Here is a 144179-nt window from a genome sequence, read left to right on the forward strand (position 1 = left end):
AGACCCAGCATTACAAGAAACCTGCAAGATCCGCCGGTATTGGTTAAAAACAAGTCACTTAAAAAATCCTCTTGCTCTCCTGAGGAGTCTCCTGCACGCACAGCTCATCCCTCAGATTATTGTTACATGTCACAATCATTCTCCAGGTCTAAACTGTGTCTTCAGCTGGCGGGAGGGCTGTCACAGCACGTTACAGTGATGGCAATTAGCTAACTCAATCAAAGAGATTTCCACGTTTGGCTTTGCCTCCCCTGCCGTGGTTACAAGGACTGGGCTGGTGTGCAGTGTTCATGGCTGTTCACTGGCCAATTTGCATCCATCCCCAATTTCAAAATTATGCTCTTTGGTAGGATTCAAGGTATCCAGGCAACTGCTGTCTCCAAGGATAGCTGAATTCAGCTATATTCCCATATACTTGATATCAAGCTCTTAATTTTACTGTTTTGTACACCAGCAGAATTGGACACTTCACAGGACAGGCCTAATTTTCCTCACTAAATACAACTTCTCACACTCCATCTAAGCTTTACTCTGATTTTCAGGAAAGTCAGCAAGAAACAATTCAGACCCTTTTCTGAAAGGGAAGGGAAAGTCACCAAGAAACAATTCAGACCCTTTTCTATAAAAACACATTCATAAACTGTGGACATCCATGATGAGGAATGGCTTTTTGAAGTCTTAATTTCTCTGTGGTGTGTGCAGTCATACCAGTCATAATAAATACAGAAGCTTACTTTAATAGCTCCAATCTCAGCAGGAGATGAGAAAACAAGATCAGGTCTCAAACCTTTGTCCTTCACAACAGCAGTTTGCCGCCACTGTGAGTTTTATCAGCAAGTATTTTGCTTCCCCAAACTCCCTCGGCTGCCAAAAGCCTGCAGTAGGTAGAGTAAGCTTTCTTGGGAAAAAACAACTGTCTGGGATAGTGGTACAAACCGTGATTTAACCATTGCAGCCCCTTCTGCTAGTACAGCTACTGCAGGAAGAGCTACACCTGTCCACAGCTCCCCAAAGGGGATCACAGCCTGGAGCAGGGAAATCACGGAAATCTTACAGGCGTGGAGATGCTCCTCTGTAAAGCTGCTGCCCCGACACTGCACCTTCCCCAGGTGTCCGTGGCTGCTCAGCAGGCGATTTTGCCTCTTCTGCGAATCCATCCTGGAAAGCACGGGGGATTTTCCCATCGCGTTCAGGCCCCCGGGAAGGGCGGCCACACGACCCTGGCGCTCACAGCGGATACTCGCAAAGTGTTTGACCTTTTGGTTTTGACGAAATAGGAACACACAGGGAGTTCTCCCGACAGAACAGCGGGTCCCGGGGAGAGGAGCCGCTGGGAGCCCGCATCCCCGCCTGCCCCACCGCATCCCCTCCGAGCCCCAAGCCCACCCCATGGCAGCCTCCAGGAGGCTGGGAGCTTTTCCCCTCCCTTCCTTCCCTTCCCCTCCCTGCTCGGGCCGAGGTCCCCCCGGTGCTTGCCGCGACCTGAGCGCCGAGCGAGGGCTGCCCGCCGTTCGCAGCCGCCGCTCCCGGGGAACGCGGCCGGGGCCGCCCCCTGCGAGGGCTCCCGGCTCCCCGCACTGCGCATGAGCGGGGGAAGGCGGCGGAAGGGCCCGTGAGGAGCCGGGAGCCGCCGCCGCCGGAGGAAGCACCGCCGCCGCCGCCCTCAGTGTCCGCCCGAGCCGGGAGGGGAGAGGCCCGCACAGCCCCCACCATGGTGAGCGGCCGCCCGGGGCCCCTCCGGGCCCAGCGCGGCGCCTCGGGGCCGGGCAGGGGCAGCGCGGCCTGGTCGTGGCGCGCTGGGTGTCCGGGAGCGGCCGAATGGCCGGTGTCGGGGGCTCCGCAGCCGGGCACGATGTGCTGGCCCGGGGGCCGCTCGTCCTCCTGCCGGGCACGGCAGGGCCGGCGTGCGGGGCCCGGGCCGGGGCCGCGGGGCGGGCGGCGGGGGCTGCTCCGGGCAGGGGCCTAAGCGAGGGGCGCCGGGATCCCGCCCAGGCTCCGACCCGCGGGGCCCGGCAGGCCCCGCACGGCGGGAGGGGCTCGCTGGCACCTGGTGTGAGGGTTCAGGAGCCTCTGCGAGACAGCGGCCGTGCTGCGGGCGGCTCTGTGCGGGCTGTGCCTGCAGCGGCACCGAGGGAGTGCAAAGGGCTGCCCGCATCCAGGGGCTGCTCGGAGGTTTTCCGCAGGATTTCAGGCGTCTCAGGGCCCGCTAAGTGCTGTCAGCTCACAGGGAAACTTGGGAGTGTTGATGCTTCTTGAGCTGGGATTCTGTCGGAGAATTTCTGGATAATTGTTCTAGGGTCTTGGTTGTTTTCAGAGAAGTGTTGTAAAGGAGGACCTTGCAGAGGTCATCCTAGTAAAGGTCTTGTAAAGGTTTATCTTGGGTTTTCTCTTTAATACTCTTCATATAGCTGAGGATTTGCTGTGGACTCCCAAATCGACTGACTTTCTCCCTTGCTTCTTGTAGGGGGAAACTGCAGTGTTTAGAACAGCATTTGCTGGTTTTGTTTGCCTAAACAAAAGAAAAATGTATTCCTTTAATTTAATTAAGGAGGCCCTCGTTGGTTTCTTGCAGTGCCTTATGCACCAGAGGGAACAGTTTATAGTAGTACTTCCAGGCTTTCTCCATATTCAAATGTTGTAACAGCTTTAGCTACTACACCTGTACAATTTAAAGCAGTACTTTTCTGTGGCAGTGTTACAGTCTTAGGAAGGGTGTAGGAGGGAATTGTAAGATCTACTGTGTATGCTTATTGGTATAAAAATATTATACTTGCTGTTAATACTATTCTGACAAGCAGAGTTAAAAACATATTAAAAAAATTACAACGTCACCTTTAATTGATGGAGTTACGTTGGCATAAAAATTTGGTTAGCCAGCATTTAAATTAGTGGCGTGCAGACCTCTAATAAACTTGTCACTGTGTAACTAGGATAATTTTTAATTGAATAGTTTGATGTAGATCTTCATTTGTGTTTTTTTATGAGAGCTTAGGACTGAAGTCTGAATATAGTTCAGACTGTAAGCTTGTCTTGCTGTAATTCTGCAGGTCTGGGACTGTCTGAAATTCTGCAAACCCAGTAATGTTACACAACTTTTTATGAAGATTTTTTTCCATAAAAATCACCTAGACCTGTCTCACAGTATATCCAGTGTAGGTAGGAAAAACAGATACCCAGTTGAGGAAATAGACAGTAATGTCTTGAATGTACGTATATTATTGGCTGGCTATGAGATTAGAAATTTAAATTGAACCATACTGTAGAAAGTGGCATTATAACAGAAATAGTGAGGCCCATAATATCTTTTTGTGAGGAACAGCAGAGTTCTGTCTGCTTGGTCTTCTTAGAAACACTTAACTGAAGAACCAGCAGACATATTCTGTGTAGCAATTCTGTGCTGGGAGATTGGTATTTATCAGTATGTGAATACTCCACTCATGGCCCCAAGCAGAGCTGGTAGCCCTGTGCAAACAGCTGTGTTCCAGGCTGTGCTTGTTGGCTCCAGCACCCAGGTGAAAGGATGACACTGAAGTGGGACTTAGTGACAGGCTGCAGCTTTTAGAAGTAGTAAATGCAGGTATGGGTGGTTTCCAGTGCCTGGGCGTAGGATTCTGTCCCTTACTTGTGGTATGGCAAAATCCTCTGTTTGGGTAGGGAAAGGTAGGGAGATTTCACAGAGATCTGAGGATGCCCATCCAGAAACATGAGATTCCATGTCCCATTTTTGTGCCCATGTACACAACTGCTCTGGCTCGTGCTCCCAGAGGCTGTGGCTTGTCCAGCACAGCGAGTGCCATGGCACAGGCTCCTGCTGCTGGGGCATGGCTCCCACCTGTCCATGCAGCACTGCCAGATCGAGCACTGCTGGCTCTGCCTTAGTCTCACCAGTGTCCATATGGCCAGAGCTTTGTGCCTTCAGGACAGAGCTTTCCTGCCCTTGAACCATCTTTGTCCTGGATCTGGGAGGGACACCACCCTGGCAGTGTTCCCTGGGCTGCTGGGAGCACTCAGCCTTGCTTACCCTCTCTTCATCTGAGCTGAGCAGCACCTGCAGAAGTGCTGTCCTTCACCTTCCCTGGTAGTGTTAGTGCTTCACCCCATCCCAAGGACAGTGGTGTGCCCATGAATCAAGGCAGAGCAGTGAGCTGGTCCATTGTACTCTGAGCCATCTTCGCTGCCTGTACAATTCTGAATGATTTAATGAATTTAGAGCTGTGTGTGGTAATCGAGGCAAGTGTGTGATTATCTACATCTTTATCCAGAGCCAAGTGCTAGCCTTGTCTCTATTTATATTATCTGTTATATTGTCCAGTTTGTGTTCTCCGAAAAATATTTCTGTGCTGATAAATACATAATTCCTTACTGCAAACCTCAGCTGACAGGAAGTTGTAAAATTTCATATTACAAGAATTTCATGTCTGACGCTGTCTCCTGTAATGTTAGTGTACTTCATGACATTGTTATGTGGTGTTTAACTCCACGAGCTATTTTGCAAGGCCAGCTGTTTATACGTGTAAGCAGTGGTGCATGTGCATGTCTGAAGCAGTTTGTTGATATTAAATAGTTGAGGTTTGGTTGTCCCATGGTAAAACTTCAGATTCTTGGCATTGCGCTTCGGACGGAGCAGTCAGAGTGCTCGACAAGATGGTGCATGATTCTGTTTCCTCTCCTAGCTCACCAGAGATCCCTTTGAACTGATACTTTAAATCACTTTTAACTAGAGCCATGAAAAAGCTATTCAAGAATATGAACTGCTCTGAGAACAAGGTGTGAAATTTATTATGTAGCTCTTGATATTTTACTCATGTTTTATGGTGCCAATGCAAATATGCAGTATGAATAGAGCTTATGCCCCAGACCAGAGTTAAGAATGCTAAACAACTGGCTGCTTTATGTTGTCCATTTTTGTTTGGAAAAGTCCTGATTTTTGTGTTTCCTTCACCTCTCAGATTGGCATGAATTACCATTATAGCTACAGCAATATTCTGGGTAGCTGTAAATTGACCTTCTGCCTGCATGTGAATACTGAAATTATTTTACCCATTAAAAGAACATTATAGAGGGTGGAAAGCAACTTTAATTTTATGTTGTGATTTTTTTCCTTGGATTTTATGTCTCAACGCACTTTTTAAGTCTTTTTGTTCTGTTCCACTGCAGCCAAGTAGATTTCACATCAGTTTGAAACAGAAGCTTACAGATGTCCTGACTGTCTTACTTTGTGTGCCCTCTCTTAGGGAAACTGCTGTGGAAAATAAAATGTAGTTGAAGGACAAGTTTGTTTACAATATTCAGAAACTGTGGCTATTTGCTTTTGTTGTTTTTGTCTTTACCTCAGATTTTTTTGGTAGTATACCTATGTGCCATCACTGTTGGTGGGTTAAGATGCAGTTCTGTCTGTCTGTAGATTTTTGTTGTAATTAACGTTTTTCTTACAAAACAAAGAAAAATACTCACGATTCTGCCTTTTGAGCTTTAGCCATGTGTTTGTTGACTACAAGCAGTAAGGCAGACGTTTTTAGGTGCCTGTGGTTCCTGTCATGGATGCAGTCCAAGGTGGGGTGGTTGAGGAGCAGCACTCCCTGGCCATTGGTGTCACATCGAGGGACAGGAGTGGCAGTCGGGTGAGGGGCTGCATCCCGAGCTGTGGCACTGAGCTGGGTCCTTGGGAAGAGCAGGGACCTTCCCACAGCTCCTGCTGGAGTCTGAGTGCCTCCGTGTAAAGGCCCAGACTTCGTGCAGGTTGATACTATTTTAGAAAAGGCTTTTACCTGTCACATGCATGAGAACTTAACAGGCTTTTCTTTGAGTCCTGCCTGAAACAAAAGCGCGGATGTCACATCGTTCAGATTCCTTTGCTTGGCAGTGAAACTCCCAGGGTTTGGAAGGTCTGTATCTGGCTGGGAAAGGTGCAAAGCAGCCGCTCACTGAGGAGTGACTGTGACTGCCTTCCCTGGGGGCCACAAGGGAGTTTGGGCAGCAGAACCCATCGAGCCCTGCTTGTCTCACTGGGGCCCCATGGGACCTTGGAGCCAAGGCCAAGAACAGGCTCCAGTCCGGGCAGTGTGGGACAAAGGTTGGTGCTGTTTCCCATGAACCTTATCCAGGAGAGTGGAGCCCTCATTCAGCTGTTAACTGTCTGCAAAATATTGATGACCAGTGTGCAGAACTTATCTTTGAATCTGGGGTGACTAAAAACAATGCAGAAGATAAGGAAAAATAATGCTGTAGTCAGAGTTGGTAGAGAAGTTCTAGTATTTTTTGTACCTGAGACTAGGAGAAAAAAATACGTGGGGAAATAAAAGTCCAAGTATTTTATTTTTTATTTGTAATTTTTTCACTGAATTATCTGATCAAGGAAAGGGTATTGGATTAGACTATTCAAATTTGGTAGTTCATTGTAAGAGGCAAATGTTCATTTTAAAATCAAAATTATAGGACCAGATGTTAATTAGAATAAGTGTAGTTTTATGAATCTACACAATTTAGCTTTTCATTTGGAGAAGTTATTCTGTGTTTTAAGAGTAAGGTTATCTGTCTTGTGACATCCTTATTATGAGAGGTAGCTTGGATACCACACAAACCTGATCAAAGGCTTGCAGAACAGAATTTTTCCATTGCCTTTTGATCCAAGAAATAAGAGTACAAATTTGTTTCATTTGCTTTCCATTGGTGTTCATTTGTATATATAGGCAAGACACATATATGTTAAATAAAATTCTATCTTCCTTTTTCATCTGTGTTAAAGTTGAGATGTTTTACATGGATTGTGTTGCATTACAGTGAGCACAATTTCAGTGTCAGGTATTTGTTGCCTGATGACTGTAGGATTAAAGGTTATGTGCTGCTCTGTATTGCACTTGAAACAATAACAGAGTATTAGTGCTCAGTGTCTAGAAATAGCCCTCAAAAGTGCAGAAGGTTTGGAACCTGTTCCTGCTTGAAGTGTGGGTTTTTAATGTGCTGGAAGAAGAGCTATAAAAGGATAATAAAAACTCAGCAGTAATTCCATCTCTTGCTGTCCTGTAGTGGGCCTGCAGAGAGTGCCCAGTCACTTAGCATGTGGAGTGTCCTGTCTATATTGTCTGCAGAAGCATTCATCAAATATAGAGAAAGGGTTTTGGCACTTCTTCGCTAAAAATAAACTCATATTTGACCAGAAAAATAGGAAAATTAAAGAAAAAGATTATGGCTGAACAGTGTGATTTATTGCATCTTATACCTTACTGAATGTTGTAATTAGCTGCTTGATTCTCTGCAATTTCAATCTTCTTTTAAAAAGGTTTTATGTTGTTGCTATCACTTAGGGAGCCCCAAGCATGGGAAAATCTCTTACATATGTAGAATTTAAATTTTATCATAAAAGGCATTAAAGCTGCAAGCTTTTGTTCTAACAAATTGCACTCTTCTTTTATGTGACAAGATGCAGAACATGCCACCTTCTGTGGTCCTGGGCATCCATGGTAAAGCCTACTTAAACCTGTTCCTTGACTTTTTGTGGGATGTCACTGCTTTTAGAGCTCACCCTTGCAGGCACAGGGAAGAACAAAGCCTCCTGGGGTTTTGGAGAGTACTCACTATTAAATGGGCTCTGCATATTTATGTGTACACGTTTTGAAAAAAAAAACAAAATACTAAGGATTAAAGGCACCAGCTTTGTAAAGAAAAAAAGGAAAGCTAAGGTAATTAACTATGGCTGCCCTATAGTGCAGCTGAGTCTGTGGTGATGCAGCAGTCTGGCTGTGTGGAACTGATTAGAGGAAGCTGGAAATTGATAGAGAAATTTAAATTTGGGATTGTTTCGTCTTCATTTGGGATTTCTTTCAGTGGTTTGTTTTCAATAATCTGAGTTTACAATATATTTTAAAAAGCTGCAACTAAAAATCTATTTAGTCATTTCTGGAAGTTGTTCCACATGGCCTTGTCAGTGTAAGAGATTTTTGTGGAAGTGTGAGCTCAGTAGTGCAAGGTGCTGAATGTCTGCTCTGGAGCCAGGCATTGACACATGGGGTGCACAGGAGCTGAGCTCAGGGTATTGTTCTATTCAGTGTATTATATGGGTATCAGTTTATTCCAAATGCGATGTTCCTGTATTTTTTTTCAGTGCTGTAACTCTGAAACTGATGACTTAACTATTCTTACAAATAAGTGTTCACACTCATCATCAAGCCACAGAAAACTAATCCTGACTTTTAGGACAGATGAATTTGTGCTCTGAAGTATTAGTTATTTTTTCTTATGATGATGTGATTGAACACTAATTAACACTTTGGAATTAAGAGCTTGAGCACACACTGCTCCAAATCATTCTCTGGCTGAATTTTATCATGTCATGGGATTTTTTTTGCCTTTTTTCTCCTTATTTGCTGAGAAGGAGCTGTTGAAATTACAGATACAATAATGAACAGAATATACAAGTTTTGGTTAGAATACAAAGTAAACTAAAAATGAAATACTTGTGCCATGTAAGGAATCCAATCCTGATTTAAAATTTTGTCAGAACTTTTCTGTACCAAGTTGTAACCTTGGGAGCGTTTGCTTTGACTTAATTGAGTGAGCTGTGGAACTGAGTTTGGGGGTGTAGTGCAGGAGCTGTGATTGCTTTCTCCTGATGAGCAGTTCGTTTTGTGTAACTCATACCCTTGAAATCCTGAGTGTGCTTCTCCTCATCAGAAATATCCTTGGGAATCCCTCTGTGCTGATAAGCAGCAAATCTGTGTTTAGTTCTGGGCTGGAGCAGGGCGGGATGGCTGGCTCTGGGCAGGAGGCCTGGAATTCCCGAGCTCTCACCTTGGCTACTCACTCCCCCGCCTGCCTCAGGCACCGCTGCCTCTTTTTTCCCGAGCTTCGGTTCTGCACCTGTGAAATGGAGACAATGCCTCCTCGCTGGAATGCTTTGCAAGTTATGTAGGTGGAGCTGAGAACCTTCAAAGTGAAAAATCTCTTTAAAGGAAAAGAAGTCTTTAAGGTGTTTCAGTGTGTAGCTCCCTGAACTGGATGTCCCGGTCTGGTCCCTTGCTGCCATCAAGAGGCCCCTCAGGAGATCCCGTTCCAGGTGTGGCCCTGGTCCTGCAGTAGCTGGGACCAAAGGGACCCCAGCCTGCTGCTCCGAGGGGCTAAACTGCTCAGTGGCCTGCTCTGCCCCACCTCTGGAGGAACTTGATCAGATATTTTGATATCCTGATTGCTTGGGATAAAGATACCGATTTAAAAAGCATTGAGAGACTGGTTTTTATTTACTGGTGGGGTTTTTTTGTCCAGTAGACATTTCTAGTTACAGTATTGTCTGTTTTCACTAGAACAAGTTGAAATCATCGCAGAAGGATAAAGTGCGTCAGTTTATGGTCTTCACACAATCTAGTGAAAAGACAGCAGTGAGTTGTCTGTCTCAAAATGACTGGAAGTTAGATGTTGCAACAGACAACTTTTTCCAAAACCCTGAACTTTATATACGAGAGAGTGTTAAAGGATCACTGGACAGAAAGAAGTTAGAACAACTATATAACAGATACAAAGGTGAGTACCCTGAATTTTAAGGCTTATTTCATACTTGTATTATTCTTATTTACAATGTGTTCGTGATGTTGTGCTCTTGTGCTGGGAAATCTTAACTGACTCTTTCAGCTTTTTTTTCTGTGCTAATAATACAAATTAGAAGGTAAATATAGGTAGATTTCTGCTTCACAAGGATTACATGCAGTTACTTTATGTGCTCTGAACGTATCTACATTTGCAGGATATTAGGGTCTGAGCTAGAACTGTGTGTGCAGTGAGTAATTGTGATGGTTAATGAGGATTTTAGGTAAGTCTCCTGGGGAAGGCACATCACACAGGACTTGATCCTGACAAAGGACAAGGTGGTTGCATACTAGGGATGGGTTCTACCTTAGTTTTTATTGAGCTTGTTATTATCAGGTAGTTACAAAGACAGTGTAAAAGAAAACAGAGTCTCTGTATCTGTTATATAGCCAGTGTTCAACTGATATCCTATCACATGAAGTGGATTCAGTAGAGCAGAACAAATCTTGTGTTTTAGCACTTAATCTAAAAATGAGTGCTCTGTTTTCTGTCAGTTTTCCTATGTTTTATATGTATAATCCAAATACCATTTTTGTTAAGTCTGTCTTGGCTTGTGTTAGTAGATCTTTGTTAGCACAGTTGAAATGTGAGCATCTCACTTCCAGACCAGATGTTGATTCCTTTGTGGAAAGAGGAGTGGACCTGGCTGACTTGGAATCGCTAATGGAGCAGCATAACTTCCTCCTGGAGGTTTCTGTGTCCAACCTCTGCATGCTGGAAACCTCCTGTGGGCCAGGAAATGCCTAAATCTGCTCCTGGGGGAGCTGTGGATGGGCAGATTTGGGTGTTGGTGCAGCTTGGAAATGATCACTGCAAATGGCTTCTGTGGGAATACAGCTCATGAGTCTGACCAAAGAGGCCAAAAATGGAGTGTGCTGGGGGACAGAATGAATGAATGAGTCAGAAGATCCTGCACATTATTAGGCAGAAAATAAATGTTTGTGGTGCTTTTGTCTTTCAATTAAAGTAACATGATCTTCATTGTATGGGAGGCTTTATTGCAGTAACTGCCTCAATTGTTAAAGCTTAACCATTGGGAGCACTCATTTAATTTTGTTTTTAAAATATTCTCTTATAAGGGCAGATCCCAAAAATGGCTTCTTGAAAACGTTTCCTTGTCTTTAATATAGTTGTTCAACAAATTAGCTTTTTCAAATATCTGTTTTTCTTGATCCTTATTTTTCTGTGTCCAAGATCCTCAAGATGAAAACAAGATTGGCATAGATGGAATTCAGCAGTTCTGTGATGACCTAGCCCTCGACCCAGCCAGCATCACCGTGCTCATCATCGCGTGGAAATTCCGGGCTGCCACACAGTGTGAATTCTCAAAGCTGGAGTTCATGGATGGAATGACTGAGCTGGGGTAAGTGCTCACTGAGTGTTAGATGGTCCCAGTGTGATCCAGTGTCCTGCTTTGGGGAATTCTCAGTCTTGGTGTCCTTTCTGAGATGTTTCAGAGCCCAGCATGGCTTGTCTGCCTCTGGAAAACGCAGCCCGGCCTTGGTTGTGTGAGGGTTGTGTGTGGATGGCACAGAGCTGCTCTGGCAGGTGGAGCAGGGATGTTGGGCACACCTGGGGTTTCTCTGCCTTGTGACACTGCAGGAGTCTTCATCACATCTTCCTAAAAATTTTGTGGATTCTAGAACCTGGTGTGTCAGTTGTATGTGCAAATGCAACATGAAGAAATAACAAATGAAATTCTTGTAGAGGTGCAGACTCATCAAAGGCTTCATGGCAAAATGAATAATAAATAAATATACAAACAAATGTGCTTTTTAAAATGCAGATGTGACAGCATAGAAAAACTGAAGGCCCAGATTCCTAAAATGGAACAAGAATTAAAAGAACCAGGAAGATTTAAGGATTTTTATCAATTTACTTTCAACTTTGCAAAGAACCCAGGACAGAAAGGTTTAGGTATGTATTCTAATTCATAAGCATTTGTTCATAAATATTGGAAATGGCTAATTAAAGCTGTAAATGAATGTGTTATTGTGATCCAATGAATCTGAAAGATAATCACCCTTGGGTTAAAATACATCTCTGTGTTTTGAAGGATGGATGTCAATTTAAGGTATTCAAATTGATTATTAATAAAGGCTGCAGAATTTTATGGGAGAAGGTTTATTCGTTCACTCAGAGTGAGTGCAGTTCTCAGTGAGCACAATGGATTATGTTCTTATATTAAAGACATAATTGCACCACTTAGAATTTGCAGCACTGAACAGATTAATTGAATTTTTACTTTTAGGATAAATTGAAGCTGTAAAACCATTTTCTGTGTAAGTACATTTGTACGGTCCCTTGTAGCACCAGAAATTCTTGCAAATGTCTTAGCAGGATAGAATTGGAATGGTACAAATGGATTCCTGTGTTCTGGGCCTGATGCCTGCTGGTGTCTACCTACAGAGTTTTTTTTTCCCTTACCTCACTAAAGGCTTTTTTTGTCATTATTTCAGAGTTCACACATGGAGTATGGCTTTAGTGGATGTAACAGGTGGAGTGGAAAAATAACTTATTAAAAATAATTTCAGAACATCACAGTTTGGATGGAATTAAAGCAACAAACTGTAGCTCTGTCTATTCGAAACAACAAAAATGAGGGAATAAAAATTTCTTTCAAGCAGTGATGTTCAGCAGCCAGGATGTACATTCATTTCTCTACAGTGAGATTTGGCTATTAGCCATAACTAGCTTTTCATGATCCTGTAACTTCTTAAGTTAATTTTTCTGGTTTTGAGAAACAATAAAATATGAAAAGGCTGGTAGATTCTTCCTTGGCAACTTGTGAATTTGTTCTTCTCAGTAATGAAAATGCTCTAAACTGGCTGCCACTGGACAGCTTTGCATTCCCAGGCTGTGTAAAGATGAGTTTTCTGCTTTAGTTTTACTGGCTTTTATGTACTGACCAACTGTACTGACTTAAAATGAGTATTGAAAAATAAGTAAATAAGCAAAAGTTCTATGTCCTTCCTCGACATCTGGCTGTTATCTTGTTCATTGTTTTCAGTGGATTGTGAATTTCATTGTATCCAAAGGAGCTAAAAGTGCTGCTAAACCATCTGAAAATACTTGTGCATGCTTGTAGTCATTTCTGAATCATGCAAATAAATGAATAGGCTGATTTGTATTTCTTGTAAAAAATCATCATCATTTTTTTAGGCTGCTGCAACAAGGAAAATGTGGACAGCAACTGAATTGTGGGATTAATTTCCCAGGAAAACTCATTCACTTGCTTTATTTCTCATTGATCATAAAGCTTTTCCTGCATGTTAAGCTCTAGCAGTGGCAGACAGGTATAGTTTTCTGAGATCCATATGGCATATACATAGTGTAAGTGTTAAATTGTTTTTGTTTTAAAATCTGGGTCTGGAAGTCTGAGCCTAAAGTCTGGATGCTTACCAGCCATTTTGGTGCTCATAAATACACAGTTCTAGGCATGAATTTACAACAGGGCAGAATAATTCTGGAAACCCTGGAGCAAAACAATACTGGGAGAAGTACAGAGCTGCAAAGTAAGTGCTGCTAGTTAGGCAATTAATTTTGGTGTGTCTAAATAACTGCTTGTAGGAACTTGCCAAATTGATTTTAATGTATATTGGCCTCTAATCTTGCAAACACTGTGCAGTAGTTCAGGCACAGATCTGGAAATATATTTCCTCTGCATAATTCCTACTACTGTGTAAGTAGGAGGGTGTCTGAAAAGCTCTTGTGCTGTTTGCATCTCATTGGAGAATACCCTGTAGCTGCTGTTCATCTCAAACTTTGTTTGCTTCTCCTGCCTCTCTCTGGATAAAATTCAAAATGGAGGAATTTTGAGACTCTGCTATTTGATCCAGGAGGATTTCACTGAGCATTTTCACACTTCCAGAAATCTAAAATTATACCTTTACCTTCCAGTTTTGCTATTTAATATAATTTATTTTTAAAAATGTAGTTTGTCCCAAGGTATTATGTCATCATGCTTTACATGTTTGGACTCATGCAGCGAGTTTGAGGTTGCAGCACCCTGAGATTTAGCTTTTAACAGCCTTTGCTTACCCACAAGAATTACCTCAAAATTGTATAAAAATTTCAGAATGCACAGTTTGTTTATAGTGATTGTTTACAAACCAGTGCAAAATGCAGTGATTTGATGACCTTGCCTTTTTGTTTGCACACCATTAATGCAGCACAAGTAAATAAAACTTAGTTTTTAATCTTTTTCCTTGAGGAACTGATCAGCTTCCTCTGAAGTTTGTATCTATTAATTTTTAGAAAGACAGTAGTTTTAGTTGAAAGCTAAAATGCATGGTTTTGTACCTGTTAAAGAGAGACTTTGAGCCTCTACAGTCTTGAATGAGTTGCCATTTTCAGACACAGCTTTATTTACTGAGGAGTAGTGACTTCTGTGTAATTTGTCTCTGCTTCTTGCACTTTTGTCTGAAATCAAACCTCTTTGCAGCCTTACAGCAGAAAATCCTTCACAAATGTTATTCTCTACTTTGGTCAGGAGATATTATAATGGGACTCTTCTGTTTGAGAACTTTTAACATCAGATGCTAAACAATTCTGCAACTCCTCATCAGCTCCTCTTTTCCCTCCAGCAATGCAGATTTCATACTTTGTTTTGTTTGTGTTGGTTTCACCTCCAAGATCCACCTCCCTGGGTTCTTTTAAATATTTGGGCATCCTGGGGGAAGGAAGGGAGTGGAGCTTTTGGGTTATTGGTGTAGATTTTTTCTTCTTTTCCTAGGTGTGCAGTTGATCCTGTGCCTTCTCCCCCTGCTTCCACGGGGGATTGTTTATAGAAGAAATTTGCTAGTCTGCCATAAGAGCTTTTTTAAAAAGAGCCTGGGCAGCCTTTTGGGGTCACTGTGTGACATCCCGTGGCTGAGGATGCTGAATTTGGTAATTCACAGTGAGTGGGGTTTGGTGCTGCAGCAATCCCCTGGTAATTCCTGGAAGTGCAGCTGACCCTGGGCAGAGCTGTGGGTTCCAAATCTCTTGATGTGCTCCCAGGCTGCTGCCTGCCCCTCCTGGCCCCCAGGGAGGGGGGACCTGGCTCTGTCCCAGCCACACCAGCCGGGGTTTTTGGGAGCTGCTGCCCCCCAGCAGCTCTGACAGGCAGGGGGGCTGCTCTCAAATCTGCCAGGCCAGGCTTCTCTCATTCCTAGCAAGCAGGAATTTAACAGGAGGCTTGGAAAGAAGAACAAAAAAAGCCGACCCACCACCCAACAAACAAACAAACAAACAAACACCCAACAAACAAAAGGAAAAAAAAATCCCAAACCAAAACAGCCAAAAACTACCCCACACTACCAACAAAAAAACCCACAAAAGCAAAAACTCAACCAAAGCACCACCACCACCAAATAAATAAACTGTCTTCTGTCTGCTCAAGGACACTACCCAAAGAGTCTCTTTCAAAAGGAAATCTTGACTACAGAAATGAGCATTTGACAAAAGTCTCGTTACAAAGGCAGCAGTTGTAATAAGGTTGCCTTATGAATGAAATAATTTAAAAAAATGAAAATGAAATCATTAAAAGTTGGTTTTATCTAAATTGTATTTTGTACATTAAAAAAAAGAAAGTCTCAGTACAAAATACTACAAATTTTCTTTTCAAGCCAATAGCATCTTTAACTGAAAATATTTTGCTGACTTTTAACTAAAGTATTGTTAGATAGCAAAAGGCATATGCAATGTTCTGGGGGGTTTTGGATATGTTAGATATTAATATGGGCAATTTTCAGTTCTGTAAAATATAAAATATGTGTGTAACACTTTATTTATGGTTACCTTTTTGTAAAGGATCCATGAGTATATTTGCATGAGTTTAATCTTTTCACATTTATGGATACATGATTCATCCTGGTGTTAGATACTTGTGGAGATTATATTTGATATGTACATCTCTAAAAGTAATTATTTTAATATTACAGATTTAGAAATGGCCATTGCCTACTGGAATTTAGTACTTAATGGAAGATTTAAATTTCTAGACTTGTGGAACAAATTTTTGTTGGTAAGTTTAAACCTTTACCTAATGTGGACTGCAGTATTTTCAGAACTTGGAAGATAAGCATGTTTAAGTTATTGAGTAGATGAAATAGACTGTCTTGACCTAAATCCCAGATATTCACAGTGTGTACAACAGAAATATGTTTTGGGGATATGGATGTGTTTGAGACAGTAAAAATGAATGTCTAATAGGGTTTTAATTTATTTTTTTAAATATAAATTTTCCACCTCTCCAAACAGGAGCATCATAAAAGATCAATTCCTAAGGATACCTGGAACCTTCTTCTAGACTTTAGTACAATGATAGCAGATGACATGTCTAACTATGATGAGGAAGGTAAACATTGCCATTTTCTCTCATTAACTTCTAACTGTGTTTTATGTTACATTTATTACTGTGCATCTGCTTTGGCACAATCTCAAAAGCAGCTCCATTAAAGTATTTCTGGTGATCTGAAGTCCAGTTAGGGCTGCTTTAATGCATCTTGTAATCATATCTGTTATTAGTGTTTTAAAAAGAAATGCTGGAGCTTTCATGGAATCCATTTTCTTTCTTTGTTCGGAGCTCAGCCACAAATTCTTTCTTACTGAGACAACCTCAAATTCTTTCTTATTGAGACAAACCCTGCTATATGTCCATTTCAAACCCACAGATCCTGTGTTGGTGCAGTTCTTGGCATCTTCATCCAAGTAACTGATCCGTGGTTTGTGCAGCTCTGTGTAGGGTCCTCTGGTTACTGCATTTTGTAGCTGAGGATGTTTTTAACTCTGGTTGCTTCAGTTTATGTGAGCCTTGGACATGTTTTGACATAGAAGTGAAGCTGGCAGCTCACAGGGGCTGCTGAACACAACTCACTTCCTACCAAATGTGTTTCTTGTAAACTTCTGTATCGATCTTTCCTCTTCAGCCCGTGTGCAGCCAAGAACAGCTGATTGCCCTCAGCCCTTGGCAGCACATCAGTGAGGGGGCAAACTCAACTTGGGATGCCTCCAGAGCAGAGGGCAGCAAACTGCTCCAACTTTATTTAGTAATTATGGACCGTCCTCATTCCCTTGTCAGTTTTGAGTTAGGATTTTGGTCAGTTTTTTGTTTTTGTCTGGAAGATAACCCTTGAAAGTGATGTGTATTAACTGGCTTTAAAGGAAGCAGAAATATTTAATTAGCTCTTAAATTTCAAGCAGGAAAATAAAATTATATTTTTTTGCTTCAAACTCTGCCTAGTTTAATACTGGAAAGCAAATATCTTGTCTGGATATGAAGCTTGTGAAAGAATGCCTTGTTGAACCAAGTTCTTACATTCTGATGTTTTCCTCTTTTAGGGGCATGGCCAGTTCTTATTGATGACTTTGTGGAATTTGCACGCCCTCAAATTGCTGGGACAAAAAGTACGACAGTGTAGCACTAAAGGACCCTTCTAGAGTGTACATAGTCTGTACAATACCTGAAATGGAAAATTGCACAGTCAATTTCTGCTGGCTGGACTGAACTGAAGATCAATCCTCACAATATGGCTGAGGGTTGAGACAAACCTTTAAGGATACATCTTGGACCATATCATATTTCATTCTTCTACTGGTGGTTTGGGCTTTTCTTCTAGTCTGGACCACTCTTGCCCGTTAAAATTCCAACACTGTGGATTTCATCATGGATTTATTTTTTGTTGGTGGATCACCCTAGTTTCATCTCCCATAAGTCCTAGAAGCTTTATTATTATTTTGAGGTTTCTGATTTCACATAAAGCACAACGCTGGTCCATCATCAGACAACTGTTGTATGGCATCTGAATTATACAGATCAACATCAAAACAATTTTTAAAAGAACCCTTAAATACACACTTGGGGCTAGTTGCAAAGACTGTACTGATAGCACTTCCTGCAAGAGTGATATATTTAAGTGTACTGGGTCCGAGTTCTTTCTTTTTTCTGGAAAAGTGCAGGTGTCGTCTGAGTTTGAGTCTCCGGTCACAGCAGTGGCAGGAATGACCCAGGAGCCCCAGGGCTGTTGATTGGAGGTCTCTGGTGCCTGGCTGAGGCTGGCTGGTGGCTCAGCTGCTCTGGGGACAGCTTGGGGACGACACAACTCGAGCACTTCCCCCGTGGGCCACGGCAGAGCCCGCAGTGGGCCGAGCTGTGTCCCCACAGAAGGCAGCGTTCTCTAGGTTACTCTCTAAGAAATCAGATTTCATTACAGTTTTGAAATACTTATCTGTCTGTCAAAGAAAGGTTTTTCATTTCTGTGGAAATCAAACACTTGAATATACTGAATTTGTGTCTTAACTGTTTGCTACACAATACAGTATTTTAAATTGAGACATGTGACTTTTATGGCTGAGGTGTGACAAAGCAAATGGCCCTGTTGTACAAGAAGCTGGTGAGGTTGATGTGAATCTGGATTTTGAAACCATTATCCTGGTAAGTTAAATCTTCATAACATAGAGGTACTGCCATTATGGATGACACCCTTTTTTAAATTATTTTGCAGAGTTTTCCTTAAATTGACGTATCACTGTGGTTGCCAAATACAGAAATTCAGTGTAAAGCTTTCCCAAACAAGCACAGATCAGATACAAACTACTACACTGGCTTTGTTTAAATTATTTTGTTGATCATCACTACTTCTGTCTTGCTGCGTTTGACTAAATGGCTTCATTTGGATCAAAGCAGGTTTTATCAGATGCAATTCTTTAATAATACAAGAGCTCTTGAGCTGCTTTTATGGTCTTTTACTCCTCACTGAGTTACTTGGGAAGAGATGTGATAAATCCTGCTCTGGAAAACAAGCTGGAAAGAATGAGCTCCAGGAGAGGAGACAGACCATACTTACAAGTGAGAAGAGAGGGTTGAAGTCCATGCTCTAAATAGTGCCCTGATAAGGCAAGAATTATTCTTGAGATGAGTCACTGGTACTTGCACTAGACTGCAGCACGATTTTATGCAGATGCTAAAAGTATTTTAAAGAAAAATTGACTATTAAACAGCTAAAATTTTTATTTGTACTCTGTGCAGTTGACCTTAAGGCTGGCTCCCCTTACAGCAGTGCCCTTTTGGCAAATCCAGTTGTGCATTTATTCAAAAAATACAGTTCCTCAAAAACATTGCAGACTTTATCCAGCTACTGGAATTGGCTATGCCAAAAACTGTGTGTTTTGCTGCTTTCAGTATTTCCTTTCTCAGTTTTGTGTAAATAAAAATGGGGGACTTGAAATTATGGGGTGGGTGGGGTGGAAAAAAAAAAAGCTCGACAAGGTTATCTCTGCGTGCTGTTTTCTGTCTTGAGGGTTTTGGTACTGTTTCAGATTGATTAGTTCAGGTATGCTGTGCTTGGAGAGGAGAACTGACTTGCTTTTCTTCCCAATGCAGACTTGCTCCTCAAAAAAGTCTGGGGTTGGGCAATGGCAAAATGCCGTGGTGTTTTAGAGACTCTTCCTTTTGAATGCAAGATCTTTCCAACAAAATAGTGTTGTCATCAGTTTGGTACTACATGCTTATAATTACTGTGTAATTATAAAGAAATACATAAAAACTTTGACTAATTATGTTGCAGAAAAGGGTTATTTGTGCTATCATGGCATCTTAAAAGTTTCTCAAAATGACTGAAGTTGAAAGAAACATTGATTTAACAGGGTGTTGTTCTAAGGACAAAATGCCTGGTTACAGGGAATATTTTGTACTGAAACGTGCTCGGATGTGGCCATGTGGTTTTTTTCCTTTATATATGTGTGGGGTTGTTTTTTGGTTTTTTTTTTGGTTTTTCTGTTTTTTTTTTAAGAATGCAGCCAGTTGCTTACTTGGATTGCTTTAATTCGTAAGTGCTTATGTCTTCAATTTGATGATCTCCCCGCAAATGGATTGATTTAATTTTGCCAAATGTCAAAAAAAAAAAAAAAAAGGCAAACATCAAGTTTGTAAACTTGTTTTTATACATTAAAATATGTACAAAATTAGAAGTGCCCTGATATAAAATACTTAATCTTGAGATTATATTTAGTAAAAACCCATCATTTACATATCTCTGTAAGTTCAAAATGTAACTTCTTACAATCCCTCTCATTACCAACAGAGGCAATAAAGCTCCAGTGAAATTGCCATGACTGAGGTTTGTACTGCATTGTTTCAGTGTATTATTTGTAAAATTTACTTCTGGAATGTGCTTTTAGGGAGTGGGGGGGAAAAAAAGCATGGAATACATGTGTTCTGCATAAAGCACAGTTCAGGGCAAGTCTTTCTTTTGGGTGGGGAAAAAAAAAATCTAAAAGCTGCTCCTCCACCTTGCCTGTTGCTTGTTCCCAATGTTTACAAGTCCCACCTGGAGCAGATTCTCCCAGCTTGTGGAGGGAGACACCACACACTGCAGTGGCTCAGCTCTGCCTCAAGTACAGCAGTCAAGCCACTCCTTATTGATCAACCTGTTAATAGGTAACTTACGACTTGCCTCAAAACTGTTTTACAATGAAATCCCTACTGAGACGTCCTTATTTAAGAAAGATATAATTTTTTTTAAGAATGCGTTTAATAAACTTTGTCATTCACACTTTTATTTAAATAATGTTGCCGGAAGTCTCTGTAGATTTTATTTGAGGATGGTAAATTGTCTGGGTTGGCTTTTAAACAAATACCCGTGATGCCCTGCAGGCCTCTGAGCTCTCCAGCAGTTGCCCACACCATTAAATACTTGCTGTAATTATAATTTCATCTATCAAAAAGAGGCCTTAGATTTGTAAATATGAAGCTGGTTTAGTACCAACGTTTACTAAAGCAGAAGTATCTGCAGAAAATAAACACCAAGAGTTTTGCTCCTGAATAGGCACCTGTACCTCAGGCCCAAGTCTGACCATTTAAACTGGCAGAAAACTCAACACCCGGCTTCTGGAATTGTCAGCAAAAGCTGCCTAAATGCAATTCGAATGTTTTGCATGAAACTGCAGCCGTGTCTTTTCTAAACTCAACTCTGTGTTTGTGGAATATACAATTTCAAGCCTTTTTCAGTGTTCAGAGGACAACTGGGAGGAGTCTGAGGGATAAATCAAATTATGGCGAGGAACCTGGGAGGGTGAGATGAGGGGACTGTAAGAATTGTGTGGGGAGAGGCCCACGTTTGTTATTTTCTTTTTCTTGCTGGTGATTTCTCTCCAGCCCTGCTCCTGACTGTTCCTAGGCCAGGGTGCAACCAGCCTGGTTTTGCTCTGCCATCTTTACCAGTTACATAATTAAAACAATGACTCAGCTAGAAGTGAAAATTTTATTTAATAAATATAATTTTCATAAACCATTTTCAAAACAACTACTGACCAAGCTGTACAAGGAGCAAGCACACAGCCTCGCTGTCAAAGGAGCAAAAATAACATGAGGCAGCCACAGTGTCAGAGGTCCAAAATTCTTTGTATTACTTATTGCTCATTTCCAGTAGGCAACACCCCTAATCTGCCTAAAATTAAGGATCAACAGTTTTTAAAAGGTACTTGCAGAGATGAAACCATTTGTTTTTTCCTTCAAAGAAGCAAGCTCAATCCCTCTTCAGTAAAAAAACAGGAGTCTAGATGATGATTTGTTATTTTTGTATGCATAAAACCTGAAATCTGTCATGAGGATTGCAACTAGGAACTGTAAAAATATATTATTTGAGATACAAATTAAGATCCTCCTGGAGCAAGGTGCGCCTCATTTTTAACCCTTTTCAACTGCATGCTCCAGATCATCTTTTATCCTGTTGTCAAAACGTAAAAGGGTGAGAACCTGCTGCAGTTTGAAGTAATTTCCGTGAAAACTGCTGAGGAGAGATGAATAAAGCCCCAGGCCTCGGAGGTGCTGCCGGGGTCTCTTGCAGCGTCGCTCTGAGCCTACGGGAGCTGCGGGAGCTGCGCGTTTGTGTCCCGGAGCTGTTCCCCCCGCGGGGACACGGAGCGGCTCAGCCGGAGCCGGGCGGCGACAGCAGCAGCACCAAGGTCCCCGGAGGAGCAGCAGCACAGGCGGCTCGGAGGGCTCTGAGCCAGTCCTGACGCCTTGGGAGCAGCACTGAGCTGAAGGGAGAGAGAAACCCATAGCAGAAGCCTGGCACACCCCTGGCACATCCCTGGCACATCCCTGACACAGCCCCGTCACACCCCTGGCACATCCTCGACACATCCCTGACACAACATCCCTGGCACAGCCCCGACACAACATCCCTGGCACAGCCCCGACACACCCCTGGCACATCCCCAGCACATCCTCAGCATATCTCTGGCACATCCCCAGCACATCCCTGGCACATCCCCAGCAGGGGCTGCCAGAGCATCCCCGCATCCCCGCCCTGCTCCAAAGCAGAGCAGAAACCAAACCGAGCCACGGGGAACAAACAACAGAAGCAGGGAACGTGCAAAACAACCAACAATAAAAACATTTGCAGAAAAAAAGCCCAGCCCAGAGCTGCAAAGCAGAGAGTCTGGCTGGGAAATAATTTAGGAACGGGATAAAGGCTAAAATGAGGCCCTGGTGAAAGGTTTGCCCAGCTCTAGGAACGGCTCCTTTAAGCAGTGACATCTGTGTAACAATCTGTGTAAAAAAGCAGTGGTGAGGGCAGTGACAATGGTGAGGTATTAGGGATTCTACACACAAAAAAAACCCCCCTCAAAATAAGTAGTTCAAAAGCACATTTTGCTTGAGCACTTTGGAAGACCGAATTTCACCCAAATCACATATTTATAAGTACAGCAATAGCAGATAGAACTGTGAAAAATAATTTAGGCTGCAGCTTTGAGACACTTCTAGCACTAGAAAATTATATTTTATTTCTATAAGAAATTATAGGTGCTTAATATGCATTCTAAGTTGCATAAGCTTTTCTCAAATATTTCTGAAAATGAAAAACCAAAGTTTTCAGCATTCCTTCCTTTGAAGCTTCTGTTCCCCCTTCCCTTCTGTAATCTTAAAAAATACAGAGTATTTTTAAACAGAATATTTACATTTTAGTTTTTGAACCAATTGAGAACATTTCAGGTTTTTTTCCACTGCATCCTCTTAAAAGCATGAGTTTGGCAACTAAAATTTTCCTAAGTAACAAAACCAAACCCTGATTTTCCCAGAGGCAGAACTGACCTGCAGAGAACGTGATCCCATGGAGGAGGTGCTTCCTCGTGGACACTGCATAGTAAAGTGAGTGCACGCTACTCTTGCTTTGAACTACAAATATCTGCTACAGGCTTTTATGGATTTCAAGGCTAAAAGGTAAATAATAAAACTTTTCCTCCCCATAGCAAAGCCTCCCCTACTCGTTCACATTTGCAGTGGGAGGTAAACGCTAGCATTACACTGAATTTTTAACTGGATTTTTCAGTTTCCCTCATGAAGGACTCTGCACTGTGCCCAGGGCACACTGAACTGGCCCCTACACTTCAGCTATCAAAGAAATACACAAAGTCTTTCTTCCTTGAATAGGAGCATTTTTAAAAGATTTGTGATATCAACACAAAACCCCGGTGACTTCCACACAAAATATTTGTCACACGAAAAAGCCTGTCCTCAAGCAAACCACGTCTATGCTCTTACTCAATGAGACATTACTGACTTAGATTTACTGCAAATAGAAAAATATACCTTGGCCGAGGGATGGATTCTTAAGTCCTTCCTGAATTGTTTAAATGCAAGTTTCTTCGGTAACCTTACAAACACTGGGAAAAGGGAAAGCAGGGGGAAAGGGAGGAGAGGAGATGGAAGGTTTTAAAGAAACACATCATGAGTGCAAATTATTCTTCAAATACACGACTGTGCTGCTTTTGTGCAAATCTACTCAACACACTGGTGTGGTAAAAGCCAAAATACATCACCTACAGAGCTGGGCCAGTGGAAATGCTTGGAGTGGGGTTTTGGGCAAAGCCTCTCTCCCCTCACACAAGGAACAGGCTCAGGGCAGGACACACGAACCACACGGATGGATGGATGGATGGATGGATGAGGGCACACGGTCACACACACTGACAGGACAATGCTGTGCCTGACACGGACAAACAAGCACTGCTGAAAGGTGAAAAACTCTGGTTGAGGTGTAAAATACAGCTAAACAGCAGATATCTGATTAGAGTAGTAAATAATTCTGTATTTCCTAGGTATCCATGGCAGCATGAAGACTCCTAGGAAGAGAAACTACTAGGAAGAAAATTACTATTTTAAACCCAGGTTTAAGATAGATATGAAATATAAAGGAAGTTAGAGGAGTTGGTGAAAACTGTATTTTGCTACTACTTGCAGATCTGGAGGGGACTGGATGGATTATTGCCTCTCCAGCTGGATCCAGGTTCTCAGCCCCATGCAGTGGGGTTAGTCACACGTTCATACCTGCTGCATGAGAAGACAAGGCTCAATTTTACTGTTTCTTCATCCCCTGGGCACTCGCTGGGGGAATCTAGTGCACACTGACATTTTCAGCCTCAAGCTTCACTGCGCTCAGGCATCTGAAGACATGATACAAAAATGCACTATGAACGCTGAATTAAACACTTATTTAAAAGGAAAGTTCAATGTATTTTGTTCCTTCTTCTTGTCTCATAATTTATTTTTAAAGCTTCTTAATTTCTGAACTGATCTTTACCTGTAACAGTGGGAAAAATCCCTTGTGTGCAAGTTCAAGTCACTAGAAATTTAACAATGAAGTTGCAATGACCATTTCTTTCCCACGCAGATGCTGCCTTGAGCACTGAGATCTTGTAAACTCCATGGTACCTGCAGCCTTCAGGTCTGAGAGAAGCTGCCAGGCATTAATGCAGAAACAAAGCTCCAAGAGGAGAGCTGAAATAATCCCAGTTAAAGTCACGGGCCGGAAAATGAACAGCAGAGCTGTTTGTAGGTCAGGAACATCTGAAGGATGTGATCCCTGGAAAGCAGGACCTGTTCCTTTGCTCATTGAACTTGGGAGAACTGGGGATGACAGGAGGGATGCACTGCCCTGGCAGCAGCCCAGTTACAGTCAGCCAGGTTTGCAGCAGCCCAGATTTACAGTTTTTACCCAGAGCTAACTTTAAGATGGATCTTTACACTTTTAACTGTCCAAAAGGACAAGTATTCCAGTTATTGATGGGATGTCACCGTCAGAGGTGACAAAAGGGGGTGTCCTGGAGCAGCAGCACTTTTCCCAGTCCCCAGCCATCAACAGCTCTGTTCCAAGGCACCCTTGCAGCACCTCCACTCCATCTCCCACATCCCAGGACAAGCAGTGGGTTCAGCCTCCCTGGCTGAGGAGCAGTGAAACGTTGCTGCTCCCCAGCCCCCAGCATGCAGACAGGTCTGTACTGGGACAGGGAGGCACCTGCAGGATGCACCACCCAGAGCTCCAACTGTGCAATTTGTTTTTATTGGCATACTTAGGTATCAAAACATTGCCACCAAGGTCTCGGATCCTTCCGATAGACGAAGATAATTAAGCATTAATTATATCTTCAAAGTACAACGTGACCGAATATAAATACATGAAAAAGAACAAAACATGCAAAAATTCCCCAACTTTAAAAGGATTAATAATTCAAAAATTTATGCTAGTGAGACTTCTGCTCAATCTGCCAATTCTTAACAAATTTTTCCATGTCAGGATCCAGAACTGCTAACAAAACATAAAAGGCATAATAAAAGATGACTGGTTTCTGAATTGTACTTTAGGAGAACACTGAGCTGCTATATTCCTTATTATTCCAAATTACTGATTTGTCACAGTTAAGTGTTTGTCAAAGCAATGACTAATATATTAGCCACTCATACACCAGCATAAATATTTGAATATATTTGAATTGCATTTAACTCTCAAAAATTACTAAACTGATTGCTTATAGAATACAGTAACTGTCCACAGAAGTAACAAAATTGATTTGCAAACTGCTAAGACAGCATCTGCAAGACAGCTCAAAATGAATGTGTGTTTAAAAGGAAGGGTCATCATTAAAAACACAACTTTTAAAAGTTTAATTGTGCAGATTCAAATTGATTCAAATCGGATCACTCAAATTTGGGAGGAGAAAGATTTCTGTCATTGCCCTATAGGGATATCTCCAGTATTAAATGTAGGATTCCAATCTGCTCATACAGCAACAAAAAGGATCAAATGGTCTGAGGTAAAAGCATTCCTTAAAAAAAAAACCAAAAAACCAAAAACTTATTTAGCAATTTGTAGATATAATTAGAAAAATTCCTGGAAGCAATTGCAGTGCAGATTTTGCCAGGCCAGACAAGCCCTGGCTGCACTCAGGAGTCCTCTGGGCTTTCCTAGGGCAGCGCCGGACACCGAGCTCGCCTCAGCACCTGCTACAGGTGTGTGAGCACCACAGGGCTTCCACAAGGCATTCAAAAATGTCCCTGTCAGCAAGTGGCTGAATCCATTGTGGAGAGAGTCAAGATGCTCCTGTCGTTGGCATAGAAGGGATCCGTTGAACTCCATGATCTAAAGTAACAATAAAAAAAAAGTTTGGCTGACTGGGAACTTGTATTTGTACAGGGAGGTGAGGAGAAAAGTCTATGAGAGCAAAAGATAGAAGTGTTGCAAGAGCAGGCAGATTTACCTCTTTAAAGGACTAATGCACCAATTTCATGTAGGTACCTGCAGTTCATTCAGACCTTTGGAAACAGAGGCCAATTCATGCCTGCTGTGTAATCAGCACACAGCTATTTCCATCACTATAAATTAAAACAACCAGAGGTTTCTATGCCTATTTTGCAGCTGAAGTTTCGGTGCTGTGCCTTGGGAGGCTGGGAATGCTGCCTGTGTACAGAGGCACCGTGAGGCTGCTCCAGCAGAGCCCTGTGGAGCACACAGCCAGCCTGGGAACCCAGCACAGCCGTGTCCCAGCAGGAAACCTCCACACTGCCTGAGCCTGGGGGAGGCGAAACTTATCTACAGCCAGGAACCTGTTCCATCCCCTCCTCTTACACTTCAAAACATCAGGGAACCACCCTGCTGTCACAGCTGCTGACTCAGAGGGGTCTCTCAATGTCTTTCTCTTGATTACTGCTTGGGAAGAAATCCTGTTCTTGGCTGCACAGCATTCTAGGACTGTATGGGAAAAGCTGAGAAGTTTGGGAGGCAGGAAATAAAAACACAACGAGCTTATCCTCCAAATTAGGCTCTGTCAGAAATCTGCTGTTTCTTTAGAACTGTTCCATCCAGTGCCTTGACACAAGAACCACTAATGGGAGACCCAACAATTCAGCAATGATTCCTACTGTACAAGTGATGTATGTGATCCAGCATTCTTAATATTTTAGTGACTGACAAGTCGACAGACAATTTAATGGAACAGACAGACAAAATGCATTTTAACATACCACACCACACATTTTATATTCTAACTGGCTAATGAAGTTATAGAAAATACTTCTCAAATACATTTTAGAAGCAGTAAATTAAGCACAAGAGACTATATTCCTGTGGCCCACTACTCCAAGCATTTGTATCACTTTGATTCATCAAAGTTTTTATCAAAATTTGATACAAGGTTTGATTTCATGTTATCATATTTGACAGAGTATCGTATTTGACAGAATATCAGGAGCAGAGAACACAACACAAGCTGCCTACAGCAATGTTATTTAAAATAGTGCTCTTCATTCTACAGCACTTGCACAAACAACATATTCGTCAGCATCACTTCAATCAACAAAAATAATTTGCAGCTACTTCTTGGTTGAATATTTAGCTGTTTTATAGAGTACAAGTACTCAAAAGACCATCCTGTTGGGGACTGCACAATCTTCTGGAGATTTAGGTAAAAAACACAGCAGCTCAAGCTCATGAACAAAGCCTGAACAATTTTAAAATCACCCAACAGTTTTCTTAGTTGTACCTTTGGCATTTCACAACTTGTAACTACTTCACGTGATTTAAGCAATTAGTAATTTAAAAAAGTTAATAAAGACTTTCTCATATTAGCAAAAATGTTTAAGGGAGAAAATGGTCCCTTGACTTTTAGACCAGGTTGTCAACACTGAGTGGAAGGAGCTGAAATCATTGGAGAAAATAAATAGACTTTAAAAAAGACTTTAAAAAAATCTCTCTTCTGTTTCTACTGTACATATATTTAAGTGAAACTAGATTGTTCAGAGCAATTTCAACCAGAAGCAGATGCAAAATCCACAGAACTTCAAGCCCTTAGTGTAGCACCAAGATAGTTTTGCATATTCCTTGAAATTAATCCTTATGTCTATGTTCTAAGAACTCTAAAATAATTTGGCTAGATGGAACTTCATCTGAAAACTACATGAGGTAAGCAGAAAAGAAACCTGACAAAAAGCAGTCTGGAAAAAACTGTTTAATATTCTGTCAAATACGAGTTAGCTTCAGTACGTATTTTTAAGTTCTTAAGGAAAGAAAATTTGAGTGGAACAAAGAGAAAACTGTAAAACTGCAAATATATTGCAGAAAGCAAAACACAGAATACCTACCTTATAAGAAGACTACAGGTTACTAAGGCAATTGTTAACTAACAATCTGCCCTAATTAGATAACAATAAGTGAAACAAACTAGCATGAGAAATTCCTCACTTGGAAAGCACAGTTTTACAGAGAAGTGAAAAAAACCCCAGAAAAGTTAGAGCAACTGCTACCAAAATGTTGATTTTTAGACCAATTAAATGCTCACCTTGTAGATTAAAAATTCTATTAAACTGTTTATTTTACACATCATGCCCGCTTTCTACACAGCAAGGTTGAATTAAAAATGTACTTAATAGTAACAGCTCATTTTTCATATGGAATGAAACTTCTTGCATACTCATACCCTAGATTTGTAGAAACATTGAATAAATTTCACAAGCAAGCCAGAAAAGACTAGAGACTGACTGAAAGCACAGACACTGTGTTCAACACAAGAGTCCCAACAGAGATGAGCTACAGACCAGGCAATACCTAAAGGCAGAATCAGAGCTGACAAAGCTGTCAGGGTAAATTACCCACATGAGATTTGATACCCAGTGAATGATATCACAACCTTTAACTGAAAGAGACAAAGTTCTTCAAATACAAAATGAGTTTCCTTGAAAATGTGTGAAATTCAGTGTTTTCAGGTTTGCCTTTTGACCAATGAAGGACCATGATATCATTCAGGGACAGAGATTACGATGTACAAAAGACTATTTTTATTTCTACCCCCAAATATTTCCATATTTGTTTGCTATCCCTCTTTGTTTGGAAATGGGGAGATGGCACATGAGAGGATTCAGTAGAGCTCCTCTCCCAGCTGGGCTGACTGCAAGAGCAGAGTTGCTCTTGCAGACATGTTCAATTACTCAACATGCTTTTACCCCACTGACATTTGTTTCACATGTGATTTGTGAAGGAAAGATTTATTTAGCACATACTTTGGAATGGCACACATGATTTTGACAATATACCTTCTGGAACCCAAAAAACATTGAAAATTCTTAGAACCTGAAGACTCTGTTCTGTCAATCACTCTGATTTTAGAAATAGATTATAAAAGTTATACTACAAAAATATTTCATCTTCATATCAATCAATGGCTGAAAGATTTAAAGGCTCTCCTCCTAACAATGAAGTTAGATTTAAGGGGGGGAATGTGAGCCTTTTGTATACCTTCAGGAGTAATGCAAGCTCCAAGGTAAATATTTGGAGGTTGTACATCAAGAACCAAAGGGAAAAGTCTTTCGACTTTACAAACAACTCCTGATTTGTGAAGGCAAAAAAGTAATCATAAAAAGGAGAACAAAAACAGGAGCAAGGCTTGATTTTCTAAAGAGAAGAATGTACAAATCAAGAGAAATTACGATAGATACAACACAAGAGCTTGTAAAGCCAAACTAAACACTTTACCAGAAATCTTTCAAAAACTGTTTTTCCCCTCCACATCCCAAAAGAAACCACTCAAAAAGAAACAAGAAGCTAATCTTTTAGGTTGAAAAAAGTACAATAAAGAGTTGCATTTTCTACTTAGATAAGCAAAACCTGCAGCTGGATTCTAGACATCTATTGCTGCAGGCTCATCGGGTTCCAGTTTATAGGAGAATCGTCTGCAGCAAAGGCTATTGAGAGAAATGCCACACCTGCTGACCCGCGCTGGGCTACACCTTCCCATTAGTCGTTCCAGCATTCTTCTAACAGATGTGCATGCTGTTTCCCCATCTGAGAAGCAGCACATGGAGTCCAAGCAGTTGATACCTGAACCTGCCTCAGTAAGCTGGAAAGAAAAAAAAAAAAAAAGGAAAAAAAAGAAAAAAAGAAAAAAGAAAAATCAGTACTCACAAATTCTAGCAATGAAGATGTTACCAAAAAACACATAGGAGAAGCAGGTTTTCTTAGCTAGAGTGTTGAATATCTTTCAGTTTTATAGAACTACAATAATAATATTACCACTCCCTAAGGTCTACATACACTAACATTTGTTCTTCCCAAGGTTTGACTGCAGCCTTGTTAAGTGCGTGGAAATGGTCTGGCACTGCATCTGCCTAAACCTGGAAATTCCCTCCACCAAACCCCACAGCAGAGCACATGCACTTCCAGCTGGGATGCCTTGATTTACCTGCAACAATTTATATCAGCTCAGCCCTATTTTAAGGGAAATTTATCAAGATAAAGCTTCAGGCTGCAGAATACAACACAGCAACTTGGTCCCAAGTAATTCTTCCTCAAGGACACAATGCAACTTCCTAGAATAATTGACATTATATCACTACCACAGCTACCCTTGGCTTGGTACAGAACAAAAGCACATTCCTGATTGTGAACATGGTTTATCCAAAAGCAAACAAGGCTGATGTCAGAAAGGTTCAGTCACGTTCATGCCAGCATGGAGAATAATTCAGCAGTAGCATAATAAACTCTTTCAAAGCTCATGTTTTGTAGGTGAGGAAAAAAAGGAATAAAAGAAATAAAATGAAAAGGAAGCAGCAACAGATGTATGGGTGTAAGTGCCACCTACCAGAGTGCTCCTCTACAGCACTGCTGCACCAACTGCAGCATAACTGGAATCTCCTGCTTCTGCAGAGAGAATATCCTAAACTGACTTCAGTACCATTCTAAAGAGAAATAAAAATGTGAAGTGTGGGGATGTTTTTTAATTTAATTTTAAACTCTCCATGAGAGCATCCTGTCAAACAAATACTAAACACAGAAGCTGAACTTTACCCTCTCCTCATACCAGGAGAAAGAAGAATTCTGGGAGGAGGCATCTTAGTCCATGACAGGACACAGCTCACTTAAGACCTTCCCACAACTTTTCACTGTGACACTGTAAAGGTCACTGACTGTTGTCTGAAGACTCTATTTTTGAGCCTGAATTTATTCCACGCCACCCACAGTTGCCAAAAACTGCAAGGAAAGCAAAGAACCTCAAGAGTTCCGTATGGGAATGGTTTACTATGAGTGGAGACACTCTTTTTCCTGATCCCCCCAAACAAGCAGCTGGGCACATTTACAGCTTCACAACAGAAGAACAGCCTGCACAACAAAGAAGAGGCAGCTAACAGAAACAAGAGGCTTTTGGAAATACAAGAGAAAAATCTCAGCTGGTAGGACAAGAAGGAACACACACAGAACTGGTGTTTGTTTCCATGCACCTTTTGCTTTGCCTGTCCCTTTCTCAGCCCTGTGCCACACTCCCCACAGCCCCTCCAGACCTTCCCATCACACCACTCATTGTGATGTTCACAGAACTGTCACTCAGCAGCTGATGGAGTGTACAGGATTCTCCACGAACTGAGCCCCCTGATCCTGTGGATGCTGCAGCTCAGAGGCTGTGGCTGAGTACAGGCAGAACACACTCTGACTCACACACTCATCTGGGGGGTCTTTGGGACACAGAAGGAACATTTACTGTGACAATGAACTTCTGTACCTGAGAGGCAGGGGCAGAAGATTTGCAAGTGACAGATCTGAAAGGGGTTCTGGTCAAAAGACAAACAAAACAAAACACATCTCAACAGAGCCTGAGTCCCTGAACACCCTCATGTGATGATCACCATGACTGGTCCAAACTGCAGCGCCACAGAAGATACCAGAATCAGGAACTGCACACTTTGCAGCACTGCAGTACCAGCAAATACGACCTTCAGAGCCACCTCAGACTGTGCTCCCAGAGTTGTGACACAAGAGATTACAGAGAGCAGAAGGAATTCCCATTTGGAGGTCAGCAGGGAAACCCCTGCTGCAGATGAGAGACCTTCACAGCTGTGGCCACAGCAATACAAAACTGTAACATTGCTACACTCAGGATTTCAAACAGAGTATTTAGTTCATCCATTATGCTCAAGCAGACCTTCAAATTTACTGCAGAAAGTCACATTACACTGTCTGTATGCCAGATCAAATGAACCAGAGCATTTTTTTTCCTTAGAATCTGCTACCCTGAGAGCCAGGAGCCCTGGATATTATCCAAAGACAGCCAGAAAGAGGAACCAAGAGTAACCCAAACAAGCTTCCAAGGAGCAAACCCTCAACTCTGGATTTTGGAGGTCTAGTGTCTCTTTTTCTGGAGAATCTCCTTTATTCTTCACAAGTTAGATACAAAAAGCAAGGATCATGCTTGAACCAATACCTCTGGAAAAGTTAATATCACTTTTTAAAAAAATAGCAAATGAGACCTTACATAAGTCTGGAAACAACAATTCTTTTCTGTCAAATTCACAGTTAAGTGTAAATAAATGCTGTGAGAACATAAAGGACAAAAAAACCTAACTAAATTTTATATGTAGATATACTGTTTATCATTCCCTGGTGAACATGGATTTTTCTATTTACATCCACTACCTGGAAGGAAAATACATATGCTAGAAAGTCTCTTTTCTCACTTTCTCTCTGTGGAGGACAATTTATGGTCATAATTTTATACCAAAGTAAAACCTGGCATGGCAAGGCAGGAAGGCAAAATGTTCCCTGGAGACCTGAAACAAACCCTCAGGAAACATAAGACGGGAGAGACAATGCTTTAAAAAAATTAAAGAGTGTAGAGAAATACCAGATATTATTAATATTTGGGTGGCAAACAAAGTATGTTCATAAGGTGAGATTTGAAATCTCGATAAACATAATACTTTATATGAGAATGGCCCATTGGATGTAATAAATCAAAAAGCAACTGAAGTGCAGAATTAAAGAATGATTCAGCTTGATAAAGGAAAAAAACTCAAACCAATATTCTATGATGCAATTTTTCTTGCAGATATCAAAAATATGGGTATTTTGGAGATGGCTCAATGAGTGTCTCTGTATGCAAATAAATGTAAATATGTAAATAAATACACAGACATTAGGGTACAGTGGGAGTACTACCTAGTGGAGGTAAGAACTGTCGGGCAGACAAGATGGGTCTAGCAGCTGCCTACTGTCCTCCCCTCTGTGCCTGCTTTCAGCAAAGTCACATGCTGAGCTGACTGAACCCTTATCTTCTTCCATCTGGAAGGACAGAAAAGCAACAGATCTTATAAAGCACCATGCTTGCATTGCTTTAAAACAGTCACCATTGTTACAAGAACTTTCACAGGTCTGGTCTTGAGAGAACAAGGCAATTTACAAGGTCAAGAGGCAATTTTTATTTTTGGTGGATCAAATGCAGTTTCTCAGCACTCAAGTGTTAAAAGTGTTTGGCCTTTTAGTGCTCTACAGACTACATGGAAACAACGAATTTGGAATCTATCTAAAATTCTTAGAGATTTTGGAGTTTTATTTGTTTTCCACCTTCTAACAGAAAGGATCATTTCAGTTTGTTTTCTTACTGCAGGTTATTCCATATGCCACAAGAAAGACATTTCAACCCAAGATTGAAATGAAAAGTCACATTGAAAAGTTGGGACTTTGAGGAATGGGGAATGTGTTTAATCCTGTCCACCAAGCTAAGGGCACTGCAGGGTATTCTCCTGAGCCCAGGTCCCAGCTGCCAACATTCTGATGCCACATGGATGTTTTAGAAGACTGATATGAGATGGTTATTACTATTTCACAATTAAGTTAAAACTTGCTCCCCACTGTAAATCTTATAATCTTTAACCCTTAATATACTGTATAAAAAAATCCCAAACAATTTGATTTAAAATTTTTAAAGAAAATATATAGGAATGTTGAAGTCTAACAACTTCACTGCCATGATGTTTTTATCACTTATTTTTCTACTCTTTTTATCAAATGAACCTACAAGGGCCAAATTATTTCATTATTTCAAAGTCATTAGACCAAGGTTTCTCCAGGTAAGAGTATGTGCACTTTTGTGAGTGAAGTCAAATCCAAAATGGTGCATTCTTCCCTCATTTCCTCATCTTCCTGTGATAGATTCTGTGGATTAGCCAACAGATCAACACCAAGCTATGCTAACACAATTAACAGGTCTGTAAAGGAGGAGATCTCCCTTGATCTAAGTGCAGCACATCAGGGTGTTCTGGCACATCTCACTAGTGGGAATTCATGCTTCCAGTGGAAAAAATTTCTGGGAAATTGCACATTCCTTACAGAAAACATAAGCTGTAAAAGGAACACAGACCTCTCTGCTCTTGACTCAACACAGCTGGGCTGGGTCAGACCTGAAAGCTGCAGGGGGGAATCCTATGGAACCGGAGCTGGAGTTAAAAATATAGACAAGGAATGAAGGCCTTAAAGGCAGGGCCTGGAGCAGATCTGGACTGAGATGAAGGGAAAACCAGGCAACAACAGACTCATGAGGCTGGAGATGGGGAAAGAACAGGGTTTGGCTGTGACAAGGTAAATGCTCCAGAGCCCCAGATATAATGCTGTGCACTGACAGCCTTGTCTGTAAATAAAACCCTTCCTGGTGTCTTACATTTCCCCAATTCTGGGTACAGTTCATAACACAGTGTCCAAAGGTAGAAACTCTGTAAACACAGTCAATCCCATCAGTAAGTAGAATTAAAACATCTGTCCAAGCAACACATCTCAAATATGGCTTAAGATTTCTGACAGTTCTTACAAAGCACAGGACATGTAGACACAGATGGACACAAAACACCTTCTTTACAGATAAAAACATGGAATGAGATACAGTGGGACCCAGTTAGTACCCTAAGGTACATATTTCACACATTCCAAGAACAGAAGAGGCAGCTGTGAAGGAAAGCAGTGCTCTGCCAGACTCCAGTGAAGCACAACACCTGCACCTGCCTGTGCTGCCTCATTTCCTCTTCATCCCACATTCCAAAAGCGACAGTAATGTTCAGAGGCAAGACTTTAACAGGCACAAAGGACTGCAATTCTGACTTACAGGAATCACCTGGACACTTAGAAGATCCCCTCAAAGGTCCTAACTGTACATCACCAATATACTCAATATAAAATTGAACATTTTTTACACCCTGTGAAGCCTACAGAAACAAAAAATTATTGTAACATCATACATTTTAATTTGCATTCATAAAAGAAGTCTTCTTTTGATCTCAAGAGAAGAGTAAGCATTTTGGCAGAACAAGGCATAACTCAGTTTAACCTGGAGTTATGCTCCTTTTGAGACTCTTAATACATATTTACAAACAACAAAAACCTGCCAAAGTCTGTTCATCAACCTCCATGCATTCTGCAGTCACAAAGGATGCAATCCCTGGGTGGGCATGTACAAATGAGGTGTGACAGATTAGCTGCTTTACAGCTACATATTCACCAGGCAGCTGTTCTGTTTTATGCTCCCACAATTTTCCTTGCCTTCTTTGCCCTGTCGCTTTGGGAAAACCACAGAAACCGACTCATGCTCTTCACTCCAAATTACATTTCACTTAGTATAGAGAAGTGAGTAGTTTCTGTCTATCAATTGATTTTCCTTTTCACTGTTTTAGGCAAGGATCCACAGGATAACTTCTGAACTTTGTTCAAAGACAGAAAAAAGAACTAGAGAAACCCAAATCTTTCCTTTTTGTTGCACTTTACAAGCTCAACTGCACATTAGAAAGCAGCCAGTGCTTGAACTTCAGGCACTATCAGATACCCAAGTGCAAAAGTTCTGACTTACAAGAGAATTGGATTTGCATAATCATTTGTTATTTATGGACAAAACAGATTTCCCCTTTTTTCAACTCTTCCCTAAGCTTAATATGAAGAAAACTGCTTCACATTAGCAAAGATTCTCCTGATTTTAGTATTTTAATGGCTACAATGCTGCATTCCTTGACAGTTTTATTTTTCTTTGACTATCCAGCTGTATAACCATTAAGATGTGTTTAGTTTTTGAAATTTTAGCAGAATTATCTGTTCTAAAACCTTTGGTATAGCTATGATGTGTGACATAATTCACTTTAATAATTAATTGAGAAAATAAACTTACATACACTTATCCACAGTTTTTAAAAGGTAACTTGATAAACCAAGATATCTGATAAACGAAGAATTTGAAAAGCTAACTTGTAAAGGCTTTTGCAGAGGAACCTCCCCAATATATTGCTAAGTTTAACAGCTTTCAAAAGCTATACTGTACTTTGCTGTTTTAAAGCTATTAAGTGCTGAATTCAAAACAAAAGAAAATAAAATCAGCCCAACACTATCCCCCTGGGTGTTTGGAAATCCAAGGTGTTGTGTTTCACACTGGGGTCACTAACACCACAACACAATGGCCATTTCAAGTTTTGCCTTGTAAAATTGTAGTGCACTCTCAGAGGATATACAAAATTTTTCTCCTTTGGTTTAAGAAACAGCAATTAAGTCCCTAAAACGTAGGTTAGTTGGTTCTCCTAGGCACCTATTTGCACATTTTTAACAACAAAGTCACCTTGAAAAATATTTAAAAGGAATCAGATCTTTGCATTAATTCTTGCTGTAGGATGTGGAATTAAACAGACTCAGACATTGCTGATGTATGCTTAAGTCTTACAAAAGAGAATCAGCATTTGACAGCATTTCATGTGCCGAACTCAGTGCATTTGAAGAGTTGCAGAATCATGTTTTACCGACACAGACACATGTATGCTTTGATCTTGTTTTGAATAATTTTCTGGGACTTTGTAGCCAAATACCTTTAGGAATATGTATCTACACACATTGAAAACAAACAACACTCACTTTATAGCTGCACAAAACAGACACAAAAAGCCTCAGCTGCACAAGGGTATGGACGCACCCAAGCTTCAAACATTATCTGCTCTTTTGACACAGTTTAAAGCAAATTAAAATGGGCAAATAACTTGCAAGAAATTGCTGCCTAAAGTACATGGATCTTCCTGTCACAGCCTTATAAAGCTGAAATTATCCAGCATGCAAAATGCACTGTTAATTTTTATCATAAAGAAACCAAAAGCATTATAACCATGCTAGAAACTACGATTATTTAAAAATGGATGCAAGAACAGCTGATCTTTATTCTGGAAGTTGAAAATCATGCTAGGGATGTTTTTTCCTTTAAAAAAGAAAAAAAAAAGCACGTCCAACACATGCTACTTAGGAGAAGCATTTGGCTCAGGAACACAGAGCAAAGCCAAGAAATCACCAAACTAAATGTTTCTGCACTACATGTATTGCCCTCTCACCCCACTAATATATATTCATGCCTCTTCCCATCTCTCTCAGCACTGGTTAGTTCACCTTGAGCATGCATAAGAGTTGATGAGGAACTGTCCCTCCTACTCTACCTAATTTTGCTCAGCTGATTCCTGGCCCTGGACAATGGCTGCAGTGCGATGAACTCGTCACTTAAAGCAACTCTGTTGGAGTACATCTACAATTGGACAGAGAAGGGATGGAACACACATGTCAGTAAGTAGCAGCAGTAATTTTCTAAGAGAAAGACACAGGACAACACATTGTTATTTAAGTGGAATACACATCATATACAGAACACAAGCCTGGTACCTTCAAGACAGCTCCTGGGACCATCACAGCCAGTCACTGGCAGGACCATTCTTAAAGTACCTTTGCTTTCATGCTGAGAGAAAAGGCCTACACACTTTTACATCTGTGCTTTACAAACACCTTTATTCTGTATTGCTTTTGCCCTCCAACAGTGCTGTGATTTATCTTTACTCAAAGATTTATATTTTGATTCACTTTTACCTTACTGTCCAATTCCTCCTGTATGATTCTGTAACAGACCTATATTGAGAAATTGCCCACAAGCTACTTCAGGGTAACTGACCTCAGTGAAACATAAGATGACTTTTCTTTAGGCCAGCAGAAAACCCTTGAAACACAACAAAACTAAAATAAAATACAGTAACACACATTCACCTTAAGGGCATTAAAGAACATACAGTTAAACAAGTTCATCGTCTATAAAAGTCAACTCATGCTTGCCTGTCAAATTTTTAATTTTTAGTTTCCTAAAATGAATGACTCAGACTAAAGTTGCTGTTAAAGAACAATATTTACACTTAAAAGCCTATCAAATTTTTCTCTTGTATCAGTTAAATTTCTCTGCTCCCTTATGAAAAACTTAGCTACATGTAACATCTAACAGATCAGAGGCAAACTCACACTTGATGCTATCACCTTATACTAACAAAAAGATATAAAATCAAGATAAGGCAGATTCCTACAGATATAGTGAATTCAGAGCACTAAGGTAATTCACACACAAGAAAGTTCTGAAAAATTAAAACACTTGGGGCAAGCATTTTCAGCTGAGAAATGTGTGTTTGGCTCATTGCTCCTGGGATTAGTTTAGAATTTAAATGACGGCAGACAGAAACAAATAACCTAAAAAGCCGCAATTTAAAAACAAGGAACTAGGGCATGTAAGAATTTATCTTGCCATAATAAAAACACAGTAACTATAAACCAAGCTTGTTCTTTTCCTCAATATAAAAATATACCAATGTAGTCCTAAAATTAAAAATGAATAATTAAACATGTTCAGTTACACAGAGGGTGCACCTACACAGTGAAAAATAATTTTAAAGGACAATACACAAAGTTCCATATTTATTCCTTCAATGACTTCCACAGAATTCATTAGCATCAGTCATCACCCTTAGCATTTAGGACAAAGATATTCTCCAAACCCTTTCTATCTGGAAGTCAGTCTCTTCCTTTGTCTGGAAATGGAAAGAAAAATATTTACTAGGAATTTTAAACAAAAATTATGAGGTATGATGATAAAAGAAACAGTCTGTCACTTCTTGACAACAAATGTGCTAAGCTGATCATCTGCTCTGCTTCAGTTACATCCACTTCCCCACTGCAAGAACAGTGCATGGAATCCAGTGGATATGACTGTCCCACCAAAGCAAGAGTAGGAAAATCTCAACAGATTAAACCTCAGCAAAGGAACAAAGAGGTGCCTTCTTTTTGCAAATACATTTGTAGCTATAATTTCACTATCTGACATACAAAGAAAAACCACTGGATGGATGCTGAAGAACTTCTGGTCGAATCCCATTTCAGATACCTTGACTTTGCAGCATCAGGAATTAAGAATTTTCAGAGAAAAGACAGTATTTTGGTAAACAGAGGCCTCAGTGCTGACTCTGTCAAATGCAAAGTAGAAAGCAAATAAGAAAAAAAATAACTAATAGAGATGCACAAAGCAAAATCCCCATGGCCAGGAATCAAGCTATAGCCACAGGACAGGAGTTAGATATTCATCAAGATTCCTTCTTAAAAATAAAAAGTGTTACTGTGTCTTTGACTGCACAGTTGTCAATTTAATGCTGTAATGGCATTAAACTGCACCCAAAAAATCTTTAGAAAGGAGTCCTAAAGCAAGAGAATGTAGCAGGAAGCACATGGATAAATCCACATGGCTTTTAAGGTTTTAATTCAAGCACTTCAAGAACATGAAAAACCTCAAGAACCACACCAATACCATGCCAGACAGCAAGAGGTGATATACAGCAAGGAAGGAAGGAGAGTGTTTGATAAATACTACCACTAGTTTTTGAAGAGATAAAAAAGGTAAATATCATTACTTACAGACACTCTAACCCAAGAAGTGCAGTAATGTGCAATCCAGAGCCTTACCAGGTCCATCTGAACAGCCTTTTGAAAGCCAGTGGTTATTTACTTTGGCTTTTAGCTACTAAATTCCAGGACAGGAAAAAGCAGCCAATATTCCAATATTTGAAAGGGACTAGTGGGATATTTTGACTAGCAGTAGGCTTATCAACATGATGTTGATCCTAAGCAAATGAAGAGAAGGTCTCACATGTTTGGTTTTTTTTTAACACACACATTAGAAGGGTAATATAATTTAATTAAATCAATGTGCAGTTACATCAAAGTAATTACAAGGTTAGATGCTAAAGATTGCAGCACTGATGCAGTGCAGTCAGCAGTTCTGCATGGCACAGAGCTCAGTGCCACTTGCATTAAGCAATTAGGACACCACAAAATCCATCTGGCACACAGGTGGACAGAAAGCTGCTGAGAGCTTTCAGACCATAACTGTGCATGGGATATCTCTGTCAGCTGGGCTCTTCATACACTTTCACTGTTTTTGGCCCTATGCTAATTGACCTCTCATCAATGCCCTGAAAGGAACCAACATCACCACCTGCAGATGTGTAGAAGATGCAGAAGACAACAGGTTATTGATGTATGTTATTCTGTAATCTGAATGTAGCTGGGGACTCATTATTTCTGTACTTGACACTGATGTCTGCTGTACTGGAATATTGGGTCCACTGGTCAAATCCAAAATTCAAAATGAGGTTGAAGAAGGGTGAAAATTACAGGAGAAACACAAGAATGATGAAAAGACTCTAAAACAACCTTTCTGACTGAAGATGCAAGCCCAATCTACCTATCAGTGCTAAAATTAGCTTGATCACAAAGCTAACTGTGAATAAAACAAAAACTGTAATAGACACCTTCTCAGTTTAACAGAAGAAGTATAAAAAGATAAAATGTTGAAAACTGAAACCAGAGAAACAGTTACTATTAAAACAGTAGGCCAGGATGACTTCTCCCTAATTGTCTCTAAAAAGAAGGAAACACTCAAAGATATTTACTTAAAAGACAGTCTAATCTCACCCGAATTATTTATATGATTTTTTGTAGGCTGTGTCAGGCAGAAGGGAGATTCCATTACCACAGCATAACTTTAGACCTTACCTATCAATCTCTGAAACTGCCACATGAGTAATTAGTTTTAATTACAGAATCAACAATCAAATGCATAGCATATGAAATGATTGAGATTTAAGAAATACTAATTAAAACAAGTTTTACTAAAGTAATTTTTACAATTATTGTTTCCATCACATTTTAAGAACTATTCAGTGCTAATTAGAGCAGTAGCTTCTAATACTTCTAATACCTAAACAAAAAGTAATTTACCATCTATAAAGCACTATAAAAATGTGCGGTATGATCCTTTCATACAGCTTCAAGTTGAGATGCAAAAGACTGACCCCTTCAAATAATTCTATTCTTTTTTTTACCCATTACTAAACATAAACATTACTGTCTTGTAAAATAGTGTCCTCACTTTTGTAATTTGAAATTAACAAGTGTATTTTGAAATGAGAACACTTCTCTGCACTAAACATGACAGCAGTGTAAGAGGGTAACTACTGGTCAAGTTGGATACAAAAGCATAACATTACCTGAGCTTTTTCAGTACTTGTTGGTTGCAGATGTCTGTACAGCACTTTCTTCACAACATCAATAAACAAACAAGCAACTACTATGAGGATTATGGCAAACCAAGCAGAACCACTTGACAACAGCTGAACAAATACAAAGTACATGTCCTGGGTATGTAAAAATGGCCTGAAAAGTTAAAAGAAGTGGCAATTACTAAAAACTTCTAGGAACAAAATACAGCAGAGGCTGTCTCAAGTGTATTTTATTTTACATCAAGCAGAGAGACTCAGGATGCAGAGTCACAACTGCACCATGTCCACGTGAAGTCCAGGAACCTGTTGGACCTGGCCTGCCAATGAGCTCCAGGGAATGGGGGTACTGAACTTTGGAGGAAAAGGTTCTGATTTAATTTTAAATTGTGCTGCAGAGAATCAATCACCACTCTGTCTCTCCAGACTCCAAATTACAAGCAAAAATACTTCACTTTACTGATTCAAACTCCAGCATCTTAATTTCTGTTGCAATTATTCACCTATTACATAGCACCTTGGGAACTTATTTACTTAAAAATGCCTTTATAGTTACAGGCTGTCAGAGACAGATACTGTGTGTCCTTGAGCACAGGACAGCACAGCAACACTTCTTACATTTTTCAAACAATCACCAAAAACAAGTGGCCAGTCTAGATCTTTTTACAAAATTCAGAGCAAGATGCTAGAACATAATATTTCAGTGTTTTTTAGCCTCATTGATATTACATGTGATAAAAAGGATGGGGGGAAAATCACTTACCAGATAATTCCCCCATAAAACAAGGAGAATATGAAATAAAATACAATGGATCCCCAAGTAACAAAATGGTTTATCCATGTCCAGAAGTGAGTTTCTAGTGCCATCTAAAACAGAGATAACTTCAGTGAGCTTCTGTTTTCCACCCACTTCACAAAAAATTATAAATACCAGTCAGAATACACTTATGAACTTCCAGCCCAAACACTAAATATTGTTGTAACACACAAAAACTGAAGAAAAATTTCAACCACCGTTTAAACTAAACATAAAAATCACTCATCTGGAACCCTCAAGAATCAGTAACTTTGGAATCTATTTTAAATTACTGCTTTATTACACATTTGCCTACACACCCAAGCCCAAAGAGCAGTATGATATCATACCTTCATCGTAACAGTTATAACCATAACGGTGAAGACCAAAGTACCAAATGTCCAGTTCCCAAACATCTAAGAAAATGGCAAGGCAAAAATCATGGAAGAAAAAAACCCATCAGTTAAGGGCATTCACAGTGAGTTAAATTCTTCTCAAGTCAGCTACACTAAAGAAATAAGAAATAAGCTTGTGACAAGTAATCATCATGAAAAAAGCAAGGAGGATACAACACAAACTACCAGAAAAAATACAGGTTATGATAAGAGCATAAATAACAATCCTCTTTCTTCTTAGTTCAAAACAAATCATCACAAAGGCTACATGAAATATGGATAAAAAAAGACCAAAAAAGGAATATGAAATGATAGGGAAATGAAGACACCAATTTGATTAATTCATTATTAGTGTCCAATAGAAAGGAAATATTGGGTGGAAGGCATTCACTTTAAGTGCAAAAAATTTTTCAGTTTAAACACTTCCAGATAATTTTAAACATGCAGCATCAAATCAAGGTTCACTTTTAACCCCAAGCACGATTATACAATTCAAAAATAATGGTGCCATTGTATTTTACTAAGAAAATTCTAAGGAAAAGACACTTTGTTTCAAGGCTAATAACACACAAAATTAAGCTTTAATTCTGAAACACTGAAATCTGTCACTTTTGTATTCTCTTGTGCTCATAAATGAAACGATCAAAACTCTGAACAAGGTCTACAACAATAAAATCTCAGCTCTGACAACCAAGCAGGGATGCTGAGATTGTATCTATCTACACACATGCTACTCAGGGCTGCCATTCTACACCAGGTCCAGCCTGGAACTGGCTGGGGGATCATGGGGAAGATTTTGCTGTTTCACAGCTGGTTTTGCCACTGACAAACTGAACAATGACCAAATCCTCAACTCTGTGATTACTGGCAGCAGACTAAGCAAGCAAGGAGAGAGGTACCACATGCAGACAGGCAACCAGGGTCATCCTAGAGCTGATGTGTCAGTACAGCACAGGGGCACGGAACTGGGATTCACACAGTTGTAGTTCTTGTTGCAGAGCTCTGACAAAAAATCCCAACAGCCTGAGGATAGATCTCACAACTGCTTCTCTCATCTATACATAAGGTACAAAACAGAGGCAGCCATGAGTCTGGATTTACTGATCATTTTAAAGATCTTTGTGCTAACATGCCTTTTTGAAGCCTTGGATTTACTTGTCCCACCAACAGTAATGGTTAACAAGTAATATGCTTGTTGTTAACTGCTGCAATATTAATCTTAAAAGTAAAATTAAACTCCTTCTCCTGAGTGACCTGTGAAAGAAAGTGTCTTTGCTAACACTGCTCTCAGTGGTCACAGAGTTAGAATGCAAAACACACACAGGTTCTTGCCACCATTTTATTTTTGAACACATTTACACTGCGGATGCTGCATCCTTTAATCCTATGAAGTAACAGATACAATATCTTGTATCTCCTCCTCTTCTAAACTCTTACCATTTGCCTGTTAGGTTTCAATATCTGACGACATGCACAGCATGAAAAAGGGGGGAGAAAAAAGAACTAAAAGATCAAGTCGTTGCACAATGTGTTGAGGTAAGCCTAAAGCACCAGCACTAACAAAGTATTTACAGTCTCTTCTATTCTGCTGTGCTCTGAACTGAGAACTTGGAATGGAAACCTGAGGCCTTGCAGTAACACTACCCTGTACCACACATCTGTATAGGTGATCACTTCTTGAGGACTTAAGAAAGCACTTCAGCAGCACACAAAATCCTCTTGCCCTTAATTTTGGCATTTCCAGGCACACATTAAATTGGCAAGAAACTATGCAATGCAGATATTTCACTGCAACACAGTTCTACCAGTTCTAATCAACATCTTTTAGCAAACACAGAGAGGCAGAGTAACCAAAACCCAGAAAAATCTTAGAATTCATTTGAAGTCATATCACATAAGAAGCTAAAGGGCAGCTGCCAATTCCCCAAACCAAACAGTTGTTACTAAATACAATGGGAGAAGTCTCTTCCTGCCTTGTGGACATTTACTAAGCAATTCTGAAGTGAGGTGCTTTGACAACTGAAGATGGATGCACCACACACACTGATTCATAGTCTAAAATTACCTCATTACAAGAGTCCTGAAGGACCTTTACCAGCTCAAAAGAATTTCAAATCCCACAGCTTGTAACAAATGACAAGAGAGGACACACTCATGCCTCAGCTGGGAAGAGACATTTTAGTCTAAAGCACTATTTTAATATTCTTATCAATCATCTGATGATGGAATGGCTGCTCCATTCCCCCTTCACTGCTCCTCCCTCTGTCTGCAGCCCCTTAGGACCATTCTGGTCCCTGCCTGAACATCACTGCATTTCTGACTAAACTTCCTGAGCTCACACCCACTCCCTGGCACCAGGTGACACTGGGAATTCAGCAGGATGCTGCTTTTCTCCCTTGTACCCTAACTTGCATCTCTGCCAAGCATTATGAGAATTGGCAAGTTCTTCATGCCAGTATTAAGTATGGCATAATGAGAAGGAAGTGTATTTTTCCATTACTACCCATGTTTAACAAGGGAAAAATCAGTATCTAATTGTTTTAAATTGAGTTAAGTAACTCAGAACCAAGGGAAATAAGGAAACAGACTTTTAATGGTTTTGTTCAAGCTTTAGAGTTTTTTGTAAATGATTCTTCCTGTGAACTTTAACATCTTTAAAATAAAAAGCATCAAATTAGTGCAGGATTTCATTAAGGTATGGCCTTAAAAACACTTATTCAATAAACAGCATAATTTAAAAGTAGCTTGCACCACTAAATTTAGAAAAAGTCAGGGTAACTAAAATAACATTTTCAGGAGAAGCTTTAAGACCTTTGTCAGCTTTCAGCCTAAATCTATAACAGTTACTGAAGAGAAGCCATTGCTTCTCTTGCTTGACATTGCAATTAAGTCCAATTCAAAATGAGTTTTGAATGAATAAATATAAATTCTAATTTGCTGACATTATGAAGTAGGATTTTGACAAAACAGTTTATGAAATACAACAAAGTTTAAGACAACCACGATACATCTATTATTATGAAAGATATGTTCTTCAGGGACATATGCTTTCTGACAACACCTTACAGTTTCCATGCTAAGAAATGTTACTCTTGAGACCACACACAAATATTGACAAAGAATCTTTGATAATTGTAATTCATAAAAACAAAATTTTTTGGACACAGGAGGATTTTTCAAAAAAGCACTAAGAAATACCAACAAAAACACAGTGGTAGAATAACACTTATGATATTGTACCTGGCCATTTCCCAGCAGAGAAGTGTCTTCTCCCATTAGAAGATATGAGCCATAAAAGAAAACAAATGCATGAAAGAAGCCCAAGATGGTCCAGTAAAGAAATGGTTTAAATCCCAGATGGGCGTTTTTACTGATGTCTCTGCAGAAATAAAACAGATTTGGATTTCATACTGTCCATAACCATCAGCTATCCACACTGCATGACTGTTACTGCTTTGAATAAATGTAACTTTCAACTGTACCAAGACACATTAAACAAATGCTGACATATGAAAAAAAAATACATAAATCATGGGGAAAAAAAACTTCTGAGCTCTCAAGATTTAGCTCTGCTTTAAGGAGAGGTCACCAACAGCCAGGGTCTCTAATGGGTCACATTCAGAATAGCATAAACTAGAATTCTTGTCCCTGGAGGTGGAACTGAAAGAGGAAGAAAAAGCCAGATCTCCTGATACTTACCCCTTGCTCTGCTCAAAAGACCTTTACAAAAAGAGAAACATCTGAGAGGAGACATCTCTTTTACAAAACTATCTATCTTTTACTCCAAAAAGTATGCAGTGCAACATGCTACCACTGGGAGGACATCTAATTCTACAGGAAATCACCACTCCTCTTAGTAAAGGATTTTTTGTGGTGATTCCCCTAATCATGGTGTCCTAGTTTTTCATTCTCCTTGTCTGAGTGATTTTCATCTCCTACATGTAATGGAGGAGAAGGCTGCTAATCATGCAAGCTCACCAAGTGCTCAGTGCTCTTCACTTGTAACATGGTGGACATAAAAAGACACATCTCTTAAAATATTCTTTTTAATTAACTTTTAGGATGAGAACTATGTAGCTTCAATTCCTCCTCATCAAGATAGTTACTAAAAATGCCTAAATTACAGATAATTATTGTAGCAAGTTCAGAGCTGTGCAGATGCCACTGCTGCTGCAGAGGATGTGTCCCTGTGGGAACTGATGCAGGACATACATACCTGTAGAGCACAGGTTTACTCTGCAATACATGCGGGTGCACATGCTGCTCAAAAAGACTGTAGATGAGGACAGGCAGGGAAGTGAAACAAATATTGTACAAAGTCAGGTATACACTGTCATAGAGCGTCTGCAAAGGAAAGCAAAAAGCATTTTATGCCTTGGAATTGATAAAGATTTATTAGCACACTTATAGCAGCATTGATTGATTGGTTACATTAATTTGATAGTCAGGAAAACAGTTGCACTCACATAACAATCTAATAACATCAGCTATCAATTACAGAAAATGAAGCTGGGTATTTGCTAAGTGTAACATCTCTACTGCTCCTTGTGTCACCCTCCTATTTTCTTAATTATGGACCTCAAGTGTTTCACACACAAGATGGCAGGCATGCAATACTTACTTGTTGTGAAAACAAACAGAAGAACTGATATAAAAATTGTGGTGTAATAAAGCACACATTCTGAAATAAAGAGAAATTAAGGAAATAGTTAATCCTTAGTACATGCCTCACGGCCCTAAAAGAAATTGCTAACTCTTAGAAGCTGCTAAAAATACACAGGGAGAACACAAAGCCTTTCAGCATTTTACTTAGCAAAGTAAAGCAAGTTGCTTTTCTTGAGAGGATATTTTGTTTATCCTTTGGGACAATGAACCTGAAAAGTATGAGCTTAACTGTATGTGCTTGATGAGCACATCTCACTACAGGAGTCTAAGTAGTAATTAAGTAGAAGAAATCCCTTCATTTTCCCCTTCAGCTTATTTTTAAGAATTTCTTTGCAGAATAGTTTCCACATTTTATTCAATAAAGCTGTGATGTGCTCATGTGAATTTTTTGCACAGAAGCAAACAAAGAAGAAAACAAAATATAACACCATGCTATTGCCATTAAATGAAAGAAATCAACTTCAAAAGGGACTTGGGAGCCAAAGCTGAAATCCCAGATAAAATTAAATAAAGATAGTGAGTTTTGACTTGTTTGAAAACTGATGAACAAGTGAAAAAAACCAAAAGCACCCCAACCAACCAAACAAAATCCCTGCCTTAAGAAAACAAACACATTAGCCTCTCAGCCAAGATAAACTCACTGCAGTATTTAAAGCCTATTTATAGGTGGAAAGACTAAACAATTTCACAGTTAAACTAATGCATTTTGTTGTAAAAGATAAAATAAAAAAGCTCAGAAGACATGTTTAAACAGAGATATTTAACCTGATCCTTACAAAAGTCTCAGATCTGAAATAAAAAAACTCACCTTATAAAAAAAGTACTGTACAAGGGTTGCTATTCTAATATAGTAAAAGTGCCCATGAACAAAAAGCAACTTGGAGAGGAATTTAAATCGTGCTATTGCATAGTCACTGTTTCTTACAGCTTGCCTTCCTTCCTTGCCCATGATTCCTGTAATGTTTGGAAAACAAAACACAAAACAGGTCAAGCATAACAACAACTGAAGTTTAAAAAATCCAACACCATGCATCTGAAGCTACAGTTCTGTTTTCCTTCACTTCAACACTGTAAGGACTTCAGCAGCGTTGCAAAGGAAGATATTCCTCACACTTAAAACTAAAGGAAGCTGCTCATCTGATGCAGATTCAAATAAAGAAGCCCCAAGTGGTGGAGACAGAAAGAAGTTACCTATGCCAACGTGTGCCTCCTGGATCATGCTCACATCATTAGCACCATCCCCGATCGCCAACGTTATGGGCTTCTCCGGAGAGGTTTTTAACAGTCGAACCACCTGGAAAAAGAAAATGAAACACTTTCAGATCAGACAGTCTACCTACAAACCATGCCAGCAATTCCCAAGTATCTCAGTTAATTGCCTATCTGTAGATATAATTAATATGTTTTATGAACATGCATGTTTGGGTAAAAAATATCTTCAGCATATCACATGCATACATTAATTCCTTCTTTAGAAAAGCTGCCTGTTTTGGAGCACAAGCCTGATTTAAATATTATATCTGCCTTGAGCCTATTTTCCTGTTCTTATTTCAATGTTCTGTTACAACTCTTAGTTTGGTGCTTTATCATACAAAACAAAGTCAAGTAAAATTGAGAACTGAAAATTCACTTACAGACAAATACAGATTTAATGTCCTTTAATAAACCCAGATTCTTCATATTTATAATTAATGGAACTCATCCAGGTGAAAGAAGAATTTGAAAAAGCAAATGTATTAGCTAAAATATCAATATGCCATTGTTAAGGAAAATAGTTTCTTTCTAAAGCAACTTCATTATCATCAAGAGGTATCCTCAACTGACAAAGAAACAGAAGATATGACAGAATGAGGGAAAAACCTGTTGACATGCAAGGCCCTAAAATACTCAGAAGAGAAGCAGTGATAACAGATCTTCAATGCAAGTGTCAATAATATTCTAAATACAAAGGAGTTAGTTAGATGAGGCTTTTGGTTAAGGAGAATTAGTGATTCATTAACCTCCCACAGAGCCCTAGCTTAAGGTAGAAGCTTCACTAATTCAGTTGTAAGTGGGCTGCAGGTAAAGGTACGAGATTTTCCAAAATCAAGGAATAAATATGTATGAAAAAACATTTTCCCCCTCAAGTTCCAGAAACTCCAAAGTGGAAATATCAATGGAGCAACTGCATGAAGTTAAGTAGACACAAAAACTGTATTGGAGTAATTGAGTTGTGGCTGGCAGTGTCAGGGCATTGATTCACAGCAGTGGGAATTCACCTCACACAAAGAACACAACAGTGATTAAACAAAGTCCACAGCTCAGAAAAATCCACCTGATTGTGGGAACACATTCCCTAATTGCAGGTATTAATATTCAAGTTTAAAGGTTCCCCATTCCTAAGGGGTAATTATTTCAAACACATTTAGTATTAGATCCCAGAAAGCAGCCTTAGAGAGGTAACAAGGCTGCAGCACATCACCCATGTCAGTCCTCTTGAGATCCCCAAGGCCTGGGTAATTTGGACAGACAAACATCTATGTGAAAAGGTCAAGACAAAGCCTTTAGCAAATTTTAACAGCAGCAGTCAGCAGCAGCTCCAAATGACTGAAATGATGATGTTTAAACAAGGTTTTGAGTCATAAAACATACCAAAATCAGTAGTGAGACCACTAACCAAACATTAACATGCATTATAATTAAAGATGCAGAAAATATTAATATTTAATATTTTTAAATCCTGCAGTTTAATCTTGGAATAAACCTCACAAAAAGTCTGTCTACTGCAAAAAATAATGTGCAAGACTAGACTAAACTGCCCTGCACTTCCTTCCCTATCCCTCAAGTTGTATGGCATTTGTCTTGGTGGTTTATATACTCCAATATTTGAAATTAAAAATTCACTGCAATTAAAATTACATTTTGCTATACTTCATGACTCCAGACAGGAAATAATCTCCATTATCTGCTGGTGAGGAGAAGAATTAAGAAAAGCAGTACAAAACATTATAAATCAAATTAAATGACAAAGTAAGAACAAGGACACGACAGTGACAAATAACTGCACCTTAAAGAGACAGGATGGCAAAAATTTCAGCCAAAAGAATGTACAGAGCTGACACATCCAACAGATTGGTTTACTCCGTGTAGCAACACTATCTTTCAACATTTCACTGAAACTAATACTATACCACGTGAACAGTTCTATACTGAAGTGATTCTAAAGACTGCATGAGAACTCTGGAAGGAAGAGTGACCTCCAAACAGGTCACTCCTGTTACAGCAGAACAGCCTGCCTCTTGAACATCTAATACCTCACAGAAGGGTTTCCTAGTGCTTTAAGGTAAAGAGATGTCTTTTCATTAAGAGAAATTTTCAAAAGGAAAAAAGAATATTATAGTCCTTCAGAGCTTAGCATTCTGGAGTTAAAAAAAATAAATTACAAAATCTGATTTTGAATCTTATCCAATACATATTTGAGTAAAATTCAGTATATGTGAATGAAAAATTATATTAAAAGAGAGCATTAAGGCAAACCTTTCCTGGAGACTAGGCCTTGCCTTCCCTTCTACTTCTTCCTCAAATTTGGGGTATTTTTAAAGTACTTAGAGAAGCACAGTATTCTCCTTACAGGTTCATGAATTTTCAATTTAGATTTTTTGGTTTGGAGAAGTGGTGGAGCAGCTAAGGCAAACCCATGTAGGAGACTGGGAGAGCTGCTGCCTTACTGAACACTCAAGAGGCAGAATAAAGATGAGCTTGGTGGCAGTATTTTGATTTCTCCATCCACGTGCAAATTTTCAAACACAAATGTAGAAACTTCTGAGCAATCTACTCTAGATCTGAATTTAACAATGATTCAGAGGTCACAAAAAGGGTCAGACAAACAAACAAAGCAGTGTCAGACATCCCTGCCTCCTCAAAGCATGACAAAAATACTTCAAAGGCAATCCTGACCATATTCTCACTTACCTTTGCTTTCTGAAGGGGTGCCATACGACAGCACAACACTGCAGAACAGTTTTTGCAAACTTCCATGAACAGTTTTTCATGTTCCCTGAGTGCAAGAGAGAGGCTGGTCCCATCCACAACCAGTCCATGCTGGATAACATGGTCTTCCTTTATTCTATTTGGGGACAAAAATGTTGACTTTGATCCAGTGCTAATGGTAAAATTCCAATTTTGCTATAAACAATGTTGTTGGCCAGACAATAGGCAAAGGAGTTAATCTGTCAGACAGACTACTTTTTCCAATCTATTATGATATTAATAAATAATTTTTTTAAAAGACAATTTTTTTTATTTGGCACATGCATCAAAGAGACTGCCATAAAATTTAAGAATGAAAGCAACCCAAGCTGAGATCATCACTGAGATAGTGACTTCTCAGGTATTTTACCTCTTGGCTAGCTGCCTCAGCTGTTCTGCACAGGTACTGTCTGACTTGTGCTGCACAAGCTCAAGGATGTTCATGGTTCTGTGAAAGTGTCCACAGGATAAACTGACACTAACAGCTGTTTCGTGCTTGTCTCCAGTGAGCACCCACACTTTGATACCAGCCAGCCTGAGGGCTTCTATAGTTTCTTGGACTTTCTCCTGCAGTCTAGAACAAGAAAAATCTTAAATAACCAACTGAACAATTTACAAACAAAAGAGCTCATACTGTAACTCCATGCTACCACTGTAACCCCACTGTCATGGTGAGTTAAGTCTGCCTTTCCAATGTTACATGTATTTTCAGACAATCATAGTCTGGCAAACTATATTCTGTTACCAGCAACAAAACAAAGGCTTTGATGAAACAAAAACTAAACTTCAATCTTTCTAAGGGATCAAAAATTTGTACTAAGCACATCTTGATTTAAACTAGGCACTGCCACTGCATTTGAGAAGCTTTAAAACAGTCCACAATAATTTCTGGCTACTGTGGTGCATGAAAAGCTTCTCAAGCCCCATGTGCTCACTTCAGTGTACAACACACCCTGTGACCTACAGAGCACAAGCAGAATGCTTTGCAAAGGAGCTGTGTGTAGAAGCTTTCCTAACGAATTTGCTATTACACTAAATATTTGCTGCAATTATTCCATTTCACACACGTGACATCTCTCCTGATGAAACACACTGTACGTCACCGTTATTAAGACAGAATCAGTTGGTACAAGTTTTGTTTTGAATCTGCCTCAATCCAAAGGTAAATATACTAAAGAGGAATAGCAGAGAACTTTTGGTCACAGTGGGAGAGTTTTTCACACTTCATATTTCAAGTATAAATCCTAAACTCGCTGGGTTTGAGTGCAGATAGCAATAACTCCACGGCATACTTGTCTTCTACTCCTGTAGCCCCAAGCAACTCCAGATCCCTTTCTATGAAGTTGAACACATCTGCTAATTTCTCTTCCCGCTGCTGTAAGGCAGTTCTGGCCTCATGAAGGCGTTTGCCAATTTCTTGGTACTCCTCGGGTGTGAATCTTCTGTAGGCCACACACAAAGTTCTTAGGCCTTTCTGCAAGAAAATAAAAGACTACATTCAGAGTAGACAAGTTTCTGATCTAACAAGAAGGTGTCACCAGCAATTTTTTCACTTCAAGTCACAATTTATCCTGCACGAATTTTCTTCTGTTCAGCTGAGGCTGGGAGTTGGGCAAGCCTACACACTTACCAAAGCAAATTCATCCACATGTATCCTTGTTTTATCTATTTCTCCACTCTTACTGCGAGGAAGAATGGAAGATTCTGCTCCCTTTGTGAATAAAAGCTTCTCCCCTAGAAAGTCAAATAGAACTGAAATTAAAAATAACGTTGTTTAAGAAGTTCTCAAGTGCTGCTTGTGCAATTTCTGATCACGTACCTGAGGGACTCTCTACAATGACACTCATTCGTCTGCGATTTGGATCAAACTCCAAAACATGAAGCAATTTATACCTGCATTTTGTATTTTAAAAGAGGGAACAGGAAGAAAACCTTTTTAGAAATAAACTTCCAAAGACAATTACTTATAAATAGACTCTTACACCACAGACCTTTCCTCAAAGTGTTATTTTTGTATAGCAACTCTGAAAGCAATGCTATCACTGCTGAACAACAATCATTGTTCATTGCTTTTTATGAATTTATATATGCTTAATTCCATTATGTAAGAATAAAAGGTTCTTCTACCAACAGGAATAGCTTTCTGGGTACTAACTTGACATTTGGCAATTACAAGCAGCTCCTATCTATTTCTTCATCCTTCTGTCATTATTTCAAGTATAACTTTGAAAACTACATTTTGTTTCTGACAAATCTGTAAAAAACCTAGACTGTTAAAAAAGTGTGTGTGCCCTGGTAAGTGCATTAATTTTTGTTATATTACCACTAGCTTAGCAAATTAACTTTAGACATTTAAATTCAAAGTACTGCCAACTAGCTGACACAGATCAAATGAGTAAAAGGAGTTATGGAACACTGCACATATACAGTTATTAATAATTTGTACTCATTTTAGGAAAGTTTAAAATATCTGATTAGATTATGCACAGACGAGACTGATTCTGGGAATTTTGAGAGCTGAAACAAGACTTGAATAAGCAATTCAGTTTTCCAACTCTGCTACAGTCTCAACCTTTGAGGAATGGGAAAAGATACAAACTGTTACAACACACACCTACACAGAGTAACTCACACAAAATTCTTGCATCTCAGCTACAATTGGTAAGGAATAAGATGCAAGCTGTCTTGAAGACATCAAGGGAAAAGCATTAAACAGAGCACGCTGTGGAAAGGCAAGGTTTGCTTATGAACAAAGAGGATTAAGAGGAGAACATTACATTAATCTTCATTACTGTTCTAGCCTTCAAAATAATCAAGGAAAAAAAACAAATACCTCTCTGGTTTTCCAAGACTTTTTACTTCCATACTGTCTCCACTAATTCCAGTAAATACTACTCCAACCCTAAAAGTAAAGAAAATATACACTTAATTATGTCTTTAGACAAAATGCCTATTAATGGAAGGAGGGGAAGATGGCAGGGAAGAAAAGGACAGACTCTTACACCCCATTACTGTACCCTACTTCTAGGGAAAACTAAGAATGCCCATTTCTGCAGTATTTTATTCACATTATACCCTGACCACTGTAATTTCTCAAGTATTTTCATAAGTATTTCAAATCATCACTTGATAATACACCTAGGGGGTTGAGGATTTTACATTTGAATGTTTTCCCAGTAAGGTGACAGTGCCGGGCCCTGCTCTTCACCATTCTAAGGTTGCCTTGCAGGCAATTCCTGTGTCAGACAGCCCTGGCAGTGCTGCTCACCGGCTCGCAGCTTCCACCAAAGCCTTCTCATCTGGAGAAGAAGCATAATATTCCAGGGGGGATGTTATTCCATTGGCATGCCAGGGACCATCAGCACCATCTGTCTGATCTGCATTGATCTGCACTGTATGGCACAGACAAACTGCTTTCAAGAAGAGCTCTTCCTCTTTCACCTAGAAGAAAGAAAAAACTTGATTTGTAACATTTGTAACATTTACATATCAACCCAGTTTTGAACACATTTAAGGGAAAAGTGGTTTTACTTACAAATCTGCCAAGCATTTCATGTTAAATAATGTTTAATAAATATTATTTGTTCAGTGACTCTTGAAAGCTTCAAACTACTCAGAAATTCTGATTTAAGTTTCGGTCATTTTGGGTTTTTTTTATGCTAATGGTACAAGAATATATCTCTGAAATAAAACATTTTCAAAGTAGGATGACTAATGGTGGGAAAACTAAAGTGCCTTACCAAACCATGCCTATTTCCATCTGGAGAATCTTCAGAAAATCCCTCTGGAGTTAGTTTACCATTGACCTCTTGGTACTTTATGCCATTAATAGAGCACTCCCGAAACTGCATCTCATTTTCAGTTAATGTGCCAGTTTTGTCTGTAAACACATACTCTACCTTTTGTGAAATAAAACAAATAAACAAACTTGGAATTGCATGTGCTTGTTAAAAGAAAAAAGGTACAATAATCTCCACTCACACTTTCTTTTACACACATTTTTTAAATCATATAAGTTTTTAAATAATATACGAATTTTAACTTCTTCCATGTCATCTTTCTACCTTATTTTAAAATTAATCAGAAATCATATCACAAGCAATAAAAACCCCACAGTAACAAGTTTTAATATTAAAAACTAAGTAGAAAATAGGTGAAAAAAACCCAACAGACAACATATTTTTTACCTGTCCCAATTCCTCATTGAGGTCTGAAGTATTTACTTGTGCTCTCTGGTTTGTTTCTTCATGATAGAGGTCAAGATCCCAGCCAATAAAAAAAGACCCAAGAAATTTCTGCATCTCAACAGTCACATAGAGTGAAATGGGTATGATAAAATTGTAAAGTACCAGAAAAGCAAGAAAATCTGAAATAAATCTCAGGATCTACAAGAGAAAAAAAGAAAAAGTGAAGATTACCACAGTGGTCAAGTGAAACCTGATGACATATTATGCTTCAATATGCATGAAAAATGACAAACTGGGAGAGCCAGAGAAGCCCAAGTCCCCCCACACACACGAGAGAGACAACACTCCAGTGACAACACAGGCATTTGCAGGTTGCCCCAGTAACACACCTCCACACTGATGTAAAAAGTCTGCATTAAGCTCTGACTGCAGGTTTCAATTCACAAGTTCATTAATTTTTGTCTCTCTGTTGAATCTGTCAAGAGGGCTGCCAATTAATATTAACTGTCATGGTGATTCTGTTTTCCATCTCTGAATGAGTTTGGTCTGAGAAATCAAATGTATTCCCCATTCCATCAAACAGCATCATTCATGGAAGCTTTTCTAAGGAACTCCACAAGCTTCAAAAGCTTCTAAGCTTTTCTAAATTGTGAAGGTAAACAAGTGATTTTCAGGCTGCCAGAGGAATCTGCAAGCACTCTGTTGTTTCAGGACAGCAAAGTGTCAAGAGGGTTCCTGTCTGCTGGCATTCCCAAGTGATCTGGGTGATCCAGACCACACAAAAAGAAAGGGACCACGTGGATTTCTTTTATGCCTCTTCAAATCATTGTGTTTCACACACACATTTCAGGCAAACCCCAGTGTGACAGGAGAGAAACTTCTTTTTACTAGGTATGATAATTTTAATAAACCCTGAAATGCAACACTAGAGTCTCTTTCTCATCTGCACAACAAACTCAGTATCTAAACTGTACCTTGGAAAGACTCTTACCAACACTTGAATATTGAGCAAGGGAGACTAGACATGACAAAAACCAGGCCACCTCTTTTAACTTGACCACATATTGGTGCAGGAGAACATTTTAAACAAAGGAAGCATAAAAGTAGTCAACAAATTGCAAAGTTAAATAATGTCTATTCTTCCTCTTTAGGGAGCATTGCTGTAAGTATTTAATAAATAATTAAAATAGCTGACAAAAACTCAGCAAGTTCCGTGCCTAAAGAGATCTTCCAAACTAAACCAGAAAAGACAGAAAGTGAGAGCAGTAATTCATCTAAGAGAGGCAGTGACAACTACTTAAGTTAGAGAGCTTCTTCAAGCAATGGCAATGAAAAAACCATCTGCATACACAGGAGGAGATGGACAGGGAAAGAACTTTGAGTAAGGATGTCAGCATGCTGAGAAATGAAAAGCAGATTGTAGAAGTCAACATGGGAGACAGAAAAACAAAGACATGACAGAAGGAGAATGACGCTGCAGAAACACACATGGCTCTCTACACTCCTGATGGCAAAGGAATGGAAAGATTGAGGAAATACTTATCCTTGCCCTATTAAGAACTGAAAGGCTCCACAGGCTAGACTAACTTGCATAGCAATTACTTCAGATTAAGCTCCTGAACTGCTTTGGACAAAGGAAGACTCATACAGAAATCAAAAATTAAAGAGAACACAGAAAAATACAGATTAATTGAAAAAAGAGATACTTTTCAGAGCCACAGATTTCAGGGACACTTTAAAGTATCCCTTCAATATCTGAAGAGAACCGAGCAGGCAAGCAGGAGCTTGAGCAAAATTGCAGCCATACAAAATTGCCCAAATCATCTCAACATCACAGAATGTACAAAATTCCTGAACTGTGAAATCACTGCAATAGAACATACACAAGAACAGCCATCCTTGTCCTCTTTTCCTTTATGGAATGACAAAAGACATCCTAAAGAACAATAATTAGAACATAGACCATCAGAAATATGTTCTAACAGCCTTTTTGAAAGTTTTCAAAAAGTCTGGTCTTTTCATAAAGGAAGGAAAGGTCCAAATAGTAACAGAGGTAGAAATATTTCTACACAATGGTGAGGCTACATGGGACTAACTCAAAAATCACTGAGACAACATCACAGAGACTTGCAAGGGGATCATGTGGTGGTTACACATAGAATAGAGACATAATATATATGACATTGATGTATATTGGTTGAGTGTTCCTCAGATATGCACCCAGGCAGAACTACTTTACCTTACTGCTGTTTCTTTCATGCTCTGTTTTTTCATTATACCAAGGCTCATCCCATTTCTCTTCAGCTTGCCATGCATACTTTAAAATAGTGCTCAGAATGGCTTCAAAGAGGAGGATTATTAGATAAATAATCAAAAAGGAATTCATGGACCTATAAAGAGGCAAAAAATAAAGCAAGACATTTTAGTTTATTTTACTTCATCTGTTGACACAGTGTGGTTACATGAATTGATCAAAAACTTGCTGGACCTTTTTTAGAAAGTGTAGCCTGTGCTTGATACAGATATAAAGTTTCTATGCAACAAGCAGGCAACAAAATGGGGAAGAAATTCTACATCTGACTGAGCTAAACTCTCTACATAGCAATATGAAGACTGGATTAAGATGCAGGAACACCCCAACAGCTGACTTGTGTCACACCTACAGTCCCACACTGCTCCTCTTTTTCCCCAAGGAGCTTGCAAGGCTGTGCAGGCAGTACAAACAAGCACAGCAGAACCCCATGGCTGCACTTTTTCCTCAGTTAGAAGAGCACTGCCATGTGCAGCTGAGCATTTAACCCAGGCCAGGCTACAGCAGGATAGTCACACCTGCTTCTTGTTCTGTAACCAGCCAGACCACCATTCCTGCCCATGCTTTGATGACTGAACTTCTCTCGTGCTACACACAGTAGTTTGTATGTAGCTATATATTTGCACAAGAATGCCAGGGGGCTCTCTCAGATTTTTAATAACTGGAATAAAGGCAACATATCAGAACTCCTTTTCCTTTAAAAATACATCATGAGACTCAATATAAATATCTATCATAGTAATACCCATCCTGCAACCAGGAGCAAACTTGGATGTTTCCACTTTGTATACTACTAAAGGATGTAATATCAAAAAATAGATTTTATCTTCATAGCTTCCTACTGAAGGCAAGGCAATTAATACTCTCTTCTCTTTGCCTATAACTCAATGATGAGACCACCAGGGTTTTAAGGCTACACAGGAAAAACTAAGTAAAAGCTCTACAAATAAGAGAGATATTAGAAAATAAACATACTTTTCTACTGCTGACCGTTTCTGAGATTTACTCTTGTAATTTAATGCCATCTTTGTCTCCATACCTGTATACACAGCAACACCTGGGAAGGAAAGGGGGAAGAGTCAAACTTCATTTTCTGCATAAATACAATCTGCAGAATTTTTCATTTTGAGAGATACAGGATAAAAGCAAAAGGTGGTACTACTTCTGTGTTTACTATGAGACAGTATTTTGTACTATTTGCAAGACTCTTCTGTAGTATAAGAGTATTACTGAAGTAATTTTAACACCTACTTTAACACTCTTCATTATTATGACTGTACTGCTCTTCAATATGTATTTTATGGAAATCAGCATGGTAAATCTCAGGAGAAAGCCTTCAACAATAGGTAACAGTAAGAACAGTCATTTATCCATTGAAGTTAAGTTATTCCTTTATCAAACCACTTCAAATATTTTCACAGAGCAGAGCTGGAACTTTATATCCTTAGAGGTTCTTCAGCATAATATCATTACTTTCATCTATAATCATATCCCCTCAGGTAACAGTCAGCAAGATTATTACAATTTCTTCAGTGCAAGTAGAATTAAAACACAGTTCATCAACATGCTTTAAGAAGAGAACACTCTTTAAATATTTAGATGTCTACAAACCAAATATTTCTTTAGTGTTTTTTAATCTTGCTCCACGAAGTAAGAGGCTTTCAGGCCCAAGAGGTCTAAAAAGAAACAGACATATCAGCACGTGAACATCAGCTGTTCTGTATTCTGGAGAAGTACTGAAATCCAGTTTCCTATGCAAAGCTGTCCTATATCCCCTACAAATTCCCAATGCAGCAACTCAATCAGTGATCTCACCCCTTTCACCACACCTCCACGTCTCCACAGAGCTCTCTGTTTCCTTTCATGTCTCGTTTGGTCACTGCCATACGCCCCCACCACTGTTCCATATCCCATAATACTGACTGAGCTAAATATTCCAAATGGCTGCTTCAGACAGACCCACAAGGTGCTTGGGAAGGAAGCAGGCAATAAACCAGTGGAGCTCACAGTGCACCCAAAGTGCTGGTTTAGGTTTGGCTAATTTACCAATCCTCTACCCCTCTGTCAGACTGAAATGATCTAGAAAATTCAAAAGCTATTCATACCAAAGAAACAAACAATTAGATGGATACCATGGCAGCAGCGCCAATTATTTTTCCTAACACAGACATAAAATTTCAGGAGGTAAAATAGATGTTTTTTCCTCACATCTATTACAATACAATAACACATTAATTTCTCTGGCAAAGTTCATCACAAGCAGCGCTGTGAAAATAAAGGTCTAGTTAGAAACAAGGTTACTATAAGGTTAGAACCATATGTTCTACTGCAGCAGCTGTACCATCTTTAGAAACTGCCAGCAGGGTTGGTTAGAAATTTTAAAAAAAGTATTTTTTCCATTATTTCAAATGAAAGCAGAAATTTAATAACTGCAGTGGCCAGACTGACACATTAAGTAGAAATAAAAGAATTAGAAGTTCAGATGCTAAGTGCTCTGACATGCAAGCCCTTGGGTTTACCCTGCTTTTCCTTCAGCTATGCCACATGCAGGCCATCATCACTAGTAAATAAACAAAGCTCTTAAATTTGAAGTCCCTTTGAAAGTATAATCTGAAGTTACTCAAAAGAGCCAAAATCAAATCCACAACCCACCTCCCACAGTCAAAAAATTAACTTAAATGTTACTGCAAATGTAACAGTTACCATCACAAATACCACGTGTACCGATTTTACACACAGATTATCATGGATTCTTTAAATTAAACATACATATGTTAATATTTTAGGCTAGACTCAGACTTTAAGTGAAAATTTGAACTAAAAGCCACTAAATGCTTAAGCATTTAAAATTTTCATATAAGAAACATAATTTATATTTCTGGATTCAATTTTATAAAATCAGCCTGACTCAAAATACTAAACCTGAATCAGTGCAACACAGATCAGACAAGTTTATCTTAGACAGAAGATACAGCTCCACTAGTAGTCAGAACTTGCAATTATTTTTTTCACCTCCATTTAAACCAGCTGTTTCACATTGTCAACTGAATTATTTTGATAAATTATCCCAATGCTGCACCTGTCAAGCTTGGCAGGAATGAATTCTGAAAAACTTTCAATAAAGTAACAAAAATGACCTTAGAGAACAGCTGAGTGGGTTTTGGGGGGTGGCATGGGTGAGGCTTTTTGGTGAGGGTAACTAAGCCACTGAACTTGAGGCCAAGTGACCTGGCTGCTACCCTTCCATATTTCTGGCAAAACTCCTTGATTCACTCTGAACCCCATATCACTCCCATCCAAAGCTGACAGATGTTTGCCAGCCTCAGACTGAGAGACATTCAGCTCCTCAGACTGAAGGCAGATATTACAAAGAAAACAGTAGTCTTTTAAAATTCAAGAAAAAATTTCACTAAAAAAAGTGTAAAGGATAACATTTTGGACATTAGAGGAACGAACCATAGCAGATTTACCTGCTTCTGTGACAAATTTGCACACAGCACTTCACCTTTTCAGAAGGGGCGACAAAGTTTTTTGAAAGCTGGAAAATTAACAACTTTCAAGATAAAATAACTAAACTTGAATGCTAAATATTTCTGAAAATTTGGCAATTTCTTGTGAGTGATTTCTACCTCTTTATTTCAAACCATTATTCTTCTAACTCCTGTCCTTCCTGTTTTCTCTCCTATCCTGTTGTGGTTGTGGGAATTGAATGAGCAGCTGTTTCGATGCCTCACTGGTAGTTGAGACCAACCCACAGCAATTAGAAATCTTTCCAGGAAGTCGAGATGGAAGTCTGTAATTGGCTTCACATCTTTATTTTTGTAATTGCAAGCGTGTTTGTTACTTGCTGTGACTGCACAAGGAAAGGTGGTGAGCCCATGATTATGTGCACACAGCTGTGTTGCACATAACAGATGCAAGCACTTATCTGCACAGTCCAGCTGTAGTTTGAAATAGATACTAAAAATTACAAATTTATAGCAGAGGCTTTGTTAAACCAGGAATTTCTAGGGATTCGAACTGCAAAAACTCCTTCTCAGCACCTCTGATGACAGGGGATCTCTTGCAGTATAGATACTATGTCAGTGGAAATTGTTTCAGATCAATAAGTGCTTTAATTAAAAAATAACAACAAAGTTACCAGCTGATTAACAGTGCCAAAAAATTATCTGCCTCACAACAGCCAAGCTTTCCAGAACTCTTGTATTAAATCTGCAAAACTGGGTAGTAATGTACTTTTTTCACTCATCTTTTCTCATCTCCATCTGAGGTATGCAGCTGCAGTTGATACTTTTAGTAAAAATACCTCCCCTTTTCATATATTCAACAGTAACTCTTGTGATGGTTAAGATTTTAACCACCTCCACATGTTCTAAATAATTATCTTACACAATTTACTCACCGTACTATTTCTTCAGCTTGTTGACTTACAGTTATTCTTCCAACAAATCTATGAAAGATGGATATGTCTTAGAAGTATCTACATAAAGAACTCAAAAACATAAAAACCTTCTCTATATTTACAAAACAGTCATTAATAGCTCACAAGTAAAAAATAAATCAACTTTTATTAACAATCAAACTAAACCAATATGGCGAAACTGGCAGTAATTTTACAAGAGACATTTAGCAACAGAAACATTTATCCCTCATAGGAACAGGCATCTGAGAAAACTTATTAACTCTGATTAATTGCTACAAAAGATTATATTTCTATTAATTTAAACAGATTGTGACTTCTTGATGATTCAGTAAGAAATAATTCCTCAACAAATCTAAGTTTGCACATTATCCATCAGAAATAGAAACTTTTCATTTAATAAAGCCAATCTACTACACATTTAAAAATCTGACATGCACATATTTAGCATGACTCCAGCTACAAAAAGGGACACAAATTTCTATAGTGATTGTACCTTAATTTGCTAAATATCAAGTATTTGAACATCTGTTCAAACTGAGTATCTTAGTTTTAAAATACCTAATATTTCTCAAAGATCTCCAAGCTTACCTAAGAACAGCTGTGATAATATACTTGGATTTTAAAAACTGCTACTTCATAGCTTCAATCATTTTCCATTACACAATTCAGAAGAAACTTGGATGGGAACATAACTTTTGCTACCCATGATGCTGCTTTACAGAGTCTATGACCTTGCTTGCTGATGTTAAAGCACACTTGGATATCCCTTTTTAAATGTAAGGTTTTGCTGCTGAAAAATGGAGTTCAAATCTTCGCTGAAGCATATGTGAAATAAATATGAGCATCACATATCCTTAGAATTAGACTTGAGTCAATTTCACTTTAACATATCCTATATAATACTGAAATCTCCAGCAGAACCTTACGAACTTTCTTCAACCTGATCACACTGTTGGTCATTTAATTCTTTAAAATCTTGAAACACATTTACTGATTAGAACTGAAATGTACATAATTAAAATAAAAAAGATAAATATTATAACATCTGGTTTACTACTCAAGTACCCAAGTTTAACTTGTTACTTGCAACTTTCAGTAAGTACATATGTATAAACACTAGCTGATTATTAAAACCTGAAATTCAAGCAGATGTCTGAAGCTATTTTAACCCTAGCAAGACATGTAACATTCTGAGTATTAAACACTTCATTTTGATTCAATTTCAAAATATTTAATAATAAAGTGATACCTGTACAGATCTGCTTCTGGCTGCTGACATTCTATAACAGCTACCAGTTTGTCCAGGTTGGCAACAGACTGTAGCACTGCTGTTTCTGGGACTGCAACATGCGTCTGTAAAACAGTGACCATTGGGTTACTACAGGATACCAGGCAGCAGGGCAGCTATTTCAACAGGCTGAAGGAAAAATGGCACCACAAATTAACTACATTCTCTTTCACACAAGTAACCCAGACCTTCAGATTGGTCTCTCCATCCAAACTTGCAGTGGTAACATGGCATGAACCGTCCACTCGGTCAGACGATAGGAGCACCAGATCAACAGGGAAAGTCTCATCTTTGGCTACTCTGACAATGTCCCCCACCTAACAATATGAAAATAGATCAGAAAGATAGAAGGAAGTTTAAAGGGCAGAATTTCTTTCAGCATTGTTACAAAACCACAATGATTAGCAATAAAACAAGAGTTCTGGCTGTATAATAAAAACAAAATGCTCAATTTGTCCTTTACCCGAATGTTTTTAGATCTGGTTTTCACAAGGCCACCACTTCGAACAACATAAACTGGAGCACCGTTGACTTCATTGTCTGCTTTATGCCGCAGCCAGTCCTCATAGCCCTGTGGAAAACACATAAAAAGCTACTTTTTAAGCAAGAAAACTAAAAAAACAGACTAAATTTAATCTACTAAGCAAATGTCTTCAAACTACTTCCTGTATTGTCTGAGTAGTTACTAACTTCTCTTGAGTTTCTGCTCCAGCTGTTACTCAAGAAGCTGTAAACCTCTTAATTTTGTCACTTTACACAAACATGTAAAGGTAAATAAAGTAGCAGAAGTGGTGAAGAAACTTAACAGTCCCATGTTCTCTTAAAACAAACAGGCAGTGACATTTTCTGTGGATCGGATGACCAAGCACTCAATAAATCTTTAATCTATATGGATTAATACACCACAAAACCAGGAACAGTCAGTCCTCAGGCTGCTCTGTGGGTTCCTTTTTTTTTAGAAGTAACAGATTAAAATTACTTTCTCAAGTCATACCATATAGCATTTCTTATAGTTACTGCCATAGCCCAGGCATGAAACCTCAAGACTTAACTCTGTGTGACATGCTGTTGACACATCAGCTCTCTCCAGCAAGAGAAAATGACTGAGAAGATTTTTGTTCTTTTTTACTCCTAACTGAAGAGTCTGCAGCAACTGAGCTTTTAAATGACTAAACAGATTTTCTTTTCTTGATACTTCACACCTCTTTAGGCACCTTTATCCCGTGTACACATGTGCAAACATTCAAGACTGTGAATCCAAGTATACTATTCACCTCCTATTTTTCTAAAGTATGAATCCACTGCTTGTTTAATCTAACAGCATTAGATCATAATAGCATATTAATCTCTGATCCCCAAGTCTAGGTACTGTTTGGAAAGCCCCACTAGCAACCACAGGAAATGGATCAATCGTGCAGGAAGTTCAAATGTCCCTTAGAACAAGGCAAGACTCCTGCAACTAATCTGCAATAATAGAGACTTCCTAAAATGCTTTTCTGTAGGTATAAGAACTGTGAAAGAGTTAAAAACATTTCCTTGGAAGTCTGAAGACAGAAGAAGGCAGCTGTGTGAAACAGCAGGCATAATCCCAACTCTTCCTACAAACATTAGATTAATGTCATTGTACAAGAAGTACTAATGCAGATGCAATTTAGAGTTCTGGAGTTTGTAGGAAAAGTTATATGATGGATTTTGCATGTTAAAAATAGTGTTGTACTTCTACCTTCACACATCTCCACTGTTACTTGCACAAATGAGTAATGACAGCACTATCTGTGTTTGAAAAGAAAGATGAAGGAGAGGGGAAAAGAAAAGAGCTTTATATGCCAAATAGTTCAAAATCAATAATTAAGAAGTGTGCAGTAATAGCAGCCATACAGAGAGATATTGGGACATCAGAATCCTGAAGTCCCTAAGTACAACTCTTGAATCCTTTCTAAGCAGCATGAAAAAGCAAAAGTCAGTACCTACAGCTCCTTGTTAAAGGTGACTGACAGAAGAAAACAAGGATTTAACTAACATCCAGTAACCTTGGGGCATTTGTCTCACAGACCTGAACAGCTGAGCAATGTGGGCATTTGGCAAAGAACTGAAATTTACCTTCTTTAGAAAGTACAGATTTCAGCTCTTTCTCCATCTGACACCTCCTGCCTCCAACACAAGGGTGACACCTCACACCAGGGAATTTTCAAGAGCCAACTTTGTGTGGTCAGTTCAAATTCCCCTCAGATTTACCTACTGCGGCATTTTTGAGAGGTCCTTGTCCTCACTTGAAAACATTGGAAAAATACAGTGAGAAAGAGAAATGCAAGAGGAATACAGGGAAGGTTGCCTACTTGCCAGAAAATAAAGATTAAAATCCCTCAATTAAATTACATTCTTAAGTCCTGCTTAAATAACTGCATCAATGTAATTGAGAAAAGATCTGCATTTTATACTACCAGGCTTTTCATTTTCAGTTTAGGTCTATACTTAATCAAAATCTGCAAAGTAGTTGTTTTATAATTTACCTGGTAGTCAAGTAACATCTGTGTTCCTTCAGCTAAATACATTTGAACTTATTAAAATGCACTGTTTCCTAAAGTTCCTTGGGAAATACCTTTATGTTATTGTATTTTTGTTTGGTTTTTTAAAACTTTTGTTTTGTTTTTATTTATTTGCTAACTTTGAACTCCTTGGAGGACTGCACAAAGATCTTCAGAGGCAGGAGGAGGAAAGTGCTCTGGCTAACAAGACAGACAAAATGACACAGCATGAGCTGCATCACTTTGCAGTCTGGTATGTCCTTCTTCTGACCTAGGTGCAATTACACTTCCAAGTAGAAAAAAGTTCTGTCTCCTTGGCTGAGATTAAAACAAGGCTGAGTTCTGAGGTTTGCAAGAGGTGCCACATTCACCAGTCTTCTGGAAGGCAGAGGACTTTTTCCATCCACTGCTAAGCTTCTGAAACCTTCATATGATTAATGCTTCTATTTTTCCTCTTCATCTTTTGAGAGTATACAAAATTATAATTTTTCATCCTGAAGCAACTTTGTATAGAACCAGTGCCCCACAGCTTTCAAAAAGGGGTTATTTCCTTAAGATCTGCTCCTATTACACTTCTGGTTTAGAGAAAATGGGAACTGATTTTGAGGCAATTCTGGGGATTTTTCCCTCTGCACTCCAACAGATTTATCTTTATCCCTTATCTGAGGGCAGCCTGTTGGAAGTAGCACAATTCATTGTCCCTTGAAGATAACAGCCTGTGAATATTGCTTGCTTCCTTTGCACCAGGTAGGAGAAACATGAGAGTCCATTAGAGCAATTTAGGTGGTTCCAATAGTCCTTGCAGAGATATTGAGACAGCCAGAAAATCTCTTGATGCCTGGTAAGTCATGAATGATTCGAAGCTTCCAGGAGGAATGACAGAATCTCTGTTCTTCAAAATTGATGATAAGGGAGTTAAATTTCCCAATATAAGATTGGACATCTAGAAGCAAGGTGGTGTTAAGACTATTTTGGACTTTTTTAGACTTACACAAGTCCAACTTCTTTCTGGAAAAAATGATCTAATATTTATAACTCTGTTTCATAATCCCTTTTAGTCCACACAGTTTCATTATCCATTGCCTACATATGATTATAGCTTTTGAATATGTGATTTTTTTGGGGGTGATGGTAACAACTGCAACTGAATAGGATTAGGGCATTCTACATACACAAATTGCACAGCAACAAGATGAAATATTAGTCCAAATATTACTCCAGCTTTAAGAACCACTCTGTCCCAAACACCTTTCTATCTGCTTGAAAGCTAGAACTATTTTTACTTTTGCCCTATTTCTGGGTGGCTTTGGGTCTTTCTGGCACAGAAGGCAAATTGAAATTCTGGTTACAGCTCTGAAACAGTCTCCTGCTTATTTTTCAGTTGCGAGGCTGCATCTATTCCCGACAGCACTGTCAAATCCCTTGAAGAGGATAGTTCTTGAAAATTACCTCCCTGCAGAAGAGATTATAATTTTTATCCACATCACTTCTTTATTTATGAGCTTGTTTCTTTCTCCTCTTGCTTTAAGAGCATAAAGAAAACAGAAGATCTTTTTTTCTTTCTTTTTCTTTTCTTTTATTTCCACATTCTGATTCCAGAGGCTCTAGGTCTCAGTAGAATGTAATATGGTGCTAGAACAAGATTTTTATTAAACTCAGACAATTTTTCTTATTTTAAGTGCTATGAAACATTCCAAAATGTTTTATGCAACCGAAGAAGACCAGGGGCTTTTACCTGGTACACAATCACAGTTAATACACATTTTCCACCATAAAACTAACCCCTTGGGGCAAAATTTGCCTTTTAACTACTGACAAACACACCCTGCATCACTGTTTCATCTGCCCAAGCTCCTTTCTCAGGGTGCAATGTGGGAGGACTGGTTCTAACAGGCAGTGAGGTGTGCCAAAGGAATAAGTGAGGAGCTTTCAGAAAAGGTCTGATAACAAGTGACATGTAATGTTTAGACAAAAATGCTGCCTGACAGTCATCCACTGTCCATTTTAGGGTACTGCAGTGAGTCACTGAGTGCTTGACAACCAACCAAATGCTGAAGCTCAAGCATCTAACTAGAAGCATTAAACCCAAAATAGTTTCTAAAAATTACACCATTTTAATGTATTTTTAGTATCTAAGCACTATCCTGGCCAGACTCTGTTAAGTAACTTTACTTCAGTAGGACTTCATGCTGCCAGATTTTTCCCCTTTACCTGTTTTATGGCTGTCACAGTTATGACAAAGAATAATGGCAATCCACTGGTAATAGGACTGGTAGGGGTATCTATCATGAGCTAAAAGAAAAGAAAATATGAAAATTAGTTCAAATGTCATTTTTACATCTGTACTTTCAAAAAAAAAAAAAAAAAGGAAAAAAAAAAAAGAAGCAAGACTACTATTTTCCAAACTCTTTATTATAACCTGTGAGTAATTTTACTGCATGTCCTGCAGAGTTTCTCAAGCAAAACTCAGTTTCTGACAACTAAATAATACATCAGTAATGATGCAAACAAATGTTTTAGGGCACAGAGCAGCCTTAGTCTCATTCACATAGGATGTGACAATTTTAAATGTCCTTACCAAAAAGAAGGTATTAATTTCATCCTAGAAAAATTAACTTAAAAGAATATTACAAAGGAAGGAAACCTACATTTCATGAAGCTGTTTCAACACTATATGATCTACTGCTTACCAGCAATGTAGAGTATAACATCATCCACTTTAGAAGTGAAAATAAAGTTAAGATCAGTAATTTGCAATGGTTTAGATATTAGAGAACACTTTAAGACTGTACCTTTCTGGTTGCCCTAAGTTAACATGCGGTTTTTACAATTTGTGCAATTATTGCTGGCATGCCAAAAGTGCAGTGTACACACTAAGGTTCTGTATGTGGGGGGATGTTAGTGGCTCTCTTCTGCTGCAGGAAAAAATCAACATGGTCAAGTGCTGTAAAGGAGATATACAGAAGAACTACTCAAAACCACAGACATTGATTTGATCCACTTTACCTGAGACTTATGGCATTGCTTTGGGAATCATTAAAGAAGAAAAAAAAGTCATACATGAAGTTTACTCTATCACTGGGGAAGAACCTCACAGAGAAAACAAATCATGCCATTTTCCAATGCACACATAAGGTTTTTGGTTGATTTTTTTCACTGAAACAGACACTTTATAGAACACAACAAAAATGAGACCTAGCCTGCAATACTGTCTGTTCTTTAATGGTAGCACTACAATTTCAGCTTGGCAGCATACCGACCAAGAAAAATGCTCCAAAAGCATCTGATTTTTGGCTGGATATGGTTAACCATGGCATTTCTGCTGTCTGTATTCCCTCATCCTTTCTCAAGAGAGCTCATATATGAAAATGAAGCAGGTTTTGTGCTGGTGGACATGTTTCACCAGGACACCGTGGTCCTCTGCCTGCCACGCAGCTGGACACACAGCCATGACACACCTCGTGTCACCAAAATGCAGTCTGTCACCTTGGTTTGGGCATGCACATGTGTGGTGAACAATGTGAACAACTGGACTGTGCTGCAAGTTGAAATCACACAACAAGACCTTGCCCCAGCTCTGCCATCCCCCGTGGAAAAGGTGGTAATGACAAACGCTGCATCTTGGCCACACGAGATTCACAGGACAGGGAAGGTACCATGGTGGTCAGCTTTAAAAGGCAGTTTAACCTCATAAAAATAAAAATATTAGATATTAATGAACTTCCAAAAGGGATTTGAATAAAAACAGAATTCCATTCTAACAAATGAACAAAAATGACTTCAACTTTTCTGCTGCTCTGTTTCCAAGAACGCAGACAGGCAGACATGAAGACATTTGCCATACACGTGAGGGCATCCACTTGATACAAACTGAGAGGACAGGATTACACTCAGAACAGAATTTCTGCCTTAGATCCTTATTTAGATACTACTGAAAGGCAATAGTTTGAAAGAACTATGACACAACATTGAACTGAAGAGATAAATCTGCATTAAAAAGAAGTAAAAGCCATGCTGTCTGTGATTACTTTAACAACACTTATGTTCCATCTTCAGCACATTCCCATCTTCCTCATGCTACAGTATGTTAAACAGCATGAAACATTACAACAGGAATGATACAGTCATTATTCTTAACAGGAAGATGTGACAGACAACACATTTTGTCAGCCTAAGTTAGAACCGTATGACTTTAGTCAAGCACAGGAATTTTCAGCTTAGGAATGTTCTTCTTTTTAAAAGTGAAAGAACAAGATCAAGGGACATAGAAGCCAATGGATTGGCTGGCCCTGATACTGACACCTTACACAACCACAGACAAGTTTTATGAACTCTTCACTATCCCCATTCTTTGTCAAATGGGGTGCCATATTTTTTCATATGCACACTCGAAATGTTGGTTAATCACTGTGGAGGGCTGTACATGTTCAAATAATTCTATTTTTAATGAAAGAAAGTTTGTGTACCCCAAAATCTTGTCTCTGCCTCAAATACTAATTAGTATTTCAAAAGTTACTATCTCTCCTCTGAACCCTTCTCCCACCTATCCATCACCTACTAAGCCTAAAACAGCTCCACAGAATTCAGGTACATTACAGAGCTGGAGAGGCAATGATCATAGGAAATGTACAGATTGTCCTAATCTACTCGTGGGTGTTCATAATTAAAAGAAATACAATCAGCTACTAAAGCCACAGCAGTATTTCTGACATAAACTGTAACAGTAACAGCACTAACTGAGGTCTTCAAAACTGGCAAACTATTGATTTTACTGTAATATCTGTGTGTTCATTTTATCTGAACAAATTGAATTTGAGTATCTTAGAACTATAGCCTTAGAACAATAGTCTGTTGATGACAACCACCTACAGTGGAAATATACATACATTCAAACACCACCAATGCCCACAAAGTCAAGAAGCATATCTGGAATTTCATTACTCCCTTAAGAGCTTTAAAGTTGTATTGGAGGCAGACAAGTGAATCCCTGTGCTGACTGTGCAATGGACTTTGAAGCTACACACTTAAAAATGCATTAGCATTCATGAAGATAAAATGTAAGGATAATACTTAAATTTGGACATAATTATTTTTAAAGTTATGTTCATGTTCTTTTCCTGGAGAAACTGGAAATGTATTCTTTTTATAGACAGAATATATAAGTAGAGAAGCTAAATTCATAAAACAAAAATCAGTGGCAAAATTTACAACATAAATTGCAATTTCTTGAGTATTATTCAACTTACCTGAACCAAAAATATAATGAGAAAATAAAAGTTGGCTACTCTTCTGAACTGCTCAAATAAGTTTTTTGGAACAAAATTCCACACTGTATACTGAAGGGGAAAAAAAGGAGAGAGATGAATAATTACAACACAATGCACAATTTTTCAGTGCAATTCAGTTCTGCTCCCATTGAACTCTCCGAACCCAAATGTTCTCATTCCCCAGGTCCCCTCCCCCAGACCTTGCTGCTGTATCCAATTTTTGTTCTTTTTTTTATTCCTTCTGTTTTAAGTACAGCTAGCAGGGAAGCAGTGGTAGCAACTGCATTTCCTCTACAGGCCAAGTTTAAAATGTTTTCCTCCAGCTGGGACAGGGGCATCTGGAGTCATTCGGCTGCTTGTGTCCTGGGTAGGAGGAAAGAAATTAATTCCTGCAGCTGCAACATTCCCTCCAACACTACAGCAAGGAGGCACATCCCCAACATCAGCTCTATTGATTTCAATCCAAGGGCACACCGGGAGGGATTCCGCAACTGCAGTCCACTGCTGATTTATTTTATGCAGAGTACTGGCTTTCAATTTGACTATTTTAAAAATCCTCATAACCAGCTTCATCCTGCCTTTTAAGTAGTTTTGGTAACACTGGATGAAAAACTACTTTTCTTCAGAAAGCCTGACCAACTTGCTTAATTGCTCTGTACTTGAGTTTTGAGGAAAGAAGGGTGAGAATGAGACAAACTACACAAGAAGCAACCCAGCTTTTCTCTCAAAACAGCTCAGAGTTTGTTTCACTTTGAATATTGTATGTGCACCACTAGACATAATACAGGCATGCACATCTGCCACCCAACTTCTTAAGCAACACATCAAGTGGTTTTGCCATGACAAATTGACTCCTTACCTTGGATGATATGATTCTGTTGTCTGCAAACTTCTGAGGAACATAATGGCCATGCTGGGGAAAACGGTTTGCTATATAAATAGTTCTTGTGTCGCTTTGATGCGGTGGGTCAAAACCCTAGAACATAAAATAAGAAAAAGAGGCAATCAAGAAAGTTGATTTTATTAACTGCTGTTTTGTAAAATTCTACAGAAAAGGACATTCTGTGGAAAAGATACCAAGCAGCCGTTTTCAAAGAGTAAAGAAAATTACTGTATAAAATTGAAGTCTGCTGTGTCCAGACAATTTTCAAAAACTGTGGGGAAAAAACCCCCAAAATCTTACTTTTGAGGTTGTGTACTCATTCTGAAAAAATGAAAGGAAAAAACCCTGTCTCAAGACTAGAAAACACTTGCTACCATGCAAACTTGAAGCCCTGCAAAACTTAAAAAGGAAGAAACAGAAATAATTTACAAAACTTCACAGCCGTGCTCATGATAACCCTAATAAAACAGTTTATTGAGAAAAATAAAAGGTCAAAACATACAAGCTATACTACTATGCTGTGGTAACTGGATTTTGACAAGATTCTCACCAGAGAAAAGCCAAAAGCATATGCATATGACCAGACAGCAGTATTTTTCCAAACAAGTTCCATCTCCAAGAACTAACATTTTGTCTCATTTCAAATGTGATTTCCTGCCAGTACCACCAATTCATACCTGAATGGTGCAACAGTGAAAACAAACCCATGGAGAAAAAAAAAAGAAAAAGCATACTCAGCAATACTTATCAATAATTTCCTGCCAAAACAGATGATCTGAGTAAGGTCCCTGGGAATCAAAGCCCTGTTGCAGGTCTAATGGTCAGTGTTTTCATCATCTGCTTCTTCAAGAGAAGTGGAACACAAGTGTTAAACCTGCAGATGATATCACCCTGGGACTGCAAGAACACCAAGTAAGAGAAAATTCTTGACCAACCAGATGCACAGAACACAAAGATCCAGCACAAAGAAACTGCATCCAGAAAAAGAGAATAAAAGCCCGTAAAGGAATTTTAAAGAAAAATGTCAAAGGCTATAATAGATCACAGGCTAGACATGAGTCATCCACGTCACCCCACTGAGAAAAAGGCCTTCAGTGCAGAGGAGGCTGCAGGAGGAGTGGGAGCCACAGCTGAAGCACTGTGAACCAACCGGACAGCACCCAGAGGAGTGCAACATGAGCCCAAGAGATCCTGAAAACATGACATATAACGCAAGGCTCAACAATCTAAAGAGCAAACAAATTAGAGTCATTTAGCCTGGAGGAGAGGAAACTCAGGATATCCCAGTAAATCTCCTGATACACAGAAGACTGTTCCATTGAGAAAATGGGGGCTTTGAAGGCCAAAGAAGAACAGAAATAAACAGGCTTAAATTGCAGGTGAGAAAATTTCAGTCTGGGTATTGGAAAGCAAACAAATCCCTTTGTTGTGGAAAGGAATAATTAAATAGCAAAATAAGTCATGAGGAAAGGTTGCAATGTCTGTAACACAAGGGCTTATATCTAGGTCATTCAAGTCTATGTTTAATTGAGCCTTTCCTGGGGCTACATGACTCACCAGAACCCTTCCTAGCAATAATGTTCTGACCCGGAGAAGCAGGTGATGGCAGAAGACAACCACACAGTAATAATTCAGATAACAGGCCAAGAAAACTACTAAAGAAAAAAGCAAAAAGCTTTTAGGCATGAAATAAACTAGTGAAATTAAATTTGGAACTGCTGTTTGATTGGGAGTCAGTGACTGTCTGCAAAGTGGTGAAATCCAGCATCAGCATCACACATATTCCTAATCTTAGAACCAACTTGCAGAGTGTAATCTCCTTATTCTTTGATGCCAAGTGCAAGGACAACTGGTGGTGTCCTTTGCTAGAGAGGGCATTATCAATTCCACCCCTGCAGGTGAGGAAACTGCATTTGCAGTTGTTTTGCTCAACTTGTGAATGAGGCTTGGAGCTTTATCCATGTGAAAAAAGTGACACTTCACAGAACTCCAGAGAAGATACCTCTGTACCAGTTAACTACAGAAGATGAACAGTGAGCACAATGACTGACATAAAAAATGATTGGTGCAACCAAAACTTAATTTATTTTTAATCCATGAATATCTCTAATGCAGGTCATTAGGTATGTTCACATTCAGGATGGTGTCATTTTAAAGTAAAGGAATAATTAAAAAATCCTCTCAAACATACAAATGTTTGTGTTTGGCATCATTACTACAGAAACATCCTGCTTGAGAAAGAAAGAGGTCCAGAATAATGAAGGGAGAAAGAAAGGAAGGGGGATTTTTCAAAGAGATTTGAAGGAGAATAAACTTTAGATGACAAGCAGTGGAAGGCTGGTCTAGTCACATGCTCCAGGGCGAAAACTTGTTTCAAGATAACAGTGGAGCAGGGAGACAAAAAGTAGATAGGGGAAAGGGTGGAAAAAAAATACACAGGATACCAAAAGCAAAATGCAAGGAACTATTCGCAGCTTTAAGAAAATAAATACAAGAATGAAAGGAAGATGAAAAAAAATGTACCTGTTAACTGCTGACACAAAATTTAAAGAGAAGAGTGTTTGTAGCAGAAGCATTTTGGATATCTGACATTAGTGACACAGTATTTCTAAATCAATCCAGAAGATGCCACAAATAAAAGTGTTTTTTAAGCAAGAAAAAAGGTGCCTAATTAGTAAGACTTCATGCACAGCTCTCTTCTACATCTCAGAAAATGTCTGGCACTCACAAAATGCCAGACATCCTCACTTTGGAAAGTCAGACTCTACAGCATGAAAAAATTCCACTCTAAATCAAAAAGATGTAAAGCAAAGAAAAAAACCACAAAGAGCAGAGAAAACAAGTTGCAGTCTTCTTTCTGACAGTGATAAATGCTAACCTGCATGCCACTTGCTGAATGCTATTAAAAGATAAATCAAAGATTACTGACTGACTAGGATATCACTGAATTTTTTATATGCCCTTTTTAGGCCACTATCTGAGCACCTGAAGGTTGATGAGTATGATGACATTTTATGATGAAGAGAAAAGACCTCTGTACAACTCCAATCTCACTGCACAAGCACTTCTATCAGAATGAATACCTCTGCTGAAGCAGGCTCAGATGATTCAAAGCAAGAACTTTCCAAATAAATCAGAATCTCAGGCCACAGAAATTTACAGGTGCAGTTGTGGAGCTAAAACAGCTTAAATTTGCAGTCCATAGAGATTTAATTCTGTTTTGTTGACATTTGCCACGGAGAAGGCACAGAAGCTGTGCAGTCAGCAGATCACAGTGCACACACAAGGCAGGCCGGGGACAAAAACCCCTCAGTTGTCAGAGCTGTGGTTGGAAAGGACACATCCCTGACAAGCTCAGTGACTTGGCTGTAGTCACAGCAGGAAGTGGGAGTGTCAGAGCTGGGAAGAAAACCCAGATTTCCTAAGTTTTATGACTATGACTACTAAAAATCACGTGAAATTAGCCAACAACCCTGCCGTCTCACAATTAGATGAGACCACAACTAAGCAGATCTTCCAGAGAAATTTTAATTACACATCTCTCCAAGGAAAATTCTGCACAGGCATTGAAGTTCATTGTTCAAGAGCTGAAATGTCTTTAACTCTTCTCTAACTATGGGGCTGGTCACAGAGCCTGCTCCCGACACTAAACTGATTTGTAGACCAAATTTGTGCCCAGCAAGGGATTTTCCACAGTGACTCTGTGCAGCCAGCAAAGCAGTGCAGAAAGCACACTGTTTCCTAATTTCACTTAATAGACAGTTCTCTCTTTCTAACGTCATTCTCCAACTCAGCTGCAAAAGTAGGGTAACATGCCCTTGTCAAAGGATTTCTGCAGCTAAACAGCATGAGCAGAGAAACCCTAAATTAGAGTCTTGCAAAATGATTAAGCTGTCACCAATCTCTTTCCAAAAAAAGTTAGCTTTCCTGCAGTTATCTAGTGAAATGATTTCTACCCAAGTGCACAGATCACCGACTTCATAACAAATAATGCTGACTATATGGCAAGACCTGGTATTTAAGGCTTCTTGACCAGGTATATTACAGGCATATATATTACATGAATCCCCTTTAAATAAAATTTGACCATATGATGAAGTGACCTGATTTTTCTCCCCTTCATGCTGCAAATTAAATCTAGATTTATTGGCTAAAGTTCAGTTCTTCAGATGATCTACCAACACAAACCAGGCGTTATCCACCCTTGGAATACAGCTCTCATTTAATCTTTGCTACACACTTCCCCAGCAGAAGTTTTGCACCCAGATGAACTTAATACTTTGGTTTTGAAAACAGCCTAAAGCGTGCCTCTTATATACAGTACAGAGATACTCGAGTTAAGCTGATTTATAAAGCACAAATGGAAATAACCTTTAAAATAGGAAAAGAAAGAAGTGATTCATAGTTTTAATTTCTTATAAATTTGAATGACTGTAAACAAAGTCTGAGTAATTTTCATTGAACTTCTTCAGAATGATTTCATTACTGTTCTAAAATTTAGACAAAGATATTCTCTGTGCAGTAAATTAGGCCCCTTTAAAACAGCACAGAAAACATATCCCAGGGAACTGAGGAGAAATATTTGACTGCAATTTTATGCAATTTATTTCATGAAAGCCATGAGATTCAACAGCCACCCCCAAACAAATCTTCCCTACATTTTGTCTGCATCTCAACCACTGTACTTGGAGAAATGCCCATTGGCTACCAGGTAAGGAAAACTGATCCATCCATTTTGATTTGCGGTTTTGGTTTTGTCTTTTTAAATATGTCATGCCAGTTGTCTGGTCATAAAATAAAAAGCTTCCCCGTGAAAGAAGAGTTTTACACTGCTGCTGAGGAAGCCTTAATACCACACATAACAAACCAGGCAACCACACAGGAAGCAAATGAGGATCAGCTCTACAAAAAAGACCCTCCCAACACCTGCAAGTGCAAAGGAGGAAAAGAAAAAAGGCTTTTGTATTCAACCTGTTGCTGTAACATCTATGCAAGACTTAACACTTCAATACCACTATTAAGGTACGGCAGTGTGCACCAAAGCCCTCCCCACACACTCCACAGCACTGTTAGGTGAGACAGCAGAAACCCACAGATCTTTCAGCAAGGATTACTGACATGAGACTGGCAAGCAACACGGCCATTTCATTATCAGGCTTTGCAATACGTGCACTGATATTCACAAATCATCTGCCAGGTGGTTTTTGTTTATGACTTCCATAAACTTAGTATACTTTAATATCATCTCCCAGGGTTTCTCATTCATTACTCACAGCTTTTACAGAGGGCAAAGAAAAACCAAATTTGTATCTACCAAAAGAACTTCTGCTATGTGACCACTGAAAAGTGAAAGGGGTTTGAAAGAAGGAAGTCCCATTCAGAGCCTCTTCCTCCGTTAAAAACCCACACTGAACACAACAGACAAAAGCAGCAGCTCCCCTAAAACCTTTCTGAATATCACATACTACTTAATAAAGCTAATAAACAGAAGAAAGGCTTTCTGAGACCAAGTTTTCTCCTAGGGAAGTGACTTGACTGATCATGGCTGCAGAAGCAGAACACCACATTTCCTGGCAGACAGCCCAAAAGTCTGCTATTACACTGCTGTCAAGATATATTTTGATTAAAGGTGTTTTGAGGAAACGGATTTTCTTGCTTTGGATTTTCTTCTGAATATACATAGAATACTTTTCCCTCTGTCAGATAAGATGATCTATTCACACTCCATGCCCATTTTCAGAAGTCTGTGTAAATTTGTACTCCATACAGTCAGCCAATAATTCTTTCAGTCATGTAACTGGGCAGCAGTCAAACTGAATTTGCCTTATCAAAGGTTAGCATGAAGGAAGAAACAGCCTCTCACAGCAATTTTAAACACTGCTCTAACAACTAAAATAGTGAATCAGCTGAAGCACCCTGATATGTACACAGTGCCATGCAATTTGTACCTCCCCTTTTAAATACCACTGCAGTAAAGAAATAAAACTACTTAAAGTCATGCACTATTTGTGCAACTTCCTCTTCCCTCTTACTGTATCTACAGCTGTTCAAAATATCTGATAATAAATCGTGTTGTAACCTCCTAAAAGACCTATAACCAGATTACATTCTTTTGTGAAAACACACCCTCTAGGTAACAAGGCCTGTGAAATCATGAGGCAATAACCCTTCCTTTCACAAAGTTAAAACATGCCTAATACTGCAGTAAGAAAAGTTGTACTGGTGCTAGCCACAAAGTCCTGCTCACACAGAGCTCAAGTTGTTCTTACTTTACGTACTATTTTGCCAAGACGCCGACCAAAAATAATTTGGAAAAATTCCTACTTAAAAATTTTAAAAAATCATCAATTTTCTCTTTATTTATCTGCAAACACAACAAGCAAGGTAAGCTGGCCTCATTCACTGCTAACATACTGCCCAGTGCCAGTTTCTCTGCTCAGGTCACCGATGCCAAACAGACTGGTCTTGTAACATCAAAAAAATCAGCAAGGAAAAATGAGCTGAACAGGCAAGTTAATATTTCTCACACAGCACTCTCAAAGGCTGCTATGGCATGTCCAGTTCCTGTTAGCAGCAAAGGATTTGAACGGAGATTCAGGTAAATTGTTTAATTCAGCAACACTCCAACTTGCATCAATGAAGGAAATGCTTTTCTTATCCTCTCCTAAAATCCAAATCACAGTATTTATAAAACATAATCCATTTTGGACTTCATATGATAATACAAACCTAAGACCTTGTAATAGCTGCTCTTTCATGACTGTCTTCAATAGAATGCCAAGATTCACTTGATTAATCCACTAACCAAAGAGGGCCTACACAAAAGCCAGGGAGGGACTGTTTATAAGTTCTTGTAGTGATATTACAAAGGGGAATGGCTTTAAACTGAGAGAAGGCAGATTTGGATTAGATCCAAGGAAGAAATTCTTCCTTGTGAGGGTGCAGAGGCCCTGGCTGCTCCATTCCTGGAAGTGTTCAAGGCCAGGTTGGATGGGGCTTATCCTCTGGCCTCAATGTGTTTAACCAGCCAAATGCCTCTGATACATTCCTTGTCCATTGCTTTATTTTAGGGTGCTCCCTGTCAGACATACAGATCATCAATAACTTTTGCTCAGATGCTTTTTGGAAGAAAAGAGACTGCACAATAAATTGTCTTCAGCTCCAATGAAGGAAGAAACTTCGTTACCATTCAGGTTCTAAGAAGAAGCCTCAATCCCAAAGGCAGGGCTAGTGGCTCCCAGGTTACATTTCAAGGCCTGTCAATGTGCTCTCTTTTTTTTTTTTCTTTGAAAAAAAGTGCTTTAGATAAAGTCCAAGAAGCTGAAGAGACACTGAGGCTTGACAGTGTCTGTAGTCCAAAATGTCAAATGTGGTTGGTCTTTTGCCACATGCTCCCAAATGTTCAGCCCACTGCTCTACCATGGAAATGAAGATGCCTTTGCAGCTCCAACTACACAGTTCTAATTTCAGAACTAAAAGTTTTCCTCTGTGGGCTCCGGCAATTAGTTTTCTTTATCTGCAATATCATCTTCCTGTCAGGCATGTACAAAATGAGAGTAGGCAAGATTTTTAAAGCTGAAGGGTGACTTCAGACACCCATCAGGAGACAACAACAGGGCACCACACTTCATAAAATAAGAAATGAGAGCTCAAAAATCACAAGCCACTTTTTCAGAAGACTTGTCAAACTATATAAACTACATTGAACATGGAAAGTGCTACAATCCTGCAATACTCAACCACAGAAATAGCAGCTACTAAACAGGCCACACTAAGAAATACACAACCAATGCAAGAAATGAAATATTCAACACACAAATCCTTCCACATACCTCTAATGACCATAGGATGGATCTCAGAAAAAGAATCACCCAAGTGCATAATTTCTGTACATTCCCTGCATTTGTTAACTAGGTTTATAGCAGATTTTCAATATGAAATAAAGCATTCAAATCTGTGACAGGCTATGAACTTTCCCTTAAGGCTAGAAAGCAGCTCAAATTTTGTAGATAGCAATTTCACCATAAAAAAATTACATTTCTCAAGTCCATGACAGGAAAAATACAGAGCAATCATACATTCCTTCACGTACTGGCATACTAAATACACTATTATCTTAAAATGAAATGCTGTTTATCTTCTGCTTTGAAGAATCATTTATAAAAGTATTTTATACAACCATGAAGGGCTCCTGTTCTGGACTACTCATACAGCCATTATTGAAAACCCTTGTTTTCAATATTTGGATTTGTTCTAGTAGGCAATAGCTATTTATGCCAATCAGTTCTGCACTGAGAGTCTAATTCATATTTTCTTTCAGCATGGAACAAAAAACAACAAACCCTTTCCAAAAGTATCTTCCCCTAAAATCATCATTAAATAATAAATCTTAAGGCTTTTTCAAAACGTGTGCCAAAATTATACTGACAATTGCTGACAATGGCTGCTCAACAAATTTCACAGGAAGAGAATTTAGTTCATAGCTGGAACTGTCTGGCTCTTCTTTTAACATGCTTTGAAAAAGCCTGCTCTGTAAAACATTACAGTTTTGAGTCTACTGCATCCACTCAATAGCATTTTTAGTTCTTATTCCATTTTGAACGTGATTTATGATTTAAGTGTCAGTTTAATGCCCTGCTTTCAGATATGTGTACAGGCTAGTTTATCCTTAAAGCTTGCTAAATCTTAAGCTTCCTTTCCATTTTGTTGCAATTCTCTTTCCAAAGAGAAATGTAAATATCCATAAAAATGTGCACAGCCACACAAAGTAGCACAAAAACAGGCAAAGGAGTAACAAAATGCAACAACAGATGACAACATGTATTTTGGGGGATAAACCATTTAAAACCTCTTCCTCTAGTAAAACATTGCAGGATAAAAACAAACAGTTTGCCTTTTGTCTGCATTATTATCTCTCCTTCCCATTTACAGGAAAGTTCTCCTTTCCCAGACTTATTTTTACTCAAAGTAAACAAGGAAAAAAATCCTCTTAAGTCACTGCATGTGGGAGGCCAAGGAATTGCAGGCGTTTGTTTTTTAAATCACAGTGTAGTTCTCAGTCTCACTTTCTACCTTTCCTACCATGGTCTGTACTAATGCTAAGTGGTTTTCTCAACAGCAGGTGAAAAGAGGTTGAACAAAGTCTAGCTGCAAATATGTCATCTGTGTTTTGCTAGAAGATATGACCTTGCATTTACAGAGACACTTTGTCACATCTATTTTGCTGTAGTTCTTACCTGCTTGCTTAACAAACAGATTTTGTGCTAGAAATTGAAAGATTTTTTTGAGAGGTAAACTTTTTCCTGGTGACATAATTACAAAAACAGTCATAACTACTGAGCACATCATAATATAGTCAAGAAAAAGCAAGAACAGACCGCCAGTGAAAGTCATGATGCTTTTAATGAAATTTAAACACAATGTCATATTTTTCTTTTATAACTTCTGTCTCTCCATCCCAGAGGAAAGCAAATGTCAGCTTTAATGAAGTCAGCCAACCCATTTAAAACTAGAAAAACAAATACCAATGATATTCAAAACACATGTTGAATGTTACTAAATCCAGAACAGATCAACTTGCCTTAGATTACAAATTTTACCTTCCACTGAGAGTGCAAAAACAATCTCTGAGCAGTAAACAGAGCCTTTCACCCATCCCACCAGATACTCCCTACTGACCAAACACAAATAGTTTTTGCTCATTGTTAACAAAATTCTATTTTTCTCTCTCTTCCCTCTTAGTCACATAAAAATCATAAACAGACAGAAGCTATTAAGGGAGCAGGACCCCATTAGTGCAGGAATATCATACAGTCAATTAAACAGTCCTATTGTTGAGTGATGAGTGGAAATTTGGCACAACAAAAATTTGCTGTTTAAAAAGCTCATGGATAGGAGAAAAAAGAAAAGAGGACGGGACAAGGTACAGGTCAAATACCCAAGTCTCACAGCAAGGCAGCACATCAGACAACACCAATCTTACCATTTTTAAAACACTTTTAGAAAGAATCAGTGTCAGGACTGGTTTGGTTATGTTTTGGTATGCAATTCTTAGATTTAGAGTTTAATTTTCATGAGGTAAGGCTCACGAATTACACACAGGACACAAGGGATGTCTCCATTTGGAGCAGACAGCTGGCTGAAGGCAGGGCCAGGTTCTGCACGCTTTGGAACACATTGTGCTGCAAATCTATCAGCCCTCAGCAGCCACAGAATATAAAGGGAAAATAAGGTTAAAAGACCCTAACACATGGGAGCACTAGTCCAGAGATCAAAGAACAGCTCTGGCAAAAAAAAGAGGGCCACATTTGCTCCTCTGCTAAGTTAGGGGAGGGGAGTCCTTGACCTCAGGCTCTCAAACTACTCCAGCAAAGCAATGCAACCTTTGGGCTGTTCCAACACACACCTTGCTGAGCCCTCAGTGATAATTCAGAAGGTATCAGCCATGCAGTCTGAACCCCAGGAACTCTTCTGAACAAATATGTATTTATTTTCTAGCATAAAATAACAAGTAGTTAGTTAATTTTAGCCAGAAAGGGGAAGAGGCTTCATTGACAAATAAGAGGGGGGGAAATTGTACTCCAGAATAGCAAGGTGATTGCTAGATTCTCAATCATTGGATTAGTTTAAAGTACTTTGGGCATCCAGAAAACAGAAGGAATTTTGGAGGGGGGGAGGGAAGTAACTGTATTCAGTAAAATGATAAAGACAAAATAATACACACTTGTCAGTGCAAACAATGAAATAAATGCTGTCCACCTTGTTCAGAATGCCAGTAACTGCAAGGTATTACAGAATACCATCTGTCCTCTCAGAACATCTTAACAGTAACCAGCATCTGAAAGGAAAAAAACCCTATCCCTGACATCCAATCCTCTAGTGCTAATCTATTTGAGGACATTCCCTTATTAGTAAAAATTTTTCATTAGAACACATCCAGAAGATGAACACTCCTACAGATACTGTGCTGGCTGTGGAGGGTGTGAGGTGTGACAGGCTCTACCTACACAGAACACTCAAAACCATTCCCTGTGATCACCCCTCAATGCAGCCTATGGAGAACTTCTGGACTTGATAATCAATTCCCGACATCCCTCCCAGTCTGAATCTTCTTGTAACCAGGAAATAAATAAAATAGCCTGGTAACTAGGCTTTACAGTTAATCTATAGATTTTATCTTTGATTTACAGTAAAATAAGAAAACTGCATTTGCCCAAACCCAGCTCTCCACAGCATTAAAGCTGTTGTGCACTACAGCATTCAGGTCCTTAAACTGCAAAGATAATTGGCCATATCCAGCACAACACTTGTCTTGAGTTGTCATTGATATAAGAGGGGCCAGGCAGGCAACTCTTAGGTTTTGTCCATGTGGAATCCTTTGTACTTTACTGAGCTGTTAGACAACAGCTCAAAAGGCTCAAACTCCTCACAACAGCAATAGAAGAGAAATCCTGAGTCCCTTCTCCAATTGACAGGACTAATAGTTTAAAATTATGCAGCTAAAATCATACATACGAGGGAATTCTGCCACAATTTTCAGAGACCTCCTTGCCAGAGAACTGAAGGTGTCAGTACATTCTGTTAATAGCATTGCAACAGCTCCTGCACTGCATGTGCACCATCAGAGAGCAGCACAGCCCAAATGCTGCCACAAACCCACCACAGGGGAAGTGGAACAGAAAGTCCCTGGGTGTAACAAATGTCACTGCACTCTCCTTTTGTGTTGGTACCGCACAAACCCGACCATGGGAGCCACAACAGCACTTGGTACACAGATTTGCCATGAGGTCTAACCCATCATATCTGGAAATGCAAATAAAACATACAATGCTATTCCTGAATATTAATGATGCTTCCTATCAACTGCTGTTTATCCGGTTGCTTTTTTCAAGCGGAGTTGGCTGTGCCTGTGGCGTTATGCAACCCTCCAAATCCACATGCCTACTGCTCTCTGAGATCTCAAGGTAACAGAGCTGGAACCCAGACATCTCTCCTGCCCAAAGCTTGTCTTTATCATGGCATTTTACTCAAAGCCATGAACTGTAACTCCATTTGGCTCTATATTTTTTCATTACTGAAACCTAAGTACTTCCAAGTATTAACTACATTCTATAACATCACATTAACTAGGATGTTATTGATTTACTATGCAGCTTATTTAGCATGAGGCAGCATTAGATGGAGAAAAACTGATAAACTGTCTCTGCTAGGGTGGTATGAATTGTAGCAGAGCAAGAAAACCAGACTTAAGGCCAAGATAACAAACAACATGAGGATTTGTGCTACATAGGCACTGAAGGCTGTACTACTGTCACCCATTTCTTAGATAAAACAAATCACTAAAAAACATCTAACACCTCGGTTAGAAAACTGTTACAGACTTGTAACACAATAATAAGGATGAATGAAGCCTTACATTCTCAGCATGTCTCTTCAGATGACTGTTCATGCCTTTCTATCCCTTTCTCTAGCTCTACAGGCATGCACTGGACTTCACAGAGAAAGCACAGCAAAGTCACTACTTTCAAAAAATAGCTAAAATAATCTGAATTCCATACCAGGTCCTCTCATTACTTTAAGTTCACCTGCTTCATTCTCCCCCCATCTTAACAATTCAAGTTCTCAAAACCATACCCACTCCTGAGAACTCAGTACATGAAATACTGTTCTCTTAAGCAAACAAGAAATTGCAAAACAATTCATTGGTTTCATACAGAGAGTACTTAAAAACTACCTCAAAGCACCTTCAGCTAAGTACCAGTCCCTCCCCCTTTCCCCAATCCCTTACTACTTTTCCAGCATTTCTGCACACCAACGTTTTTCTTTTGTATTACTACAACATCATCCCACTTCCATCACTCCCACACATCTGCCTGACTCCAATCCTCCTGTAAGGATGAGGACCCGTTTATAAAACCCGTTGCCACATCAGGCACAGGTACAAACGCACGCTCCAAAGGCGTCCAAACCCACACATTCCTCTCTTCTCCTCTCAGACACAGATTTTGGCACCTTTTGATTCGATTATTTCTGTCATCCCATTCTTCCCACTCATTCTAGTTATTTTGTCAGCATCCTTCCCCATGTTTTTAGCCCTCTGACATTCTTTCAGAACCTAAACATCACAGCCATGTGCAGAAGCAAACATATGGTGGGATCTATGCTAAACCAGCAATTACACACAGGGATGAGTTGTCTGAGTGTCTTTAGGAAGAAACATGCAGTGTGATACCTATCTTAGGCCATTTTGCATTTTTATGAGCAGTGAAACAACCAAGCCATTAACATCTGTGACGTCTATAGGAAAAAACCCACAAAACACGTACCATTGCAAAATTTTTTTCTCATCAGTATTATATTTAGATGTCTGCCAAGAATCTCGAATTTTTATTGTCCTGCTTTTCTACTACACTGATTTGTTTCTTCCCTGTCAAAACTAGTGCAAGTTTTAAACAGTTATTTTCCACCATTTTCCTTTAAGAAGCACTAAAACCTCCTAGTGCCAAGTTTATTGCTCATCCTGTTACACTAATGTTTTACTTTCTATTAAGGGCAAACAGATTTCTGGGAAGCTGGTCAGTGTACTACTTGCAGGGAAAAAAGCAACCATGTCTGATACATGAATTGCTAGCACTGATACAGTCCTACTCTAAACTCTATGGAAGACAGCATAAAGCTGCTTTAAAAACCACACACACAAACCTCAAGCCACCTTCAAGTGGAAAAAAAGACAGCTATGTTATAACAGTTTTGTTTTTTTTTTCATAAAAAAGGTGTTCAGGACTGTAACAGAACAGAAGAGTGCGGTCAGAGCTCAAACAGAGCAATTAATTTCCAGGTCAGTAACTCTTGGTGTCAGACCAAACTACTGAGCACTGTCAAGCTGGCAATGAGACCATGACCACAAGCTCTCTGCCTTGGACACAGACCTGGGAAAATCTATGGGCCATGGGAAACCAGGTCAGGGAAAAACAGGTGGAAAAAAGAAAACAGAAATTTTTTTATCCTTTTTTGGGTAAAAAGTGATGCAACAAAATAAACAAATCATTAGTGAGACAGAAGCTTTAACGAATCAAAATCTGAAAACCTAACTAATGTAAGCTCTTGCACTAACCTGGACAACATCTGTGATGCAAAGTAACTCCAAAGAATGGAAGAAGTTATTTTACAAATACATCCTTTAGAGAGAATTTCTCCCTTAGAGAAAACGCAAGTAGGAAAATGCTGGTCGGGGCAGGAAGCCGGCCAATACTTCAAATCAAAACAGTAAATCTCGATGTACTTCCCTGCTACAGTATCACAGACGTGACAGCCACGGCCGCCTGGATTCCCTTGCTCGTTCTAAGCCAGCAAAGCGAGCAGCGCCGTGTGCGGGGACAGGCACCCTCACTGCTGCCTTTTCCAAGGGGTTTCCCCCGCCAAAAGCATTTCACGGATGTTTTCCTTCAATTTCATTCACTTTCAAATCCTCAGCACGCAGCGGCTGCAAAGCGCTCAGGTACGGGGAAATATTTGAGAGAGGCACGTCGGGTGAAAAAGCCTTAAAACATTTCGCAACGGGAAGGAGGAAGAAGCTGCGAATCTCTGAAGTGCCGGTCCAGGGAAAAGGCACCACCATTTCTCCGGGAAGTTTGGGGAGCCCTTCCCAACGGGGCCGCATGAAAGGGAAGGGGCTGTCCTCTGTGCCAAGAGGGTTTCGAGGAAAAAATAAACCCACAAAAAAAAAAACAACCAAAGGCCAAAAGATCGGAACACCCCAAACCCTCGCATACGGGTTAAAAATAAAATTTAAAAACCCTTCAACAACGATCCAAGCGCAGCTCGCGGGTTTCCCCAGCCCTGCGGGGGACAGGACTCTTCTCTCTCCCGCACCCCGGCCCTGTCCCCCGCTCCCTCCGCGGACCCGCGGCCCGGGCGGCGCCGTCGGGACGGGGCCGAGCCGAGAGCGCGCCCGGCCCGTGGCGCGGAGGGTGCGGGGAGGCACCTACCAGCTGCTGCCGGACCCAGCGCAGCATCCCCGGCGGCGCGGGTCGCGGCCCCCGCGGCGGGGCTCCCTCGGCAGTGCCGCGCCCTCCCTCCGCTGTCACCGCCGCCTCAGGCGAGCCGTCCGCCGCGGCTGCTCCCCATGGCGCGGGGCCCACGCCGAGTCAGGAGCGGCACAGCCCCGCCGGCGCCCCGAGCCGCGGCTGCCGCCGCCATCACAGCACGGCCGCTGACACTCGGCGGCTGCGGCCGCCCCGGGAAGTGACGTGGCGGGGCGGGGAGTGGGGCCGGTGTGAGCGATGGAGCCGTGAGGGGGGCGCCGCCGTGACCTGCCCCAGCCGGGGCTGCCGTGGTCCGGCCGCTGCGCCGGCCTGAGGTGCGGCTTCTCCGGTATAGGAGCCGTCCGTGCGCTCGAGTCATCCTCGGGCAAAACTCCAGCTCCCCGCACGGGCTCCGGCCGCAGCCTGTCAGGGCTCAGCGCCCTCACCCCTATGAGGGCCCCCTGTTCTACCCAAGGGAATCTACTTCACAACTTGACTGTTTTATCTTTCTTTTCTCTGCAAAATGTGCAAAGCGTACACATGCTGGAATAAAGCTTTTGAAAAGAGAGCAGATAATCACTGACTTAAAATTAAAACCCAAGACCCGCACGGTGTGTGGGTCTCCCGAAGCAGGGAACAGGTGCTGGAGGATCTGGCGCCCTGCTGCCGGCAGCATTGTCGGGAACCGCTGTTTGTTCAAACCGGGTGTAGAAACGTGCTGATGTCAGGCAGTGATCTCTCTGAAATCTTCCTTCCTGGAAGCGTTCCTGTGTCACCTGCTCTGGGTGACCCTGCCCTGGCAGGGAGTTGGGCTGGGTGATCTCCAGAGGTCCCTCCCAACCTCGGCAAATCTGTGATTTTGCTCTGAAAACAGCTGTTGCTTATCAAAACAAAACAGTGTTCAGCGCCAGACATTGGACACACCTATACAAGTCTGTAGCTTCTGCGCCTCTGTGACTAAGAACTAAAGCAGATTATTTTAAGCAGTAAAGACCTGGGCGTTTGTAACCAAATACAGTTGTCCCTGAAGTCAGTGACAATTCTGACACTGAATTAAAAAGAAGTGTTTCTGTGAGTGAAGAGCACTGTTCCTGCCGCTCCCATTTGTTCCCAGGGAATTAGGACTTTTAGCAACGAATCATAATCGTATCTGCTGTAGTATTTAGTGTTCATATAGAAATTTAGAACAATTCAGGATTTAAGATGGATGATCTAATGTCTGAGCAATGGAATCTTGTGGTGGTTTAAGCATCTGCATTTAATTAGAAAAACAACGTTTAAACAGTGGGGAATAAAAGTATTTTTATCAGGCACTTAGGAAAGCTCTTGTTAGCAAAACTTGGTATTAAATGCTAGGCATTATTTCAAAACATTTAAATACATCAAAGTGGAGTTTCAAACAGCTTGCACTACCCTATTCATCTAATGAGAAGTCGAAAATAACAGAGTGATTTCATAGCTGTGGCACGTTGCCTGGAGAGTGGCCTTAAGCCAGAAGCTGAACTGATACACTCAATATTCGTGCTCCTCTTTTGTCATCAGATGTAGAACAGGGTCCTGACCACTACACGCTAAAATTCATATGCCATTACTCTGAAGTGCAAGAATATTTGTCACTCTCTCCCTGCCAAATTCCAGTATGAGTTGCACTATCTGCAAGCCTCTGTTTCCATGGCTTGCAGTTGTGTTACATAAAGCTGCTTGGCGCTGTCTGTTCCACATTTGCTGTAATGATACTGTTTCACCAGACAAAACTTGGAAGCAATTTGCAAGTGATTTGAGCCCTGCAGTTTGTATTTTTCACTCTAAGATGTTTGTATTTTAGTGGATGAAAGTATATTGATAGGATGAAATTTTTTTGCTCTGTACAGCAAAGGCACCTTTTCAAATATACAGAAAAAATTCACTAAAAAAACATCCTTTCCTAGCATCCTGCCTAGTAAAACTTTGCACCTTTTAAATTGCTCAAAAGCCCACACTAGACACTTATGAAGTTTCATCTCACCCTTGAGAGATAAATAGTTTTCAGAAGAGAAAATTGAAGCAGAGAAGCCAAGCCAGAAATTGATTAGCCAGTAACACTCCAGCACTTCTTAAATCAGAGGTCAACTGTATTAAGAATAAGATTCCCACATCAGAGACCCCACTTTAAAATAGTGCCATGGAGTCACCTGAATTCACACAGCAGGTTTATACAGAAAAAAAAAGCAGCTGCTGAAGAAAAAAGTCACCTTCTGAAGAATAGGTTTAACCCATTGCCCAGGCTCTCTTGATTAGACTCCAAGCTTTCCACTTACGGTTCTACGGGAGAAATGATTTCAAATGTTTGTTTAACAAGATCAGCATGCAAATGCTGTCTGATAAAGAAATATTTATATAAACATAAAAACACACACTTGAATGTTAGGTCCAGCAAGCTTTTATTTCTGCATGCATGAGTAATTCTTATATAATCAATGGTGCTACTTTTAGGTTTATAAAATTAAACACTGGTAACCACAGAATCATTGCCTGAACATGCAACCATCAAATTGTCACTGGGGCTGCTGATGCTTCTCCCTGAATTTGTTCCTGTGGGAGACACACATTTCCATTAGTTTTGAATGGTGTTTTGCGGCCAGCAAATGGTGTTTTTTTCCAGCAGGAACTGGTGAGATGCTGCCAGGCTGTATGGCCACAACCACTGCATGATGAGAGGAGATGGAAGTGCAGCACTGATGCCAGAGGGTGAGCTGCCTGCAGCATTCCTGCCTTGGAAAACTCTGACAGCTGAGCCCCGTCACCTGCCCATGCCTGGATGCACCAGCCCCATCCCAGGCTCCCAGGGTGCTGCAAAGGGGGTGGGCTCATCTGCTGCACTGACTTTGGGGCAGCCCAGCTCTTGTGTTGCATCTAGAAAACACCTCTGACAGAAAAGCAGAAAAGCCAAAGAGGTGCAGAGTAGAGATGGAAGTTCAGAGTAGAGATGTAGGTTTCTGTAGCAAAAACCAGTAATACTCCTTACAGTATCATTTTCCTGGTGGAAAATTCCTTTGGTTTTATTGAAACATTTTGTAATTTCTCTAAATTAGTATTTTAATCTTGGCATTATTTACTTGCTAATTACGGTGCTAATTAAAAATGCACACTATAAAAATATCAGTTTTGTTCCTAATCCATTGAGGTTAAGGGCTGCCTGAGAGACACAGGGCTTCTTCAAGGCATCTTTATTCCTCAAGCATTCACTTACTGACTGAAGCATCAATTATATAGAGATAATCAGTGGCTGATTTTCAGTCACAAGGGTTTTCATCTAAAGACACATGTGTATTCTTACCTAGAGCAACCAGTCTTCAGGGGAAAAGTAAGAGTTAAAAAACGAACTGAACTTTTTAAAGGGAAATCTTGCGAGCAGTTTGTCACTCCCTTTTTGTGCCCTGAAAGAAATAAAATCAGATTAAATGACAGGATGCACAAGGTGACATTTCCAAGACACTTACTGGATCTCCACAATAATGCAGTATTTTTTTATTTCTTCTTATCCTTTCTCTCAGTTGTTAAAACCTGGATCTTGACGTCACACCTCACCTTTCCACTGCTGTTTTTTCTTTTCACTTGAGAGCTTTGTTGAGTGTAGAACTTCAACTTCTACCCAACACATGAAGCTCAAGAGATCTGGATCCCAAATGCCAGGTGAGGGGCTCCATGTGACACACAGAAGGCCAAACCTGTCAGTGCCCTGCAGGCACAGAGAACCTTGCACTGCACCACACTTCACCAAAAGATGCTCTGCACTTGCCTCATCCCTGGCTCTGTGGAAGGGCCTGGCCTGCTAAATGCAAGTCAAGAGAGTTTACAATCAGTGCTACTCAGTTTGCAAGGCCCCAGGATAACAGGAAGCTGTGGAAAACATTAAAATTCATCTTCCCTTTTAGCCTCACTGTTAACTTTTTAATTACATGTTGCCTGTAGGCCGCAATGTTCATCTTGTGGCTTTCTCTAAAGCTGTTTTATTTTCTTTTTCCCCAGGGAATCAATCCAAGATTAGAAGAAATAGGAAATCCTGGAAAGCCATCCCTTATCTTCATGAAGCTGACTATGACCAGGATGAAGTATAAAATGCAAATTGTTCATGCTTTTTTATTTTTTTTAGGGAAGAAATACAATTTTTCAACCCATGGCTCATAAGTTTGGAACATCTCCAATGGTCCTGTCTTGATGGAAAGTGGAGGACTCATAATCTTGCAAAACAATGGTTTTGTTAGAAAATGTGTTCAGGAAAGTTAGTTAATTTCTAATATACCCTTGGAGTGACATAATTTTGCAATTCTATATTATAAACAAGGATAACCTTATAAAATGTGAATTTTTCTCCAGACTCTTTATTTAATGATTTATAAATATACACTTTTCCGACTAATTCATTCTTATCCTCATCTTTTTATAACAATTTCCTTTTCTAATTTATAAGCCCTAATGATTGTTGGCATTCATACATCGCCTCGTGGTTAACCTTTGTAAAAAATTGCCAGGCAGAAAATGATGCATCTCAATAAAGAACTCATGATATTCTACAGGGAATTTTTTTTTCTTCTACTTTGTAGTGCTTCAGTTAAGATTACTGAGTGGATAAAGAAAGATTGAACTCTGGAGAATAAACACAGGGCCTGGTTTCCAGGTCTCTTGACACCAGTCACCTGGGACATTTCTGTGACAACTGTGATATAAACAGTTACACACCTAGGGATGCTACCTTGAAAAGGAGTTTGAGATCTTTGTGGGAAAGGAACATGGGGATTCTGGCCATGGTTGTACACTCTCTCTTAGTTCAGTAGCTTGCTTCAAAATAGTGTAACATCTAATATATGAAATGCTCTCCAGGTAGTGGGAAGTAGGATTTCAAGCACCCTTATGTAGAATTTCAGCTTCCCATGCCTTGGAGGGCAAACTGCTGAATTGGATAGAGGTTTTCTGAGAGCACCTTTTGGTTCAGACTTTACAAATTGCATAAATCTCTGTGGGATTTAGATATGCAGTAAGTTGTCATAACTAACATATTTTTTGTCTTCAGGATTCAGTTTTTTAGTATTTGAGTTAGCTCATATAATGCCAGCTAACATGTTCCTATACTGCCCTCAAATGATGAAATAGATATTTCTGAAGGTGTTCCTTGTTGTGCTGTTGGCTGGATTGTGGCCAGCTTGAATGCTGAAAATCCAACTTGAATGCCTATGGATCTTACCTGTCCCAGCAGCAACAAGCTGTGATTTTTATACAGGTTCCTTTTCCAGAGTCTTCCTTTCTCTCAACTCACCTAAGGGAAAAGGGAAAACAATTTACCAGAGCCTCATAATTCAGTGCTTTCCACCAATTCCCTTTATTTAAGCCTGTGCCTCAATGGTAAGTGGCAGGATATTAGCCAATATTGGTGATATTGGTGAATATTCCTCCCTTTCTCAATGGTGAGAGATTAAATTCATGCCCCCATCCCTGCTTTGTTCAGGTACCTTAAAGAGTAGTGGTCACTCCCTTGCACAGGCGTGTCCATGACAAAGCCCGGGGCTCCAGCCTGGCTGGGTTACACAAATGCCTCAGGGAACAAGGCAAGGAGGCTTGGAGAGGCAAGACAGACACCTTGGGAGGTGAAGAAAATGTCACTGCCTCATCTGAAACTGATACAGACACCTTGGGTGGCAAAGGACAGAACAGAAGAGCTCTGCCAAGGTTGGTCATGAACACAGGTTTCAGATATATCAGTGGGTTGGAGAGGGTCTCACAGATGAAGACAAATCTTGTACTTGCTCAGCACTGGAGAGGCTGTTCATTAGTGCAACTGTGAAAGCAATTTTTGCTAACAGAGATGCATTTCGTATAGCAAAAGGGTTTTAAAAAAGCATCTACCAAACAGAATAAGCTGGCAAAAACAACTCTTCCTTCCAACACAGTGTTTACAATAAAGTTTTTGGCTCTTCAGAAATTGTAAATTAATCACCTCTCCAGCTGGTATTTATGATTGGACCTGTCTTTCCATCAGCTTTCCTTTCACCACCATCCTTCCCACCCGAACCAAGTGTGTTCACATTGTGCTAATAACACCCTGCATGCCTCTGGGCAGATCTCCCACGTAGGTGTGTCCATCAGGAATGCCAGGCTGGCTCCCAGCTGCTGCTGACCTCCCTTCCCACCCGAGCCCTGTCCTGGGCCAGGCTTCCCTCATACGGACACAGCACGTTGTTGTTTGGTTCACAGCAATCACATAAAAGGCTTTTGGTTGGGTTTTTTCCCTCCTCCCCTTTATTTTGGCATAAATATAGTAAAATGGGTTGATTGACACTGCTCTTGGGGATTGAGACTTTCCTGGCCTTTAGGTTGGAGATCCCTTTCAAGCCAAGTTATGTATCATACAGGAAAAGTGTATGTAAAATCTGAGGAGACGTCACTGATTCTACAACACCTTCACATCTCATTTCCAGCTAAGATTTAAGAAAAGTCACATAGGCTCAGAGTTCAAAAACCTGTCTACCATTTCAGTCAAGTTTCTGAAAGAGCTGCAGAATAAATAAACACATAGGAAGTGTTTAGCACTTAAGCTTTATAAAGCTGAAGCTGGATACTCAAAACCGGAGAGGGTGTGTGCATATATTTATTATTTTTTTAAAAATCCCCTCATGGCCTAGTATTCTAGAAGTATGGTGCAATAATCTACCATGCAGGGATAACTGGGGACTCTGCAGACAAAAAAAAAAAAAAAAAAAAAAAAGCTATGAACATGACAGATGATGTTCCTACAGCCATATGAGGCAAACAAGCATATGGTTGCTCTGTCTGAAGTTCCTACAATCCTTTATGTCTTCAAAGTGTAGCAAAACATTGGCTGATTAACATAATTAAAGCATTTTACAAATGATTCCTAATTATTTTTGCAAATGTAAATGAAGATGCTGACATCAAGTTTTTTTGCTGTGCATGATGAATACTGAGTTCTCATTTTACTGAGTACTGTAATCAAATTTAGAACAAATGTTATATAAGTGCATAAGTAATCCTAATCCTAATCCCTTTTCTGCTGTCTCACTTTCTCCATCTAGGCCTGCTGCAGCTGTAAATCTATAAATCTCCCATATTTTGTAATTTCCTCACATATTTTTATTTTTGTTTCCCAATCTCCTGCCTTTCTGAAAGGAGACAATTTTAGTTGCTAATGGTTCTGATGGAATGAAAAGTTTGGGTTTTAGCCTTCTGCCAGTTTTCTTACAGTACTGTATGTTTGATCACAGCAAATGATGCTATTGCTATAAGATGTTAAGCCTCACCCTGTTGAAACAAATCTAGAGGTCTTCAAACATTTTTTACTCTGTCCTTAGCTGAATATCTGTTGTTTTCAATGTTTTATTAATATCAGTAGAGGTTGGCTGAGGGTATGTCAACAATGCATAATTCAAAGTAGCCAGAAGATATCAAAGATAGCTATAAACAAACTAGTTGGTAATAAATCAGTTCTAGCGTTGGAACACTGAATTCCCTGTGAGCAATCTGACCCTGTTTCTGATTTTACCCTAGGATTTGTGCCACTGCTATAATCTGAAATTATTTCACTGGCTCGATAAAAAACAGCCAGGAGGGACAGGCTCCAGTGCAGATTTAAATGCTGGACTCAGAAAAACAAGAGAGAATGTACTAGTGATTGTGTTTTGTGATATATTTCCACAAGATATTTTGGAATTTATTTAATAATTTCACAAAAAATTATTAAATAATCCACATATCAATTAAACAATCTTGTAAAAATTATATTCTTTAAATCACTTTTATTAGACTGTATTTCTTATTTGGAATATTTCTAAGGGTACAAAATAGCAAAAGATAAGTACTACAGATGAGTGGTTCACAGCATATAATTTATCCAGTTAATTTAATTTCTTTGTATTTGTCTACAAATTGCTTATAATTTTATGTAATTAATTCATTATGTGAACCTAATTGCTAAAATAATTCTGAGATTGTCCAGCTGAAAAAAATAGCAGCCTTTTCATTGCCTTGATTGGGAACAATGCAGGGCCACAGGAGGTTTATCCCTACTGTGTAGACCTAACTGCCGTTATTCTTTGCAAGTACACATCTGACATACTATTCCTTCTACTTCTTGCTTCCTAGAACAAAAATTATTCTTAAGCAGAGAAAATTCACATTTTTAAATTGGCGAATGAGACACAAATATTCTCTGATTTTATTTTTTTAATATCATACTGCCTATGAATCTTTTTGTTAAAATGGATCTGTAAGAAACATTAGCTGATGAGCCATAGCAAACAAAATAGTCTTCCATGTTTTTGAAGTTACTGTATTTCCTTCTCTTCTGCTTATCTCACTTTTGCTTGTTCCACAAAAAATATATTCATATATTTCAGTACCATTGACATCAGTTGGGACTTAAGCAACTATTTTCTAGAAAATAAAATGGACAGCAGTTCTCCAGTCCCACATTTCTGCCCAAAGCCTGCTGCATCAGCCAAATTTGGTCACCCAGCTGCTCCTAAAAATCAATCATAAAAGCTCAATATCCCCCAAAACGTTAAATTTTTCTGAACCTCTAATCTAGATCTTCTTCACCAATAGGTAAAATTTTTGCTTCTTCTCCTGGCCCAAATATAAAGTCTAATACTCAGAAATGCCTGTGTACTATATGAAAATAATCCTACTTCTTTAACCTGAAGATCACCCAGTTTCCTTAAGTTTTCTGATAAAATTTGTTGGTTTTTTTTTTTTTTTTCTGTCATCTGGACGTTATCCTGGCCACTTCTTTTCCAAATCTACAAGTACCAAATGGAGCTGGTACTTTAACTGAGGGCTTATCTGTGCTGCACGCAATGGAAAAATAATTTCACTTATCTCACATATATTTGTATAACCCATAACAAGATATGCTTGTTTTTTCCCTTACAGCTATTATGCTTTTGACTACTTGCAAATGTATGCTCTGTAATATTTGAAACTTTTTTCCTGGCAGGCCAAATTGGTCACTTTATATCTAGTGCTTGTGCAATTCATTATTCTTAAATAATTCCTATTTCTTAAAAATTACCATTTTTATTTTAGCACCACCCAGACTATTTATCTACTTTACTAAGATTTTTTTAAATTTACCTTTTCTCCTGCAAAGTGCCTTCTATCTTTGTGTCATCTGCAAATATAATACCACAGTGTGCTCTAATCCCAGTTCTTAATGAAAATACTGATTAGTATTGGACCAAGAACAGACTCTCTAGGAACCACTCTTTGATTTACACAATGAGAATGGATTTGACCACCACAAGCTGTTATTATTAACATGGGATTGAGTTATCCTTAGACAACAGATAGACTTCAGTGCACCCAACTTGCCTGGCTGCTATGGAGCCTTTCTTGAGCCAAACAGGATTCTGGGTTAGTCAAAGAATTCATTAGAGAGCCCACAGATGGCTAAACCCACTGTTACTGAACTGCATCAGCCCTTTGGAGGAATGCCACCTGAAAGTACCTGAAAGTGATACGGACAAAGTGCATTGTCCAACTTGTACATTTTTAATGCCACTCTGCAAGGTAAATGTGTGTGGTGCCAGCTGAGCTTGCCCTTGTGTATTTTGCCAAAAAGATACTGCAGGTGACCCAGAACGTACCACAGTGAAGAGCTGAGGTTGGATCATCTACACCACTGCTACACATCCTTATGCTCCTTTCTCACTCCTCACTTTCTGCAGCTCCAGCTCTGGTGCTGGGCTGATGGCATCCTCAGGAGAGCAGAATTTGGCTGTGAGAACACCATGAAAGCCACCCCAAAGAGATGTGTTCCTGTCTATCTGTCATACATGGTTGGAACAAGGAGTATTTCTCATTGTGTTGTGGGAGAAAGAACAGAGAAATTGAGAGACTCATGGATATATTCAAAATTTATCAATGCCAATTCAGATGGGATTCACTTATTTTTAATATGTTTCTCTTTTGTGAACTTACCCATCTTCTTATTTGAATGTATGTGTCTTTGAGCCGAATAAGGAACTGGGAATTTGCCTGTGTAAGGGCACACATAAATTAAAGAAACAAGCACCTTCTTTTGATAGAAAAGGCTGTTGCTCAAAGAACTATCTGTAAGGGAAGATTATTAACTTTTTTATTTCAGATTTGAGGATCTGATTTCCATTCTGAGATTGAAGCACACTAGTAACAGTATAATTTAGATATCAGATTTACCTGTTCCTTACTGCTGCCAGCCTGTATTTGGTTTCAGGGTTCTGATGTTGACTATTAACCTATTTAAATATTCATCAACAGCCTTCTGCCAAGGTGGATTAATTCACCATCTCGGGTCGCTGTCAAGTTGTCAATTTGTCAGATATTTTTCATTTGCCAGTGCCCTTTGGAGTGACAATGATGGCACACTTACAGCTGAGCAACAATTTTACTGTTGGTATCTCCTGCTATAGAAAAGCTCTCCCATACTTGAGTGGGTAAAGCTTGCTGTTGTGGCAGGTCTGAAAAATAGTCTATTAACCAAAAAGAAAAGTGAATATGGAAAGGAGCTGATGAACAATCTTGTTTGATTTATGACAGTGAGGGCCTGTAACACCAATATGAAAGTTGCCTCTGAAGCTAAAGAAACACTGTCAGTTTTTATACCCACCTAATTCTTCATCTAGGACCATGAATAAAAGACATTAATATTATTCATGGAAGGATTCTGGCTCTCCTTCCAGTGATGACCAGAATTAACCCCATAACTTTGATAGAATATGGAATAATTACCTTATTTACTGAACTAATAATTAAAAATTAACTAGTTATCATTAATGCAATATTTGTTTAATATTCACATTATCATTAATACCAGTGCCTTAAAAAACCCACATACAAACTAACTAGATTTCTTTTGTTTGCCTCAACTTTTAGACCATCTTTCTGGGGGACACTTTCAGAAACATTCAGGACATACTCCTGCAGCTGATGATTCATGTATTTTTCATTATGGAAATCAAGTCAGCTGCATCCAGTGCACAAAACTCCTTTTATAGCTCAAGTACTTCCAGCTTCCAAGTGAGTATGAAAAACACAAATTAAATAAAACCGTTTCCCAAAGCATTGAAACTCTGTTGAAATGTAACGAGACAAATGTTTATTTTTGTATTTTGGGGGCATTTAGGAGTGCTAGTCCTCCAGGAAGGAGTCTAGGTAAGACAGTGGAATTACAATGGGGATGTAAATGGGATGGGAATGAGACCCTTTGGCTCTCATTCATTTTTCTCTCCCCAGAGGCTCTTTTAGGTCAGCATACCACAGTGGAAAGGGATTTTCCCTCTCTCAGGCATATCTGATGTGGAGGGTGAGCAGAATAAGACCCAGTGTGAAGCAGGTCAGAGCCCAAGAGGACTTCACTGCAGCCACAAAAAAGATGCATCCCAGAAAAGCATCTCCAAAAAGTGGTAACCCAAATATGGCCTTTTCAGGCTCAAACATCTCTAAATGCATCTCCCAGGACATGCACACAAAGAAGAAACTCAAGCTTTAGAGAGAGCTCTAGACTGGAAACTGAATTTTCTCCCTAATTACACAGAGGCCCTGACTCCTGACACCCACTGACTTCCAGCAGTTTGGTTCCATGTCTAGAGAGGGCACCAGTTTTCATTTAGTTAAACACAATAGAAACAGAAAGCCATCTAATATGTGTCTGAAAAGTCTGACACTCCAGATTAATAGCTGTGTTTAAAAAGATGACCAAACACACAGAGATCTGCACAGTTCAGTTCTAGCCCCATTTGCTAGAAGCAGTTTGCATACAGTGATTGATTTCAATGTAGTCTGCACTTCTGTTGAGCAGGTGCTGTATTAGCAAATCTATCATTAAATAAATATGACACATGTAATTCTACTCATGGGGATGCTTTCACAAGGCTTTGGACGTGTTACAAATTGGTACATGGGTAGACTGTGCTATAGAAGATCAGATAGCTGAGGCTGCAGCCTGTGCTGTATATATTTCCACTCTGGTAGCAATGCAGTGATGCTCCTAGGGGTTAGGAGTTAAAAAGAAAAAACTCCCTCAGGAGATCTCTATTTCCTGCAGAAAATTTTCTCTTTTTTTTTTCTTTTTTTCAGTTTTGACAAAAGCTGAACAACGGTGAATTGGAGCAAAGACAGGAAATGATGTGTGGATAGGGAGAGGCAATCACCTGGGAGATCAGTTCCAACAGATCCATGGGAATGAACCTCTTTCATCATCATCAGGTTCCAGTAATGCTTCTGCAGGCACTCAGCTACACAAACAAGGTCTGGGCAAACCAGGAACATTCAGGACTGAAGTTAATGGGGTGCACATTATTTTAGCACCTAAACTGAGTTCCAGAAGAAAGCTAGTATGGTCAAATAATGATTTGTGTTTGTTTGCAGTTTCTGTTCCTAATTAGTCCATAGGGCTGTGAGCTGGCTGTGCCAACAGTGCATTTCCTGAGGGACAATTAATCCCCATCCTTCCAACGCTGCCTTACGGGAAAGGTGGGTCTGAAAAATGTTAACAACACTTGATATAGACAATGCAGAATATATTTTTAAGCCACTGGTGTACTATTTGCTCCAGCGAGCACATCTGCTACACAGAAATGCCCATCTGAGGTACTTCTCACACACCAAGAGGTGATTCTGGTTTCTCTCCAGGGTCCTCAATGGCCTGGTGAGTTGGGAGATTAAGACTCTGAGTCTTGTTATGGTGTTGCTTTCATTACATTTCCACAATTCACTTTGTAGTGCTCTCTTCAAGAGCTGCTGGTGAACTGCCAAGTTAATTTTAAAACATTTATTCTAGTGGTTAATGGTAGTGTAGTTTCACAGGCTATTAGTCTAAACTTTCTCCTGCTATAGGCCAGGGAGTTTTACTTGGTATGTCCCATATGCAGACTTTACTTTTTAGTGAAACCAGGTATTTTTAGTCCTTAATTAAAAAAAAAACAAACTAACAATTATTTACATAATGATTTCAAATGCAAAGCAGCCTAGCCCTCCCTTATGAAGCTGTTACAGTGTTCAATCCCAAATGGAGGCAAGCCTTTATCCTTAATCTAAGGTGTCCACTGGATTTCAGAGTCCAATACTATCAGATATCTTAGTTATGTAAATATTTACAAACCACTGTCTAGTCACCACTTCACTTTTCTGTTAATCCACTAAACAGGTTAAGCTTTCTACAATTTTCACTGGGAGCTGGTTCATTTCCCAGTTTACTCCTCCAGCTGGTTTGCAGACAAGCAGTGCTTTGTGGGGAATCAGATGGCCAAAAGTGGAATGAATGAAGTATTACAGATCAAAACCAGAAAGAAAGCAGCACCAGTGAAGGCCAAACTCTCAAATGCTTGGTGTGGGAAAACAGCATTACCTGTCCTGGCAAGACTGGGGTTGGAAGACGACTCACTCATCAGGCTCACACCTAACTAATTAATCTGGTTTTTACTGCCCAGGCCAGCTTCCCCATCGAGTTTGCTGTTAGCTGAGCCATGGAGAGCACAGAGCAGGCCCAGGGCTCCACCTATTTCACATCCTGCTGTCAGCCAGCTGGGGAGCCCTCCCCCTGCTGCTTCCTCACACCTTTGCACAGGAACCACAAAAAAGGTGTCACACCCTAAAACCAGCCCTCTCCCACAGTCTCCTGCACTGACAGGGGTGCAGCCATCTCCAGGGAGGGGCAAGAGGCTGCTCCCACATCTCAGCAGCCCTGGATGCTCCTGGTGAATCCAGCTCCTCCTCCCACTCCCTGTGAGCTCATTAGAAACATCTCGCTGCTGGGCAGGAGCAATTCCCAGGGAGGAGGTTTGCAGGCAGGACTGTGAGCCTGGACCTGCCTTGTCATGTCCAGGAGCAGGGCTCACCATCCCAGTCTTGCTCCACTGCAATCTTGAGTTTCAAAAGGGAATGGAGAAGCCATTTTAAGGGGCAGAGAAGTAATTGGGTAATTGCCTTCAGTTACCTGCTCAGCTCTCTAGTGTTTGCACAAATGAATCACAAACAGGAAGATTGATACCACTGGAAACCTTGGGCTGCCTCTCCAGGCAGAGATAATCGTTCATCTCATGCTTAGGCAGTCAGTAAACAAACAATAGCACCTTACACTTCATTTGTCAGCCTACAAGGCACAGGTTGTATTCATGTTTTATCTCTACACTCATCTTACACAATGCTGCCATGCAATTCAAAGTGATTTTTTTTGAATTAGCAATAATTATAAGGACAAAAACACCACTGAGTAAATTATAGAGTCACTTGCCATTTCCCCAAGCAGCACACTGCTGCTCTCTGCTTCAGTTTTCATGCTCATCTGCACCTGCTACAGGGAAAAACTCAACATGACACAAATTCAAAATATAATCAAAAGCAAGCTGAACCAGTCCAGAGAAGAGTGGTCACTATTTGTAAAGCACAAATATTTCTGTATTATAAACTGGTCTAATCAGCTTTATCAGCATTTCTCAAGATACAGTTTCAGGTCCTCGCTACAAATATCTGAAGGATATTACAAGACCTTTTCTTCAGTTTAAAGCACAGTGCCAGTCATATGTATTTTTGTAAAAGCACTGATGTCTGTCTGCTTGGCCCAACGAGGTCCCCAGAGCACTCTGGGAATTTCTGAGAACTCAGAAATGCTGTGGAAGGACAAACCACTCCCTGCATACTGCAGAGACCATTGCTTAGTGCCATTTGGCATGTAAATAGAAGAGGATGACACAACATTCAGGTCTGGGGGAATGAAAAACCCCAGAGACACTGGCTGTGAGTTTGCCATGCAGTGGTCCTTCTCTAAGGACCATTCTCACCAGCACAGGATGATTCTTGGCATGAATTGAATCTTACTAGCATCAACCAATACCGTGGAACTGAGGTGATGAATCTCTGTTCTTATCACCATAGATTGTACAAATGGGGCTGAACATTTACTCTGCAGTGCCTGAAATAACTCAGGAATCTCTTCCAGCCACTTTTGAATGGCTTTAAACTTCCACCCATTATACTGATAAGAAATTACATTTGCTCAGGCTGTTCTTTTTCTCTGTTCCCTGAACACCATTTTCTCTCAAATATGATCTCCGTTTCAAAGCCTGAGGAGAACACAGTTCCTCAAAAATCTCCATAGAGCATTTGTAAGCTGCACAATATCCATAAATTCCAGTATGTAGCCTGGAAGCCATACACAGGTGATGGAAACAAGGACATTTTTATAGGCATGAGCTTGTAATAATTTTAAAACCTCAATACTGAACAGAACAATGGAACAGCTAAAACTCTCAGATTTTACCATCTTCTTTCAACACAGCCATAAGTAAGAAGAGTCAAAATTTATAGGAAACTGAGACAGAAATGTAGCTATAGGATCCTGTGCCACTTGTTGGCAGCCAATACACTGGGAAAATTTTTAATATCAGCTAAGGAAGATCTCACATGGGGATAGCAAGGATTTCTCTTTACCAATACATCTTCAGCTCACCCTATACAAATAAATGTTCTGGATATATCCACGCCTTGGCAGGATTTGTGCAAGGAAGAAACTCTCTTAAAGATATCCATAAACCAGTTCTGAAAGCTGAGGCAATAGAAACACTTCTCTGTCCAGCAATATGTCTGTAAAGGACTTGGCACTGTGGAATGAGATCCACTCATTTTCTTGAAATAATTGATGATAATCTCTAAAATGTCCTGCTCATCTGTTATTGCACCTTAGTGTTATTTCCAGGGCCTATGCCTGTATATTTCCTATACTGTGATGCTTCAAAATCTGTTGTATGTACACATACCAAATGCATCATATTGGATCATCAATTCAGATTCCCCTCCAGTTCTACTGGAACTCAAGAGAACCAGATCCTGCTAACACTGTTACCCTGTTATCAGCAATACAGAGCAGGCTCCAGCCCAGGACCTTTGCTTATAAGGCTCTTTATTAAATAATCACTCTGCTGAAAGGCTTTGGTAAACCCAGTCTCCTCTTACAATGGACTCTCTTACAGCCTCCCTCGCTCCTGGCCATTCCTTATTTATACCACTCAAATTACTCGGCTCATTAGCCTGCCATTACAATAGAAGTCCAGGTTAGTTTATTTACTGTTTGTTAACAGCCTTTGCTTTACAGAATGACATACATACATCTACATTTGCAGAAATCTGGAATGTAACAGGACCAAGAGAGTAAAAAAATCAATCAGAGCTTTTAAAGACTTTCATCATTCACGTAAACAGCCAGATGACTGCAGTCATTCAGAATAAAAATAAAATCAAAACATACAGACTTCCCTAAGCAAGTAGATAGCTCTTAAAATGACTAACCAGATAAAGGAACAAGCTAGTTAAAATGGTATTGACTGAACCATACTGCTTTTGGAAACTCTGATAATGAGAGAGAGAACAGAATAAAATAAAAAAGATCTTCCAAGTATTCTGGCTACACTGAAACACAACGAAGCAGATTGCTTCCACTTAAGGAAGCTTCTGCTCTTACTGTTCTTCTTAAATGGGTTGTGTCACCAGGATTTATAATTAATGTGGACTTAAGCTTGCCAAGACACTCAGCTTTATGTTAAGAGGCCTGAGTGCAGATTTAAGATGCCAGTTTGGCATTACACACAAATTCAAGTAGATGCTTAACTTCAAGCTCTGTTGTTCCCACTGCTGATCCTAAAGAAATCATCAATTTAGATTACCTATGTTGGTATGACAGGAAGAACTGGAGTCTCTGAACTGGGGGCTCATTCCCTCCTTGGCATGTGGTGAATGCTGTCAGAAAGGCCACATCAACACATAGGCAATTGCTTCTTAAATCCTTGCTGGTGGCTTCAAAGGACACATGTTAGAGAGCTGTGTCTAGAAGTCAGATTTGAAAATTGTGGCTTAACAAATTGTTTGAAGAAGTGAGGCCAAATTTTCCACTCTGAAATTTTTGCTGTGACTTTTTGGACTGGGATCAGCAACAGGCCAAGTTCTGTGAGGAGGGGGGAAAAAGAGCTCTCTCTAAAAAACTGCAGCCAATTACAAGAATGGAGCTGGGAAAAAGAGAAGGCTGTTTGCCTCATGGTAAGAAGTTCAGGTAGCCACTGCTTTGCAAATCTCCTGGTGCAGAGGCTTGGAAAGTGGAACAGTGTTCACCTAGACAGAGACGTACTCTTATACCAGAGATAGCTAAAAGCAAGAGTTAAGGTTAAGGTTTACCATCATGGGTGTTTAGTTTCACATTGATGGATTGTTTCGACTTGTAAACCATGATTGTTTAATGTTGCACAGAATCTCCTACCGTGAGCTGATGGAAATGTTAACTCCTACCTGATAACTCCTGTTACATCTCTCTTGTTACACAAGATGTTGCTTTATGGATTCTCGTGTGTAGTAGTACATCTGATTGAATTACATTACCAACGTGCTCTTAACAAAATGACAATGCAGCTAGGTCAGGATAAACTAAAAATAACTTCTAGAAAAAGCTACTGGAAAATTAATTAGTTTTGGGTCTAACCCAGTATTCACTGCACTCCATGGAAAATCATCCTCTGGTAAGCACAAAGAATGGCAAACCAAGCCTTCACAAGATTCTTTATCCCTGGGCAAGTTACTTCATAAATGCAAGTCCCGAATAGCACCACTAAGTGAAGAACTGAGGATAAAAGCTGGCTGTATCTCTAGCAACCCATTTCAGGCATACTGTTTGTCAACTGAAACCAAGTTAGTTAAGTTATTTTACACTTGTACTGTACACTGCCAGAGGCAAAACATGAGTTCAGTTTGCTGCTGTGTCCTTAGAGTCCTCTGCTGTATCATAAAGGCTCCTTTCCTGTTCTGGTTGAGTTAAGGACAATCATCACCATGAACTGTGAACTGTTTTGGTTTTGCTACTTTGGTTTTTTGACCTCAATGTTACTTAAACTAGAAAGGAGACAATATTAAAATGCATATCCAAGTAATCCAAGGAAAGATTGTGAATTACTTCCTAAGCTTTAATAAACTCTCAACCTTTTTAATTCTTCCTGAATATTCTCCTTCTATACCTGTGCTAAGCAGCCCTAGACCTCACAGCCATGAACTACTTGCCTCCAGTTGTAAGCAATTAGATGTCAGTTATGGCATTGAATTCAAGGACTGAGTTGTAGTGCCTTACCTTGGTGTAACTCTACTGGCCAAGGGCTGCAGTTACCATGAACTATGAACCACAGCTATGAATCAGCAGTGCTGTGCTGATCTCCATCCCCTCTCACCAAACCACTCCCCAGTTACTCCAGTGTGAATGAAAGGAAAACCAAGCCATAAGTACCAGCATGACAGCTTAACATGCACAGAGGTTTCTAAACTTCTAAGGCAAAAGTTCTTATAGTATGATGAGTATGTAAAAATGCTGAGGTTATGTTCCCCGGAAATCAATGGAAGTAGGAATTAGTAGCTCAAGAGTTGACAGGATGCAGAGTTATTCTAGAGTTGCTGACATACACTGATTTCTTTCTTAGTCATTTCCAAGCATCAATACAAGGAGTTTCTTCTAAGCATGTTAAGGCACTTTGCAGGAGATATCCTTTGGAACCAAGTGGAGAGAGCAACCCAAGCCAGGAATGAAATGCACTTCTCTTCTAGGAGAAAGCTCTGACTATCAACAGTGTCCTGTGGGATGCAGCCTGCCAACTGAAACAGTTTTGCAGGAATGAAGAAAGTAATTACTGGTTTACATGACATTGTGGTCAGGACATGCACTTGAGATGTGTGTTCAGGTCTGTTTTCAAAAAATGCGTTGGGCCATCTCTGCATTACATAAACAAAGGAGAGATTTAGACAGATTCCCTCTCAATAGCCCACAGCCCAATGACCACATGCCTCTCAGTACCTCTGCAATGTTTAACCATAATTGTGGTTAAAATAACAATATTACAGCAATGAAGACTTACATGGAAGCTCCAATGCTTTTTACAGCTGATAAAATTCAGATGTTGTATTACTGAATCCATTTAGTTTTGCTCTTTTATCAGCTTGAGTGCTTGTGCAAATGGGACTGGTGACTGACTCCCTAATAACCAAAATGTAATTATTTCCCTACTTAATGTCATGGAACTATAACTTTTTATTTCATCAATATAAAAGTTTAAGCAGTTACATCAGTGCAGAGCAGCTACATATCAGCTGAGCTGTAAGTGACCTACATCACCAGTTGATCATGCTTCTTGATTAGTGTAAGCTTTAAAGCTCATAAGCTGTATTCTGCACTAAGATAGACATTTAATAACAGTGATAATTAGCCAGTAGCTTGCAGTTTTCCAGTACTAGTCTAGCAATAAACATAAAAAATCCTAACATATCTCTGTATATGGTATTAAGAAGAAAATTTTGAGCTACTCTGAAATTACATGTTTTCATACATGGCTCTTGGGTGCAATTCTCTCCTCATCAATATATACTATTAACAAAATTTATGTAATCTAAACCAAATTGCTAATTTAAAATCTTTAATAAATATTTTCTGAAGTTGATAGCCATAAAGCAATCACAGATGAAAATATTTCTGTGTATAAATACATACATATGAACAGCCGGCCTGAGTCAGTCTTCCAAAACTGTCAGTAGCAGATTAGGAAAGAGACAAGAACGAGGGACACATTCAGGGAGCCCTCCTTGTACTCTGGTGTTGGTTTCAGGCAGTATATTTGGACATTGTAATTGTCAGTATTCTGTGGCTCAGTGACTTTGAAAATGATCTTGGCTACGTGGGAGTTAAAGCAACCTCAGGGCTTTCAATTTCCTGAATTTCTGCACCACCACTTGCAGTGCAGCTGGCCTCCCTGTTTCACTGCCAGGTATTTCCCGTGCTCATGGCTAGTGTCACTCTGTCTGCTAGGGGAGGAGTGAGAATGCAGATGAAATGGGAGGAGGAAGAAACCCCAAGGCTGCAGGAGAGACTCCTTTCCTTGAAGGCAGATTCCCCTGCACCGTGTCACTCACCTGCCTTTGCAACCAGGGCTGAGTGCCCAAGTAGAAAGAATTGCTCTATGAAACAGGGTCAAGTACTAAAGGGATAGACTTTTTAAAACTAATTAAATGGCTGATGGTGTAGGCAGGCAATTAGTCTGACTTTGAAATGCATTTCCTCATTGCATCATTAAACACTTGAACACACTTCATAAAATTTAGTCTTTGTTCCTTCTAAGATCAAAATGAAGGGAGAACAGGATAAATTACAATCCAGCACGTAAGCAGCCTGTTTTTGTGCACCTAAGTAAGATGCCCATGTGAGAAGTGCAGTTTCTCATCTCTTCCCTGGTATTATAAGTTCTGCCTGGCTTTGCAGCGCTGAGCTGGAGACTGAAGATGAGCTGGAGCTCAGCCACAATGAGCCCAGCTTCCAAGGAGCAGGAGTGGATGGACAGGCACCAGCAGTAACCACACCAGCTCCATCCCTAAATCAGATCCTTAACTCCATCCCTGAGTGTCAATTGGACCCACTAAGCTGGACTGTGGGTAGTGAGCATGGGGAGGCTTGTTTTGAGGCAGCTGTGGTTTTTTTTCTCAATCTTTCACAGATCAGTTCATATTCCAGGTTGGACATGATGGCAATGCCTCCAAACTGGGGGTTGGGGCGGGCTAGGAGTGGGACCTTGAGGGTGAGACAAGATGTGCAGTTAACACTCAGACCTACAGCACATTCAAACCAAAGCCTTTCTGTGGTTGAGAGAAGTTTCTCTGGCTAGTTTGAATATCTGTGCCAGACACTGGCAGTTACATGATGTGAACACCCCGTCAGAGGCAATTATTTTGCTGATTTGTTCTTGTGACAGCTCAGTTATACACCAGCACTTACGGAGAGTAACAGAACAAAAAAACAACTTAGAGCATAGCCTGAAGTGCAGTGACAAGAGAGATTCATCTCAGGGGAAAATAATAAGGAAATACATTGAGCACAGGAGCATCAGAGGGTTCAGAAAGTCACTGCAGAGCGTGGGAGGGCTGGGTGTGAAGGCAGCTGACAAACGAAGGCACGGACTGCGAAATGAAGTGCTCCCTCCGGAGGAGATGCAGCCTTTGAAGGAACACAGCCTGGCACCCAAGCACCTGCTATGAGGCTTTGGCTACTCTCTCTGACTTCCACATTCATTCCTGGCTCTGCTGTTGCCCTGCAGCTGGATCCTTAATCCCCGCAGGTAAATCACTCCCCTCCTAACTCTTCAAATCTGTGTCCCTGATCTGGGCTGCCCTGAGCCTGGCAGTTTTATTTCTGGTGTTTTCTGACACAGCGAGCCTCCCCCTCTTCCCTGGGCTCTGAGAACTTCTCCTGCTCCAGCTGAGGTGCAAATCCCGTGGGCATTATTATTACTGCAGGCAGGCAGGTGGAAAGATGGCAGATAAAAAGGAGCACTAGGAACACTCTTCTGCTCTAGCCTCATTTGAAAGCAGAAGCTCCCTTCTCTGTCCCTCTCTGTGAATACAAATCAAAAAGCCTGGAGTGCGAGAATGCTGTAAATAGTCAGATGGGAGATGTGTGTCTGACAGCTCCACTCCACAGGGAGGACGTGTTCTGGGTATGTGACAGACTTCTTACTTCCCTTTGAGCACATCTCTGACTGTTTCTGATTTCAGCCTAAATGTGCTTGACTCCCCAACTTTCAGACAGGACTTACAGAAGCTTAAATCAAACACCCAGCCTCAGTCTTGACCTGGCACCAACCCACTGAGATGCCTTTGGGAACTCCAAAGTCCAGCAATATCTACCAAGTGCTTTTCCCTTCAGAAATGAGTCTTGGAAATGTGAAGCAACATTGCAGGGATGACCCTGAAGTGGTGATATATTCATTTCTGAGAGCTCACATGGTAACTTTTCCATTGCTTTCCCAGTGCAATAGCTGACTCTTCAGGTGCCCTTGACAAACCAGCTATAACAGCATCATCCAAATATCAGCTGGATCATTACATTACCAGCTGCCAGGCAACACCTTCCCCCACTGCAGCCACAGACCATTTTGCAAGCAGCCCTCCTGCAATAGTGAGTAGCATTGCTCTCTGCCACTGAACCCAGTTGTAAAGTTACATTTTTTCCAGAACAGTTAGAGAGCAGTAGTTTTAATCCCTCTGATTTAAAAGTACAATGGCCAATCAGATGACTGGCAAGCAAACAATGTCACCATTAGCTCTGGAAACCAAACACACTTTCAAAATAGCCAGAGAACAAGAGGAGAAAAAAAGGCAATGCCTATTGTTACCGAATCATGCAACAGAGGCAGGCTCCAAAAAGCTCACCCATCACTTTGGGTAGTTCCCAGCATACACTGTTTATCCCTGTAATCAGTATTTTGGGGGAGCTAGTGCAGCAGGAGCCATTCACAGGGACACCCTTTACTGAGGCAGACAGTGCACAGTGATCATTGGGGGCTGGAGCAGAGTAAACACTTTGCAAGGGGAGTCAGAAAACTGACACCCACACCGAGCTGTGCCAGTGCCTGGGGAAGGTTCAGAGCTGAGCACCTTGTCAGGCCCCAGACCTGCCTGGGCTTTCCAGGATGACTGGTGTAATTTTGGTCAAAATCTTCACTTGTAGCAGAATAACTGCTATGTCAAGAGCAAGTCCAACTTTCCTGTTCAGGAGAAGGGAAAACAGCTCTTCACCAGAGTTTAATGATGATCAGCAAATTTGAGTTTAAAGAACATCTTGATTTTTTTCAGTTGATAAATTGTCTGGCAGCTAAAGTCTCAATTTAAACAAAATAGCCTGGAAATAATATTGCTATGTGATGTTTGCCTGAGGAATCCCGCTTGCTCAGTGCACCCTGTGTTTGTGCCACTTCCTATTGGTATTGCTGTGATTTCCAAGACATTTCAGTCTATTCATACTGCATTCTGTACAGCCTCACATGAACCACCAAGGTGATGTCAGTCCAGCTCCAGGGGTTCAGTCAGTATTGTTGAAAATTACAGATGCATCTCTTGCCCTCAGTTTTATGTCACAGATTTAATACAGATACAGATTAATAAGTATTTCCTAACGTCTGGGGAAGCAATACTTAGGAGAGGACCATTTTTCACCTATGTGAGCTGGTTTAAAAGACTGATTTATATCATCCCCTCAGAGATGTAGAGTCTCGGGTCTGAGACTTCACCTTAAGCTTTACTTTCCTTAGCACTGAATTCTTTCTGCAGGTGGTAGTTCCCTCCTCCCTCGATAACAGAAACTCCTTTCCTATTCAAAGAGCTCAAAGACTTTGCTTGTAGAATACACAGTATAAAAGCAGTGGAAATTAGCATATGCGTGGGTTGACAAGGGCACATACACACTATTAAAACCTCAGAAAATTACCCAGTAGGCTTACTGCTGATTTTCAGAAGATACAAGGAAAGGAATGGGTTTTTATTTTTCTTTGTAGACCAGGAAATCAGATTTTTTTTCAGGAAACACTATTAAACTTCTCATTCCTATCAGGCTTCAACAAAATACCAATGATTATGTGATCATCACAGAGCTTTCATATCTGTCTAGAACCCTTTGCAATGAATTTTAGTAGTGACATGAACCCTAATGTGACTGACCTTCAGAGCCAATATACAGCACAGGCTGACCAGCCCACACTATCATCACCCCAGCTCTGTGGATTCAGACAATTCTGCCATCAAATGGCACTGAACTAGAACAGAGTCCAGCCAGATTTTGGAAGTTACTTTCCCAAACCATAAAACCCAAAGCTTATGATGAAACACAGCTACAATGAAGACTACAAAAAAAAAAAAAAGCACTCAGATGATCTGTAGGACTTTACTGCTCTGCAAACAAGTGTGTGACTTCAGGAATCCTCCCACAAGGAATTTGCTTGTGGGGTATCTGGCTTTCCACTAAGAAATAATTTGTAGTTTGCAGCAGAGGAAAATAAATGTATTATTAATGATATGGTCTGGCAAGAATGATACCAATAGAGCAGGCCAAGAGCCATAACTGCACTGCTGGATGCTGCTGCTCCTGAGGAGAGCATGGATGCAGGGAGCTGCAGGGATGTGTGGTGAGGAAATACTCAAGCTCCATCTAGTGGGAAATAAATCTCTGTAAGATCAGATTTGGACACATGGTTGTTGGCAGTGATATGCACGAAATTAAAAAAAAAAAAATTGAGGTATGTACTCAATTCCCTGGGAGGGAATGGTCTCTTTTCCCTTTCAAAGGAAGTTAGGGTGTAATCATTAGTGAGAAAATAAGTTAAGGCTAGGAAAAAAGGAGAAAACCTCTGTCTACCTACTAAGACTTGAGGATTTAGGCTTCCTGCACATATGTTTTACTCTCCCCTGCTCCTGCCGTATCCACCTTGAGCTCCCTGTCAGAGAGGGATATGGATGTTTAGATCAAGGGGGATGTTTACAGCCATCCCCTGTCAGAGACTCTGTGCTGGCTGGCACAGGCTGACCATGCCAGTGTGAGCAGGGAGAGTTAAGGAAAAGTTTTTGTTCGTCTCCATGGCCCTGCAGTAGAACAGGGCAGAAAAGCCCCCTTCACATGCAGTGACCCAGTGTTACTTCTACGAGTAAGAAGAGTAAACAGCTCCAATGTTCTACTTGTACAAAGGGAGAAATGGTTGTGCTGGACTCACACAGATCCAGCTGACCTTGTAATTTGAAGGAGCCAAAACAGAACAGTGACCCTGTGCCTGCATGCTGGACTCATATGATGGGAAGAACCGCTAAGTTCGAGCCTGGCTTGTCTCAAGATGCCTGGAGTTTTTGCTTGACTTCAGGGTTCCATTAATAGATGATGCATGTGTGTAAATCCTCCCTATGCCTCCAAAAAACCTGGATGCAGAGCTTTAGAAAAATGGAGATAAAAACTTAATACCTTAGGTTATTAAAATCTCAGCACTCCTTTTACTGCAGAAGCTTTTTGCACTATCTACTAATCCTTTCCCTCCATAAAACTCCATATCCTATCTCACAATGTACTTTTCTGTGTTACTGCTAATCTTTTAAATTTGTGCATGTTCTTCAGTAGGTGGACATGAACACAAGCACTGTGGGAGCATTGCACTTGGGGGATGCTGGATATGCTGCCTTCAGCTGCAAAGTCAGGGTAAGAAAAGTCTCCTCCACCCATGCCCACCCCACCAGCACCATCAGCACCTCAGGGCAGGGCAGGAATTGCAGCAGGAGCACAGGGAGATGCAGCAGGGTGCACAGGGGAGGGGAATTTTAACAGGGCTTTCCTACCAAAACCAGGATGATACATATGCAGAAACCAGCATCTCTTAGAAACCACCTCATTCTGCAAACGGTGAATGCTCTGTGCTCATTGAAACTGCTCCTTCATCACTGCTCGGTGAAAGTGAAACAAGCAGAGAGAGAACTGTAAAGGCCAGTGCTACAAAGCTACAGGTTGTGTTGACAACACTTACAGGTTCACAGTGTCAGCTTTAGTTTTGCTCAAACATAAAAAAGAGAAACTTGCCATCCCTTTCCTGAGATAAACCCCACCATAGTATTTTTCCATTCAAGGATTTTTTTAAAGACAGAAAATGGTAATGTTTGAATTAAACTCCATATGCATATGGAAATAATTTTTAGAAGCTTTGTTGGCAGGCCAAGTGCAAAACAGAAATTCACTCTAAGTAAGGTCCTTCTCCCTGTAGAAAAGAACATTGTTCTGCTTATTCACATAGAGAACCTCTGATGCCTTTTTCTGTACTTTTATTTTAAATGAAAGTAAAATGCTTGCAATAGTAAAAATGCAGTGGTTGATCGTGTTCTAAACTCAAAGAACTGTTTCTAGAGATGAGACTTTTCTGCAGAGAAGGAACACCTCAAACTCCAATTTATGTATTAAAAAAGCAGTTAACAGTCAAGAATATGGGAGAAAGTAGGAAAAAAACCAAAGCCTAGAATTTGTGTGGGATAAGATATGAAACCACAAAAAGTCTTAGAACGCCAGTGCCTGCAAACAGACAGCTGTGGCATGGCCAGACACATACAGGACAGCTTAGGTCCAGTCTTATCTTTAAATCATTTGCATCTTTCCTCTTCTCTGCCTGTGTCCATTATGTCTCCTACTGAAATAAGAAGCAAAGAAGATACAGGTACAGCCAGGACAGTGTTCTTCAGTGTTTGGGTGCTGCTCTTTTCTGCTTCAAATGCAGCTGCAATCTCCTCTGCATTTGTTTCACTTTATCAGTAGCAAAGGAGCTCCCATCCTCCAACCCACTTAGTGAGAAGAGAGTTTGTCCCTCTCTTGGGCCCCAGCTTTATTATCAGAACTGTGAGAGAAGGGCTTAAAATGCTTGTCCAGCATTTTCATTTGTTGTGCTGTAATGTGGCTGCTGTAGTCGCTGAATATGTAGATTTAGAAGTAAGTTTCTAAAGCAGGGCTAGGGAGGTATTCGTGTTAATCCCATTATCTGATAAACGGATTTTTGAACACACCTCCCTCCATCCTGCATTAATAACTATCCCTCAGTCACACTAGGAAATAAAATTTAAAGGCTTGTGAGAAGTTGAGGGACCTTATGTTCAAAATCATGGAATTAAACAAAACAAGTTTACAGAAAGTTGCAATGTTATCAGGATCTTATCCCTCACTCTCTCCTGCCAGCTCCCCATCTTTCAAAGTCACCAATTACACCTGCTGCTGCCCATCTGTTGAATGTGCTCCCCAAGCAACTTGTCTATCATAAAGTGTGCTGGAAGCTGAGCAACACAAGATCTAACTTAGATTCAGATTCTGCTCCAAAGCTGGACACTGCCTCCTGCTCCTGAGGAAGCCATTCATTCTTTATCTTCTTCTGAAACACACCAAATCCTATGAGATAGGGGGTAAAATTTGCATTTTACTCTAATATCTCTGCATGTTATCAGGATTTTTCCATCACATCACTGTGAAGGATGGCAAAGAAAATCTTTTGTAGCCCAGACAACCAGTTGCTACTGAAGTCAAACCTTTTACTTCCAGGCCATCAGCAATGCAGAGCTCTAGTTTTCATTTATCTGTACTGAATGGATATAAAGACTGGACTTAGAGTCTCCTTATAAATATGTATTTCCAAGGAAGAAACTTATCAGTGCCCTCTGAATATTTATTATCAGAGCTATAGATTACTTCCTTGAAAATCCATGATGCCATAGATTGTAGCGCTACAACAAAAGGACTTTACATCATCAAGGATGTGAGGACAATGTACACAGGATTTTGGGAACAGGCTGGAGTACAAACCTGTTATCTGCCCTGTCTCACCACACTGACAGGCGTGGGTACAGGAGAGGCTTGTAGCACCCACTCCCAAAGCACGGGCTCTGGGAAGCAGAGCTCACAGGCCAGGGAGAACCACCATAAGCTGCTTTTCCAGACACGCCAGCACAGTCTGCCCGTGGGATCAAAAGAGGGGACAGAGACCACAGGACACAGTGTTCCATATGGCCAAGGTGCAGCCACCTCAGCCAGGGGGGAGAGGGAAGGTGGAACCAACAAGTGACACACTGAGCACCTGAGATGTGAGAGTCCCACAGGGTGTCCTTGTAGTGGCAGGCCACACTCTGTGGAGAGAGGCGTCTATTCCTTCCCTGTCACCCATCTTTTGGTTTTGATGGGCAAAAGAGGTCATTTGGCCTCTTTTACTCTCCACAGATAAATTCTTGGGTCCTGAGGTTTTCCATTGCCCTTGGCTGGAGCCCACAGTTAACACCAGCACACTTGTTTTTGTAACCCATTTGACCAAAGAAGGAAAAAGTCAACTCAAGTCCCACCAGTCCCAGCTCTAAGAGCGTGGCAATAAGGAGGCACACGCCTTCCAAATCAAGCAGGACCAGCTCAGCTGGGGGGCTCAAGTCCAGACTTGCAGCCTCTGAAGGAGTCCGGCCTTTTGCCTCGCATTTTAAATGAAGGACTGGCTGCTCTTTGTTACCAGGTGGGAACTGGGAACGCGGGCAGCTCTCCCCGTCTCCAAGTGAGATCCCTTTGAAGACTGGTGCCAGCCCTGCAGAGAGCCAGGGTTTCTGAGGGCAGCTCGGCTCTTCGGCTACAGCGGGGCCGGGTACGGGAGCCGGGATGGGTGCGGGAGCCGGGTCCCATGAGGGAGCGGGCCCGATGAGGGAGCGGGGCTGGATGCGGGAGCCGGGTCCCATGAGGGAGCGGGCCCGATGAGGGAGCCGTGCAGTGCCCGTCGCCGTCGCTAAAGGGAGCTCCAGGCTCGGAGCTCGGCTCTGCCGCCCGTTCCAAGTGTCACCAAACCCCTTCTCTTCCCTCCTCCACGAACCAGGTACATGGAATTAATGCGGCATTTACAGGCTCATTCGCGAAATGTAAATCTGCTCCTTCGCTGCAGGTTTGCAACACAGCAGCTACAAACTCTTTGGGGAGCTGGGCACACTGAGAGTAAACTGAGATATGCACCATTTCACTGGGTATTTCCTGGGAATGTCTTCAAGATATATTGTATTTTTGAGCCGAATTCTGGAATTGGTGTAAAAAGTATTCACAGCCTAAGCTTGCAAAGAGAGGCTCAATAAGACCCCATCAATTTTTGAAGGCTAAGATTTTAAAAACGTAGCTACCCAGCATTGCAACAGCATTGCAACAGAAACACACTTCTGAAATAAAGTGCCTCCACTGATTTCATGTGACTGGCTGTGAAGGGGGGCTGTATAACACCAGAATATTTCAGTCACAAAGGCAGGGAGGCACACATCACCCTTTCACAGAAAAACACACGGCAGCTTTGGATTCCTGCAGCATCGTCAGTGCAATCAGTGCCCAAAACATTGCAACAGGTAAGCAGGGCAGTTCAGCAGAAACACCCGTTGACTCCTGAGACCAGGAAAATACCACCAAAAAAAAAAAAAAAAAAGACCTAATTGTGTTGTAATGGCAGTGGGATTTAAACGCCAAGCAGCAAAACGCCCCAGGGAACAGCATCTGCTTCGTGGCAAGCACAGCCTCCAATTCAAGTGGCGCTGAGGCAAAGAAATCAAAACCTGCAAGCACCTCCGAAGGCAGGGATGGTTGGCAAGGGCTGCTCGTGGGGCTGGGGACCAGGCAGGAGAATATTTTTCACTTTAAGTGTTTCTAGCAGGTGATGAAGCTATAAAAGCTACTCTTCTGGTATGAGCAGTGGTACCTTTCCCAATTTTGCTGGCCCTCCTGAGGGAGCTCTGATTAGCCAGTTTTGTTCAGTCACTGCTGGAGTTAACTGTTTATGAAGAAGTGAAATACCTTGTTTTCTACTGTCTCTTCCTACAAAAAAATAAAAATACAAATCCATGGACTTCTTTGGGGGACTGCTTAGAAACAGTTGACCTTGAGGTACTTTCTGCATGTTATTTATCTTAAAGTGACTCACAATTCTATTAATATATTACTAATAATATATTATCATTATTCAGTTAATCCAAAGCAGTACATATGGTGTAGAAAGCAGCAGAGGCAGGCAGTCTGAGAAAGAGCTGAGAAATGTCTGACAGGAAGGAAATTCCCACCATAGCCTATCTGCCATGCCAAGCCTGTGCCTGTATAGGTGCAAAGCCATGGGTATTCCAGACAGCTCATGATTCACTTGTTTATAATTACTGCCAGCGTTTACAGGAAAAAAGGGGGGTTGTTTTCCTTGAGGGCTATATACTCCAGCTCTGGCTCCTCACCTGAGCAGCTGCAGCTAAAATGAAGATCAGGGACAGATTCTGTCCCAACTCTGGGAAGATCCCAGCCTACTCCAAGTTGATGTCCTGAACATTACTTAGCCAACCATTAGGGACAATAAATCCTCAAATCAGACCCAATAAAAAAAAAAAAAAAACCACCTAAAATCAGACCCTGCATTTAATAAGAAAGGGTTATCTGCTGCTAACCCTGGCTGACTGCTCTCCACAGGGCAGAGTAGATGTGCCATCAGGAGGGAGGTGGGAAAGAACAGCCTCCCTTAGTTCACACAAGTGCAGCAGAGCTCATTATGTGCCCTGCTGCCTATTGCTGTGAGAGGTTAGAAATGCTTCCTTATTTCCCCTGCCCTCATGCACTTGCTGCCTTCCCCATTCTGTTTATTTTGTGCCACCAAAGCAATGACAATCAGCCATGTGAAGCACTATTCCCTTATTCCCCAGCCTCCTTTCTGAGGTGAGCACAGTCCTGAAAAGAGGAGCAACTTCCAAAATTTTAAAAAAGAAAAGAAAAGAAAAAAAGGAAGAAAAATTACTGCCACATCAATTTCTATTCAAATCACTTGGCACATTTCTCCAGTTCTTTTGCTGGAGCCCAGGGTTCACTTCCAGCTCCCCAGCCTTCAATACCTCGGGACAGCGAGTGCTGGCACAAACTGAAACCTGGTGACCTCCCTTTGAGAATATTAAGTCTTGCTGGAGTTTCTGTGAGGTTAATCGATTCCACTCAGCCCTCTCTTGTGAAATCCTCGGACAGGAAAGAATAAGAAGATAAAAAGCCAAGGGAGATTTTCATGCAATCCTTATAGCCTCAAGATTGCTTCAGTTTTTAATGGTGTTTGTCTCAGTTTCACCATCTTTGGAAAGTATGCTGCTAGATACTCAAATTACTCCTTAAATAAAAACCCCCAAATACTGAACTGCACTTTTAATTTGCCAAGACCACCCAGTCTGTGCCACATTTGAAGTACCAACAGCAAATTACAGTGCAACAGCATGTGAGTTACCAGAACCACTTGAGATCCCAAAACTTTGTGAAGAGACAGATTTACCTTGTACAGCCTGGCACAAAAAGAGCATTGAGTACAAAGAAATTTGAGTGGTTATAGACACATGGAAATTGGAATATTAAACACTGGCCTATGGAGCCATCCAGGCAACACTGAGCCTGATCAAATTGCCAAACCCTCTTCCCTCTTTGCCACAATTTCTGTTGACTGGGCACTCACAAATGCAATTTTGCTACTGAAAGGTCCAGACTCATTGGTTTGCAGCAGCTGGAGCTCAGTGGTGCCCCTGCATTTTCCTGTAGCTGATGGGAAACATGGACTGGCCTCCAGACTTTACTCTTGCTCTCTCACATTGTGAATTGCAGCACGACTGGGGCAGTGTTGACCTTTATCTAATGTGGACATTTCACATGTGGCAAAAGCAAATGATACATCAGTGAAATATAGAAAGAAACAAAATGCTAAAGTCCCCTTGACTTCTCCCTGGGTAAACTGGTCTCCAAAAGCCTGTTCCATCAGGGCACTGCTCTGGTACCAAAGCTTGGCCACACCTTGGGGTGTGTACAGCCCTGGGCACAGGAGTGCTTGAGCTGTGCACACGGTTGGGCTGGGCTGGCCACTGTCCTGCTCAGGGCCAGCAAGGAGCACCAGTGCCCTCAGGGCCCAGCATTTACAGAGCTGTGGAACACACAAGGCATCCTTGAAAACAGCAGATCTCACCAAAAGGATTTTTCTACTGCAAAAGCATTCCCATTTCAATGTCTGCACCTCACCTCACTGTGATCAGTGCTCCTTTGATTTGGTCAGGATCACTTTATCCTGCAGGTCCCCAGCCATCCCAGCAGCAGCAGGATCCATATGGAATAACTGGGCAAGGACTGCTGGCACAGCCCAGCTCTGCACAGCACTCAAATCCCTAAATAGCAGCATGAATAAAAATAGTTCAGTGTGGACATTTAAAAACCAAAATGGGGTAGGAATATATTTAAATCAAGAGGTAGTTTCTGAAATGCAGAGTGATTCCTAATTATTTGCTACTGTTCATGAGGTTGTACTGAGAGATGCTATTTCACTTCATCACTTTTAAAATGCTACACAAACATCACACAAATAACTGACATTTTGAGCAACAATCTTTCCATTCTTTCATTAAAAAAAAAAATCTTCATTTTTCTTCTAGGTTACAGACACTGATTAGGAGTGCTATATAATCTTTGGATTCATCTGTTCAACAATCATCTAATTAATTAATCATTGGTAATTAAAATGACCTCCTTTTGACTGATACCTGATCTCAGAAAGGTTCAAAAGAAACTTGACACATGTTGTGTCATGTTCCAGCATAACCCACTACAGGTATTTTATCATGTTATGCCACATCTGGTTTCCAGAGAACAAAATCAACTGAGGAACAAATTAAAGGAGGAACCAGTTGCACACATATCAGATCTAACCAGTTCAAGTATCTGGCAACCTACAGGAGCAGGTGAACTTCCAGTGTACTTGTAGGACCATCGTTAACCCCAGAAACAAAATTGGTTTTGGATATTTCTAAGCAGGGACATCTGATAATAGCATCTTATCTGTGCAATCCCCTGCTGTACTGAGATGCTATAAGAAACCTCTTTAGAGAAAACCTGACTAAATTTTAATCTCAGCTAAACTGACAAGAGAGATGAGCATCCCTCATATTTTGCCTGTACAAATACTGAAAGCCTGTGAACATTGACTCTGAGATGTGCAGACTATGAGGAAATGAATGGTCTGGCCATCCTACACCTCCTGTGATTTTCTTATCTTACATGGGATCTGCAGACTGACCCACAGCCCCTGTGTTGTATCTCCTGGTCACTGCAGTGATGAGGGACAAAGGATCCCAGGTGGTTCAGATGAAACACCACCATGAAAATCTCAGTTCCCCAACCACTGTAAAAAATGTTGTTCAGGGAATGCTGCTACCTCATCCCATGGGCAGTCCAAGCCTCAGACAAAGAAATCCATGTGCTGCAATGACTGAGGGCACTTGACTCTCATTTGCCTTTTCTAGGTGTTTCCTTCTCATAGACCCACCAATGCACAGCTCTGACTTCACTTTTAAAACTGATTAAAATGCAGCAATAGCATTTACTTCTTTCTTCATGGATATTTTGTCGATTAGAGGAGGAAAAGCATTTTTTGGGATTGGTAGCTCAGCTACAGAGTTGAAGTAGCTCCTGCCCTCCTCACAGCAGCACAGTTGAACATTTCCATTGAGATTGGAAATGGCTGAAAACAGAAATAAACATTTATTTTTTTTTTCTGAGGCTAAATAGGAGCTTTTTAAAACAAACATGGAACAAGTGAACCAAGGGGTTTTGGGGCAGAAAAATCTATAGAATATTATAAGTTGCAGGTGTCCTTCCAATGAGATATTGGTTTTCAGTATATAATTAATAACAAGAAAACTGTATCCTGACTTTGGGGTCTGCATCAGCATCCTGGAACAAAAAGGACCATAAATTAGCATCAATTATGTATTAAAGTTCCAATTAACCTGGCTGACACTGATATACTTTAACAAGGTACACTTAGATAAAAGAAGCAACTCTCTAATTACTTGGAACGGGACCTCCTGACCCATTCTGCTCTTTTATCCCAATGCCAACCTAATGAGGAAGGAAGTGTGAGATAGGAAACTGTGCAAAGCTGTAGCACCACAAGATGCCCCTCAGGAAATAATTTTACCTTCTTACTAATGATTAACACTTTATTGCTCTCAGTGCCTTTTAGCTGTTTTCAGAAGAAGTGGTTTTGAGGCTGAAATTGCTAATGTTCATTTTAATGTGGAAATCTGCCATCTAATGAAGGTCCTGGACACATGCTCCTTCTCATGTCATACCACATATGACACACCACATACACAACATTTGTGGCACCTGGGGTTGCTGTACACAGATTTAAAGTGTGGTCCTTGACATGAGAAATCTTGGTTCTGACCTGAGCAATGATTGCAGTTAACTTTACACCAAACCAGAACAGTTGGTTTAAATGTATTTTTCAGCACTGAAATTTTGTTAAGAAAACAAGGGCAAAAGGCAGACTGGTGTAAGACCTATGCTGCCTGTAGGGAGAGCAACACCAAGGTGAGGGTGGAACCAGGAAGGTGCTTATGGAGCATCTAATAAGCCACAACTTTTTTCTTCCTTTCTATGATCCTTGAAATCAGATAACTCCAGATATTATGTCCCAGGAATAAATCCAGAGGCATCTCTCTCCCTTACCAAACAACAGGTGGTTATAGAGTGTCCAGTCCAGTAATCTGCTCTTGTTCTCTTCTGTTCAGTGCTCAACTCTTCTACTCTAGACTGACCCACCAGACTTTGAACATATGCAGTTATGCAAAGGGCCAAGAGAGCTGGGTTTTTCTGGTGTCATGTTTTTTTAAATCACTCAAAAATGTTTTACTCTACCACTGAAGAACAGTTCCCTAAAGCAAGGCAATTCCTGCAATGAAAACTGCAGAATAACTAACTTGGCTTTGAAGAACAATCTTTTGCCAGTGCCAAATCTTTATGTCTTGTTATCAGGAGATAAAATAGTTTGAAATTAGTAATGATGCTGACCCCCTGTTAGTGGTTTTCCAGTGCAATAGAGTTGGGACTCTTGGCTTTCACACTTGATCTCCCACTAGCCACACAAGTCTGACTTCTGTCCTTTGGGAGAAGAGGTGTTGGTGGAATCCATCAGAGGCACCTCCTAATTATAGTCACAGTCTTCAAAACTCAGAGGGAAGCAACCCCATCACTGAGATTTCAGCTGGATGATTCCTGCAGCGAGAGCTTTCCTGAACCCTTGCCGTCAAAGGTTATCTCCCACCTAAGCCATGTCAAAATTTAAACTTAAACACATTGGGTCATGCTCTTCCCTACATGGAATTTCACTGCAAAGGGAGAGAGATTTTCCTCCAGTGTTGCTGAAACACACAGCACTGGAAGAGAATTTCAGCAGCTCCAAGCCTGGAATCACAACTCCTTTCCCAAACTATTGCTGTTGGATATAACGTGCTCCATTTGCAAAAGCAACCAGCTGACAATTCCCCAAATGACAGCTTCTACAGCAAGACTTTCAGAATTCCTTTGCTTTAGTAGGGAATTTTGCCTCTATCATTTTCCTCCTAACTTTGAGCAATTCTTCCAAAGCCAGCAGAGAATGCAGAAAAACCTAAAAGAAATTCTTTAGTTGCTAAAAGGGTCAGAGTAAGGTCATCTGCAAGATTTGAACAGTTCATCGATGCCCCAAGCTAACACTGCCATGTGCATTATTCTCCTCCCCTGCATTTTCTGCAGGAATATGTCTGGATCATTCAAGTAGTTTGTGAAGATTGAAAAAAAGTTATACAATCAATTTTGGCCTTTTGTGACATCCCCAGCCACTTCAGTAAGCCCTTGTGGAAAAAGGCCCATCCACGGTTCATACGTGTGCACACCCCTTGATCCAGCCCCATTTAAACCAAGGTCTGGCTGAAACATCAGTGGGAATTGAATCAGACTGACACACTATTATATGTGCACCATAGGGAACTGCCTCATAAGTCTCTTGTGGCAAACATGCTACTTATACAGTATCCCATTCAGATAGGTGACCTACTTATTGGTTGCCTGTTGTAAGCTATTTTGGAGAGAGCAATGTGATCCTTGCTGTTCTTTGCTTTGAGTAAACTTTAGCCTTTGGGTATAAGAAGAGGGAAATTTGACATCCATGTAAGAGAGGACAGCCATATACATTCAGAGTGGGATTTTCAAAACCATTCATAACTGCAGAAAGGAGAAAGAATAAACTCACAAAGCTTTGATTCTCACAGGAATACAGCCACTTCAGTAAACATCTAGGTGGCTTTATTCTCTATCACACAGGAATGGGCCTAAGTCCTGGGAAAATTAGACAATTATTTGGTATTGCATGGTTGCAGGTATACAGGAACATTAAGGAGTATTGCCATCTCTATTTCTTACCGTTTGAAGGGAAAAAGTCCAGTTTTATTAGACTATTACTAATCTGAAAAAGGATAAAGGACAGGACTTCAACATTTTTTTGCTAGTTTGTGCTATTGATTAAATATGTCCATCATCTTCTCTGCCAGACTTTGTGTGGGAGCGAAGAGATGTGAAACCCACCATAGAATATCCAAATTAAAACACCCTTTTAAAATGACACAGAGAGGGGAAAAAAAGTGTTGTTCTTGAGATCTTATCTCTTTCCCTTCCAGCTTTACCCCTCCATGGCTTTATGCAAAGCAAGCTGCAGGAGGAGCTGTCCTTATCAGCCAGGCTGCCCTGGCACACGTGCCTCAGCACGGCTGTCAATGCATGCACACCCTGGCTCCCAGTTCAGATGACTCCGTCCACTGGTGAGCAGCTTGTGAAAGCCCTTCAAAGCTCTTCACTGAGCCAAGGGTCACAGTTTACTCAATCTTTTGTAGCTCCTCTGACCCTGCCTCGTTCAAAGGAAAGCTTTTTTTTTCCCTTCCTAATTCCTCCCACTCCCTCTTTTAGAGGAATGAGAGAAAATTTAAGTGCTCTGCTTTGACACTCAGCTTGCTGCTTGCGTGCAGTCAGGCCAGCTGCCTCCCCAGATCTCCACTGCATTGTCGATATGCTCCTCTTGTGCCAAGACAAAATTTATAAATAGATTTGCCCAGTCAGTAAGCCCTTTCTCTTTAGAAAGACAGGGATTCAGGCAAAAAGAGGATTATTGATAACATGCAACATCTTTATTATAGCAGAGACTGCTACTGCTACTATAGTTAAGGACCTGTCAGCATTTCTATTGTAAGATATTTTTTTTTTTGGTGCAAGGGTTTAACTTGGCAGTAAAAATTTAAATACACTTGAAGCTGGACTTTTTCTTGCAAGAATTCAGCAAAAGTGTTAGGCACAGGGCTCTCTCCTCTCCCTAATTAGCAGTGAATTCAATGAGTTTTAGAGCTTCTCTTGTGTATATGCCTCTCCTGTTTTCTGAGCAGTGGTGAGTAACACCTGATCCACCATCACGTATTATAGAGCAGAGAGAAGAGCACAGGGCAAACAGAGGGCCAAATCCTGCTCTCATTAGTCATGGTGCTTGAATAGCATTTGGCCATTACAGGAACACAGTTTTGGCTAACTTCCCATATTTTCATCTACCAAAAAAACAGCAGAGGGAGATGCTAAAAAAAGTCCTTTCAAAATCATCTCATTTAGGTAGTTAATTTTCCTTGCAATGCATGCTGGTAGGACAGCACAATCTGCCAAGGGATGAATGTGTCTTGGGAGTCACCAGCCCCACCCCTCTCCCCTTGTAGTCTGTGCCTCTCTTCAGCCTCTGGCAAATTGCCTAATTTCTGCTCTGCCTCAGTTTCAGGGTTCAGGATGGAAAACAGTAAAACCCACACAAATGGTTTTGCACACAGAATTCATTCTGCTGCAGCTCAAGCACTTTCTGGCAGGAAATAATCCAGCTCCCTTGGACTTCAGCAGTAATTAGCCCGAGTGCAAAGCCACAGCTTGTTACTGCAGAGTCCCTGGTAGCCCCAGACTTGTGTAACTTCAGTAGTCTTGAGGACAGGACTGCTGAAATACTGCAGTGCGCACACAAGGGTTTCATCAAAATAAGGCCATCTTTGCTTTCAACCCTGCTCACAGACACATGCAAGTAAGCAGCAATGTGTCCTCTGATCAATTTTCTCCTCTACTTCAGGTTTAAAAGAGGAGGAATAAAGTATTCGTGCATTTCATAGTATTCACATCTTCTGGGGAAAGAAGAAAAACACCAGAGGGGTATGTTGAAATTCAGCCACTGATATTTGCTAAGATTTATGAAAAAAAGACTGGTAAATTGACTGGGGGCCTGCGTGGAGGAGTGGGATGTATCTTCCTTTGCCTGGCTTCTCCCTGGGATGCTGCACGTCTTTTTCTCACAACCAATACAGCAGAACATTTGCTTTAAGGATCTGAACAACTTTGCTCCCTCTCAGCCTGAAGTTAAACCCTTAATATTAGGAGAATGTGGGCCTTTCTCAGGGTGCTTTAAGCTCAGTGTATGTTACATAAAATCCTTTACACACACGGCACAAAACATTCTTTGACTTGTGTCTCTCAACATTTGTATTTGTGGTCAACTGAGTAGTAGCTTTTGTGTGCCGATTCCTACAAAAGAATAATACTGGTCTGTTTTTTCTGTTGACAAGATCTTCAAATCCTACTGCCCCTCTGACACATTAAAACAGTGCATTTCTGTCTACTTTTATTTTTATGATATGAGGATTTAGCTAAGACTTTGACACCATGGAAACTAGACACAGGACACGATCCTGTTCTATCTAAATATATCCCCCAACTTTCAATCATGCTTGCCTCCTTTATATTTCATGAAAACTGCTCTTTACCTGCCTCCATGGAGGCAAGTTTTTGGCTAGCAGGATAACCTTGAGCCCACCTTTAGCTTTCATCACCAGCCATAAACACTTCAAGAGAGAATCACATGCCCTGAGTGGAGGGGTGGCAATACAAGAAAACTGGCCCTGAAATGCCATGTAGCATCATGGAGGTAATTCTCAAAGAAATTGAATGTTAAATGGAAAGCAACTTTTAACCCTCCTAAGTGCCAAATGCAACTTTAATTAAGCAAAGCAGATCATTTTTTTCCTTGTGCTGTAACAAGAAAGGACTGTCTCTTTCTTAAGCCATCAGCTCCACTGTAGATCTTTGGTATTTTCTATTACTGTCTTTGGGCATTAGTATTTTATGGCTAGTTACAGGTCACAATAATAACACTCATTTATACCTCTTATCTACAGGACTACAACATTACCATTATAATTTTTTTAAACCACCAAATTATCCCTTTGTTATAGTTCACACAGGTTCTGCTTGAGTAAAAGAGGTGGGAGGGACAAGCCTGAAATGCAATTTGATAAAATCAAATTTCTCATTTCAGTGTAGCATCAGAAAGCTGAACTTCTGAAGACAAAAAACTATACCTGTCTCTTAAAACCAGCTTTGTGGGCTAATGTGGGTTTTCCTACCACTGTGAAACCAGGACACAAAATTGAGGCCAGGAACTCAGTGTGATTATTGAGTAACCCAGGTGCAAGTGAGGGCACACACAGCCCTCACAATGCAAGATGGAGCTCCCTCTCCATTCCTTTCTACCAGACACAGCAAAAAAGACCAAAAAAAAAATCCCCTCCAAAAAAAGTCAGTATTTCTGCCCACAATGAGCTGAGTGGCTATTTCTGAGCAGCTTGTTTTAAGTGTCAACATGTGTTATTTTGCCTGCACCAGCCAAGTGAGCTGATAGCTGAATGAAGAAGGTAAGACATGCAGGAGGAGTTGGAACAAATGTCTTACATTTTTGAGCCTGTCTGTTTTGCCAGTGACCCATAGAGTGAGGAGCTGTGTCAGCTAATCACTCTGCTGGCGACAGACAAATGCCTTGTGCTGACATCTGATGGAGCCCCTACAAAGCACCAACATTTCAGGGCTTGGGGCTGAGGCTGAGCCAGAGCCTGGTGCTTCTGCACAGCCCCAACAGCGCAAAAAGTATTCAGATGAATTCCTTAAAGAGCAGGCATTTCTGTTTACTTGGGCATTTTTATCCTAAACCAGTGATGATAATTAACTGATTAAAGATATGACAGTCATCAAAAGCAAGAGCATGTTTTCAAGGACCATGCAACAATAGCTCACTGCTTGTATGGCTTTAATTGTAAAAGCAAATAATTACATCCTTTTCAAGGCTTGAAGAGAATTGCTTTCAACTGTAAACAGAAACTATGAAAATTCTCCAGCACAATACCCATTTTTAAATGGCCACTTTTCCTTAAAAAAAAAAAAAGCAAGCAACAGCTGTGTTTCAGGTGCATATTCAGGGAATAATTACTGACATGGACAGTACCCAGATAATCAGATGAGGCTCTGCTCATCATCAGGGTGTCTTGACCCATGGATGGAATTAGCCCACATAATTTTTTTTAAAAAATCACAACAAGGCTCCACATGCCATGCTGGCTACACTGGGAGGAATGCAGATGACCTCAGGACTGAGCCAGTTCCTCTATCATTACTCTACAAACCAGTGCAGTGGCTGGTTCAATTTTCTTCTTTCCAGTTCCCCTCCCTGCTTCTGATAAATCTCATATTCTTTGTGCACTGAGAAATGGAGACTCATTGCAAATTCTGGATGCAAACCATAGAGGAAAGTGTGAATGTAGCTCTGTTTACCTCACAAACCTTTTATATTCTGATGGATTTTGGTGCCTGGGATTGATCTCTGTATAAGCTGCACAAACAAAACAGAGGTCACAAAGGACCATCCAACAAATAAACCTAATTACTGATACCTTCCACCTGACACAGTCATCAGAGTTTTTACATCAGCTTTCTTCTACCCCAACTTCTCTGGGATCTGACCCAACCTCCCCTAAAGTGGCAACAGAACCAGATTTAACTGGACTAGAGTTGAATGCATCTTTGTAAACATTAGTTATAACCCATGCAGCAAACAAAGTTGAATATCAAAACTGAAGTGCCTTAAAAGTCAGTTTTTAGCTGCTTACACAGGAACAGGCTTGCCAACCTGTGAGGTATGAAGTGTATGTGGAGTGTGGAACTACACCAAAAGTCCCTTTCACATCAGCAATCTTAAGCACTCAGCACTGAGCATTGTTGCTTTGAATGTTTCCAGCTCCTGAAGCAATTCCAGGCAGACATGCTGACAAAAGAATAATTTTATCAGCATATGGCTGATCACAGCATCCAATTCCACCAGTATGAAATGGCCCCGTAGCGCACACCAGCATTTCTGCATACAAGTGGAACAGATGCTGCAGAGATCAATGTAATAACAGTTTAATTAATTTTAGTGTCAAAGTCAAATGCTTCCTTATTTCCAGTTGACACATCCCTAATTTCATGGTTGGCTCTATAAATTTTGGAAACGGGAGGAGAAATTTGATTCGAGGGTTAAATTCTGCAGAAAGGCCTTAAAAATGCAAGAGAAGCACTTCTTCATAGTATTCATAACCTTGGAGCCATAGTATTGTCCATTGTCCTCACTTTGTTATGAGTGTTTTACAGTCACAGTTTCATTTTCACGAAACACATCCCTTGCTCCAAGCAGTCCTCTGGCATAGAAGCATAGCAGCATCCTGGAGCTCCAACCCTGGAACAAGATCCCATTGCAGGTGACATATTGGACTAGGAGTTAAGAGACTTGGCTCAGATCTCAATCCGCAAGCAGGGTTTTCTGTTGGAAATCCTGAGAATCTATTTACCACTAAAAAAATCTCATTGTATCAGAGTAAGATCTTTTATCCCACAGCACTGGTCAATGTTGTAGAGCTTCTGCTCCAAAATGGTGTTCAGCAGATGATCTCGACACATGGAGGAGAGGAAATGTCTCCTTGGAAAATTTTTTTTATATTTCAGGTCACCAATAGCACCAAGCACTCTCTGTATATTACAACAGTGGAAAGGCTGCATGTCCTGCATCTCCCATTATTGCCCTACTGTCCAGCTCCACAAAACAGACAGGGGAAAACCAGCATTTTAAATAAAAATACATTCAACAAGGAAATATGGCACCCTGACATCTGGTCAAGGGAAGTTAAGCAATCTATTAATGAAACAATTCTAGGAGCTATTGACATAGTTGTGTTCTGAGTAGCTTTTGGATTGTCACAACACTGGGAAGAGACACAGGGTGCTGAGAGACTGCTTGCTGCACAAAGTATTATTAAGCTGAAATGTGCCCAGCAAATGTTTATTCCACAGGCAGGAACTACGAGTGCCTGTTGTGGTCACTTAGGCCTGAAACCCAAGATTTCAGCGATTTTGTCTGAATGCATTTGCAGAGCTCTGGGTGACATTCACCAACTCAGGCAGCGTCTCAGGTTTCAGCAGGAACTAATCTACCATCCTCCTGCATCTCTCACTTCCAATGACCCAAACTAAAGAGCATCATGCACACCCTGCCTGCTCTGACACTCGCTGGGGTATCACCTCACAATTAGGACTCTGCCTCTCGAGGCATTTCATTAGCAAGAGGCTGCCAGGACTCTGTGCACGTTGTCAAACAAAGAGTGCCCCGATCACAGCAGGCACTGCCACAGAAATCCCCCACCCCTCCAGCAGCCTCCTCCCATCTTGAAACAAAGGCAGGTTGAGGGGAGAAGTGATGGGGACGGGAAGAAGGGAAACCTTAGCAATGCTTGAGCAAACACATTTGGAATGAGGCTTAGGTTACTACACATGTCAAGGGGAATTTTTTCCTCCCCCTCTTCATGTTGGCAAACTGTTGATGACCACAGGCATGGAGGGCTCTCAACAGGGGACTAGCAGATACCAGAGGCAAAAGGACCTGGGGATTCCTTGTGCAAAGGAGAGCATCTGACAAGGCACATCCTCTGGGTGCTTTTGTTCGAGGGCTATGCTTCACTAACAAATCCTGTTGCACTAAGATTGCAGGCTGCAGATATCCTAACAAAAACAAACCCAGGGTACTACCTTTACATCCAAATGATTTCAGGGAAGAGCTGTTAACAGCAGGATGACAAACACCACAGTCCTTGAGCTCATGTGTGCAAATCTGGAACAACTGCTTGCATTAGGATATCACACAGAAAAATCCCACAAATCAAACACGGTAATACCAAGTGCTTGTATAGCATGTTTTACCTGCAGCTCTTGGAGCGATTACAAAGAGAAATGAAGAAGAAAGGCTCATTACCACCATTTCACAGATAAGGAAACTGTGGCACAGAAAGGAAGTGATTTGTCCTGCAGCCCAGTGGAAGAACAGGGCAGTCGAGTCAAGCCTCTTAAGTCCCAGTCCGATGCCCTCTCCCCTGAACTATTGTAGCTGACTCTGACCCTGCAGGAACTTCACATTTGTCATTATGCTTTACACCTTGATCATGAGGCTGGGTGTCTTCAAAGCACTGCCCTCAGCTCCTTGGCCAGGAGAGGAAAAAGCTCCCATGTACCTAATCAAATATAATTGCCATTCCCAGAGAAAAGAGATTCCTTCTCAACTCCTCTGGATGATAATTCACCCTGTGTTCAGGTGTAAATGTAATGCTATATGTAAGCCAAGATAAAAGTAGCTCCTCTGACCACTTTTAACTCAACATCCCTTATGCAGTAAATTTCATACACAGCTATTGAAATAGTACCAGAAATTGGCTGTAATTTTGTTGTCTATTAATATAATTTCATACAGCAGTTTTAGAGTATTCTTACTAAAATGTAGGCTCCAGGGAAAGCTTGTTTAACAATAAAAGCCTTTCACCTTTAAACACACAGATAGCAGAGAATTAGTTTAACTATTGAACTGCAACTGGGGGACAAGTTTGCACCAAGGCACTGGCCCAGCATCCTTCGAGGCTCAGGTACAGCACTTGTACCTGCTACAACTGCAGTTGTGTCACACAGGAACAGAGAAATAGCCAGGACAGGAATATGGGTCAAAATCAGCACTTGAAAGTTAACCTGGAAAACAGTAAATCACCAGTGGGTATTCCAGAATGTGAGCACAGAGTGCTTGAAAAGAGGGACACTGCCTAACAAGTCTCTGCAGAGTGTCACTCCCATGGTCAGCAGTGTGGGTTTAGGATGCAACAAGAATACAACCTCACGAGACACACAAGAGCATCCTGGTGGGTAGACAGCAGGTTTCCTCCCTGTGCTGCTACCAAAAGGTCATTACTGTGACCAAGCCACTCAGTTAAATTATCAGATGTGAACAGTTAAACAGGGCCAGGGAGGAAGGGATGTTTTTCCCTTAGGTGCCTTGTGTAAACTTAGAGCCTGTTATGCTCTAAAGGTGGCCATAGGTGACTTGTAATCCAGGCCAAAAGCAGAAAATCACAGGATTAAAAGTGGGTGGTCAGATCATTCATTTGACTTGCAGGGGAATAAAACCCCACGATATCTGCTCGTAGACGACAAGCAGTTTTGCAGAGAACAAAGAAATCTCTCTCACAGACAAAATTGGTCTGCCAGGAACTGAGCCCATCTAGCTCCTCACCTCCCCACCACCCTCCCCATATCTTCCCCTCTAAAAGGATCTTTTCTGGGATTCAGGGAATGCGTGTTTATAAAATAGTTCCATTCAATTAGGGCACAGAGTACAGCAGCTTTATATCAGAGGCAACCCAGAGCGACAGCTCTGTGGAAGTGCAGGTACATGGTAATGATGACAACCCTGCACTGGTTGTAGTGTCATCACCTCTTATTCTTAATCAAAAGGCTTCCAATCCCTTCTCGACGTGTGCACTCGGAAATGAAGGGACTGCTGGAGCATCATTTGAATGTGGCAGCCCTAGATAATGATGAAACGAATAAAAGACTGACTTTTTTGTTTAGGTTTGAGGAAAGATTCAGGATTCCTCTCGTGAAAAGGCAGCAGTTTAATAGCAGTGAGGCAGAAGGGCTTCTCGTTATCCACAGAGCTGCTGCCAGCACAGCACTAATGGCCCCGGCTCGGGCTTCCCCAGAACGCTCCCTGCACCCGAGGAGCCGTGTGCCAGCGGCTGACTGGAGACTCCTGGCCTGGGACTGGGGAGCAGCACAGGGCTCAGCTGCGTAGGCTTTGCCTTGTGGAAGAGGCAGGGACAGTGTTTCTGGGCTGCCCCAAGCAGCGCAAGCCACACAAACCCACAGCTGGCTGGCCAAGTGTGGGGTCTGGGCACCTCTGCCCCCAGTATCTTCATCCCCTGCTAGGGAAGCAGCTGCTTCAGCAAATGTGATGCTGCACATAGAGAGAGGCCATGTACATCAACTATGGGGCAGGAGGTGCTTCCATGAAGCAGAGGCCTTCGGCAGGCACATAGCACCTCTGGGAAGCAGCCTATTGATAAGCTATATCTTCCCCTACAAGGCTGATTTTGATACTGGATTTGGGTGGAAGGAATGGAAAGCAGCTAAACACTTTGCTTCTCCCTGTAGCTCATACACACCTCCCAACACAGCCTTATTAATATCTCTTGACATATATTTTTGCAGTGTCATTTACATACTCCAGGTAGCAGCCACTGTAAGTCTTAGGATCTTTTCTCTGAGGGAGGTCAGGAGCTATGCTGAATGACCCACTGGATACCTGCTGGTTCCATTTGGGGAATACCAATTCCATGCCAGGCAAGAGCAATAGCAAATGCCTTTTTGTTTTGTTGATTTAAAAGAACATTATTTCAGAAAAGGAAGTTGATTAGCAAACACTTTTTCAGTGACTTAGAAACCCATGGAAAAAATTTTTGCTTCTATTTCATTACTGGCCTTGTTGTCTACAAGCAAAGTCCTCACAAAAAAAAAAAAATTGACATGTACAAAATTGCAACTATCTTTAGCAATTTGCTCAGCCCTTCTCAGGCATTCACATTTATCTATACCAGAGATAAATACACAAACCAAAATTCAAAACAACTTCTGTTTAACATCAGCTAAAGTTACTCTGTTCACTGCAGTAACATTTGCCCCAAATGCAGAGCCGGCAAGGTCAATAGTTTCACTTTTTGTGCTTCAGCTACATTAATATAACAGTTTGCCATTCCTCTCTATTACTATATACGTTCAAAGCTTCATGAGCTATCATGAGCAGCCTGATCTCTGACACACAAGACATGTTAACAACAGCTTTTCCCATTCAGAGAGCCAGCAAGGAAGAGAAGTCAGACCTTTCAATGTATGTTAAGTAACAAATATAAGATCTCCATGATGTCCTACATGATGAAACACCTTGCAGCAGGTCAGAAAAGCAGAAAAGGAGGTATAGGGAATCAATACATTTCTTCTCACAGTTACATAGCTGCATACATCACCACTTTTAACTTCACTGTCTTCAATCCAGCCCACTGTGTCCACAAGTAACATCATAGGGACAAGGCTATAGAAAAGCCAAGGACATTATAAATGAACAATGTGGTTATTCAGTGCATACATCTAGGGTTAGGGCACAGTGACCAGCCACATAAAAAGCCCAGAACACTATGAGATTTCACTGCATAGCAATACCTGTTAGTGTGAACACCTAATAGGAAGAAACAGCTGATAAAATGAGCTTGCAGAGCGTGCACAAGAACATGTGTTTAGTCAAGAGACTAAATGTAGTAAAGCATAAACACAGAACAGATATGTGCACAATTTCAGGATTTCCTCTCCCCTCCTCAATCACAAAACCATAGTGAGTGAATCAGGACATTTGGTTTATGTGGCACAGTGTGGTCTGCAGGGGTGACCCCTGGGACAAGAGGCCAGGAGCTGCCCCAGTACCAGACAGAGCCAGCTCCAAAAAGGACATAGCCAAAACTGAGTCCAGCAGCAATGCTGGTGGCACCTCTGTGAAAGCACATCTAGAGAGTAACAAACACTGCCCAACAGCTACAAGAGACAGGAGTGAGAAAAAAGTGCAGAAGAAAGAGCCCTGCAGGCATGGAGGCCCATGGAGAAGGCCGTGTCCAAGTAGGTTGTTCCCTGCAGCCCAGGAAGGCCAACATGGGAGCAGGCAGCCACCCTGCAGCAGGGGCTGTGCCCTGAAGGAAGCTACAGCCCATGCTGGAGCTGCTCTTGAAGAGCTGGTGCCACAGGGGAGCAGTTTCTGCATGCCATGGCAGGGAGCCCTGCTGGGGCAGTGCAAGAGTGGCAAGGACAAAGTGTTGTGAACTGACCACAACTTCCCCCCTCCCATCTCCCTGTGCCAAATATGGGGAGGGGGTGAAAGAATTGGGAATGAAGGAGTGAGGTTGAGTCTGAGGAGCACAGGTGAGGTGGAGAGGGTGTTTTTATTTCCTACTTTCTTTCTCTGTTTTTAAATTGAAAATAGCTTAAATTATTTTCCCCAAAGATGAATTCTTTCTGTTTTGTTGGTGATGCTGATTGGCAAGTAATCCCCTCATCTTTATCTTCACCCATAAGCTTTTTTTACATTTTTTCTTCCCCTGCTCCATTGAGGAGAGGAGCAAGAAAGCAACTTGGTGGGCATCTAGCAGAAAGCTCAGGTCATTCCACCAAAACAGCATTGGGCCCTAAACACTAAAATGCAAAACAAAGCTCCAGAGCTCCCTAGAAAATGAGGTTTACTCCAAAAATATGTCTTAGACCAAGAGAAGTAAAACTATTGTCATAAAAAAAAAAGGAAGAACTGATTAAAATTCAAATAGCTACTATTTTTTTAAATAGTTACTATTTTTTGTAAACCAAATGAATGAATGCATCCCATTCAGTAACTCTTACCTTTTTAAGAATTTCAATGCTCAATTTCTTTTTTTTGTTCCAAATTACTCATGATAATTTCTGACAAAAATGGCTTCCATTCCTCCTTTTATAGCCTCTCCTCCATCTTGATACACAGAAAGTGATCCCACCTGTGGGTTAATAAGCCCAGCACCCTCTTTTTCTATTGGTCTGCTTCTTCCTCAGTCATTTTCAACAGAGCAATTAGAAGGCTCAGAGAGCTCAGAGTGCTCTCCATCTGATTTACAGGTAGCTTGGTGAAATGCACAGTAAGGGGCTGGCAAATATGTACACATGAACTTCAATAGCACAAACTGCTGAGAAAACATTTTAATCGTGGATTATAATAACCATTTCAGGTTGAGCTGAGACTGTTTCCTAATCATTTAATGCTTCATCAGTCATAAAAACATCCATTCACTTGGGTGTGAATTTTATGGAACCCGCCTATGATCTCATAATATATCTCTTATAAACCAGTTGAGGATCGGCCCTGATTATGGACATGGGAAAGATTCAGCAAACACAAGACATGAGAAAACAGACTATATTTTTACTGTGCTTTAGTTATTAGGGGATCAGCTGAAGAAAAGCTTGATGAAAGGCCCTTGTATCCTTAAATGAACAAAGTATCTCTTCCTATAGCAAACACATTAATGACATTAAAGAGGCTGGGTCTTCTCCTATGTCATCTGACTTTATTGGCATTGATGTGTTTGCTGCAGGAAAAGATACTTCTCTAAAGTGTGATGAGATCCCTCTCTCCCAGAGCTGCTGGGTGGGTGCATGCTCTTACCAGGGTAAATGAGCGTCTTGGTTAGCTATAAATTATCTGCAGACAGTTCAGCACCCTGCTTAGCTGTAATCCCCTATTTGGATTAGTATGTTGCTCCAATTGCATGTGCCATTTTGGGTGCTAATGAGTAAAATACAGTGTATTTTACTTACACTGAATAAACATCTTGTAATTAGTACTAACCCACCTCATTGCAAGGCTGTGTTCTCCCACAGATGCCAGGAGCTGTTGCTGGTGGATAATTGCAAGGGCATGCTTTGGCCACAAAACAGCAACTTTACAGCACGATCCTTATAATCACTTTTGATAAAACCCATGTCATCACCAGCCCCTCATGCTAAGGATCTTCCATGGAAACTCCATTGGGACTCCTGGGGAATGAAGCAGTGGGAAAAAAAAAAATCTTTCTGAAGAAGTCTAAAACTGACCGACAAATGATAATTCTGAGGTATTGAAATGAAAAAGTTGGGTGGAATTCAGTGAATTACACAAACCTAAAAATATCCGTATGGCAAAACATCAGATTTATGTAATGCTATGTTCTGCTTCAGAAAATTCCAGTGTGTCTTCTCTAGAGGCAAAATATTTCAAGGCAAAACACTCAGTGCTGTAGAAACCACCAGCCACAGCAGTTTGCAGTCCTGGTGTGGGCAGTGCTCCCGTGGCAGCTGCAGAGCCAAGCGGTGCGAGCTCCTCAAGGTGCTTCCAACAGGGTGCTAATCCTAAAGCTCAGGGACAGAATTTTAATATCACAGCAGCTAAGCAACTATTAGTCTCGTTGTAAAATAGATGTACTTTAAGTGCACTGTCCTACTTTGTTCTGTCACGAGAAGAGATCAGGAGTGGAACTGTAGCCAGACTTTGCTCACGCTTCGTGCTATCCTTTCTCTAGGAACCATTCTTGGTTTTCCATTATTTCTTTATGAGTGTAGTAAAAATGCTCTGGAGAGGCTCTTGTGTTTTGCAATGCAAATGAGCACAGCTGACCCAAAAAGATTAATTTCAGACTAGTTACTTTATTACTAGAGCAATTATAAAAACTACATTGGGCTTCTGTTTGCTTTAGCTGATGTCTGCTCACTGACACAAGAAAAAAACAGAGGGCAACAGGACAGAAAAAAAGATTTGTTGCGAAGAGGGTCTAAATTCCGTCCAGAGAATTAAACCCCAACATGTTAAAATAAATTAAACAGGCCCTCTTCAGAGGTGGAGGATCCATAGCCATGTCACAAGAAAATTGTTGGCCATGGGCTCAAAATAAGGTTAATTTGTCACCTTAATTTTCTTACCTCTCAAAGGAAGGAAACAGGAATGCTGCAGCACTGGGAGTTGACTCCTGAAGGGCAGTGGCTTAGCAGCTGAGCCTGAGGAAAGCCCAGCCACCCCATATGGGATAGGAAATCTCCAGCTAAAGCAATGACAAATATACCACCCCCTGTCAGCAGATGGTTGTCACCTGTGCTCTAAGACCCAAAGTGAAATAGAGTCAGCAGAGGTAATCATCCTGATTTTTATTTAAAAAAATATACAATTAATGGCATAAATGCAGCAGGGCTGCCATTAATATTTTTCTTTACAAAGAATTCCTTGTCCTCCTTTTCAGACAAGTACCCAGTGAGGAATGCTGGGCTACTTCTCTGGTAACTCCCCAGAAAACACTGCTGTCAGCTGCCACAATTCCTGTTTATCCCCCTCGGTGGGACACATGGCATGGAGGAGGCTGGAGCAGAGGGCTGCAGGAGTGGGGTGTCCTCCTGCAGAAAGAGCTGAACACCAGCCCCTGGAGCCCCTCACTCTGCTGCTGCTGCTGCTGCTGCTGTGCCAAGGACAAATGAGCAGGTTTAGGTGTGAATGGGTTTGTTGAAGTACAATGGGTAGAAGAACAGCTCTGCACTCTCTGGATGTGTCAGCAAAGGCCTTCTGAGAGGAGTAGTGCTGGGAGAGAGGAGATGGGAAGCATCAGACTCCTCCGGCTGGGATTCTGGGGTGCAGGAGTGGGTCTAGTCTCTTCTTCCACTAGAGTTGTCTCAAGCACTCTGAGTTTCCTAGGTGTAAGAATTCCAGATCAAATGATATCTTTTTCTTCCACATTTATGTCTCATGTGATTAATTTGTGTTCTCTTCTAGTAGGCAGTTGCACCAGGACCACAGTCTCAGAGGGGACCTCACTGCTGCTGGAATACAAATTTTGCTGGAAAGATTATTCCATGACTGTAAAAATTGCTTTTCCTGCCATTTAGGTTGTGAAGTGCTAGCAGTGTGCAGTAGATGATTTTCAGGTTATTGTGCTTTTATTTTGGATTCAGACCTGGATCCTGTCACCTGCAAAATGCTGCACCTAATGCTTAGTAGGATGTCATACCCTGTATTTTGCACATCTGTACCATTAGCTGGAGAAGAGAGGGAAAAGGGGAAAGAATAAAAAATCCACCTTTATATAGCTAAAAAATCTCTCAGTGGTGTTTGTTTGGTGTGAAAGAATGATTAGTAATTTTTAGTGAATAACAATTTTTTCCCTCAGATGACTTTTCTACATTCCCACAGACCTCACGAATACACCTGACCTGCCAAATGAGAAGGAAAAGCTGAGACACCAAATGTCATATTTAATCTTTTTTATTTCACTATTTTTAAACATCCAGTCGAATCAACAGAAGGAATATAGTCCTTTTTTTTTCTAAATCACTCTGTGTTTGTGGAAACGAAGTAGTTATCTATAGATATCCAAATATTATGTATAGATTATAGATACAGATAAAGGGAAGAGATCATCTAGGTATTTACATAGATATAGAAAGATACAGATATACAGATATCTAGGTGCTTTCCCCTGTTCCCTGCATCATTTAGAACTGAACAGAGATCAAAGAAACGTCTTGGTTATGCCAATTTCCCCCCTCTCTCCCTTCCCCATGACATGCTGAGGAAATTGTACTCTGGTTTCCAGGACTGGTTTTCTCTGCCCCATTGTGCAACAAAAAAGTGATTATTTTTAATGTGGTCAAAAAAGAAGCATTTTTCCCGTCTCCTTTTTCCAATTGATTCTGCTGCAGGAGGGATCTTGCTCTATTGTATGAGTGAGGAACATGGGGCCAGATTCACACGTGGGTAACTCCTACTGATGATGCTGGAGTTGCCTCAGGGATGGATTTAACCCATGATCTGTTATTTTTTTGCCTTAACTGTACCTCCTCTGGAAAACCTCAATCATTACACCTGGTTAGACTAGAGCCTTGACAAACTATGTGGCCTCAGCATTTGCTTTTATGAATCATCCCTTGTCTCATATAAAGAAATCCAAGACAAGCTGAACACGGCTGCTTGGTCTGATAGCAATCACACACTTCACCCACCTCAGTGCTGTGTGTCTAACCCTTTCCAGGATATGGGAAAATATTCTCAGCTTCAGCCATCCCATTTAGTGCTGCTTTTAGAGCAAGAATCAGAATATTTGCTGCATTTCCTGTAGGGAAAGGTGTTGGAATGAAACCATTGTAGGCTGAAGTTGTACACATACAGAAGTGGTGCCACCTCCTCCTGGCTGCCCCATTAATTTCCTACCCTTCTACCCAGTGTGCAAGAGTGTGAGCTGGTGTGCAAGAATGTGCATGAGTGTGAGCGGGTGTGCAAGAGTGCGCACCTTTGGAGAACAATGCCAGACCATTCATTTAACACATGACAAAAATGAAGAACCAGAGGCCAAACACAAACTTAGCAGAACAATCTGCCCTAAGAATCAATTACTATTTTCCTCTTCTTTGGAAGATAACAAAGTGCTAGAGATTCCTGACTTATCAAAATAGGATATTTATAATTTTAACTACAATTCCAACATATATCCATACATTCTTCAGGATGCTCTGGCTTATTGCTTTTGACCAAAGCCACACCAATGTAAGACCTGGCTATAAATGTTCAGTCTGAGGACACTCACAGGCAGCCTGCTGGAGTCCAGTGAAATCCTGCTCCTCTCCATGACTTGTGTCTATGTTAAGAAGATGCTGATAATATCCTGAATTTTCACCTGGGTTTTCCCACCTGCTGCCTCTTGGACATGGAAGAGCCATCTCTAGGACCATGCTTTTGCTCTCCTTCATATTCTTGTCCAACGTGAGGAAAAGAGTAGGGTATCAGTGGGATTTTCAGAAAAAAACCCAAATGTAATTGTAACAAACTGCAGTGATGACCTTACAGGGGGAGGAAGAACAGGGATGGGTAGTGAGAGTGGAACATAAACCCTCCACTTCCCACCCAACCTGCACAAAGCCAGCTGAATGCCACTCTTTGATTTGTTTAGAAACCAAGTTACCTGAGTTCTTACCTTTGCTACTTGAATTTACCTTTTTCTTTCCCTCAGGAGTTTCCCTAATTCTGAAGCACTCTTTCCCATTTTTGTCTCAATTCTGTTTGTATTTATTTCTTCCTGCAGTGCTCTGGTTCCAATCCATCTTGACTCCAAGGGATCCTGACAGCAAAGTTAGTTAGAAAGCAGAAACCCAAGTGCTGCAAGTGGTCTTCAGGATATCCAGCCTCAGTGTAATTTTCAGGAGCATATCCTTCCTTCCAGAGCACTTTACTCTTGTTTCAGGCTCTTGTGTCCCAATTTTCTAACCTGTTACTTCTAACTCAGAAGGCTCTCCAAGGCTTATCTTATCTCTTGCTTTCTCTAGGAAGCTTTTCTCATAGATACCTGCCACTACACCCCAGGGTGTGAGATTTTTCTCACAGGGTGAGAGATTTCTCCATGGAGCTCGTGCTCTTTCTCCTGCTTTCCAATACTCTGCCAAATCTCCCACCCCAAGGACTTTGCAGTTTTGGGGTTTTTTTTCACTTTCACTGCTCAGAAGTCTCAGCTGATCACATGGCAGACTCCTCTTGATATCCTTTTGTTTTCTATTCCTGGAGAGGGGCAGCTGATGGTGCAGGAGATGATGTGGAGTACACCTTTACATACAGGAAATAAATATTTCAGGAGGGCTGCTATAATCTTTTGCTCTACAGGCACTGAGCTGGAGATTTGGTTCTTCCTCTTTACACCTGACATAGGTGATGGAATGGGATCTGTGCCCATGCCCATGACAAATGTCCCACTCGGTGCTGGCCATCAAATCTTGCCACTTTGGATTTGCAGCCATTTGGCAGTGATCCAATTTCCCAGTACAGGGGTCTTTCCAATTTGAGGTAATAGTTTTCTAGGACAAAATGGAAAACCACACAGCTGAACTTCTTCCCCAGTTTGGGAAAATCGATGCCGGTTATCCACTAGGTGACACTATTTACCTACAGATCTTGTCGAATTTGTGTGAAACTCCACAAATCTTTCAAAAGTAGCATACAATATGTTTTGCTCTTAAAGAAAAAGGAGACTGGTTGCAGAGGAGAAGGAAAATGGGCTGTCAGTGAGGTATAATTAAGGGCAAACCTACAGTTATGGGACTTTATGGTCTGGTTTCAAACTATTTACTAAAATGCATTTTAAAAGCTGCTTTTTATCAGCCCTATTTCAAAGCCTTAGGAAATTGTTTTATTTAAAGAAAGAAAAATAGAAAGAAAGGCAGGCACTCACCATCAGCACAAATCTCAGCCTGGCTCAGATTTTGTCTTGAAGAACAGTGTGAACAGAATTGCCTGGTAGCAGAGCCAGGGAGGAAGGAGAAAACAGAAGAATTTCTGCAATCTCATCTGAGAAGAGCTCAGTGGAAAACTGCTCTCCAACCTTGCAGACATTTTAGAATTTTGCATTTTCTCCCCAGTCTTAAACAGCACCAAAATTGGTAATCTCAATTTTTGAAAACTGGCTGTCTGAAAGAAACAAAAACTGGTTAGATGCTGATTTGTTTCATGCTTAAATATTGTTTTATCCTTAATATATTTTCCCTTATAGAATCATGTGCTCCTCTTCGTAACAGAATATATTTCATTATGAAATGCTGGCGAAGTAAAAATGTATAAAACTGAAAATTAGGTGGGCCAAAATCAGGAGCTTCCCATGAGATGTATCAGCTTTTAATTAATATTTTTTAATTGGAAAAATACAAATCTGCTTCAGCACACTAACGCCACTGGAGATGGTGTTAAGGAAGTCTGTGCTTGACTTAGCTGTGATCTGGGAATCACACTTGCAAGGAAGCCGGATGAGTCTGTTTGAATTGGGCACACATTCTGGAAAAACTTTGGAGAATTCCATTCTTTCTTCTCACTTGTGCTGCTGACAGCCAAAAGAAACACTTCTCCTCTTCAGCCTTTAAGTCAGGCTTTCAGAAATACCAACGACCTGCCAGTGTCAAGGGAGGTGTCTGGGGAGCAGGGGTGCTCAGGATCCCCAGGAGCAGAGCACAGGGAGGATGGCATGGGAACCCACCAGCCCCGTGCTCTCCCACTGTGAGTCAGCCCTTTCTGTTCTTTTGTAACCACAGCCTCTAAGTAGCTTATGGCCCAGTTCATGTTTAAACATGGCCAGAGATCACCTTTAATTCCACTGTCTAGCCACATTCAAATATAGGTTTCGGCTACAGCTCCAATCAGTCTCACAAGACGCAGATTTGGGGAACATTTCTGTATGGTATTGCTCACACTTGCAAAGGAAGATCTTCTTTCCCCTATCATTTTGGCTATTGGGCTAAATTGAACCCCTTCTGGGTTCTGAAGGAAAAGACTAGCTAAATTAAAGTTGGACATTTATTTTCTGAAGCCCTTTTCCTCATCTGCCCTCATCAGATCCTCCCCCCTGAAACCCTGAGGTGTCCAACCTTGGTTAACTTCAGTGAGGCAGAGCTTCAAATCTCTGAGGTGCAAGCCCACGTCCTACACTGCTTCCAACACATTCTGGTACCTGTTACAGCCAGAACTGTCCAAACACCCCACCAAAGCAAGATCCCCCTCATGCCTTCTGCTGAGCTCTCTCTTCATGTCTGAAGTTGTAGTTTCAGCCGAACCCCTGTAGCTCAGGGGTTTTCCAGATGTTTGCAGATCTCCCGAGATATTTTACTGCTGACAAAGTTTGGTACACCAGCAATAACGATGGAACAAGAGGCAAGTTTTGCTTCAAAGCTTTTGTGATCAGAGCACAGAAGATGGCAGGCAAGGCGGGGCTGCTCCAGGGATTGTGCCCCAGGAGCAGAATCGAGGTGTGCATGGACATCCTGTGGGGGAGGCACAGCTGTGCTTCCACCTCCATCTCTGGGATTTGCTGCTCTGTTTCCAGCACTGCCTTTTTGAAAACCAACCACAGAACTAATTGATAATTGTGCAAAAAGCCTTGAGGGTTGGACAAGATAACAGCAGTTTTACAAGAACCTGGAAGGCACTGAAAAACCTTTATTCTTAATGTAAAATTATTATTTTTCACTGCTGTTCAGTGCACACACTAGCTGCTGGCACAGTTTCAATGGTTAGGTGGATGACATGTTATTTTTAAATTTTTGAAGTGGCTTTGGGGCCTGACTCATACACACAAGACATGGAGCAGAAAAGAAATAGAAGAACTGGTGTTACGAACCAGTGAAGCCCCTGATTTGTCTTATGGTGTGGGCAGAAACAGATTTTATTTAGACTGCAACCCCTAATTGGACTTTTGTTTGTATCACTCTTCCAAAATTGTTTCTACAGCATGAAGAAATGCTCAGGAGAAGGCATTGAGGTTAAAGGCCTTGTTTTAAGATGCGGAACAAACCAGCACAGAGGATCTTCTCCCAGAATTCTTCCTCGGGCTCAAATCTGAACATATTGTGTATTTCAGCCCTCATTGGGGCTCTCCTTCCCCATGAATGCTACAGAAAGAAAAAGCAAGATAACTCTGACTTTCAAGTGAAAGCTTTGTAAGGCAAAATGGGGGGGATGGGAAAGGAAAAAATGAAATCATTCTCCAGAGAGCTGAGTCTAGCAGGCTCATTGCACTGGTGACACTGTCCAGATCTGAGGCTGAACCTCTGAAGGCAAAGGGCAGGAGCTAGTTTGTTTAATTTTGAATATTTGCATATCTCTTTCTCTCACTGCATTGGTATCAGATCTGCAACAACCTATTAAAGCTTTCATTTGAATAGCCATTATATGCCTGAGAATGGAGACTGGGCTCCTTGGGAGCGCTTAGGAATAAACAAATCATTTGTGGCACATGTGTTGTTCAAGCTTCAAGCAAGGTAAATGGAAAATACAGATTATGGTGCCTCAAGTCCTCTCCATTTTCCCCACTTGTCAAACATTCCCAGATTCTTCAAAAGAAGAATCTAGCCATATTATTAGCAATAAAATGGCTTATAGCTGAAATTTTGAAAAGATTTAACAATGTTCTTTGCAGGAATTGTGTTTCTCATTACATAAATCTCCAGGCTCTCAGGCAAACCACCACCACCACAGCGAGCCATTATGTCCTGCTGTGGCGGTGTCTCCACTTTAAAAAGGTAAAGATTCAGGGCTTTTTGACTTTCTTGTTTTTCATTCTTATTCCCTTTAAAGAAAAAAAAAACCCACCACAAGCCCAAAACAAACCAAACAATATATTCACCACAGAAAAGTCCCTGCAGATTCATCTGCGCTGGGGCAGATTTGTCCCCATTAGCACCAGTGACCCACGCATGGCCTGGGATGGGCTGGAGAGAGGACATGGGTGAACAGATGGGGGGACACAGGGATTTCTGGGTACCATTGGGAGTGGGTGCAGGCTCCTTCCCTACCTTGGTGCTGCTGGAAGCAGAAGCAGCTTCTCAGAACACCAATACACTGTCCAACTGCAAAGCCAGAGACAACCTCCCTTTCCTCCACTCTGCCTCCTGCAACTGCTCTCCAGAGCAAGAAAAAAGCTGAAACTGCCACTTGCCTTCAGCCAGAGTGTTTCTGTTGATGCTTTCCCAGCCTGTAGGAAGTGTCCCACAGGCTTTCTCCCAGCTACTGATGTTGGCTGTATTTTGACCTCGCTCCAGACTTCTGCACATGGACTCCTGAACTTGAGATGTGCCTGGGCAGGGGAAGGGTGGGGATCCTTGGTCATCTGCTAACATGGCCTGGAAAGAAAATACTGGGAATGGAGTAAAATAGCATAAAGTGAAATCCTAGCAAACAAATGCTGAACTTGATGCAACTAAGTTTTTTAATCATTCATTGAAAAATATGCCATCAATTGCCAGGCAAATTTCTCAGGTTGATATGGCAACTGGAAACACTGGAAATTTAAAAGCTGAGCAAATGTTCTTAAAGGAGAAAAATAGTCTCACTCCTGATGAGCAGGGATTTCCAAACTCCCTTCCGCAGCCTGCCTTCTTTTAAATTCACAACCTACAGGAACAGCAGTGTCATAGGATGATGCTGATTTTCCTTCCATCACCAGAGGCTGTTTTGGAGGGCGCAGTAACAGCTCTGGGCTTCTGTGTGATAGATCTGTAGTCCCAGCATAGCTCTTACTCCCTGTTCAGCAGCAGCATCCACCTGCTAGCAAGGCCTGATATCCCTTCAAAATTAATAATATCACTCTTTCAGATAACCCTGTCGATATATGGGGGGTAGTTGAAAAAACAGAATTCTGGGTATCTGTATTATTGCCGTATCACCTATATCTCTTGTAGTCTCAGCAGAAGGCCAGCAATGTCCCAGGAGTCCTGATCCCTCCTGAACACGTCTGGTAGCACAGCTCAGTGGGAATGGCTCAGCCCCCATGGAGGGAACAGCTCATACTGGGCAGGAGAGCTGCTCCTGGCAGGTTGACTGGAAACAAAGGAATTAATGATGGTGTCCAA

The 144179-nt window shown here is 40.7% G+C and overlaps 2 protein-coding genes across 11 annotated transcripts; one reads left to right on the forward strand and one right to left on the reverse strand.

Annotated features, from left to right (window-relative positions):
- The first annotated feature begins 1602 nt into the window (after window positions 1-1602).
- DCUN1D1 (defective in cullin neddylation 1 domain containing 1) lies at window positions 1603-19671 on the forward strand. Its single transcript, XM_054282854.1, has 7 exons — window positions 1603-1714; window positions 9297-9513; window positions 10771-10939; window positions 11363-11493; window positions 15501-15583; window positions 15820-15916; window positions 16900-19671. Exons 1-7 carry the CDS (start codon window positions 1712-1714, stop codon window positions 16977-16979), a joined length of 780 nt encoding a protein of 259 aa, XP_054138829.1. The 5' UTR covers window positions 1603-1711; the 3' UTR covers window positions 16980-19671.
- A 1134-nt stretch (window positions 19672-20805) lies between these two features.
- On the reverse strand, window positions 20806-86849 carry ATP11B (ATPase phospholipid transporting 11B (putative)). Of its 10 annotated transcripts, none has more exons than XM_054283107.1 (32): window positions 86756-86849; window positions 71745-71861; window positions 70865-70954; window positions 67830-67910; window positions 63557-63664; window positions 63282-63410; window positions 63055-63158; window positions 61785-61832; window positions 58994-59058; window positions 58358-58439; window positions 57311-57461; window positions 55072-55269; window positions 54625-54783; window positions 54153-54325; window positions 53718-53786; window positions 52704-52777; window positions 52515-52618; window positions 52177-52358; window positions 51255-51458; window positions 50828-50981; window positions 48068-48170; window positions 47685-47830; window positions 46833-46892; window positions 46428-46555; window positions 45452-45590; window positions 43649-43672; window positions 42167-42232; window positions 41784-41887; window positions 41012-41177; window positions 29594-29727; window positions 23153-23226; window positions 20806-21597 (listed from the first exon to the last, which is right to left on the reverse strand). In XM_054283107.1, the coding sequence occupies exons 1-31, from the start codon at window positions 86780-86782 to the stop codon at window positions 23193-23195; spliced, it is 3423 nt and encodes a 1140-aa protein (XP_054139082.1). In that variant the 5' UTR covers window positions 86783-86849; the 3' UTR covers window positions 20806-21597; window positions 23153-23192. The 10 variants fall into 10 exon arrangements, 9 of the variants coding, with proteins under 9 accessions (XP_054139082.1, XP_054139079.1, XP_054139076.1 ...); XM_054283104.1 differs by lacking the exon at window positions 20806-21597 and adding an exon at window positions 37100-37185 and having other exon boundaries at window positions 21842-23226; XM_054283105.1 differs by lacking the exons at window positions 20806-21597; window positions 23153-23226 and adding exons at window positions 25891-25979; window positions 37100-37185.
- Between the last annotated feature and the right edge of the window lie 57330 nt (window positions 86850-144179).

The sequence above is a fragment of the Melozone crissalis genome, unplaced genomic scaffold, assembly GCF_028551555.1.
Source record: "Melozone crissalis strain CALT ecotype California unplaced genomic scaffold, PUWL_Pcris_2 ptg000034l_1, whole genome shotgun sequence".
Lineage (NCBI taxonomy): Eukaryota > Metazoa > Chordata > Aves > Passeriformes > Passerellidae > Melozone > Melozone crissalis.

Coding starts and splice junctions, on each gene's coding strand:
- DCUN1D1 (XM_054282854.1), top strand. Junction 9,514..10,770: donor ACTATATAACAGATACAAAG/GTGAGTACCCTG, acceptor TCTGTGTCCAAG/ATCCTCAAGATGAAAACAAG. Junction 15,584..15,819: donor TGTGGAACAAATTTTTGTTG/GTAAGTTTAAAC, acceptor CTCTCCAAACAG/GAGCATCATAAAAGATCAAT.
- ATP11B (XM_054283099.1), bottom strand. CDS start 86,782: ATGCTGCGCTGGGTCCGGCAGCAGCTG. Junction 71,862..86,755: donor GCTGGGTCCGGCAGCAGCTG/GTAGGTGCCTCC, acceptor TTTATGTTCTAG/GGTTTTGACCCACCGCATCA. Junction 47,831..48,067: donor GGAGGCACACGTTGGCATAG/GTAACTTCTTTC, acceptor CAAACATTACAG/GAATCATGGGCAAGGAAGGA.